At 43.1% G+C, this 126,372-nt stretch overlaps 3 protein-coding genes across 5 annotated transcripts; 2 read left to right on the top strand and 1 right to left on the bottom strand.

The window, feature by feature from the left end:
- Positions 1 to 53,385: 53,385 nt before the first annotated feature.
- PTDSS1 (phosphatidylserine synthase 1) lies at positions 53,386 to 83,622 on the bottom strand. The gene is made up of 13 exons (XM_075705595.1): positions 83,444 to 83,622; positions 78,025 to 78,116; positions 76,416 to 76,460; positions 74,040 to 74,164; positions 69,616 to 69,774; positions 65,920 to 66,071; positions 63,785 to 63,926; positions 62,709 to 62,821; positions 61,087 to 61,152; positions 56,698 to 56,797; positions 55,456 to 55,524; positions 54,858 to 54,927; positions 53,386 to 53,583 (listed from the first exon to the last, which is right to left on the bottom strand). Exons 1-13 carry the CDS (start codon positions 83,620 to 83,622, stop codon positions 53,474 to 53,476), a joined length of 1,422 nt encoding a protein of 473 aa, XP_075561710.1. The 3' UTR covers positions 53,386 to 53,473.
- Positions 83,623 to 84,579: 957 nt separating this feature from the next.
- Positions 84,580 to 100,169, top strand: MTERF3 (mitochondrial transcription termination factor 3). Its single transcript, XM_075705682.1, has 7 exons — positions 84,580 to 84,928; positions 87,090 to 87,242; positions 88,838 to 89,027; positions 93,843 to 93,990; positions 95,182 to 95,253; positions 98,047 to 98,208; positions 99,948 to 100,169. Exons 1-7 carry the CDS (start codon positions 84,595 to 84,597, stop codon positions 100,140 to 100,142), a joined length of 1,254 nt encoding a protein of 417 aa, XP_075561797.1. The 5' UTR covers positions 84,580 to 84,594; the 3' UTR covers positions 100,143 to 100,169.
- Positions 100,170 to 104,764: 4,595 nt separating this feature from the next.
- UQCRB (ubiquinol-cytochrome c reductase binding protein) lies at positions 104,765 to 109,504 on the top strand. 3 transcript variants are annotated; one of them, XM_075705611.1, is made up of 4 exons: positions 104,765 to 104,819; positions 106,106 to 106,177; positions 107,932 to 108,098; positions 109,273 to 109,504. In XM_075705611.1, exons 1-4 carry the CDS (start codon positions 104,801 to 104,803, stop codon positions 109,348 to 109,350), a joined length of 336 nt encoding a protein of 111 aa, XP_075561726.1. In that variant the 5' UTR covers positions 104,765 to 104,800; the 3' UTR covers positions 109,351 to 109,504. The 3 variants fall into 3 exon arrangements, with proteins under 3 accessions (XP_075561726.1, XP_075561725.1, XP_075561724.1); XM_075705610.1 differs by lacking the exon at positions 104,765 to 104,819 and adding an exon at positions 105,293 to 105,454; XM_075705609.1 differs by lacking the exon at positions 104,765 to 104,819 and adding an exon at positions 106,401 to 106,568 and having other exon boundaries at positions 106,146 to 106,177.
- The last annotated feature ends 16,868 nt before the right edge of the window (positions 109,505 to 126,372 follow it).

Here is a 126,372-nt window from a genome sequence, read left to right as displayed (position 1 = left end):
TGGGTTAACTGATTTCTGTTGTCTGGCCCTGGAAATCTCTACCCATATGAGTAATGCTTGCACACACACAAAAAAACCCACTGTAATTAATTGACACCACTTATCACCTCCTAACTTATGGCAGTAAACAGATACTGCAGGACTTGCCCATATAATATACGGAGCATGCTAAAGTTAGTCCAGATTTGTATATAATTGATGAAAGTATTTTAAAACAGTATCTGCTACCTCTTGCCTGCTCATACTTTATTGTTCAAATATAAATATATAAATATATATTTTTAAAAAACATATATTCCAACAGCAAGTGAGCATCTGTCTATGTCAAGCCTTATCACAGCTATTTGGGTTTTTGGATTTCTGCTTCTCTCTCTGTTGGCGGTGGTTTTACCTTCTCAGGATGGAACTGGATCTGGAGCCAAAAGAATAAAATAAAGATGTGTCCAGGTCATACATGTTTCAGCATATTTATTTCAATCTCAGGATATACATCCTGTGAGCATCAAAACAAATTAGTCTGCAGTACAAGGAGAGTCTATGATCTGACTGTTTCCAAGAGAAAATGCAGCTGGACTTTTCATGCTAGAGAAAAAGCTTCGTTTTAATGTTACAAGCTTTTTTTTTTTTGAGTGTAATTGCAAACTCATCAGGTATGTAGAAGAGGCTGCTTATTAGGGGTGAAATGAAATAATGACCAGTGTCTCTCAGTGCTTGTAGAGCAGTCCCCGAGGGAAGTCTGACACCCAGGTGAGAAGAACCACCACCTACCACCATGAGACAACATGGTGTGGGGCTTTCCCTGTCTGGAGCATCCCTCATTTGGGGTTTCTGAAATCAAAGGGTAGTACACACATTCTCAATAATGACCAGCTTCCTAATGATAGTAAAATGGGAATTATGCAGGGCTGCAAGCAAAGGACAAATTCTGAATGAAGAAAAATGAGTTCAAAGCATGTGATTAAATAGTGGTAAGCTTAAGGTCTTAATTCTTCTCTCACACTATGCAAAGCAGGAGTAAGTCATTTGTAGTCAGTGAAGCTACAGAGATGTAAAATGGCATCAGAGGAGAATCAGGCCATTGTTCTCTGCAAAACTCACTGATAAGACATTAATTACTAAAGAGAAAATGCCATCAAAAGGATTTTAAATGCTTTGCAGAACTCAGGAGACAAACTCATTAAATGCTATGTCGTACAGGGAGTTAGTTCCAAATTTGTGAATGCAGAGAAGGCGAATGCTGCACTACAGATAAATGGATGATCATTTTGAAAGCCTTATTCGGAAGGCCTACTTTCTTTTGGAGGGGAAGCCAACCCCACACATTACATCCAGAGATGTGAAACAATTCCAAATAAAATAAATCACCCTGAACCTTGGTCCATCTCACACACTGAATTCCAGCCAACTGCAGTTGTTTAAGGTTTGTAAAAGTTCACTGGACTCTGTTTCCTGCCCAGCCTGTCTCCCCTTCCTCCCCTCCACTCCCAGCTCTCGTCTTAGGTCAAGCCAGGCTTGGAAGCAGAAAAGCTAAACACCAGTCCGACCGCATCATGTGCGGTCTTTCTAACCGAACACCCAGTTAAAGTGCTAGAAATCTCACTGGGGGAAATCCCAGCTCCAGGGATATGATAAAATCTATGATAAAATTCTGATTTGACCTTTCCAAGGGCAAGATTTTACCCTCAGTTTCAGGATAATCCCCGGATAGTTCTGCAGACCTCAGCTGCTGAGATAGGGTGACCAAGTATTTGAAGCTTCTGATGTCTTTTTGAGCAAAAGCCCCAAGTGGTTAACCCTCCATCAGATCCACCATGGAGGAGATAAAGTTTATTAATGTACAAGAAAGAACAGCAGAGGAGTTATCAGTGAGAAGTGAAAACATGACCACGTCACAGGACACAGTGCTGCGTGCCCCAGCCACCCTATGTTCCATGTCCTGCTGAGGGACCCTGGATGCTGAAGTTCCCAGTCCAGCATCCTGGAGATCTTGAAGGCACATTTTTGCCCCAGGTTTGAGCAGTGATGAGCAGGATGAGTAATCGCCCCATCTGCCTTTTGCTTTGGTTGTGGGCAAAAGCCCCACAGCAAGACACCGGCTGTCAAGCTTCTCGGGGCTGAGGTCTGCATCAGGCTGTGTGATGGGATGTGGGAAGCAGGACAAGAAGATGCACTTGTCACATGAGCCAGGGGCAAGGTGGGTGTGCCAGGACAATATGTCCCTAAGACATGACTTGCGTGCAACACTGTCCTGTGATCTGATGGGGTGACTGCATTTCTGTCACAGGATCTGTGTGAAGGAGAGTCCTTTTGAACGTCCCCTACATCCCGGCTTTTTCTTGTCACTGTTGTTCAAACCCAGACACTCGAAGCGGGAGAAGGTTCAGACTATGTCATTGGTGTCATTGCATACTGAACACACTTTGGGACTGGTGGCAGGAGCTCAAAAGGATTATTCACAGTCCCTCGAGCTGCCAAAGAGGCCATCCACTGCAGAGCGGCTGGAGTGGATCCCTGGCTCATGGGAGGATGCCTCTGCCAGGACAGCAAAGGCCTTGGTTGTAGGATGCGTCTGCCAGGACAGCAACGTCCTCGGCTGCAGGACTGGTCTTGTCATCCCCATCCAACCCTAGGCACCTGCAGTTCAGATTCCTGGGTGCTCAGATGATTGACAGGTACCTAGCCGTTTTCAAAGTGGTCCTGATAACACAGTCTCACTCCTCAAGACAGAGACAACTTGTGCATTGGCCAGAGACTGACCCAATTATGTCTCTCAGTGGACGGTGCTGCAGCCTCGCAGATGTCATTTGCAGCTTGAGTAGCACAGCAAGGCTGTCGCCTTTCCCTTGCACATTGGGCTGCATGCTCTTCTGCCACCAGATAGTTCAGGCTTCTCCTGCCCCATGTAGTCTTTGCGTTTCCACAGTTTGGCTGCACTTGGTTAGAGTGTTGTGGCTGTCAACTCTATGGTACAATTCTGGGCAATAATGCAGATGATACACCTGCAGATTTTTTGGATCTTTCCTCCTCTGGTCAAGGAGATCAAGTCTGATCAAATGAGTGTGGCCACAGAGGCATGTGGGCAGACTCACTAGAAGTGCAACATCTTAGACACAAAACAGGAATGACCTGGAGGGTGTCCGGCTGCACGGTTTGAGGAGGGTAGAGGTTTTGGTTGTCCTGTTACGATGGTAGCAGTAGCTGTGAGCACCCCTGTGCCAGACTGCATTGCTCACTGGGGTGGCATGTGCCCTGGCTGGCTGACTGCAGGTGGTTGAGACCATGGGTGGCAGGGAGGTGTGTGCCATTGGCTAGAGAGAGGTACAGCATGAGGTCCTTCAATGCAGGTAACCACTGGCTACCTGGGGCACATCTGACCTGCCCTGTGCTGTGTGTGATCCCCCCAGGCAGCAAGAATACATGGTCACGGATTGGGGAAGAACCCAGAGAAGGTGTGAGCCAGAGGAACCACCCCATGGTTCTGGGCAGGACCAGAAGTCAAGACATAAATCAAGGGTCAGGAAAAGGCTTAGAAGCAGCCGTAATGGGTTTCTCTCATTAACAGTTGGATTCATTGCAAACACTGCCTGGAGCAGCCAATCATCTTGCTAACCCTCAGCTCCAAGACTAGCCAGGAGAGTGTCCTTATCCAGCAGTAGGTCATAGATGGAGGGAGCCCTAGCAGAAAGAGCATCTTTTTTTGTGAGTGATATATTTTGAATCCAAATCTACACAGGACTTCTTTTAGTAATAAATTTATATTAAATCAGGGAAAATCTTAGAGATCTGCTTTTACTGTGCTTGCAAAGACATCTTTTCAAAGCAGGCCAAAAAGTGGATTAATGGTATGAAATAAAAAATAATTAAAACAGCCAACATCAAAGTCATGGCTGCACTGCTGCAGTGTCCCATCACTGGGCATCAGCTTGCTGGAACTGTGTCCGTTCCAGTGTTTTGTTAAAATACTGCATTGGGAACAGTAATTAAACAGATTCTGATGATGGTTTTTAACACATGCCAGCTGGCTCCCAGCCAGTGTCGAAGCAGAAACATTGTGCAAACTCATGGTCAATGATGACTTTGATCTTTGAAGGGCTTTGTAGTGGCGGAAGGAAATGGGAGGATAGGAGGGAGGGAGAAGGGTGCAGGCAGTGAGGAGAAAAAAGAGTAACATGCACTGGAGTGGGAATTATCTCCTGCACCTTGACAAAGGCGGTGGGTGCTTTCTTCCTTCCCCTCTTTCTTTATGTGGGGCAGTAGGCACAGTCATAAACATTATCATAAGGGCCCAGTTTTGTTAATCGCAACCCATATGAGTAACAGAAGTCCCTTGAATATTCCCATGTGTGTGCCTTTGGGATTGCTCTGTGAGTGACTTCCTTTGCGTGCTCACTTGCAGTAGCTGGCCCTGACAGCCTATAAATGTGCAATGGACACTGGATGGTGTTGGAGTCCTTCAGGACATAACCTGGGACAAAGGTGAAGAAGAGGTCTTCTGTGGCCAAGAAGATCATAAACACATGTGCTATTCAAATTATCTGCTTAGACATTGCCTGAAATGCTACAACAGCTGTTTAGGCACAAGGAAAATTGTTGCTTCTGTCCCACAGGGTTCTCTGTTTAGATGTCACATGAACAAGGATCAGGGATAATGGAAAACCCCAACTGGCAAGAATGAGCAGAGAGGGATGTCTCTACAGTTCTGCACAGTTCGTTTAAATTTGGTATGACTTTTCTGTGTTAACAGTTAGCAATGGGCATGAAGAAGGAGAATCACATTGTCCTTTTTAAGCCTTAGAGATAGGCAGGTTTAGGTAGATGATGTTGCTGATTTCCAGATGTAATGCTGGCTGTGCCTTGGTCAGCAATGAAGCTGTGTTCCCAACCTGTGCTGGAGGGCTCTGAATATTGTGTGCTTTCTCTCAAGTGAACCTCACTTCAGAGATAGCAGCTGCTTTTACTCTAATATTCTTATGAAATTCTTCACAAAAGTAGGATTGGCTTGACAGTACAAGCTACAATGCTTCTGTAGTGGCACAGGAAAGCTGGAAAACCTTGCAAATATCTTCACATTGAAAAAAAAACCCTTTATTTCCCTTCCAAATTCTTCACTAATGTTAGATGATGACACTTAATGATTTTCCGTCTTTCTTCTTTTCTGTAATGAAAAACATTTTAAATTCATTAACTTCCAACTCTGGAAGGACACATTTAGCAGCCATGGGGGTTTGGTGTGACTCCTAAGAATTTCAAAGAATAAAGTCCTTAACGAGTCTCCTGTGCTTTTGCATGCACAAACGATGCTGTCAGTGAGAATAACCTTTATTTTAGTTCAAGGGCTCCAGCAGACATCCAAGTTAAGTAACTAACCTCACATCAGCTGAGCTCCTGTAGATGTCAATAATCACCTATGTGCACTCCTCACCTGCTCTAATTGCAAGGTGAGGCAACTCAGCATGCACTCTCGTGGGAGAGTTTTGAGCTAAAGCAACTCCACAACTGAATGACAGTAGTTCAGTTTTGTATCTGAGCCACAAGAAAACAGTAAGCTGGAAAAGATAAGCCTGTTGTTTCCAGGACAGCGTCTGGCCCCAGTGCAAGGAGACCTTGAATTGGAATGTAAGTACAAGCAATCTGTGAATCAGTCTTGCATTTTATACCAGTCAAGTCCTCTGTGTGGACGTATTTAATTGATTTACAACTGACTGATAGCAAAGAAATTGATGTAAATTGGTTCTAAAGCAATTTAAGTGTGCACAATGTAGCTCATCCTCTTAATTTAAATCCTATCAATTAATGCCGGTTTTGTGTTTATACAAAACGTATTGTAAAGTTCTTCAGATATTACACCTTGAGCTCTAACAGCAAAAATGGCCATAGCATTGAATCCCCCAGCAATACACAGAAGTACAAATGCCATGCCCAGAAAAAAGATCCTGGCAATTATGTCCACCATGGACTTAAGGTAAGATAATTACCTTAAGGTAATGTGCTTCTCTGATGTGCCTCACATAATTTGAGCATCCTCACTTTCTGAGTTTGTTTGGACGCTGAGGCAGGCTTGCAGAGATGTGCTAAAGGAGGGCAGCAGGAACTCAGAGGTTCTCCCTTGACATCATGGAGACCCTCCTGCACATACCCACTTGGTCTCCCTGTTGGCTTGCAGGAAAGAGACCCGAAATCACAGCAGGCCTAAGTAGAATGCACAATCCCCTGGTCATTATTTTAGTGCTATGACAAACTCCTTGTTCAAAAAACTGGGAACAAAGAGCAGCTCTTGCTGCTGCAGCAGGAAGGACCGAAGCAGGTCGGCAGCCACTGCTGGAGGAGCAGCCTCTTCCCACAGGGCTCCCAGCTCCCCCCACTCCCAGGTCAGCACCCACGGGTGCTGCTGGGCCTGCAACATAGGACAACACCCCTGAATTGTTCCCACCCCATGAGGAGCCAGGCCCGCAGCCCAAACAAAGGAGTAACTCTGCTTCAGAGGATGTGTCGGTGCCTCTGTCCCAAAGCTGCCTGCTCCCGGGATGCTGCTCCCAGCACTGTGGGGAGCCATTGCAGATGAAATATTTGCCACCTGCATTTTTAATTGGATTTTTCCCAGATAGATAGACACACGTACACACAGAGAGATGATAATGCTAAATAACCACCTTACAGGTCATTGATTAAGCTCACCTTTCGTAGATACATGTAGAACTTACAGCTTTTACAGTAACAACAGGAGCCGATAAATACTACATCCTATGATGGGCACCTGCTCTAACTGCAGAAACATGGCTGCCATCGGTACTTACTGCACATGATCTTTTGAGAATGACTCTCCACCTAAAAATAAAGGGATCGCATCTGACTCCTAGAGACACCAATGGCAGCTTCATTGGCTTGGGACTGCAAGTGGTTCAGTCATGGCATGGAGAGGCATTTGTAGGCATTTATCCACCCAGAGCTCCTTTACTACAGCAAGTTGTATTTTTGCGAAATGAAGATAGTAAGGCAGGAGATCTTGGTTGGAATCAAGGACTCGTCTGCTGTAAGTGCAAAAGGGAAACAAGGTCAAGATAACCAATCTACAGCCACGTCCAATGAAGTCATCCTCACACCCGCCAGCCCTGGGGGATGGATGGAGGGAGGGCCTCATACCTGAGCAGAAGTACAAGCGCAAGTTGTGCTGCTTGCAGGCAGCTGAGGCAATGCGTCACCCTGGGAGAGTGTGCATGGCACAGGCAGGGGAGTGACGGGCACACGGAGTTTAAAATAGTCTTGTCGCAAAACCTCAGCACCAAGACTGGGAGCCCTGGCCTCATGGCTCTGCTCTGCCAGGAACACTTAGTATGAGGCTGAGCCTTCAGGTAGCTCAGCTGCAGGTGGAGAGAGCAGGGGTGGGAGCACTTCTCCACCGCACGAGAAGAAACTGGGACAGCTCACTGAAGACTGGGAGGCTGTCATGTAGCAGGAGCAATTCAGACACAATAGATTTAGCCGTGCTTTGCTGGAAGGCCCAATGCTTAGGGCACTTGAAAATGTTGTCCTGTATAGTCAGGGACTCACTTCTGCATCCCAGTGGAGAGCTAGACAAAGCCTGGTAAGAGCAGCATTTTATTATGAGCTTTCCTTACTTAGTTAAGTATTATTTTTCAAAATACTTGATGAAACTAGAAGTCACCATTTTCCTTGGAAAAACAGATTACTGCTACCCTTATTCTTCTGGAGTGCTGCTCTGTCCATGTGAAAGGTGAAAGGGAGTTCCTAGGAGATATTTAGTCACAGCTTAAACAGATCTTGCTTTTTTAGTTGAGTTTGATGGCTCACAGAAAGTTACTCCTCCCTTAATGAGCCCCTGGGGATCCAGTTGTGTATTTTTTCAAGATCTGTGATGCACATATGTATCTATCTGGCATGCTCCCAAATTTTTTCAAAGATAAAATGTGAGATGAACATCTGGTTCACACTATTACAATCTTTATTAAACACTAATTTCTTCTCCAGAAAAGCACCATCTGCCACAGCTCCAGCCCTTGTTTTCTAACACGGATTTTTCTTCAGAAGTACACAATGAAATAAATCTTCACCAGTTACAGTCCCCAGAATTTCCTGAGATGAAAAAGCACAGTGACAGTAGCAGGCTCCAACAGTTGATTTGCTTCAAAAATCCTACATTATTCTTTAACTCAGTAAGAAACCATATTATCAAGGATACTAGCTCCACTTCACATTACGAAGAGTTCACTTAAGCGTTTTGATAAATCCATTGCTCAAGGATTTGATACTTTTTCAGCAGCTTAGAACAATGCATCTTCAAGCCTTGATAGTCAAGGTACAGATTTTGCAAAATCTCCCTTTCTTCTCACAAAATTTTTGGAAAAGAGAGTGAGCTTTTTATAGATATATGGAAAGTTAATTTTCATGCCAGTTAAGTCCCTGTCTTTATGACGCTTGTTCTTAAGCCCTGTAGTACCCAAAAGCTAGGGAAAAAACACCTCTGAGCCCTCATCTGCTCGCCTCCTTCAGAGGCAACAGGATTCCCTGCATTTCCCATGGTTGGAGCACAGTCCTGGGTCACTCATCTTTTACATGACATTTGGAGATTCACCTCACTCTGCTTGGAAGCTTGAGCGTCTAAAAGGATTATAGTCTCCTGGGCTCCTAGGCCCTTATTCTTGCCTGTTACTAAAGCAAATCTAAATAAATGCTATTAAGAGGCTAAATTCAATTTGCTGTCTCTTGGTGTTCCAGCATCACATCAATAAGAAGCTGTGTGCACATCGCTCTCTGCCCGAGGAGCACTGTATAACTGATGCCTTCAAAGGGCTTTGTGAAGTACCAAGTCCTTAATATTGTGACATTGGGCAGCAGCAGTGCATGACTCCGACCCCTGCAGTCAGTCCTGCCTGGAGAAGACAAGACTGAATGAGCACATTTAGCCTGATTTCAAACCCCCTCAGGTACTGGCAGCTGAAGAGCTTTGCACAGAATGAGCTGCTGCTGGGATCAATGTTGGTTTTAGGCTACAGGAAAGGAGGGAGACTAAGATGGACTCAGTCCCTCCACCTGTAGTGGCTGAGGATCTGACTCGACATGCAATGGCCAGTCACACCCCTGCAGGGAGTTCTTCTCCACCCCAGGCTAGTACAGGTCCTTTCTGTCTAAAGAGACTCCCAAACCCTGAATTTATACCTGCTGAATTGTTGGTGTCAATGGCAGGATAGAGGACAGGTGAACTCCATGAACACCACACGATGATGCTTTCCTCCACATCAAGTTCCAAGAGCAGCTTCCTGCAACCCCAGCTCTCTGTGATGACAACATGCAGCTACACTCATGTTTGTAAATTCTTGCTGTATTTTGCTGCCTCTGTAGCTGTGCTTTTGATGCCCAGGCATTGCATGGTCCATGGTGCAGCACAACATGAAAACAGCCATGGAGACTGGGCCTCCTGCCCTTCTCTGCCAGCCTGCTCTTCTGGGGTGCCCTCCCTGCCTGTGTACCTCTCACAAGAGTTTGCTGGAGTTTATGGTCATAGCAGCAATGAAAAGGAATAAAGAAAAGTAATCCCATCATGATACAACTCCATGGTGAAACTGTTGAAGGGTTTTCTACATACTACAAAAATCACGTATTTCTAATCTGGACCTGCTCTTTGAAGGGTATTAGAAAAATGTACCGAGTAGTGACAATACAACAGATAAGGAGTATGCCTTTTTAATGGAAATCTGAAATTGGTCCCAAATGTGCTGCTGACAAGAGTGCTTAAGGAAAAACCCTTGGGAGGTATAAATGGTGTAGGAATTTTCATCAGAGTTATGACCTAGTGGGTGGAGGTTCACGTCTGTATCAGCTTCACAATAAATTTCCCAAAAATGACGGAAGGGATAAGCAAGTAGGAACTGAGATTAGAGAGAGTGGGCGAGCATCATTTTGAGCCTGAAATACCTGCTTACACCACAGTGGACATGGGGAAGGTATGAATGATGGCACTCTGACTTAAAGGAAACCGGAGGTTTTCCTGCAGATGTTCCCGACATCCATACACCTGGGAGGAGAGAAAGGTTCAGTCTCCCATGGAAATGGACACCAGCAAGAAGGATTCAAAGGAAACACAGGCAGCCCATGGCCACAGCTATCCCAGGGAAGAATCACCTTTTCTTAGTGATTTCTGGATTTCAGTGGTGTTCCAGCTCAGGTAGTCCTCACTCGCCCTCTAGTACCGACACCAGATCCTGAGTGTCTTCAAGAGAGCAGCTGAAACCACCGTACCTCTCCTGCTGGGCATTCCGCTGCCCTTAGTGCTGCCCCTCCAGACACCACACAGGTGCAGAGCATTCCCAGAAGCTCTGTTATTTATCCCATGCTGGAAATGGAGCCAAAACCACAGTGGGCACAGTGCAGGGGTATCTTCTCCAACTGCGCCCGTTGCATAAAAACCCTCCCGTTGCTCCTGTGGCGATACATCCTGACCAAACTGCTGGGGACCTCTGGCAGCTCCAGGGGAAAGGGCTGGCCTGCATCAGTATATCTGCTGCTAAAACTGAAGCACGGGCAAGTGGGAAAATTTGCTTCAAGATCGCTGTGCTTGAGGGCAGCACTCGCAGAGCAGCCCGGGTCTGGCAGGCTGCTGCTCTGACCATCACCCAGCTGGGTCCTTTGGAGGAAGGGAGGTCAGAGGTGGAGGTCACCTCTGTGTCGGCCTCCAGGTCAGAGATCAATCCCATGGCATTCCTTGAAAAAAGAAGAGTGAATGTGTAACCCCAGCAATGTCGCCAAAATTCCTTCTGACTGTTAAGCTGAAATAGGCATCCAGAGCCTTCGGAGCTGCTGTGCCCAAGGATTACCTTACGTGATGTGGTTGTATGGTTGCTACCAGCTGATCAGTTCCCACTGCAGTTTTATATACCCCAAGTGTGAAAAATGCAATAAAAGCCAAATTCCTCAGGACTTATTTCATGTCAATTTTAATTTTAAACAGCTCCTGCATGCAGGCAAGGCAGGTACAGAAGATGAACTCAAGGCACAGGGCAGGCAGTCACATAAACAAGATTTCCAACGAGCAGCATTTGTCCAGAACTGATATCTATTGCTAGACGCCTGCACAGACTGATGAAACCCAAAGTGACAAACTCTAAACGTGTGCACTGAGTCGGTTGTGTGAGCCGCTTCTATGCACTGAGCCAGGAGATTACAGGAACTTGCTGCACTGGATAATTCCAGTGGGGTACAAGGAGTTTCATCCCATTGCCTGAGGGTGGTTTGATTACTCCGTACAGCATGTTGCAATCCTCAATCAAAACTTTTCACTACGTTCAGTACGCTGCATGGGAACATCTGGTAATTTACAGCAGAACGTCTTGTAGCATTTAATGCCCGAGTATCTCTTTCCTACAACCTATTTTCATTTTACTGAATAGAGACCCAATTTCCTGAATTTTTAAACAGTCTTGCTAACATAATCAAATTACCATGATTATTCAGCAACGATTTCAAAAAGTCCTAAAAGCACTGTTCCGACTTTGCAGTGAATTCCTATTACATGTAGAAGATTTTGTAAACACTTGAAATAAAATGCTTTTAATTCAATCAGACGAGTAAACAGTGTTTGTTTTCAGCTATTCAATGTATTTGAGCCACAAGCATTTTTCCAAGTGAGTGGCTATGGGGGTTTGTAATGCAATGCAAAGCAAACACTTGTTCAAACAGGATTAGAGAGTTTATTCTAGCAGAGTTTCCAAGGATTTCAAAGAGAAAATAGCAATTTTTTTTTTCGGTTAGGGAAGTGGAAAATATGTGATGCCTGGTCAGTGACTGTACTTGGTAGGATCCCAGCGGTACCGTGCAGCCCACACTCATGCTGGGTAGTAGGGCAGGGATGCCATTCATTTTTCACAGTCTCTCAGCCCTCTGTGGCTCACTCTGGTTCTGCCTTTGCTCAGCAAGTGCTTTCACTGTATTTTGTTAACATGAACTGGAAGCCAGCAAAGAACTAAAGCCCATTTCTGGCATGCATACCGCATTTGATGAAAAACTGCTCCGTGCTTCTTCACGTATGCTTTTTGCAGGACATGTTTAAGACACGATGGTAAGAAAGGGAGTAATTTCCTTGCCCTGGGGTGTGGGTTAGAGCCACGCAGAAGGCAGTGCCTCAGCCCTAGCTTGGGTGATAGCTCTTGCATGTATGGCCATGCCGCTGAACCTCTCCCTGCATCCCTCCTCCCTCACCGTCCCTCCCAGTGCCTCCTGCAAAGGTCTCCAGTACCTTTTGCCAGCCTGCCCAGTGCTGGAAACATCCAAAAGCACAGGGCAAGCATCGTCTTTCCTCTGCTTTCAGGTGTGTTGAAGCACATGGTGGCTGGCTGTCCTCTCTCCCGCAGCCCCGCTCCCCAAGGCACATCAGGAAGATATCAGAGCTTCACAGGAGATGACCACAAAAACCTTTCCCAATTCAAAATATTAGGCAACCCAGAAAGGTCACTGCAGGCTCCCCTAGAAGTATTTCCTACGTTCCACACTCCAATTTTTCCATTCTAATAAAGTACTTGTTGCTGGGGGCGTGGATGACGGTTATCAGGTCAATTTGTGAGCCCCCACCCATTTCTTCAAATGTATTTGTTGTTCATAAGCAGTCACTGAATTGCTTGGACAGATGATTTGCAGCTTACGGGTAGTGCACAAACTTTTTTTTGTTTCAGCCGCTCCCTATTCAGGACTTGTTTTGTGTGATTGGCAATTTAAGTGACATGGTGTCATTTCTGATCCCGGATTAGATGGCTGAAGTATTTTAAAGAGAAGAGGCGAGAATGGCAGACAGAAAACAATGCTATTCTGCTGCAAACACGCATTTCTTATACAGTTCATCAAACTTCCATGGGATTTTTGTAGCCATCAACAGTGGTCCAAACACTGTCAAAATGTCAGTGAGATAATTCCACCGTTCACAGCAAACTGAACCCAGCGTATTAAAAAAATACATTAAAAATGTAGATTTCTTTTACCAATTAACCTTGTGTGTGTGCATATATGTGGGCACATTTGTGTAGGGGCATATGCAGAAGCACAAACTTAAAAAGAAAATATTAACTTCATGCAAATACTGTAAGCTCGAACAGTTTCTAGGCTTTTACTGTGAAAATATATTATTTTGCAACCCCTCTGCAAAGTTTGAAAAAATGTTTAGTGTCACTCATTATGGTACCAAATCTCTGAATGCTGCCTTGATTTAGTGCTTGGTTAGCAGCCCAAAATCCTCAGCAGAAAAAATTAGAGCACTGAAATTTTTTTTTTGTTATTGATTTCATTGAAGTTGGTGTTCAAAATCAAATAGCATTTAGAAACTGCAATGGTACCTAATTATTTCTGCTTTAATTCAGGACGTTGAGGTGCTCTAGAGAGCCTGGATAATAAAAGTGAAAATTTATGTTGTCATTGAAGTTATTACCATCAACAGAAGCCCTGATATAACATAAAAGCAGCTATCCACATGGATATATCCAAAAAAGGGGTGGTAGTGATGCCAGGTATTTTGGGGCAGGGCAGCAATGCACCGTGTCCCCTCGTTGCTCCATGACTCTTCCCACCAAGGGCCGGGCAGCTCCCATGCCCAGCAGGATTTCAAGGCTGTGGAAAAGCAAAGTCTGGCAGCAAGTCTTCCCTGCAAGTCTTCCCTGCACCAGCGTGTTTCAGGGCTAACAAGAAGTGAGGGGTTTGGGTGTGTTTTCTTTTGAGGGTTCCTTTTCACCTCATTATGATCTAATGATCACGTTCATTTGACCAAAGTAGGAAGGATGTGTTTAAAATAGGGAAAGTGAATGCCTCCATTGGAAAATTTAGATTCTGAAGAGTTATCAAGTATTTTTGTCACATGGGTGTGAGGATTTCCCCATACAGCTTGCAAGATGATATTGCAGAAAAACTACATCTAAGGGTAATATTAAGCAATAGTCATATTTTTAGCGCCTTTTAAGCAATTGAGCAGCTGGAAGTAAGGAGAGATAATCACTCCCACGTGATTCACACTGTAGGATCTGCTTTGTAGGCCAGAGTTTGAGATGCTCTCTGCTACCAGCAGCTATTTCTGCAACAGGCTCCAGAGTGACACTGTGAATCATCCAACACCAGCGTGTAGTGCTTTCTCATCAGTGTGTATTGTTGTCACAACTTCCTTAGAAACCCAACTGCAATGGCAAAGCTTTCACAATAGGATCTTCAGACATGAGACTGTGTCTCAACCTAGAAAATATCCTTGTCCATAAATCAAATGGTGAGGAATTCCTTAATGACAGCTATTTCTCAGCTGGCTGCATGGCATTCCTGTGGCACTGGGGGGACACGAGAAAGGCTATGGCCCTAAACAACAATGAAGGAATGAGTTAAACAGTATCAGTTCTCCTGCTGGAAGACCTTTTGCAGTTTTTCAATCCCTTTTGCTTGGCTATTTTTATTTAAGTAAGTGCAATCTAAATTAACAAACAAATTACTGAGCATTTTGGAAACAGATTTCAAAACTTTATAACCAGCTGATATAGTCAGTTATTTGCAAAATATTGAAGCAATGAGATTCTCGCTGCATTTGTTGAGAAATGGAGGGCTAGGATATTTTTGGAATTTATTGTTGTCTTACCAAAACCATGAGTACTCGATGCCAGTTGCTCGCAGCACTGCCCCACAGACTCTGTCCTCGCCATGTAGGTCTGCAAGCAAGAGCTGCAAATGAGGCCATGAGCCAAATTCAGCTCTTCTCCCATTAAACCCATCTGTTGGCCACATCCAAGTCCTGTCTCTGCTCCTCCCTGCATATCCCCCTTGCCAAGCCTCCAGCCAGAAACCCTCACATAGCAGCGGGGGTCTTGGCATGACTCTGGGTGGTGTGGTGGTGGGCAGGGGGAAACCCTCTTTGGTGGCCACATGCTTTGCCTGTGCAGCAGGATGAAGCATGCACGTGCCTCCCATCATGGCAAAGCAGCTAGCATATGGTAAATTGATGTGCTGACAGGTAAGGAGGGCAGGAGGAGAAGGATCTGCTGGGCTCCAGCAGGTGCTTTGGCTGCCCATGCACAAGGTCCAGCCTGCTACCATGACACGGTGAATTACCACCTCAGGTCCTTTTGTTAATGTGCAAATATTACACCCCTTGCATTCAGGTATTGCTCATGGTTTGTTTTTTTTTTTTAGATGAAAGCCCTGGCAGGGTAGGGATTGTACCATATCAAGAACACATAAGATAAATGAAATGCACCTCTTCCACAGCTGGATGCTACAGCATACGTGGTGCCCACTGCTGGGGCCTCCAGCCAAGCCCAGCAATTCACTGACACAATAGATCAGTTGTGGACACTGGCAGCTAGTTAGGCACAGCATGAAAGCTTATAATTCCTGCCTTTTATTATTTTATCTCATCACCTTGACATCATTGAGGCAGCATTTTATTGGTAAGCTTTGGAAGCTGGTAAATAACACTGTGTAGAAAAGTGTTATGAGTTAAGCGCTGATAATGTGAGTGGGCTGAGATTTCAAATACCTCTGCAGACAGTAGATAGAGGCAGGAGATGGGCACTGGGATGTTTGCCTTTTTTTTTTTTTTTTTTTGTTTAAACTGCTGCAGGTTGTGTAGTTCATTTGCAATTAAAATACCAAAGACCAAGCGGCCCCAGGAATATAGTCATTTTCGTCTTCAGCAGTGAAAGACAAGAACATTGAAATTTCAGTGAATGTTATTCACAGTCTCTTACTTATCAAAAGAACCATGCTATTTAAAGGTACCTAATGGATAAAATATGAATAAAGATTAAACTACAAAGGCTAAAAAGGATTATTTAGAGCACTTCCATTATGCAGAGTCCTGACATTAATATTTAGACACTCATGAACACTTACATAACTGCAGCTTATTTTTAATGGTCTTCTATCTTGCTTTGTTAACAGGCTGACAAAATGTAATTTAGGACTATAAGCTGTGAGCCCCACATGGAGAAGAAAAGCCTATAATTCACATCATGCTCTGGCTTTTAAGACTTAGGAGACGATGGCGATTGTACGGCAGAATGCAGCTTGCAGGGCACTATCCATTTACATGCCATTCGAGACCCTCAGGCTACACGAAGCACTGCAGAGTGCATCATAAAAAAAAAAAGAAGAAAAGAAGCCGGTTTAGTTACAATTGAACTGACATGATGGCAAATTAATTCATAAGGTAAGGGGAAGAAAAGAAGCCCTGGTTCCGTTGGAGTGGCTGCATACCTGCTGACTTGGGCATGTCTCTGATTTCACTTTGCATCATTGATTCATCACTCTAGATTTTCTGTCCTTCCTTTGATATAAAACCACAGAAAGGGGGCAAAACATCAGATTGGCATTTCCCAGGCAAATAGAAAGTCAAGCGGAACCAACATTAAAAAAAAAAGGTTTTGTGTATACTAGGAAATCAAGGTTATTAGTTAACATTTGTTTTCTCCTCATCCAGCCTGAAGTTAATAATTATTAAGCCTGTTTTGAGAAAGGCAGGGCTAGGGCTTGACCTGTGTTAAGCGCAGATGTCACCAGTAATTAGCCAGGACTATACCTGATGTGCTCCCTGGGGACTTGGTGTGAGTGACAAGCCTTGGAGGTGCAGCTGCAGCACCTGAGTGGCTGATCCGCCTCTAATTTGCATTGCTGCAGCTATTTTCCACTTGGAGGCACCCATTGATGTTGTTAGCATTTCCCTGAGAGAGACCCTCGACACCCTGTGTGTGCTCAGGCTCTGAAGTGTGAAGGCAAAGTTCTGCTGCTGCTGCCTGTGCTCAGGTGCAAGGAACTGGATACATGGGGCTGAAGACACTGAGACCAGGGAGCTGCTGCAAAAAGAGGAGCCCCAGCCACCTGGGGTTGAGGGCTGATGCTGCTGTTGGTCCAGGGGAACGTCCGAAGGGTGGCTGGAGGGATGTGCCACCTCCCTCTAGGTTAGTCCCCTCAGGAGCCAGTGGCCTCTGAGGAGTTGAGTGGGGGTCCCATCTCTTTGCTTGTGATGGTTTGTCTAGTTTGTCTCCAATTTCATGGTCAAATGATTTGGCCTTTAATTTATATGCATAAAAATATGTGTTTATATTCCCAGTCTAGCAAAGTTTGGGTCTATTCAGGGATTATAAGCAAGAGAGAGTGAATATAAAAGTAAGATGAAGACAGAAGAGATGACCGCACTTTATGCACAGTCAACATATCTGCTATCAGAGTCAGGGTCTGTCACTGCACCATGTTTCCAACCTCCTTCTCAACTAAAGTGCCAGTGGGGACTCATGGTGGCATGTAGGTCTGGCTCTTGGATACCGTCTCTGGGGGAGACCTCAGACATTGCTCCTCTCGTCCTCCTCCTGGAGCTCCTCAGGGAACAGAGCAAGGCTCTGGTTCAGTACAGGCCTCTCCTTAGCCAAGCCCCAGAGCCTGGGCTGCTGGGACAGCCTCTGTTGTACAGACCACCACCAGTAGCCAGCACCTTTTACTCCTCATCCCACTGCACAGGTGTTCTCAGATGGGCAGTTTGGTTTACGTTGGCTTTGCAATAACTGCTTTAGTCAACATCTTCACCCACTGTGGCTGGTTCCAAGGAGGTCACAGGCATGATTACAAGTCCTCTGTGTGGTGTCCCAGGCCTGCCTACCTCCTAGCACCTCCCAGCCAGGTATAGGTGTCCTGAGCCTGGCTGAGGCCTGGCTACACCCTTCCTTTGCTGGAGCCTTTCTTAGGAAAACAGCCCTCTAGAAGGTGTTTTGTGGTGCCACAGCTTTGCCAAATCAATAACTGAGAAGGTATAGCCCATCTCCATTGGTAAAAGAGGCCTGCTAACAGTGGTGTCATGCTAAAGATAGAGGGTAGTAGTCTCAGTGTCCAGGTGAATTGCAGGTGGATTTGGGAAAATCTTTGCAGATTAGTCTGGGAGAGGGATGGGCACCCACGCTGACTGCTGGGGCTGCTGGAGAATACCATTCCCTTGAAGATAGAGTTGAGATTTTCCTGGGATTACGTCACTTGAGTCATCCTAAACCTTGCCTAAGGGTCATTCAGGCAGTCAGTCCCAAGGGTTTGCTCTTAAGGTACTATGTGAGTTGCCAGGCTGCCTCCCTCAGCTCCTGCTGCCAGCAGGTAACACAGGCATCTCCTAAAGGACTGACCCTCCCCCTGATCCACCACTGCTACAGAGAAGACCATGGACTGATGGCTCTTTAGTGGTGTTAATGCATTAGTGTGGTGGTGCAACTATATGGGTCTCAACATGTCACTGCGTTAGTGTATAAAAATGACTGTGAGAAAAGCCACTTCAGCTCTGACAATTATGATTTCTTTCTTCAGTCCTTGCTATAAAGTTAAAGCCTACCTCTCCTGGCTTTTTCTGATCTTCATCTTTACTGAGAGGACCTGTGTCTTGAAGACATTTGTAATAGGGACCTGGAAGCCCCAGGTTTAACCTGTGACAGGCAAAGGAAATCATTCAATGCCAAATTATAGAGGACAGGTGTTGCCCCAGCCCTGCAGCCAAAGCAGGCACACCCATGGCTCTGTCAGAAAAGAGGCATCAGGCAGAAAAGTCTGGGGAGCCTGAACTGAGATTGCACACAAAAATGGCACCAAATGGTACACACTAGGAAAAGCCACATTGCCCTACATGGAGCTGTAGGAAACAGAAGGGACACAACAGGATCTCCACAGATCAAGGGCGTCATGAAGAACATGACATGAGCCTGGAGGGTGGCTGTTGTGTCCGCTCAGAGGGCTGCTGGTTTCAGGCAACAGAGGATGATGTGAGACAGGATGAACAAACCATCAGCTGGAAAGAAGATGGACATCTCCTGCATAGAAGATGGAGAAAGTGCTTGGGGGACCTTGCTCAGACTTTATAAGGATGTCACCTTGGGTGGGCAAAGTGTCAACTTCTCCAGAACCCGAGAGGGGGAGGAAATGCTGCTGAGACAGCCACTCTGCCTGAGAAGGCTTCAGAGACAGCAGTGGCCACTGGTGTCCTTGTGCCTGGGAACATGATGCAATGTGACATTACAGAACTGAGCTAACGTGCTCCCTCCCTGACACTACTGGGGAAACCTCGCCAGTCCAAGCCATGACAGAGGACTGCAGAAGGCAGCAATGCTGCTGCGGGAGTGGGGCAGCTGCAGCCTGCCCTTGGACGAAGAGCCTGAATCACAGCAGAAATGCTGATGTTGGGGAGGAAGAGGCAAGAAACTCCTCAGCCTGCACTGATATTTTGGGCAAATATGGCAAATTATAAGGTTTTTCATATGTGCTAGGACTTCTGTTGCACTAACAGCAATGTTAGTGGCCTTTTGGTTAGGCTGGGAAGGGCAAGGAAGAGGTTGGTGACAGCCCTACAAGAGTCACGCCAGAGCTAGTTGCTGTCTTGTGCAGCAGCTCATGTTAGCCCTTGTTAAGTAGTTAAGACTCAGACTCAACTCAAGCAGATCTCTGCCAATTCTGTTGCTAACAGACATTTCTAAGCAACAGCTCTACAACCTGCCTATATTTTTATATATGTAAATACATAAATGTATCACTCCAGGTCAGGACAAACTATGCAGAAGTCATAGGTAGAGCAGCTGTTAGTCCAAGTGCTTCAACAAGAGCTGAAAAAGTGACAAGAGATGCTGGGGACTCCACTCATTTTGCACGGGCTCTTAGGAAGCTGGTTGTCCATGCTGTTTGTGAAGACAAGCTTCCTCATTAAAAGCTTGATGCTGCTGTTAATGGGTAAAGCTAAACATTCTTTCCAATCTACTGATGTCCCAAGAAGCAACATGGATTAGCTGATGTAGGGAGGTCATGCTTTTAACATGGCAATATCCTGTCCTTGCCTGATAAATTCAACTGAGGAATGCTCTAAGCAACATTGTACAAAATGATACATACTCCTGCTAGTGAACATTTCTGTTGCTTGGGTAGTATTAAGCAGGATAATTGTTTAGGCTTTGTAAGGAAATGGTTATGAAGAACATCAAAAAACTTGCTGCAGCCCTTTTCCTGTGGTTCTCAGGGGCTCTTGAAATCCATAGTAAATAACAGTATTTATTAATAATATTTAACATTTGCTACATGGTAAATAATAGTAATGAGTTAGGCACACTGTTCAATGATGTTCTGCTGCTGCTTTGAATTCTCGTAACATAGTGTGCTCCCAGAGCTTTGAAGTAACATCATTTTAAAGAAATGCCTGCTAGTGCCATGGATGGAGGGTTTGCTGTGCAAGCTTGTACCAAAGCCAGCAGATGCGAATGGAAACAACGCCATGTGCCAGCTAATGGACTTTGGAACTGCCAAGGCATGGCTGGAACAGGCACCTTTGGTCAGAACAAAGACTAATTCTGCCCTGGTAGCAGATACTAGACAGTGTCATTCACTTTTTGTCTCCATATTCTTGATGGAAGGTAGTCCATTAAATATCAGATGACAAATCAATGATTTGTAAATGCTGTGTGCCACAGAGAGACTTCTGCTCATTTCCTGCATGAAACTATTTATTTCCTACAAAACCTGTAGACTGGAAATTCAACCTTTTAAATTGAACATAATTCTTCCAACACAGCAGGATAGCCATCATATTCCACACAAAACCATCTGTAGTAATAAAAATACAGCATAAACTCCAGACGTCACAATGAAAAAGTCCTCTTTTCACTTCTTAAACCTTCTTCTTCACAATAGTGATACTCTTCACTTCCCTCTTGCTTACGTACTGCGAGCCCAGATGGGTTTGCCACACTGGTTTAATTTTCTTCTTAGAATATGAAAAAAAAATATCTTCACTACCGGAGATATGTTGTTATCAACCTGCCAAAGAAGGACTTTTCCATGGTACAATGGCAGCTGCTTTCTTCTGTCAATCTGAATTTTTAACCTCTCTCTTTACGACAGATGAATTAACATTTGTCTGATAAGTCAATGTAACTCTGGAGTTTTCGGCAGATGACTACATTCTTCTCCATAAAGAGAATATATCTACTTTCTTCCAAATGTACAGAACATACATTCTTCAGGTTCTGTGTTATCATCCATCTCTAGAGGCTTCTTTAGAGGCAGATGGATATGCTTCACTAAGGTTGGCTCCCCTCAGTACATCATGCACCTTCACTGCTGCAGGAAGACAGTAGAAATAGATTGGCCTGGGGAGAAGGCCTGAGCTGATCTCTGAGTTCCAGCTTGTTGCTTTCTCTGCTGATAAACCCAGATACTAGAAAGCAGGTGAGGTTGAATGTTGAGTGGTGTGTGAAGCAGGTTAGCGTAGCCAGTTAAAGGGAAACAGTCTCTCCCTGACAATCTGTAATTCATTAGTTGACTGTATTACTCAGCTAAGTGGTTTCTCTAGGTTTTCCCATCGTCATTGCCAAAGAGTACAGGCTCAGGCCTCCTTTGTGCTCACAGACTTTCTTTTTACCTTCTGTTTCTCCCATTCTGGTACTGAGCTCTGTTTTGATGGACTGGGCACCAAAGAATGGGGATTATTTTGGGGTGCTGCAGAGTAAGAGGTTTCAAGGATATTTGGTTTTAAATATTTCTTTCCTTGATGGCTCTTCAGCTCCCAGGACACAGGGCAGCATGAGGAGCAATGAAGCCTCGCATGAGTCTTGTCCCCACTGTGGGCTGCAGAGCAGCCCAAGAGCCTGCTCAGAGGTGAGAGCCTGCACTGTCCGCAGGCAGCCCAAATGCCTGAAACCTCCCTCCTCCTCAGGTCCTGAACCCAGCTGGGGCATCCTCACAGCACAGCCTCAAAGCTTCACTGAGTGTCAATGGGAAGTGAGTCTTCAGGGAATAAAAAACTTGGGTTTGGGTCCCCTGAGTCCAGTTCTTTAGGCTGCTGGTAGGCAATTTTGCCTTGGATTTCATCAGGCATTTGTCTTGATGCTCTCCGGGTCATTTCCTTGGCTTTACCTGTTGGCATCGGGACTGTGGCTAGAGGCAAATTGATTCTCTGATGTCCTTGCAAATGAATTAAAAAATCATTTCAAATACAGTTGAGAAAGGTTTTTCAGGCTCCTGTGAACAGCTGCCTTTCAGTGCTAGATGATTCTGGCTCCAGATCTTTTTCTTGAAAACAATCATGTAGAAGCCCATCAAATTGGTTGAGTAAGACTGTATGAGTAGTTGCTGTTCATAATAAATGATCAATCTAATGAAGGAAATCTTAGCATTAGCTCTGCTTTAGTTTCCAAAATAGCAAATTAGATCAAATAAGAGAATGGAATGACTTTTCTAACACAGAACTTACAGGAACAGATTTCCCCCTCCTTTGCACAGACACGAAGTCCCCTCAGGTGAGTGTGGTATTGATAAGAGGAGAGCCTAACTTACAGATTCAGTTGCAACCAAACCCAGGACTGCTGCAGTCAGTAGGACATTGCCATTCACTTCAGGATGTGTACGCTCTGACTTTTAGATGCACGTTTTCCTTTAAAGTAACTGCACGCCCGTTAATTGTTTGTGTGTGTATGTATGTGTATGTGGACCAGATGCACAGATCTGTGGACCCCAGAGAATTTCAGTGCTTTCAAAGGATGTGATGTAAAATTCTGTACACTAAATTTATTTCTTCCCATGCAACTGTGTACAATCAGTTCTAATAGGAACTAGACACTTCCTGCACGTCTGTTTTTTAATGGAATCTGCTAAGTTTTATAAGGGCCATATTTAGCTGTACATCCTCTCAACTGTTAACTGTATTATCCTTTTAAGGAAGTCATTAACTGTTCGCTAAACACTCTTCCTATAGTGGTTTTACAATGCATGCCCATTGAAATGTGGTTCTCTGTGGGCTAAATAGCTCTTCATAGTAAAAGAATCAGTGTGTATGTATGTGACTAGAATAAATGAGAAGAACCTCTAAAATGTATGGCACAATTAGCAAATAATTTCTTCTTGTCTGCCCTCCAACAGCTCCTAACACAAACTTCATATATTTAAAGAATTTCCTGTTTTTTTACAACTGATCCTGGGATTATTGCTCATGCTGCCCAGAAATGATATTTTCAGTTACATTTTTGTTTCAGCTTGAAGGAGAGAAATGATTTTCACATCCTGACTGGTTCAGCATTTGCAGCTGAAGCTGTTTTCTTCCTTGCGTCATTCTGGACCAGCTCCTACATTTCATCTCACTCTGTTCTGTTATGCTTTCCGTGTACAAAGTGGAACCATCAACTTTCAGCCTAAAAGGCCTATTTTAAGATGAAGGGGAAATAAAACAAGGAAGATCATAAGTGAAGTCTCCATGAAGAAGTTGACTGCACTTCCTCTTTATGAAAACAAACTGGAGGCTGCCCCTGGCAAATATGATGTTTGTTTTAATGTAACTGTACAGTAAAGACCTTAATCCTTGAACCTGCCACAGTCCTGCTCTGTGAAGTCTGCATAGAGTTTACATGGGACTTAGAAAGAGATAGCACTGAAATAAATGCAGTAAAACGCTGAGGTATGGACACGCAAATAAGACCCGCTATCCCAGCTGGCTGGCAACATGTATTTGAAGAGAAAGAAACAATGAGATGGCCAGGGAGGATGAAACCTTGACAATGTGTGTGCTCAGAGCAGGCTAGTAATGAGCCTTGGGAAGGTATTTGCATGTGTCTGCATAGGGCGGAGGAAAATAAGAGAAATTTGAGCAACCACATCAGCAGAGACCAGTCCAGCAGGACCACATTTCCCAGGCAGTTCCCCGGCCCAGGCACACAGTACCTACAGTCAGCGCCAGGGTTTGTTGTCTCATCCAGGGGCACTGATGGCATCGTGACCTCAGCCTGACTTGAGATCATTCTGCTGTGCTCTGCACAGCGGAGGGGATGGGGGAGTGGGAAAGGGGTGGTAGGTCTTATCTTGTCTTCAGCCTGGCAAAAGGACACCTCGTGCACTCTCAGGCTCTGCGAAGCCAAGGGGCCACACCACATGCTTCTTCCCAAAACTGCAAATCCCAGGAGTCTGATAACTGGGGAAATCCAGAATAAAACATGGAGAAACTTCTTAGAGACTTTTCCTTCATCTGCATTTTTAGGAGGCATGACCAAGCTCTCAAGGTTGTTAGCCTAACATTTGGCGTCCATTTAAAAAATATTTATTTTCAACATCCACATAAACAGGATTTTTTTTTCCCCTCCCTTCTGAAAGAAAAAAAATATTGGCTGATAGGTTTCTAGGAAGCTAACAGAGAGTGAGAGTGCATTCAAAGCTGTATGTGTCTGCTCCCCATAAAGCTCTGCTGTGCTCAGGTGTTTCTAGGACTTGGTCCTTTATGAATGAAGACAAGAGAAATTCATTGAACTCAACATGCCTCAAAGCAAAGATTCCTGGAGGAATAATGTAAGAACAATGAAAAGAAAATATTTCCATTTTTACAGAAAGTAATGGAAAAAACTACTTTTCCAAAAAATCTCCAACCTGCTTTTCTAGAAATAGTCAGAGCTTAATTTTTCAAAAATTCTTCTACATTTCCTTTTGCTAGTTGGGGACTACATCCCTCAGTGAAACAAGGAAAATGTCAGGACGGCAATGTGTGCAGCAGACACAATCTGAGTTGCACAGAAGGGCTGTCATCTGCATGTTAGGCTTTCAGGGGTATCCCAGAGGCCTCATTCACAGCTTGGATCCCACCAAACAAGGCCCTGTGTAAACTCCCTGAGACATGCACAGCCAGTTTACTTTTAAGAGCAGAAGTTACAATGAGTTGTTATTATTATACAATAGGAAATGGATGAGGAGGGTACGGTTTTGATTAAGGAGCAGTTTACCTCTATTACGTGCTGGAATAAATGACTACACAGAGAGTGGGGCAACAGGGAAAACAGTATTTTTCATGGAGAACTTCAGTCTAACAGCCAAAGTCTGGTGTTTGGGGTAAAGGCAGATCCCTGACTCGCGGAGCTGGTGGAGGAACCGCTGCGCACTGACTCTTGGCAGATAAAGAGAATCAGACCACCTTGCCAGGGCTCCTTGACCAAAGGCTTGACAAAACTGCTCACCAGAGCCCTGGGGAAACTGCAGGCTTGGTTACAAGAGAAGAAACAAAACATAACTTTTTGCAAAAAAGGAAGGTCACCAAGAGACTTCTGCAATTTGTGGTGGCACCTGCTGTTCAATAGACTCGTAAATGACATAGACAAAGAGGTGGGCAGAAAGGTGAGAACATTTTCTGATGATAGCAAGTATTCAGGATAGCAAGGCACCCTGCATTCCCTGGGCCAGAGTTATAAAGTTCAACCTGATGCATAAAACACAAGATAAACTCCTGAACATATATCTTCTAGTGGCAATGCTGGTAGCTCTAGACTGCCAATGGTGTGTCGTATGTATAACTACACTGTAAATAGATTTATTTCAGTTTATCTTCTAATTAAATATATGTCTGTAAGCTGCAAAACCCAAACACTTCCTGGGGACTCAGAAGAGCTGTGCCGGATGGAATGACGTTCTTCGGCTTTGAATCAGATCTCATGGCTAGTGAGAATGTATGATTAAGAAAGACTAAAACATCTGGAAAACAGCTGATGATGATGTCCCCCCAAGGGACATAATCAAAATATCCTGAAAGAATATTTTTGCTGCAGAAGCAAGGCCAGTATTGCACACAGAGAAGTAATTTTTCTTGGGAAAATAAAAAAGTGTCCTTGTCCAAAAGGCTTTTTTTTTCCTCTTCCCATTAAAATTTAGGAAAAAAAAAATGGAAACAGTAATTCCTCCTTTTTCGGACAATGAAAATAAATGCTTACTAATATCTCCATATTTAGACAGGCCAGCATACTTGGGGGATATAGTCACTCATTTGGTATCAAGGGCTCCTTTGTTTGCAGAAGCAAAAACAGCATTTGAACAACCTCATGGACACTTCTGCCTTCGAGCGTAACATGGCTGTAATACAAAATTGCAAGTGATTCAAACCCCCTTTGAAATCAATGTCAAGATCCAGCTCTTTAAAGAGAGGCTGACTCCAGAGGGGTTTGCAGGGTGCTTAGGTGAACAACAGCCAAGTTCCATCAGGTTCATCCCCAGAGCTGTGCTTCTGGGCTGTGCAGCGGCTCAGGCAATGGCCAGCAGCCTTCCGGCAGAACAGCCCTCATTAGCCTTGCTTCTTAATTGGACGAAGAGATAGCTGCACATCAAAGCTCCTTTCCACAAAGGAAGAGTGACCTGCCCCTGTTGTCTTTAAGGCCTGAACTCATTTCCTCCCTGGCAGAGCCAGAGACTTGCTCTGGTTCAGTGACACAGGGCTCAGCTCTGCCCTCCACAGCCATGTGCTGCACGGGACGGCTCAGAGCTGGGTGCATCAGTCTCCAGCACAGCTCAGCCCAGGATGACGAGCAGAAGCTGTGGATGCTTGAAGGTGACCTGGGGCAGCCTCTCAGCTGGCCCCCTGCCATCCTGACAGAGCCATGCCCTTTCCCACCCGCTCTGTGCCTTGTCTTTTCCCTGCAGGGTGTAGACATCCCCTCCAAGATGCTCAGTCAATCCACCTTTTGGACCATTTAGCCACCTGCGTTATCATCAAATACCGTGCTGTATCAGGGGAGAAGCAATACTCAGAGAGCTCAGCCCGCTCAAGTTTTCCTCCGAGACCTGCTCTGCGAAAGTGAAGATTTGATAGTGCTGAGTTGTAGTAAATCCCTCACATCAGGAACAGCACTGGACAGCTTGAGAATTAAGAAAGTGAAAGCCCTATATTGAAAAAGGGAGCAGAGAGGAAAACAATCTAGGTAATCCTCAGACTATTTCCCTAGCCCCCATAAAGTCTAGTTCTGGAAAGCTCTGCACAATTTAAAATACATTTTGTAGGGAAAGGTATTTACAGGCATGCAGGCAACTGGAAAATGGGATAAAATGGTAGATGTAGAGATTTTTCTTTAATAAGGAGCTGATCATATGAATGATGGAAATTTTATGGATCACAGATGTCGTCTGTCTGGACTTCAGTGAATCAACTGATAGGGAGGCAACAAGGGGAATTATATGTTGAAATGGGCAAGAGGGGATCTCCATGAGAAATCTCAGTGAGAAAGAAAAAGAAATAGAATCATAGAATCAGAGAGTCAGAGAATACCAGGTTGGAAGGGACCTCAAGGATCATCTGGCCCACCTTTCTTGTCAAAAGCATGGTCTAGACAAGATGGACCAGCACCCTGTCTAGCTGAATCTTAAAAGTGTCCAATATTGGGGAACCCACCAGTTCACTGGGGAGATTATTCCAATGGCTGATTGTTCTCATTGTGAAAAATTTTCCTCTTGTGTCCAATTGGAATCTCCCCAGGAGTAACTTATACCCATTACCCCTCGTCTTTTCCATGTGACTCCTTGTAACAAAGGAGTCTCCATCTTCTTTGTAGCCACCCTTTAAATACTGGAACATGGTGCTAAGGTCTCCCCTAAGCCTTCTTTTCTCAAGGCTGAATAAACCCAGTTCTCTCAGCCTTTCTTCATATGGCAGACTTCCCAGTCCTTTGATCATCTTTGTGGCCCTTCCCTGGACCCTCTCCAGCCTGTCCACATCTTTTGTGCATAGTGGGGACCAAAACTGAACACAGTATTCCAGGTGCGGCTTGACAAGTGCTGAGTAGAGTAGGATAATGACTTCTTTATCTCTGCTGGTGATGCCCTCGTTGGTGCAACCCAGCACCCTGTAGGCTTTCTTTGCCGCAGCAGCACACTGTTGACTTGTATTGAGCTTGTTTTCCACCAGGACCCCCAGGTCCCTTTCCACAGAGCTGATCCCCAGCTGGGTAGATCCCAGCCTGTGCTGCACTTCTGGATTATGTTTTCCCAGGCACAAGACCTTACACTTGTCCTTGTTGAACTTCATAAGGTTCTTGTTAGCCCACTCTTCTTGCCTATCCATGTCTTCCTGCATGGTGGCTCTCCCTTCCAGAGTTTCCACCTCTCCACTCTGTTTGGTATCAGGATACGCTTGATCCCATCATCCCAATCACTTATGAAGATATTAAACAGCGCTGGGCCCAATATTGATCTCTGGGGGACCCCACTTGTGACAGGTTGCCAGTTTGAAAAGGAGCTATTTACCACCAACCTCTGGATGTGGCCTGCCAGCCAGCTCCCCACCCACCACACAGACCACTTGTCTAGACCGTAATACCTCAGTTTCTCTAGGAGGACGCTGTAGGAAACTGTATCGAAAGCCCTGGAGAAATCCAGGTAGGAGAAATCCAGGTAGGCAACGTCCACTGCTCGCCCCACATCAACCGAGCAGGTTACTTTGTCATAGAAGATGATCAGTTTTGTCAAGCACGATTTGCCCTTGGTGAATCCTTGCTTGCTTTTCCCAACCGCATGCTTAATTTGACTTGTGATAGCCCCCAGGAGGATTTGTTCCATAACTTTCCCAGGGACTGAAGTAAGACTGATGGGCCTATAATTTCCTGGATCCTCCTTTAAGCCCTTCTTGCAGATGGGGTTGACATTAGCCTTCTTCCAGGTTTCTGGGAAGTTGCCCAATCTCCACAACTTGTCAAAGACAGCGCCCTCACAATATCAACCAGCTCCCTTAACCTCAGGTGAATATTGTCAGGGCCCATCAATTTGTAGGGGTCAAGCTCCTGTAATAGTTCACATACCAACTCTTCCTTCACTTATGGTGGGTCTGTGTTTGCATCAATCTGGATTTTTGTTCCCAAGGCCTGGGGCCCAACAGTGCTCATAAAGACAGAGGTGAAGAAAGTGTCGAGAACCTCTGCCTTTTCAGCATTGTTGGTGACTAATTCACGTCTCCTGTTTAACAGCTGGCCAATATTTTCCTTCTGTTTCTGCTTGTCATTTACGTACTTGAAGACCCTTTCTTGTAGTTTTTGACATCTCTGGCCAATTTCAATTTGAGCTGAGCTTTTTCTTTTCTAACTGCATTTCTGCACACCCTGGTAATGCCCTTGTAGTTCTCAATGGGTATTTGTCCGCTTTTCCATCTCTGGTATGCTTCGGTTTTGGTTTTGAGCAGACTCAGAAGCTCACAGTTAAGTCAAGAGGGTTTCTTGCTCCACCTACTTCCCTTACCTTTAAAGGGGATGAACTGTTTTTGTGCTTCCAGGAGAGCATTCCTGAAAAACTCCCAGCATTCACTAGCTCCTTTATCCTCCATGGAAGCTTCCCACAGAATCCCTCCCAACTGAGCTCTGAGCAAGCTGAAGTTTCCTCTTCTAAAATCTAAAATCTTTATCTTAGTACTAACCTTCAACATGCTCAGCAGGATCCCAAACTCCACAACATTGTGATCATTACAGCCAAGGCTATCGCTAACCAAGAAATCACAAAGCAGGTTTTCTTGGTATGTGAGCAGCAAGTCCAGCAGTGTCTCATTCCTGGTTGGCACATCTAACATTTGTATGAGGAAGCAGTCCTTTACACATTCCAGGAACTTGATGGATGACATGTGAGCTGCTGTATTGTTCTTCCAACACATGTCTGGGTAGTTGAAGTCACTCCTAAGAACCAGGTTCTGTTGACCTGAAGCTTGCTTAAGTGACCCAAATATTGCTTTGTTTGCCTTATCATTTTGGTTTGGAGGTCAGTAGCAGATGTCTACTCTAACATCTCCCTTTGAGACAATGCGTCTGATCTTTACCCAGGGACATTTGATAGGGCTTCCGCAATCGCTGTAGTTGACTTCTATACATTCAAGGTTCTCCTTAACATAGAATGCAACTCCTCCTCCTCTTATTACCTGCCTGTCTATGAAATAGCCTATAGCCATCCATCGTGATCCTTCAGTCATGTGAGTTGTCCCATCATGTTTCAGTTAGTCCTACAATATCATAACTTTATGACTGGGCACAGAGCTCCAGTTCCTCCTGTTTGTTCCCCAGGGTGCGTGCATTGGTTTATATACACTTGAGGTGGTTGGTCTTCTGGTTCTCATCTTGGGAGGCAGCTGCTGCTCTGGTTGGCCTGGCTTATTCCCCAGTTGGTTGCAATGGCGTGAGCATTGCCACTTTGGACCCTGGCCCCTGAGTCCTTCAGTTTAAAGCCTGCCTCACCAAGTTGGCCAGCCTGCTGCTGAAGATTCTCTTTCCTCTTCTAGACAGGTGGATCCCATCCCTCCCTAACACACTATAGTCATCAAAGAATGTCGCATAAAACCCTCATGACGGCACCAGCCACAAAGCCAGAAGTTGATTTGCAAATCTGCAAATTTACAAATAGGTAATGGAAAAGTATGAATGGTGAATTAAGAGATTAGACTGAGAATTGGGTTGTTTTTTTTTTTTTAATATCTTCATAAATGATCTTGAGAGAAAGCACAGAAGTGGCTTAAAAAAGTCTGGCTGTGACATAGAGCTCCAGAACATCGCCAGGTTGGAATGGGATATTGGATGGGGAGAAAGAGGTGATTTTGAAGGCACAGGTAACAGATGGGACTTAAAGAAGTGGAATGAAAAGTGGAAATTCAGGATTTCAGGGATAACAAATGAGGATTCCTACAGTAAACCAGGAGTTAAAAGGAATAAAGGAAGGGAAAGATGTACGTGCCTCAGTTATTGTCAGGCTATAAATCACCAATGCAGTGTGACAGACAGTGCAACTAGTGAGACATTTCCAGTAGAAATGGGAATTGTTGATACTATTTTTCAGGCTGCTGGTAAGATGTAACCCAGAGGTATGTGTTCAGTTCTGGCTACCAGCAGTCAGAAAGGATGAACTAAGCCTAGGAAAGATGCAAGGAAGGAGCAATAGGCCACGTCTAACTTGTCCAAACCAGGAGAATGTCAGTTCCTGGCCTTGGTGTGTGTGCTGGGCACATCCCAACCCACAGGAGCTGGCAGGAGCTGGCAGTGCGCAGCTGGAAAAATGAAACCCAGGAGCACGGTTGGGGGAGGTGCAGCACAGCTGGGCAGCTCCTTGACCTAGGTAATGAGGAGAATGATAGCCCAGAGTCTTCCTGAAGAGCATTCCCACCCCTCTGGCTTTCTGGCTGCCCCAGTCTCCTCTTACTAGAGAGGACTGCATCAGGCTGGCTCCTCCAGCCTACCGAGGCAAGGCCTGGGCAGCTGCTGTCTGTAAGTTCTTTTCTAGCCATCTAAGGGCATGGAGGCTATGAGTCAGCTTCCTAGTCAGGGCAGTGGGGACAAAAGAAGCTGATGAGTTTTAAGACGGAGCTTGATCCATTTAGTAAAGGACTTAATGACTTGTTGGACCACCTCTCAGTGACCTGGGAGCCCCAAGTTCCTAGGAAGCTATAGGCTCCTTATTTTTCCATCAGTACAGTACCAGCTGTGCTCCCAGAGGACCGCTGGCAATGTCAAACAGCTGATTTCTGGAGTGTTGTGCAGAGCTACGGAACTGCTGGCCAGTACTGTTTTCAGATATTAACCTTTGATGATGGCATTCAGTCAGTCCTTGTTCGCACTATGGTAGAAAAGGTTCCTTCTTATTCCTGACCTTGAACATTGCCTAGTTCTGTTCTACTTCTAAGATATTTTTCGCCACTTCTTTTACATTTCCAAGGAGGAAACCAATGAATCAAACGGCTTTAAAACAACATTTTTTCAGCATGATATTTTTCCAATGTCTTGTGAGCAGCAGTTGCTATTACCAGCCTCTTGTGCCTGTGTCGGTGGGATCCGTTTTTCCCCTTCATGGCAGTTTTAAGTTAATACAATCCTGCCATTACCTGCAGTGTTTCCAAGGTGAGTCAAGTAATTTCAGTGGATCTCAGAAGCAGGCATGCTCGGCTGCAGAAATTTCTGGCACATGACAAGCACCACATTCCAATGTGCCAGCAGCAATTAGCTCCACAGTGTGACATTAGCTTCCATAACAAGGTAAGAGAAGTCAGAAAATGTCAAGGAAATGGGAGAGTTGCAATGCAAAATTTGGGGTAGTCAGAACCATCTGAGATCCCACACTGTGAAGATTGGGTGAGATATCTATTAGTAAGTCTGCATGACTCAACACTTTGGTCCTTCTTCATGTCCTCATGCAGCTGTGCTGAAGTCAAGGACAGTCCACACGGCTTCAGCTACTTGGAGTTTCAGGATTTTTGCCTGAGTTTCAAACAGTTACCAGAATGTAATGGGAAATGTGATCACAAGGAGCTTGGACTTGGTAGCTTTCCTATTTAGTTAATACACCCGTTTATTTAGACTTAGCAATTTCCTGTGGTCGACATGGTATTTCCAGAGAGGAAACTCAAGTGCTGCTGTACAACTGCTGTCTCTAAGTACCACCAAAGAAAGACAACATACAAGCCACTTTCACTTATTTCACAATTTGGAAGTAATCACCCTCCTTTGTAGGCATGTGCCTTTTACTCAAAGCTCTCTGTCTACTTCCCCTTAACACAAAGTCACTTTCTGTTGCTAAAATTAATGCTTCCTAGATACTGATCTTGTGCCAGAAGAGCTGGTAACACCACTGACTTAGTGCCATCCGCATACATCACTCTCCCCAGCCAACACCTTGCCAGAAGGAGTCAAAGCTGCCCCCGGGTGTAAGCTGGTCTGGCAGAGAGTCCATTCGCCAGCACCCTACACGTGGCTCCTAACGACCTGCTTTGCCTTCAGTTCCTTAGCGCTGTGCTCACGCCGTCTTATTCCACATAGAGGTACCCAAAAGAAGTATTGACTCAGCCTGTTCAGCCAAGCTGGGTGTAAGACTGATGGCCTCTTGATTTCCAACCATGAGCTAAATTCCCATCTGGCACTACAGTGACATTTATTAAAAACAATAACAAACTCTCCAAAGTGTGTAGCATCCTGTTGCTGTCCAAAAACAATCCACTTATGAAGAAGAGCATCATCACTCAACATTATGAAAATAAATAGAAAAGGAAAATTAGGTGGGGTACGTTATGACTGCTTGCCAGCTCCAGGCAGCTCATGCTATGCCATCAGAACCTCTCAGAATTCAGCCCTATAACACCAATTAAATCAGTTATCAGTAATCTAGCTCAAGATGGCCTGTGGGGCTGAGTTAAAACAGAGGAAAGAAAATCACAGCAATAAAGGAAGGTGAATCCAAGATAATATGCACAACAGCAACCGGTAAGAAACCTGGCTCCTCTTTTCAACACCATTAACCGTTATTAAATGTCTATGCAATCATTACAGGTTGTGCAGGATGCATCAAATAGTTGTAATCCAAGTTCTTGCAGAAGGTTTCAGCTGTTAATGCAGGGACTGGTGAGAGTAACTCAAAATGCTGTGCTGTCTTCCCATGCTGCTGGCCCTGCACGAGCCTACGCCCTCCAAAGTACTGGGTGGTTTGGTGTGGGTAAGTCTGGGAAGGGATCTGGAAAACATGTTCACAAAGATGTTATTTAAGGGACAGAAATTTGTGGTTGGATTTTATCGTAACATGTATATTTATTGTTTACCCAGAAAATTGACTAATTAACAGTTCTTCTTATAGCCACAGCAACTGAAAGTATTTGTACTGCCCAGGGTATGCACAGTGACTCTGAAGCCAAGCTACAGTTTGCATTTCTAGCCAAGGCTCTTCACCGAGTCCTTTGCCAATGGGGGTTTTGGAGTGAAACAATCTCCCTGTCCTTCCTTTGGAAAGACTATCTCATAAACCCTCAACATCCCATATCCTCTCCTCTTTTCCCTCTTGTTCCCACAGCACCTCTGCACATGCTGCCACCACGACTGGGTGGTCCCTTGCCCGTGGCAGCCAGTGCTAGTGGGGGACTGATGGGAGCGAGCAGAGCAGTCCCCGGCTGATGGGGAAATTATTGCCCAGGTCCAAGCACCTGAGACCAGCCCCAGCCTTACCCGCACCGCTATAAACAAACAAGATGCCTCATTCAGGTTTGTCAGCAGTGGGGCAGGGGCGGTTTAGCTACACAGAAACTTCATCGGGCTGGTGGGGATGGCGCCCAGTCCAGCAGGTCCTGCCTCTGTACATCCCGGCAGCCGCAGGCAGCGTGTGCTCGCCCACAGCAGCTGGTGCGGCTCAGAGCTGGGGATAAGCAAGCACACCGGTGGCCTAGAAATTGGAGAAATATTGACAGATGGATGGACTTTAATTTGTGCAGGCAAACTCTTATATCGCTGTATTGAGGGTGATTGTGTACTGTTCCCGCTTTTCCAGTTAGTCTGAGGTCATTTAATTGGAAAGCGCTTGTTTTCTCACGTGTGGCTTTTTGGGGTTTTCTTTGAAGCGTGGACTGGGGGTGACTTTTAACCAGCTTTTAAGGGTTCCCCAAAGGCAGCTCCATGGGTGGAGCATCCAAAGGCTGTTGAGCGGTGCTGTACAGATGCTGTTTTATACACATGTGATGTTAGCAACGCTATCTCACCACACACAACAGAGCAGGCTGTCTTTCATCTGCCCTTCCAAGCCATCACAGCATTTTACTTCTGCTTTTAGCCAAGGAAAAGACTGGAATAGTTTCTCCCAGGAGCAGCTGGTGGGCCCGGAAGCTGGGCTATGGATCTAAACCTAAAGCTTCATTCAGTGCAAAATTCCAACCAAAAGGAAAGTGGCATTAGAAGAAACTTGTCCTGATACTATTGTTGCTGTCTCCTTTTCCTCCCAGGCTAAGGGTTTGTATTTAAGTTAACTCTACATTTCTAACTGTCTTTTTGATTTAACAGGGTTGGCAGGGGAGGGAAAAGCTGTCATAAATTGTTTCCCCATACTTCTTTTTTTTTTTTAAATCAAACTGTGGAGGAAACTCTTTTACAAACAAGAAATAATCTCCAATGAAACTTGGAGACCCATCTAGTCCCAGTTTCACACTGATTTCTAGAGCAGTCACTCTCACACATAAAAATAAGGGTGTAAAATATTGCAGAGAATCTGGTTCTGGAAAACTTCATCTAATGTATGTCATGAAAAGTATGTTTAAATTAGGAACAACAAATATATATGTATTTTTATATATATATGTAAGATTTTCAGGCCAATATTAATGCCCAGAATGTTAAAAAGGTGGCTTACTGTGTCCATTTTATGCACCAGAAAAACTGACCAGTGATTGCTACCAGCATCCTCACAGCTAGGTCTGAAGTCACCTCCTCTCTGTTTGCGAATGCCTTGGGAGACATTACTTGAGAAGAGAAGGCATGAAGCAAAACCCAGCTTGTAAGACGATAGCACATATTGGCTCCAGAAGAGAAACTACAATGACAATTAGATTTGGCCATTGACAATGGAGCAGCTAATCACCAAAGCTAAAATCAGATTACCCAAAATGAAAGTCTGTTGCCTGGCTGCAGCCGAGTTTCAGATGTTCTTATTGTAAGTGTACCGAGAGGAATTGCAATGCCGTTATCCAAACAAGGACCAAAAGCCCAAATCAAATACCAGACAGATTAAAGAGTGACTTCCCGCATTCCCTCTGCCATGCATGCCTGTCTCGCTGCTGAATCCAAAGCTGGGCACTGCCCCTCCTCGGACACCTCCAGCCGGGCACTGCCTTTGGCTCTCCAGCAGCAGCGTCTAAGTCAATTCACAGCACCCAACCTTCAGCTCCAGCTTGAAAGACAATGTAGATGTAAACTGAAAAGTGTCAGTATCTTGTCTCGTTGGCCTCTGGAGCTTTTCCACTCTTTGCGTTCACACGTTGGTTGCAGGATTGCACTTAAATTCAGCAACAAATTTTATCCTTTGCTGGACACCCGAGCCATGGGCAGAGGTGGTGCAATATCATGTTGGCAAACATTTGGGCTCCTTGGTATTTTTGCAAATTTACTAATATTCAGCCAAAGTTTGCAGAAGGGTTTAACTGAAAGGTCAATGAAAGAATATCTGCATATTGTAAATCTAATAATCGGGAGAACTGTAATTTGTTTAAATTTAGGAAAAAGCCAAAGTAAACTCTTTAAAGAAATTGCTCATATATTTGAGGCTAGCAGTGGGGTAATAAAAATAGAAATTATGTACATAGGACCTGTTGTGGTATAGAAACGTAACCTCAACATATTGATTGAGGCAGTTCTTGTCCCTGAATTAATATACGCCTACGAGTGAATATTTGTTTTAGGAAAGTTAAATAGAAAGGCCATGAATAAATATAAAGCCTGAGATGAAATAGCCATCTGGACTACATTAGACCAAAATGCGTAATTGAAGCAAAGAGAGCGTACATCCTTTGATCCAGTCACGCACAACTGAAATGAAAGTAAATGGGCAATTCCTCTTATCTAATTATTGGAGAAGAGTTTGCAGCACATGTGAGCAAGAAGAACCGCTGGAGGACTGCAGCTGGGGCCACCTCTGCAGCATAAGGACCCCAAGTGTGCTAGACACAGGTATCCTCGTGTCAGCTGCTATGTCAGGGCCAGGACTTCAGCGTAAGCCCTAGCTGGGCTTATGTTTAAACTGCTAAAACCACGCATCCAGCCTCAGCATCTCTGCTGTCTCCATGGGATTAGCAGCACAGCCATATGGCAGGGTAAGCTTGAACTCGGCTCTTTGTGCAGCTGGAAGAGACAGGGTGGCTTCGTGGTGCTCTGCTCTGCCATGGGAGGGACACCCGTGCAGCAAGCCAGGGTGGGCAGCTGACCAGGGAAACACCAGTCCTTTTTAATCCAGATTGCTCTTGCAAGCAATGGCACAGAGAGGGGACATACGTTGTCATCCCTCTGCCTTGAAGTGTCCTCCATTTGATTAAAGGTGAGGACGTGGCTATGGGATTGCCAAAAACTGCTAACAGGAGTGAAAACCCATACAGAACCTGAATTCTGCCTTAGCCTTTGAACCCAGGGCTGCCTTGGGGCTGGCGCTGGTCTTCGGGGTGCAGCGCCATACTTAACACTAAGGCGAAGGAGCAGGCAGAATTGAGATCTTCTGAATAGGTTTTGTAACCTACTGTTGAAATCCCAGCCAGCTCTGGAACAAGCTAAAAACTAATCAGAAACTGCCTTTAGCAAGCTCTGCTTTCCTGAGCACTGCCACCTCCTTGCACAGGCAATACGCTGCCCATCACCAAATCAAAGCCTGGAGCAGGTGGCGCCTGGCCTCTTGGTCTCTTGGTCTCTTGGTCAAAGATGTACTGTCAGTCAGGTCCTGCAAGCAGCTCTGGTCCTAGGCCAATAGTGTTGTGCTGGCAGGAAGCTAGTGCGTAAACCAAGGAATATCAGAAACTTTTCCCTGGAGTAGCTGATTTGGCTCATGTTCATGTTACTAGCCTAGTAGACCACCAAGCTCTTCCAATAGAGCTGTATCAATATCAGAAGAGCTTCCCTGGATGAATAAAGGTACCCCTGGAGAGGCACTCTCAGATTAGACTTCTTCTCCAGCTTTCCAGCTGAGCCCCCTCATGTCTGTGGTGCTTTTGAAAATGGTGCACTAGCCCTGACATGCATCCTAAACAAGCTCTGCTGCAACTGAGCCTCAAGGCTTGACCTGCTGGAGTCTTAAAATGCTGATCCAAACTCTCCCAACATCCCTTTATCATCTCATCTCATCTCATCTCATCTCATCTCATCTCATCTCATCTCATCTCATCTCATCTCATCTCGTCTCATCGTCTCTCTCATTTTAGCCTAGAGAAGAGGAGGCTGAGGGGAGACCTTATCGCTCTCTACAACTCCCTGAAAGGAGGTTGTAGTGAGGTGGGTGTTGGTCTCTTCTCCCATGCAGTTAGCGATAGGACGAGAGGAAATGGGCTCAAGCTGCGCCAGGGGAGGTTTAGGCTGGAAATTAGGAGAAATGTCTTCTCGGAAAGGGTAGTCAAGCATTGGAACAGGCTGCCCAGAGAGGTGGTGGAGTCACCATCTCTGGAAGTGTTCAAAAAACGGGTAGATGTGGCACTTGGGGACATGGTTTAGTCTAGTCTACCCTTGATTGGTTTAGTGTGGACTTGGTAGTGTAGGTTAATGGTTGGACTGGATGATCTTAAAGGTCTTTTCCAACCTAAACGATTCTATGATTCTATGATACTATCTCATCTCATCTCATCTCAAATAGGACTCATCAAACTAGTAGGTGTGATTCTACCAGCATGATAAGATCCCTATGCTAAGGGACAATGACATTTAGAGGCATGGGTGTGTGGCTAAATGAGTACCAAGGGGTCTTGCAATCAGGGCATAGCATTGGGCCAGGAGACAGAGGCACCTGCCCAAGGCCTGAGCAGAAATAAGCTGCCTGTTGGTTTGGTGATGGGCAGCACATTGCCTGGGCAAGGAGACGGCGGTGCTCAGGAAAGCAGAGATTGCTGAAGGCAGTTTCTGATTAGTTTTTCGCTCGCTCAGGAGCTGGCTGGGATTTCAACAGCTGGTTCAACCACAGTGGCCCAAATTGTCTCCTAGCAGAGCCCTGTCTGGAGCAGGGGAAGAAGAAAATCTGTTGAATCCAAGGAAATAATTTTTCAAGATCCCGTTGTCAACTGCCAGCTTCTTGAATAGCTTTTCCATTTCTCCCGTGCTCCTCGGTTCTGTGCCTGTGGTTTAGTCCTGTGTTTAATGTGATGGGTTTGGGAACAGGCAGAATGTAAAGTCAGCTCTTCTGTGCCGAGGGCAACAGGCTGGATAATAACCTCGAAGCAGCTCTGTGGCCAACAGCATAATATTATCTAATAACTTTTCTTCATTATTTTCCCAGCTCACAGAGCTAAGTAAATGATTTGCAAATGTTCTTGATTTTTTTATACATATATGTGTATACATATACACTTTTTATATTTTTAAAATTATTTTTATATATATATATGCATTTTCTGACATTGCAACATAAAATATTCACATGGAGAGTTTTTCCTGTTACTTCCCAAGCTCAAGCAGAAATTTCTTAGAGCAGTTTGTCTGACTGACATTATGTAGGTCATTTCATAGTTTTTAGAGGATAGAGATGATAATTCCAGAAAAAAAGGGTTGCCAGAGCCTGCTGATTTTGGGACAGAGTGGGAAGCTTTTAAAAATTAAATTTTCAAATCCTTGAAAATTGACTTCCAGACTGAGACAGACCCATTTCAACTAGCTCTGTTATGCAGTGGCAAAGCTGGTCGAGTAACTGAGAGATATGTCTGACACGCCTCCCTTAAGGGTACTAAAAATTGTACAATGAGTCCTGTGACATGTTGGTCACAATGGATGCTCTTTGGTAAAAACCATCAGTTGAGTGAAGGTGGGTGCTTCCTTTCAGTTAGTTAAGGAAAGTCTGTATGCCAGGCCCTTACATCCAGAGCAAAGACAAGTTGATACAGGGAAGGCAGCTGAAAAAATACGCTACGCCTTTAAATAACAGCTCTGAGTCCTGACAGTTCCCTTATTTAATCCAATCTCCAAGCTAGAAAAGGACTTGAAACAAGTTTTCTATCAAGGGCTGTATCCACCACTGTCATGTCTATCCTCTCACTGGAGGACGTCTTCCCTTTGCACTCAGCAGTTTGGAAGGACTTTTTTTTTTTTCCATTTGCATTTCACCATATTAAATGAGTAAAACTTGTGCAAGAGTTCAGAGGAAAAGAGGATACCCCATCCCAGGCACTCACTCTTTCCCATGCAGCCTGGCCACCCTGCTGCACCATCCATCTGCCAAGCAAAACTACATCGCAGAGGCAAACGGCAAGGGGAAAGACTTTGCATGAGAAATGGTGCATTTTCAGAGCAAATACCATATTCATATTTGTCAGGAACAAAAAGTACAGTTTACGGCCACGTGCGGCTGAATATAAATTAGTTTGCACAGCTGAGTTAACCTTTATCCCTGCTGGAGAGGAAGAGGTTTAGCTTAAACAGGAAAGCCCAGGTCAGATATCTCCAGCCGTAGCCCTGTGCACGGCCATACTGTCCCTTTCGGTCACGCCACTGCAGCCTGCCACTGGCCACCTCCGTAACAGAGAGGCCTGTAAAGAAAATGCTGTATCCAAGACCAGGGGAAAGAAATACAGTTGAGGACTTTTTCCACCACGTTGTTCTCCAGACCTGAATCCAAGTCTGCTTGCATTTGCAAACCTACCAGAAAGCCCTCCATGCTCTTACCTATCCGGATTTCATCGTGGCTCAATGAAATCCAAAAATATTGTCTGAAAATTAGAATCATAGAATCATAGAATGCTTTAGGTTGGAAGGGACCTTTAGAGGTCATCTGGCCCAACCCCCCTGCAGTGAGCAGGGACAGCTTTAACCAGATCAGGGTGCTCAGAGCCCCGTCCAACCTGACCTTCAATGTTGCCAGGGATGGGGCCTCTACCACCTCTCTGGGCAACCTGTTCCAGTGCTTCACCGCCCTCATTGTAAAAAATTTCTTTCTAATGTCTAGTCTAAATCTATTCTTCTTTAGTTTAAATCCATTATTCCTTGTTCTGTCACAACAGACCTTGCTAAAAAGATTCTCCCCATCCTTCCTGTAGGCCCCAATTAGGTCAGGGTGACCCATCTGAAACAGGAAGGGTGAAGTCAGAGGGTGAGGCAGATCTTTACAATGATAAACAAACACAATTGCTACCTTTTGTCCCATTTCCAAGCCAGCCTCTCAAAGTCTGTAGCTTCTCATCTGGAGATGTGGCTTAAAGTTGCTGCTTGCTGCTTCCATCCCCTCGCGGGGGAGCCCAGGGGTCTCTCTAACGAGGTCCAAGCGCCACAATTCCCTTCACCATTAGGTGAGAACCAGCTAGAGATACTGAGGGCACACTGCGGCAGCTGATGAGCTGATGTGGACCCACTAGTGGTCGAACACAGGATGCCAGAGGAAAGATCAGGGGACGGAAAAGAGGGGGAATGCCATATGTCTGGGATTTGTCCTCCTTCCACCCCTGTGCCTGTTGCCCGAGTCGAGCTTGAAGGCTCCGTACTTGTGCCTGGCCACCAGCTGAGAGCAGGAGTGCAGGCAGGCTGTGGCACCCCGCAGGGCTGGGGGGTGCGCAAGCTCCACAGCAGCATGGGAAGAGCAGCTCCCGTGCTTTCCTGGCATGGCTGGCTCCCGCGCTCCAGCTGGGCTGGCTCAGGAAGGTAGCGGCTGCTCTGCAAGGAAAAGGCGTTTATGTGGTTGTAGGCGGGGAGAGCTGCTGTTGTCATCCCTGTTGAGCTGGTAGGTTTGGTGTCGCTGGAGATACTGAGCTGGGATATCAGTCGAGTATCACAGGGGCCAGGTGCCAGACCTGCATTAAGCACCTCCTCCCCAGTGAGAAATTGGGGTTTAAAAGAGTTGGGTGCCCAGACTGTCTGCAGTATAAGGCAATGCTGTAGTTCATTGTTTGAATCAAACCTAGTGAATCACGGGCGTCAATAGGTAACCAGAGTAACTTGGCCTTAGATTCACTTAAATGGATGGATGGATCCATCTCTGGTAAAACTCCCCCAGCTTTGGTGGCCTTATCCTAGATTGGCAGCTGCCCGCTTCTTGTTCCAGCTCAGTGACAGCGGGAAAGGCTGAAGCAGGCCATGACGGGGGACCTTCTCAGGATCTTCGGTCTGTCCGAGGCCACTTGAACATCAACCGGTTGCTGAAAGTACGTGCAGTTCCTGGAGGGAAGGGGGAGGCCTGGGCTCGGCAGGGGAGCTGGCAGGCGGGTGTTTAGTCCTCAGTCCCTAAGCAGGAGAGTAAATACAGGAAGGCAAAGAAAAGTTTTCCACAGGAAAAAAAAAAAGGGGAAAAAAAGTCAACTTGCACACGTGATTTTTATATTGAGATGCACTTGTCAGGAGCACTGAAACCAATACTTCACTAAAAAAACAGAAGTATGAAGTGCTCATTTGCTGACAGGCTCAGTCTCCTGTGGCTGTTGAACTCAAGACCTACAGGGAACTACAATCATTTATACTGTGCAAAAAAACACCGGGCTTTATCATAGCCTGCCATGGGAATACAGACACCTACAGATCCGGGGGTGTAGCTCCGATCAGCGGACAAGACTAGAAACGCGGGAAAACTTCCCCAGGGGAACTGAAAGCAAAACAACCCCGCAACCTTCAAAGGCAGCTTAGCAAGAGAAACAGATCCCACAAGCTGATTTCTGTAGGCACTGCTTATCATTTCAAGTGCTGGAGGTTTCACATTTTAGAGGCCTCGGCAGTGCTCACACAACATCAGTATAATAATACTTTCCCCTCCGCCCCAGTGTCAGCCATTACCTTCCAGCCTCCCGTATGTCTTCTCCAGATCATAAATGCAAACCATTTGTGGTTTGGTTTTTTTTTTTTGCAGAGTCACCTGTTCACATGTAACATCCAAACAATAAATAAATGCAAAGCATTCCCCAAGGTTTGTTTTCTCAGTGGTGTCAGATTTTTTTAAGACACCTTATAAAACCCAGGCAAAATGAATGGTCTAACACAAGAAAAATAGTAATGTTCAGGGTGATTTTACCCAACCTACTAAGAACTATACTTCTGACAAAAGATAAATTGTCAGCATCTGCAGATGGCAAAACAAAGAGGACCTGAAATGTCATATATTAGCATGTATGTTGGCTCAGTAAATTATCTTTTTTCTATGTTTCTGTCTTTGGTCCCTGCCTATCCACTGCATTACCTTATGCAACAACAAAAAGCTTTCTAAATAAAGCTCCAAGCCCAAAGACCCTGCATGAGATAAATTAACTGAAGTAAACAAGCAAAAGCACCTAACGGGAGCTAATTATATATCTGCCAGCAGCCTTGCTTTTAAGCACCTTAAAGGTGAACATTTTAATTACTTAATGTGCTCTATTGTTCTCGAATTAGATATGAGAAAAATAACATTGATCCAAATCTTTTTTTATTTTTACACACTGGAGTTGGAAGGCAAGTGGCTTTGTAAGGGGATTATGCGTGTGTTAATCCTCCTTAGCTATGATAAAGTTCTCTGCTTCCTAGTGAGATTGTTTAACCCTCTTCTAACAGCTGCAGCTAGCTCCTAAAGAAAGAAGCTGGGGAATATGAATCACAGCTTGGGAGAGTTGGGAGAAGAAAGAAAGAAAGATTTGTCTCTTATCTTTTCCCATGCTGAATATCGCTTATCATAGTAGCAGGAAAACAGCCTCAAATTTAGCAGGTCCTGTAAGAAAGCAGGTGAATGATATGTTCATTCTGGCATAGATCCCTTTGTTTCCTTTTTGCCCCTGTAATGGGCTCAGAGTATCAGTGGCATCCTAAAAGCACACCATACCATCGGGAAGATGGGGCCATCAGATGGGAATTATCCATCGCTGGAGTACAGTATTTCTGCATTTGGAAAACAGCATCACACTGTGAGGACCAACCAGGAAAAGAGATGGATGACTCAAACCAATGGAGCAACATGGGACAAGGGCCTGGACTCACCTCTTGTAATTTGGGCGCTTCCAGAAGGTTCTGCAATGAGAAGGCAGGTGTAGCTACACGCCTGCTGCTGGCAGTGGAGGCTCCTTCGGAGGTCCTGGGAGTCCAGAGGGTGATTAAACCATCTACAACCTGCCTTGCTCTTTGAAGGTGCCTACTGGATATTATTGACTGGCAAGGAAGCCTACGGGGAGTGTGGGCCTAATTTAGGCTCTTCTGTCAATTGTCCCAAGTCGAGACAAATCCAGGCATCCCATCCCGCTGTTGGAAGGGAAGAGGCTGGCTGCTGCGTGGGTGAAAGCAATACGTCTGCTGAGGGAGAGGGGTAAAAAATAACTGTGAGCGAACAGCACAGAGACAGAACCAGACTGTCACCAGCACACCTCTGTCACCCACTGAAAGCTGAAGCCTTGTGGGATCACATTAGATGGAAGGATAGAGGTGAGCCAGGAACCCAGCTCAGAAACAAAAGCTGTATTTTGGCTCCTTTTTCTTTTCACTTTAAAATGGTTGGCATCCTTCTATCAAATACAAAAAGTAATTAGTCCTTGATGAAAGATCTCTGACATGTCAAGGCAGAAGAGCATGGCTGATGGAAGCAAACACCAGGGCCTGGACAGGTTCGAGAACAGTATTTAAAGAGCAGAAATTGAAACTTTTTAGCCTGGTACAAACTCATTTCGGTCATCATCTCCTTTACTCTTGCTATAACAAAACAGGGAAAACAGCATGATGCAAAGGAGATCAGCTCACCCAGCAATTTTGATAAATGCAAAACCATGAGGGCCTTAAGGTCCTGGTATTAGTTGCAGGATTGTGCCATATCACCCACTTGTACAAGCTAGTTTCCTCACGCAGGTGCAAGAAGGCAATGCGTGCCTGGGCACATAAACCCATGGCAAACAGGTTTCTCTGCAACAACGTGGAGTTGTTTATTAAAAAAGAAGAAGTTTAAATTTATGTGGTGGCCAGACTCCTACTTCATCCCAGCTCTGGGCTCTGCAGACATAAAGGTCTTCAGAGACACAACTGATGTTTCAGTGCTTGGTGGTCCAAGTGATTTATAGCAGTGTAATTTTGAGTCAGGAGTTGCTTGGAAATACTGTGATTGTTTGGCATGGAGTTGTGGCCCATGTACTTCGTCTGGATTTCACGCCAGTTTTAACAGCCAATGGTGCATGAGGAGTGCTCACAGCAATCTCCATAACCAAGCTAATGAGAGCTAAATTTGAAAGATTCACTGTTGAGAGAGATGCAGGAAGGCTGTGCTATCAGCCAACCACAGCAGCTTTTCTCAGAAAGGTCCTCTGGAAACTTGCTAAGATTCAGACAGTCAGATAAGCAGGAAGTGAGTGACGGGCATTGCAGAGGCCCACAATAACAACAACCTTGCAGTAAGCTGAGAGACAAAACTGATTCTGGCTCATGAGAAATGGGCATGCCCCAGAGAAGCAAAAGGTCCAAAATAACCTTACACCTCAAGAGAGGTAGAGCATCTCCATAGAGAGTGCGGCTCTGGAGGAAGAATGGGTACAGCACCTGCACGTGCCCAAACAAGCAGCAAGGAGCCCATGAGACCAAAACACTGTTTGCAATTTTAATTATTTTAGAACAGTTCCAGCTTCTATTTTTTCATGTACATGGGGGAAGAGCCTTCCAAAGGACTAAGATTTCCCTTTGAAATCAGTTCCAATTCAAACACAGGACGAGAACCCCACTCCCGACCTCTGGCTGCTGTCCCTTCTGCAGCCCTGGTTCAACCGGGATCACTGGACTTGGGGAACTGTGAGGAAGGCACGTGATGCCCGTATCATCCCTTGGGAAGTCACACGTATCAGACTACAAGCGTTATTGAGAAAAGCAGAGAGCCACCAGGTTGGTTCAGAACCATGGTGCCCCAGCATGCCTTGGAGGTGCAAAGATCTTCTGCTTTGCCCTACATGTCTTGACCTACCGTTAGTAATTTTAAATCAACAGCCGAGGTATTGGTTATGAAAGCTCATTGGAAAAGGTAGGTAAATTGAAGTAAGTCAGCAAAATAAAATGAAGACCAGAATACATGAATGGAGGGAGGGTGTCACCTCACTCCCATTCCCTCTTTATGTAACACAGTGTGTTTTCATTTTTAGGGATTAAGAGGTGTGGATAACATTCTTGGATTTACTACAGATACTCTTTTTTAGCAAGTCCCACGATAATTTTCTGGTAACAGCATAGGAACCAAAGGTCTGGGATCTTACTCTTCTCTTTGTCTTCAGCTTCCTGAGGAAATGTAGACAAGTCACTTACCCTTTGTCCCTATTTCTAATCTTTAACATGAACCTACTGGCCACCCCCCACCAAGCTTGCAATGTCCTATGCATTGTTTCAAAGAAATTCCTTAAACATGGAAGCGGTGCGAGAAGACGACTCTACAGCGTGAAAGATCATTACTGGTAATCATGTGAGAAGCACCAGGACCAAACGAACGGTGCGTGCTGCTGGAACCTGAAGTCAACAAGAGGAACACTTCACCCTGAGAGATATTTTGGGATGTTTAGGGAACTTGTCACCAGGAAATTGCAATTCAGCTCTATCTGGTTTATCCGCCCCAATCTCTGTCCTGCTATTCTAAATGCATTTTAAGTGTGGGCAAATGGAATGCACAGATCCGGATTTGGGATCCAAATATGGCAAAGTCAGCAAATGGGCAGAAAGAAGAATATTTAAAAAGCTGTAAGCATCATTATGCATCACCTATGGCTCTTACAGAACATACATATAGGGAAAAAAAAAACCTAAATGTCTCAGCTAATTTAATAAAAGGTCCTGGTTTTCTTCCAGATTATTTATTTGATTAATGGAAATATGTGTCCTTTAGCAGTATTTTTCACTGTATTCTTTTTCCTCTCCATTAAGTGCTGAAGTCAGGCTACAATAAAACCAACAGGTTTCTACTAGTGGCCACCCTGTACAGAACCGGATTGAGAAGAGCAAGGACACCGTGTTTCCTCCTGCAAGGAATGAGGGCTGCAATTTCTTCTCTCAGCTGGCCACATAAAAGTTAAATGATCTGGAGGGTTTTTTTCCTTATCCAGTAGGAACATCTCAGTGTTAATGGATAAAAGTCATAGTAATTGGTACAAGTTGAGTGTCCTGTTGAGGTTTGTGACTAACACGGTTTTCCAAATCTCTAGAAAAAATGCTCAGTGACTCTTACAGGAAAAATGGGAACTCTTCGTAGATGAAGTTCTGAATGCTTACTGAAACATGCTGAACCATCGCAAACTCTGAGCCACATAAAGACATGAAGTGATAATCACACACAGTGGCTTCCCTTTCCCAAACAGGACAGCAAGGATGAGGGATGGGGCTCATCGGAGCAAGCCGGTAAACTCACAGCTTCACTGCTACAGCCAGAAACTCAGGCAAGGGTGCAGTGCTGGAGACTGTGGTCTCCTTCAGCTGAGTTCCAAGGAGCAAAAACCAAACAACCTTTTCAAACAGCGGTCACCCTGTCCCACCCTGATGCCCTACACAAAGGGCAGTGGGAACAGAAGGCAAGCCAGAGGAACCCTGCCCAGAGCTTCATCCCAAAGATCCTCCGGAGAGAGTAGTGCTGCCTTCAAACGTGGACCGAAACCAGGACACTTAGACAACAAATTGGTAGTCTGTGCGTTTGGTAGAAATGAAAATAGAAGTCTTCCGCTCTTGCTCTCCAAAGACTAGAGCTATCATTTCAGATTTTAATTAAAAGCCTCCTCAAAGCTACTCATTTGATTTTATTTTGCTTTGGTTGTTCTGCAGCAAGTTTGACAACACAGGCAGTTTGCAGGCCTGTGTACAGCACATGTAATTAAAGTCAACAGGAGTTACAAAGTCTTTAAAACTGAGCCAGGGTGGCTAAAGCCAGTAGTCCAAAATTAGAAGCAACATTTGAAAATCGAGGTCACGTTCTGTGTGTGTTTGTGTTATAGCATCACCTAGGGGCTGCAACTGAGATCAATGCCTAATTGTCCTGGACATTATGGAGGTACGTACAGACTTGGATATTTCCAACTGTCCAGGTGCACAGCAGTCATTGTCACAGAGACTACACTCAACCAGGCCCTGAGCATTTTGATGAGAAAGTTTATCTGGTAGATTTATATGTATATAAATGTGTACATTTATATATACAAATAAATGTGTATACATACACACAACTATTTTAGGCATTTTTTTAAGCAAGAACCACCAAAATACTCAACCGGAGGGCACGGCTGTTGTAGAACATACTTTGGATCATGGCCATAGGAATGCTACTGCTGTAAATTCCCCTACTCTAAAAGATATTAAATAAACCCTCCAGTTATTTCATGACCATCTGCAAACTGAAATCCATGAAAACTATGAAAATTAAACTCATGTATGCTTAGTATAGTCTGGCACTTACATTTTTGCTGATTATAGGAATTCAATGTTTATAATTTACATTCTTTCCCAGACTTTCTTTTTTTCTGAATTGAAGTAAAAACTTGCTTGGTCTTACCATAATATAATTTAGACTGTTGAGGGCAGGACTGCTCCTTTGTGAGAGAAGCAAAGTTCAAGCATGAGAGACCAATTCTGGTCTTTTACCGAGAGATGGTGGAAGCACAAGAAGATACAGTCCAAATTAAAGACATAGGAAAGAGCCGGAAATAAAAACTGATCTCCAAAATTTCCAAAGTCTTTTGAGATAACCATGACTTGGACTCATCTTTAGAGTATGAGGGAACTTTATAAATTTTGCTCAGCAGCTGTCCAGAGTGACGAGGTGAAAAACACACTACAGAAGACTTGTACAGGATCTGCTCTTCATGATGTTCTGCAGATGTACAGCAAACTGTACATTGCCAAAGGCAACAGCAGGTCTGGAATCGTCCCGAAAACAGAAACAAGTAGAAGTACTTCTTCCAGACCCAAACTGGGTTTCTAGAGCCACCCTGGTGGTTTATGCACAGAACTCTCATGTACAGGCAGGTTAATGACCTGATTGGTACCATATAAAATGTGAGAAAGCCTGAGAGTCTACTATCTATCTTCCCACTTTCAATGGTAAGCCCTCCTGGACCCAGATGTTCTGAGAAGTGTGAAAGGTGTATCACTAACTCCAAAAAGAGCTGGGAGCAGGCAGAGCTTGAATATCAGTTGGCTTCAGAGGGGGCTGGTACACACGAAACCAGCACAGGGGGGGCACCTGAGGCACACCTGCAGCCACAGCCACTCACAGACGAGTGAGAGGGCATACAGGTAATGGACCATGCATCTTGTTGGGCATAAGCCAGCAGTCTAGTTGTCTGTGTGCTTTCAGCCCAGCGTATGAAAAGCTTGTGGCTTTTTAGTCCCACTTTCTTTGAATAACAATGTATGTTCTCAATTCCTGACCAGCCATGCAAAAAGCAAAACCAAAGTGAGTAATGTGGGGTGTGTGTTTGTCCAAAACACATTTCCATCCAATTGTGAAACTGCACCTTTAGGGAACTACCTTAAGTAATTGAAATAGGACCAATCCCTGCCAGTGATCCAGAGAACAAAACTATGTGGTGGCAATGGGTAGATAAGAAGGCAGAGCAGACCTGGTGGGAGAGGGAGACAGAGTACTACAGGAGGTATTTTGAGCATATGAGGCTTAAAATCAGCTCAGAAACCTCTGGTTAAACCCCAGCCCCTGATTGTGCAGTGCTGACAGTGCTCTAGCATGGTCAGATGGAGAAATACCAGTGGAAAAACAGTGGCACCGGAGAGCAGCACCTAGGCCTATGGACATGTTATCAGGATGTAGCTGAACGTGAGCACTCGGACATCAAAGCAGGCATGGACACCAATACCTGTTTCAATCAGTACCATGCCAGCTTTTGGCTCTAGCTTCCAGTCTGTGCCAAATCACATTACCAAAATAGTGTGCAAGTTGTGCCACAGGATGACTGAGCAGAAATGAAGCTGTCTGGCTCATTTGACTCCACCCTGCTGATTACAGTTCCACCCGCAACAGCAACATCTAAGACACAAAATAAAGAGTGGTCCTTCAAAAGTAGCGGAGCCCCATGCTTACAAAGCAGCACATTTTTCAAGTGTTGCTCCTTAAAAGAAGTTTCCAATGCTTCATTTTTTTTTTTTCCAGTATTTTTAATGCTTTAATTGATCAGAACGAAGACATAAAAAAGCCTTCTGCAATGTAGTAAGCAGTGTCCTGTGAGAGAGGTGGCTCTTATAAATTGTTTATCAGGTATTTTCCCACCCTTCAGAAGAGATTTACAAACTCAGCACTTGCCTCTTTGCTGTTCTTCCCAGAGGATGAACCAGCTTAAGTCCTGGCTATTCCAAATTCTACTACAACAAATTTAAGGGCTCTCTATAAATCAGTATTCAAAAAGATAAGTCATGTTGAAGAACAGCCCTTCCCAGCAAGGCAGAAAGTCCCAGTATTCAATGCCTGTAGAGAAAAGGAACTGAGAAAGCAAGGGAAAGCCATGCTTCTTTACACACTAGACATCAGGCTAGTGCCAACAGCAGAGGAGCAATCAACAGCTCACAATAGGTTTTAGGTATAAAAACAACTGGAAATTGCAGTTGTGGAAACTATGGCAGTAGTGGAAGCCAAAGCAAAGTGTTTCTGATACTCAACGACACCTTTATACTGGCAGAAGTTTACTTGCTGATAGCCTGTCTTACAGTTCTACAGGAAGTCTCATTTCTCCTTTGAAGGTCTGTCATGGGACCATTTGGCGACTCAGCTCTCCCATCCAATAGTAAAACAAATCCAAAAAGAATAATTAAGACAAGACTTATCTTGTATACTAGAGAAACTTCAGAAGGTGTATTATAACTGTTCATATTATCAGATCCACTGCTCCGAAATAATAAATTACAGCAAAACCTTAGTGTGCACTGTAGGCTGCTCAGGAACCACTGCATTTGGCAGCATGCAATTACATAGAACAAAATGTAATAGCTTCTAAAGGCAGTATGTAATCATTTCCTATGCCTTGCAGGTACAGACAAACACACGTACTAGTGACATGGGTTGATTTACTGAGTTATTGCAAAATACAATACTTTGCAATCAATACAGAGCAACTCTATTCAAAAACTATTAAATACATGGTAACATCTGTGTCCTCTTGTGATAACAAAGTAAAAAATATTCAAGTTTTAACAGCTGGAACATCAAAAGATGATCTTCACAGAAGAGTAACAAAAGCACTGGTTGAAATCACACTCCAAATATTTAATTAGACGCAGTGTATGATCTATGCAGCAACTTTAATACTGGAATCCAGTACTCAAGGCTAGCTCTGGTTCACTGTATACCTGCATTTTAAAACTTTCCATTTTATTTAATCCACTACTTCAAGTTCTTGCCACTACCCTCTGCTTACACCATGCTGCCCCAAATTAGCCTCCCTTCAATGACTGACATCACTGATGGACAGCCTCTGGAGGGCCAATTCAGATCTCTCCATAGCAGCAGGGGAGATCACTAGAGGACAGAGAAAGGAAAGAACATCAGAAGCAGGAAAGTAGGAATGAGAGGCTGTGACAGAACAAGTAGTTAAAAACAGGACAGTGCATCCATGACTGTTACAAAATACTGTTCAAGCAGCAGAACTCATACATAGATGCTTGTTGCTAAACAGCCCAGTGATTTGTCATTGTAGTTGTTACACACATACAGAATTCAGCAATAGCACAGTAAATGATAAAATTGAGATCACTAATTTTACAGCAGTGATCAAAAGCACCTTTCCAATGCCTGCCAGCACAAAGTTCACCTCCAAAACAACGGGTCTGAAAATACAGTTGTTCATGAATTCCACATGTGAATTCCAGCCAGAACTGCTGACAGAGGACACAAAGTGCCATTTTCCAAGCAGCACTTGAGTAGTTTACCTAAGTTTCCCTCTCCCTAGCCATCCCTCTTTTAAAGTTAAAAAAAAACCCAAAATCCACAAAGAAAAACCCAGCCAAACACAAAAAAAACCAAGTAAAAAGACTTCATGGGAAATATTTTTAAAGGTGTTGTCAAACAACATTTCTCCAAGGCCAAGCTGTTGTAATAGTATACAGAAGTCAGCTTCCAACAAGATGACACTTCGTATTTGCTTTTCCGATAGTTTTAGGGTGCAGTTCAGCAGTGTGAGCACCAGGTCCGCATTTACAAAATGTGTGCTTGTCCCCACGGGCAAGTAGATCTTGTACTTCAGCATCTGCTTACACATGTAAGCTTTGTATACATACTTGGTTGTATACACCTTGCAAGTACAAAACAGGCTCCTACCTTTCAAAACCACAGTACTTAAAATATCTAAACCATTAGACTTCCAATCTCTTGCTTTGGTATTGAATCAATAGAAAATTTACAATGCCATTCTTCAGTCTTACACAGACTGAGTTATTAACCAAGAAAATAAAACAGTAACAAGTCTCAGTATCCAAAGAAACCTACAAATACATTCATCAATATGTATAGTACGTTATGAATAAAGAGGCAATACATGGAATTGCTATAGTATGAATGAAAACCAAGAAGCTGTAGGAAAGCCTGGAAGTCTTCCTAACATTTTTTCTCATGTATCATTTACTGTCACTGTAGCAATGATGATATAGCAGCTTCTACTATGTTACTTCCCAAGTTGTACAATTTATGTTTGATTGAAAAGGGGGGTAGGAAATGAAGGGCCTCTGAGGAGTTCAGCAGCAACATTTAAGTGCATTGAAAACATTGATAATCTGTGGCACATAGGAATTAATGGATTACACAGGATACTTTTTTCTATTTACAGTATCATACACTTGCATAAAGTCTCTGCTGCGGTTGTTTTTTTTTTTTTTTAGTACTTAGCCCGTGGCAAATCACAGTAACATTATTCAAAGAAAAAGGAAATCTCATTTTGTTATGAAGACTAAGTGACTAATGGGTATTACTTATCCTTGCTTAAGCTATCTACCTCTCTGAACCCCATGAATCCCAAAATCAAATTGGCACAAAAACATTTTGATAACTTAATACAGGAACTGATTGCTCTTGATTGTTTATCTCTTGACTTAATCATTATGTTCACTGCTGGAGAAATATCCTCTTTGCTAGATGTCAGAATTAATATATTTAAAAAAAAAACAACCCAACAAAAAACCCAAAACTTAACAACCGCCAAAAACCACACCAAAAAAAACACCTGCAAGAAAGAGCGACTTTACTGTTGGGTATCTGACTGCATGATAGGAAATACCAAAGCAATGGGGTAATATCATGCTGCCTCTCAGACACCAGAGACTACAGCAAGCCTTCACAAATAATTGTTTATGGAAGCAGTAAGCAACCCAACTTCAGCAAAAAACTGCCTTATCACCAGGCTTAGTAGGGCATCAGAGCCTTCAAAGCAGTTTCTGATATCAGTCTGAAGACACTGGGGTTTCTGGTTCCAGCTAAGGCAGAGGCAAATTAGACGGGAGTGGGAAGGAACATTGTACATAATGTGACACAGCTGAAAAAATTACATATTTGCATCTGAAGATGCAAAACACACTGCAGTAAAGGAGGAAAAACAACTAAAAGACATGACATCTGTCTCTGAGGGCAGAAGGCATGACCCTCTACTTTGTAACAGGTTTTTATGTAAGTATTTTAAAAACTTAGAAGAAATTGAATGTGTAACAATCAAGCAGAAGGACAATGGAGAACAAAGGAACCATGTTTGAAGATCAATTTCACATCCCTTACAAGAAACCTGGACCCATTTCTTTGCTGGTAAAACCCTGTCACCAGGTCTAAAGAGCCTTCACATAAAAGCAAGCAGATGGATACAAGTACGGAAATTTTAAATACTTACTAACCATGGTACAGAAAAGTTTAGTTGTGAGACTGAGAAAGAAGGGCAGAGTTGCTTTTAGTCAAAGGATTGCATACTCTTCTAGAAAACAACAAACACACAGTAAAACAAAATAATAAAAAAAATCCAACCAACTATGCCAACTGATTATCAGTTTACTAACCTTTGTGTTCAAGTCCTCAACTAAGATAATAGAAATGCACTTGCAACCCCTGAACACAAAACAGGGTGTACCTGCTGTGACAAAATTACTTTTCTTTCCAGCATACTCTTCATTAGCTTTTGGTGCCACATGCTGAAGAAACTAGATTTAAATCAGTGAATGGCAAGTGTCAGCAGGCAATGATTTGCACTACACTGGTGGCTCCATCTTGATCACCCTTTTCTTCAACACCTCCTTTTTTTAACTTTTACATTTAAAAATCAATCTTCCATTTGGAAATTCAGAGCCAGGTCTGATTTTCTTTATCACCTCTGGTCACGCATGTAGGATATCTTCAGAGACCATTCTTATTTCTTGCCGATTCCGTTCGTTAGTTTTGATTTGGAGTGCCGGTTCCTCCTTCTAGATGAATGGCTTTCACTATTGACTGAATGTTTTGGTGGACTATTGTCAGTACCTGCTGAGAAACAAAAATTTTTTGACTATATATATATATTTGACATTGTCTAGCTCTTGTCTAAAAGACATTAAGGCTTTCTAGAGCTACAGTGTTTACCATATGGATTATTTCAGGCTAATACAAACTGGTTGATACTCGTGCTCCATCTAGTGGCCTATTTTTTTTAAAAAAGGCAATTCTTAAGACTTCTGTAAAATTCTTCCTCCTCCAAAAAGTTCAGAAGTTTGCTATAGCAGAATATAGTGGTGAAATCCTCCATTTTCAGTGACACATTCATTAAACGTCCACATTTTTATTACTGGCAGGTAATATGTCATATGACAGACCATGTTTGACTCTGAGAAAGCAGAAGGAGACAATGGGGACTGAAACAAGAATTCAAGAGCAAAACATGAAAAAAGCTGAAGTTTGTAATTAATGAAGTAACAGAAAGCCAGAGAAAAATTTACATGGCCAGATTTCTCCGGCATATATATGAATGGGAAAAATGTTTTAAATGCAAGCAATTTTTATCGAGAATTACAAAAATCCACAAATTTACTAAACTGAGAATAAATTAATATCAGCATCTGGAAAAGTCATGTATGAAATATAAAGAAGCTCCGCTGTAGGTGTTTTTCAAGCGTATGATAAATAATAAATATTTTTAATAATACAAACACCTGGAGCATAAACTCTGACAAAGATAACATCCAGGTGTGAATCTTGATATTTGTTCAGTAAGCAAGACCACACTAAAGAGTTCATGGAGGAGGCAGGTAACTTAACGGACCTCCAGTGTAGGGAAAAGAAGTCAGAGAACAGGCTGCCTTTGCTTAGGACAGAGAAAGCTGTTTATGACCATCAGCACTGCATTGACTAGGCAAGTGTCAGTAAGAACACAAGCTCCAGGGCACATTCTTGACTGTTTTAAAACAAGCAGGAATAAAAGCACAATTCACATTCAGATGTTTCAAATCAAACATGCAAAGTTCAGAGAGAAAACCTGTCCACAACAGTTATGAAATACATAGTGCCCTAAACCTGTAAGAATGGCCTGGAATAATGGCAGAAAAAATCAGCTGCTTCATTAAAAAATAAATACATTTCCAAGAGTTAGAAGAAAAAAGGCAGTAAAGCAAAATAGCTTTGCAGATGATTTATCTGTATAGTTCCTGCAGGGATGTTTAAATAAGTCCAGTTGTCTCCAAGGTAGCTTTCTCAAGCCTCATTTCCTACTGCTGAGCCTTAATACTACCATTTTGAGAATATAGGTGCAAAAGTGCCAATACCTCTACTGAATTTAGAATGAAGCCAGGAAGCATCTGGACTGTACGGGCTGTCTTCACTTTCTGATAAGGTCTGCAAAAACAAGGACACATGTCATTGGGATGCTGGTGGTTCTTTTGATTAGCACTTCTGTTTGCAATTAGACTTGTAAATTTAAACTGTGGCAGAAGTCCTCATAAAACATTCAGCCAGTACTTAGGACTTTTCCCTTCCTAGTTAGAAGGTACAACATAGATGTTACAATAAGAACTCACCACTTGCCACGTGATCTGTTGTGTAACCAAGTATTCTTAATATTCCCCTAGCATTCCACCTGTACAATGGAAACATTAGCTAACCATTCATCCCTGAATGCTTTGCTAAAATTACAGCCTCATTTTGAGTAACTAAGAGGACAGCATTCTTTAGAAACCACAGTGTAATTTGGGATCTGTCCAAGGCCCGCTGAATTCAGAGTCCTTTCTATTGACTTCAGCTAGACTCTGCACCATACCCCCCCACACCCCCATTTATACTAGCTCTGGTAAAGAATTCTAATATCTAGGAGCTTTGCAGCTTTACCTCTGCTATAAAATAAAAACAGGCTTCTTAATAAAGTACCTTTTCTCGGTGGCCGTAGTATTCTGCGTACCAAACCATACCATATAAACACAGGAAAGTTGTAAAGGCCTGAACAAGGGAGGAGAAGAAAAAGTGATCTGTAAAACTTTTTCCAAATCCCTTGCTGGGTCCAGTTCTCAGAGTTCCTGGAGATTCAGCATTCAGACTTTCATGCTCTGTTTCTCTCATGCATCTTTTGTCAGGATGAATAAGACTCGTGCTTCAACTTCAAGGTACACATACATTCTGCCACCATGGGGTATGCAGACCAGTTCTCAATGGGAGCATGAGAATACGTACAGATCACCCACATACATGCAGGATACACTGTCAGTATGATTTCTGTCTTCACCCTGTACAGTCATCATACAAAGGCAGTTGGTAGGCACTTGTAGGTATACTATCAGGAACAACCAGTCTGGGAGAAAAATGAAGTCTCCTTCTCCCTGCCCCATGCTTCAGGCTGGGTTATATATTTGGTTTTGTGGTGCTCTGATCCGGGAAGCAATTGAATACTTTTCTCCTCTGAAGTTTCAGGAATAAAATCATCATGCTAAATAAGAGAACAATAAATTCTGACTCCCTATCACTTGTTCAAACTCTGTTCCCAACTAGAAGGGAGAAGTATTTATCTGTCAGCCCATTATAAATGCCTTATTTTTCACTGACCATTAAAACTGTGTTTGCCATTGGAGTTACAAGTCTGGCAAGACAAAAATCCATTTACTTTTATAAAATGGGCGTTTCATGCTGCATTTGCAGTAATCACACTGAAGTACAGAAAGTTGCAGGCTGAGTGAGAATGATTTGCCTGATAAAGCAGGGTTGTTTACATAGTTGTAAGACTTCAGTGTGAAACAACATGCATTACTTAGTAATGCTATTCATTAACTCCTGTTCTTTTCCAGTGGGCACTATAGCAAGCACCACCCAAGTTAGCCTCAATCAAACTGACATTTTCTCTCATAAAGCACCCTATAACTAGTGCTTGTTTCATTGCTAAGCACTGGTAAAGTGGCTATATTCTGCTACGGCAAGAAAGAAGAAAAAAAAAGTTATTCTAGTCCCTTCAAAGTGTGTTCTAAATGATCTAGCATTTGCTTTTCCTAGGATGTGCACAAAGCTTTTTACCAGCATTCCCCCACAATGATCCCCTGCTGCCAATGTTCCAGAGAGGAAGCTATTTAGATGCTTTCAATGCTTTTGCCATGCTTTATGTTTCACATGAGAAATCTCACTTACCACACAGAGAAGCCAAAACACAACATACAGTATTTGTGTTTTGGAAAAAAGATCCTGTCCAAACTTTATGCACACAATAGCTTCAAGGAAAGCAATAACCCTGTGGGTAAATGAAAGGGGCGGGGGGAAGTTGTTACAAACACTAATGATTTAACTTGCATGTTCACAACCCAGACCCCAGACTGTCAGCTCTAAACAAGCACTACTCTCTAATGAGCACATGCCCCACCACCACCACCACTAACTGAAAATCTTTGGGAAATTTATTTTTCTTTCTCTACTTCAGCATAAACATTATACAAAAAGTGATCGACTGGCAGTTCACAATTCTGCGAGCCTCTGCTTGTCCAGGGAACCAGCAGGAGTGTGTGCCAATAGCAGAGAATTTCTGTTTATACCTACCACTGTGCTTCAGCCCTCACCAGATATAAATTTATTTTCTATGCTGAACAACCAATAGACTCCCTGTTGGGTGAACTAGAACTGTGCTTTGGGTATTTCTCTACTGGATGTAAATTTACTACAATTCTAAATAGGCTACTTTGCTTGCTTCAGATGGGTTTTAATGAGAAAATTAACATGAAACAGCCTTTCAAATTCTCTGAGAATCCATGCATTTGCTCTGGTTTATGTGTAGGCTCAGGTCCACACTAAGCAGTATCAGAGCATTTGGGGAAGAAATGTGAGAGGGAAAAATTGCAATATTTACTTTCCTCTCTGGCATTATAAGAATCAAAACAAGTATCTCCAGCTCTCTACCCATTACCAGATGTTTACATCCTTTCAGGCTCAAAGCTATGGAAGCTTGTCCACCGCTTGGTGTGGAACAAGGGGTTATGAAACCAAAGCTTCCATCACCTGCCAAGGAAATATATTTAGTCTGTGAAGCTCCTGAACAAAAAAATTACATCTTTTTAACAAATACAAGTGTAGAAACATGTATGGTGCAGCAAAAGTGTAGAAAATTGGCTCTTCTTAAGCTGAAGCAAATCACGAAGAAAACTATTAAATTTATAAAAGTTTAATACTTAACTTGTTCAATAGTGACTTTGAGGTTGTACATGAGCATATGCATGAACACTCCTCCTCAAACATGTGCAAGCACACTTAACATCTGGTCAAGTGTTCTGCTGTCCCAAGCTCAACACTGCAGGACATATTCCCTACCAGCGCTCTCCACAAACAGGGAGCTCCTAAGAACAGCTCTACTGCCTGGCAGACAGGACTCAGCTCCCTCCATGAAAATGGGAGGAAAGATGTGTGCATGACTTAACCACTGGTATTGCAGACATGGTCCTGGTGCAAATAATAAATTACAGCTTTCTCTGTACCATCTACTGTGACTTACAGCATGGTGAGTGGGGCCACAACTTACAATCGTGGCATTAACACTTAACTGACCAATACTGGAAATTAATGAGGTGCATATTAGTAAACACTTGAGAGCAGTGTTACTCTGTTGGGTCACCAACTGTTTTTCTTTCTTGATTTTATATTATTCTTACTGATCCAGCTGCAGATTAAAAAAATAGTTAAACTGAACTACAGCAGTGGGAACAGAAAGACCACTGTCAGGAAACAAACATATGAGGGTATGATATACTCAAAGGTATAAACAAAACAATAGGCTATTTTTAACAAGGACTCAAAAAATGATACAGCTGTTTGTGTTGCATTCATATATTCTTCCCATTATTCTTGTCAAGAATACTTGGGTTAAGTGCATTGTACAACAGCTATTACAGTTAAAGAAGTGGTAAATCAAAAGATAGAAGAATGCTAACAGTGAAAGGTATTAGTGTCCTACTGAAGGGCGATGAGACTATTCAATAGAACTAAAGACACTAAGTTTTTATTCAATCAAAATGGTCTTGTAACATCCTAACAGATATTCCTTTTGAAAGGCTTCACCTTAGTGAAAATAGTGCCATTTCTAGCAGACCTGTTGCACTGGCCTTGCTCATGCCTTACATCACTTACTGCCCATCTGTTGAGAGTGATGCTACAGTATATGTCAAGTCACAGAGAACACAGTTTCATACTAATGCAAGGCACTAATTTTAATTATTCCCACGGTTAGGCTGTTACAAATTCAATTTGTGCCTTTAGAACTGTGTCTTGATCACCACAGATATGAATATTCTATATACTTGCTTTTAATTGCTTCAGAAATTATATTCTGGATAGTTAAATTACTGGAAGAGTGATGCTTTTCCAACAAACAACAGGCACTCCTAGTGTTGCTCTGTTTTTTCTAGCAAATTACAGAAACAAGCAGTACCAAGCAGAATACTTACTCCATGCACATTTCCCACAATTAGGTCGGACTGTAGATGAATACTCTATTGCAGTTCTTGTTATGTGATCATAAACAAATACTTGGGCATCTATTTATTGACATATATTACATTAATGTGTTCAGTGAGAGCTTTGAACCAAGGATGATGGTTTCTGTAATCCTTAACAATTTTTCAGAGCCAGAAGGCAAATACTCAGCATCATATTTCCCTTCAGTTTCCAGAAGAATATGTGTACATTCCTTCTCTTGGATGAAACAGAAGTTCATCTTTCTTTCTTCATAATGCAGAACTTGAAAATTCTTCCCCCAAAATTATAAAATTGTTTAAAATGTGTCTTCTATAAGACTCTGAAATTACCATCTATAGTTGGGAAGATTTTCTCTTTATATATAAACATTGCAATTCCTAAGTAATTTAAATATAGATCTCAGTAACATGTCTGTATTCAAATGCAGTATCTCCAAAATATTAATACAGTTGATCTGTAATTACTAAGATGTTTATGCACAAACAGGGCAAGGTTATTTGATTCTGCTGTAAATTAAGTAGTCATATTAACCGTATGATTAATTAGTTATCTTCAGTATTAAAGCACCATCCATACCAAACCCAGAAAAATGGGTTACTCTGCCATGATCATTAAAAAAAATCCAATGCCTTTTTAAGGACTGGGTACATTACAGACTCTCTTTAGGAATCATAATGTATGTTTCGAGGAGGGGGACCCTCCCTAAGTAAGAGGTTTAGGCTTACAGAAGACATTATCAACTCCTACTCAGCACCAATAAAACTAAACAAGAACAGAGTTACTACCTTTTGCATGCCCACTGGATGTTACAGTCATGAGTTGAAGACAGTAACAGACCCATCCAGGAAGGTGATAAGTCAGTGAAGGAGGTGAATATTTAAGCCCAACCAAACCCAAGGAGATGTGTCATGTTCTCCAGGGTACATTTAAAACAACAGAAATCAATCACATTGCAGCATGCTCTGCTCTCATCTCAACTAAATGTTGAGAAAGAGGTATTCTTTACAGTGGCATAGTGCACCTGGAAACTGCCTTCCAGCCCAGCACTGTTTCTAAACCTCTAACGTCCCCAAGACTGACAGTAAAGGTGAGATAAGTTTGTCAGAACACTGTCTCTAAATTAGATCTGAGTATTTTATGGCTCATTGAAATGCTATTCCAATTTAAAACAGTAACAGATTCTTCTATTAAACACAAAAACAGTTCAGACAATTCTGGAAATAAGACATACACTAATCTTGACAAAGAGAATGAAATGGCTCTTTTAGTTTAAAATCATTGCCATCAGAAATTAGCTTCTTGAATAGTTTCTTAAAATATATATATTTTTTTTCTTTAAGACGTGATTTAGGATCTTTTGTGTTTTCCCATTTGTAAGCTTCCAGGTCATAAATCAAAAGGGACACTACTACACTGCTTATTTACAAGGAGTTTTTAGAATGCTAAAATAGCATGTGCTTTAGGTTTCCAGAACAGCACATTTTAGTCAAGCCATCCAGAGAAGGAAGTTCTCACCAGAAGCAATCACACAAACTTTGTTTTCCTGCAGAATTAGCCTGCAGTTTGTAGCCAAGGTAACCATCGTTCATAGTGTTATTCTTTTCCCTCTTTGAGAACAGAATAGAAATAGTTTATAACCATGGTTTGTTTCACTGTCTTCTGTTGTGATTCCGCTAACAGTGGCAATGCCCACCTTGATGGCCAGGTAAACATTGCTCCAATGACAGGCAAGCACTAGAGGCAAAAGCTTTATCCTTCTCACCTGACTAAGAATATGGGCAGCAAGGCCAATGCTACTCTGAAGTAGCCTACCTTTATCCAGCAGTTTCTAGTTCTTCCTTCTGTTATTCTCCTTACTCATTCCATCACTTCCCACGTTCTACCTCCAAACCCAGAATTTTCCTTCCCTCTGAACTTGCAAAAAAAGAAAATCTCTCCATACTGTTCTTTATACTAAAACCAACACAAGACAAGGACTGGCTTCATGCAAAGCCTGTTCCTGTGCTGGACTCATACTTAACACTTGTCCAAGTGCTTCAAGAATGCAGCAAAAACACTTACCCGAACACCCAGCACTGAGTTCCCACCCTCTTGCATTGCGTATCTGTGAGGTACGCATAGTATTGCCTGAGAAGGGAAACAAGAAAATTCTTCAGTGAAGTTAAAAGTCCCCAGAGTATTTACATTTAGAAAACAAGTTTATGTTACAAATGTGTATCTATACCGAAAATGAAGTGCTGATGGTTAAAATCACATGCAATCATGCTGGATGTCTACCAGATGGCTTCAATTCTAGTAGGACAGATTATCACATAGATTGAATAGCTTGAAACAACACAGAAAACAATCCTGAGAGCAAGGACTGGGAAAGTACCCAAAACAGTAGGCTAACAAAGCTACATACTTGCCTCCTGCCTCTCCACTGAATCTCCAATTCTTTTAGGCAAAGTGCAACAGTTTCAAAAGAATTAGAGAATCCCCCACTTTTCCCACAGTTTGTCTTTAATTTATTAACAATTGCATTTTCTTGAGAGATGTGGGTTTGAATCTTGAAAGAAACTGAATATGACTATTCCATATCCTAGGTGAGTGCTCTAACCACTGGCATGTTTTCCTCTCAAGAACAGAGCAGAATTTCTCACTATTTTGAAAACAGTCTGGAGACCATTCTGCTCTGCTCTTTATGCTTCTAAATTTCAAGAGTTGAGAGAGGGGAATTCCAAAGAAGTGGGACCAAAGTTCCTTTTGTCAGTCTCTGATTTCCACTGACAAATGCAGAAGACGAGTGTTATTAATCCAACAATACAAAGATTGTTTAAGAATAAAGACTTCTATAGGTTGGCAAGTGCCATAAAAATACTTAAAAGCTCACCTATATACAGGAGCTTATAGGATGTTTAAGGCGATTTAGTTAACCGTGAAATCACTGCACATAACTTGAGACATTAACAGCTGTATTTTAGGAATAAACCAATACACGTCTGCCATTTAACTGTCCAAGGTAACGTCACTTTACTCATGAATGGGAAATTCCCTGCCTCTAACTTCAAAACTGTGCGCATTCTGTCTACCTCCAGCTATGACAAAGGAAAAAAAAAAAAAAACAAAACCCCAAAACATTAAGGGGACTCTGCTAACAACATGAAATACTGTGCACGACTAAAAGCAGGTTAATGTTTCTACACAACTGTTAACACTGCATATATACTGTTCTGTTACTCAGAATATGGTAATGCTCCATCTTTGCCTAGAACATGCTAATATTTCCTGTAGACAAACAGCATAAGGAGCCTAGTCAGAAAAAACAACAGCTCTATTTTTCCTCATCTACACTTTTGTGAGCATCTGACTCATCAACTTGGATACTTCCACATGCAGTCCTCAAGGATAACATATGCAGCTAACTCACAACACAGGCAGATGCTATACAAACAGAAAACGGAACAGACTGGTTCTGCATCCCTATGGAAACACAGATGTTTATATGCATTTTACCTTATTAGTTTACTTGGCAGAAAATACACTTTATTGAAAAGCAATGATTGTTTTGCTTTTCACATGGTGCCAAAAGCATAAATTTCTTGAAAGGTGCTATACTTATTCACAAACTATATGCAGTTCTTGGGTGCCTAGAAGTCAAGCTACTTTAAACATAAGAAAAAACACCATGGCAACAAAATTACCTTACAGTGGGTGCTGTAATGATTCCTATGAAGAGAATTCTCCCCCAGCTTAAAGGGTGGCTTGCTTGGAACACAAAGATATGTTTCAAAAAGAATGTGTTCAACTCAGTCAGCTTAAAAAAAAAAAAAAGTTAGTTAATAGTGTTCAACTTATGTAACTCTTAGTGAGTTACTACAGAAAATGTACAAAGGTTAATATGGGAACCAAAATGCGGAAGGAAAACTATTTATGCTCTACTACAGCTCTGCTGGTTAGACTGAGGATTTAAAGAGTCTAAGATTCCCACTCTAGGACAAGCAGGAGATATACTAGTAAAACAAAGAATTCTCCCCTAGACACCTCTATGAAAGTACTTGCTCTCTTTCCAGAAACCCATTAAGGGACCAGATGCTAATTCACACTGCAGAGGTCTTCTGATAACTTTCATACCCTAAATCCAGTATGAATGACTGAAGCAAATTTGGTAGATGAGAAGAGATCATATTAAAAAAAAAAAAACACCACCAAAAAACAAACAAACAAAAAAACCCACCAAACACTTCTGGTTCTCCTTTTAAAGACTAACTTCAGCAAATAACTAAAAAAAAAAAAAAAAAAAAAAAAAAAAGTTTAGGTTTTGTTGAAGTCTGCTAGCGTTTGCATGATGAAGTTCCAAAGCAGTTGGGACATATTATGGAGTCTTGCTGGATCGAGGCCAGAATTCTAAGTATCAGTGATCCATCCAACAGCCAATGGCAAAAAAAACCCTAAACCACAACAAAAACAAACAAAAAAAACCCCTGCCACCCAAAACTCCACCGTCTAGCAGTTTTTAAAACTGTATCAATTGCAAAGAGCAATCTGGCAGCCAGTACAGCAATCTGTAACATTTGGCTTTTTCCACAGATTCTGTAATTACACTCTTGAACTTGTGTAACTCCCATGAACAATGCCCTTATCAATTCTGTATTATCAATTCATTTAACTGCGTATTTCAGTGACGGACATACATTGCATTAGAATATCTTCTAGCCGAACACAGCCAATAAGTAACCAAGCTGATGGCAGCTTTGATTTCACAGAACTTATTTCTTACCTGCCAAATGATCATGAAAAGGTAGATTCCAGCCACTCTTTGAAATGAAGACTTAGGGTCAAACCAGCGGACATAGGTCCAGCTGGCTGGGGTGAATTGTAACACAGCTCTTTTGATTTTCCCTGTGGTCGTGTGAATGTCCCTAGAAAAAGAGAATGGGTGTAGTAAATACAAGGAATATGCAAGGGTGGGAAAAAAAAAAAAGCAATAGCCACGTTACTGATGTTTCAGAACAATCCCACTTTTTTCCTGGACAGCAAAGATCTTCACAGACACAACTGTGTACCAGGCAAGGGTGAATTAAGAAATATAATCTATTAAGCATTTCAGTCAGGGTGCATTCTGCTATGAAAGGCCACCCTCCTCTATCCTCAGTCAGTAACTAACTACAAAACATATCAATCATTCTCCCCATGAAGGAAAAAAACAAGGATTAAGATTCTGCAACTCCCTTAGAAAATTCTAGAGGATATTTCTTCCTAGTGTATGCTGCCACTGCTCTTATCCCAAAGACTCTAGAACAAGGATTCTAGAGCTTACTGACATCAATCCTTCAGGAATCTGTCACATTCATTATTCATTAATTGTATAAGGGGCTGGCTCCACAGGTTTGGAAATACTGCACTTACAGCATATACAACCCCTGCTGTTCTGATATTAGATGCATGCAAATCTTCTGGAGAGATGTGATAGCACTGTTAAAAGCTAGAAGGCTTTTAAATTCCCTTTTCAAAGGTGATGTGACTGGAGGTTCATCTGACAGATATGTTACTGGTTCTTGCTTTTGATAACATTAATTCAGATGAGCAACAGCATCCAAAGGACAGGGAATCTAAGAAAAACTCAAGAGTTTCCTTTTCTGAAGGAGGATTAGCAGGGCTAGAAGTCAGTTTTCACCCTGTTATTTCCCTGGCCCTTCTGGACAAAAAAGGAGATTCAGATTTGATAGTTCTGATACTTGTGTTCTTTTAGACTACTGGGATTGTAGGTTAGGGGGAACCTTCTAATCTTTAAGATCCATGTTTATTCAATGAAAAAAGAGAAAGAAAACAAAAGGGCACAAGCAAAAGCTTCTCATTCTGTGCAGCTCCTCTTCATATTAAAGTTCAAAAAAATCTACTCATGCATTTAAAAGAAAAATTATTCCACAAAGACAGTAAAGACTAGTCCTGCCATAGATATTTTGCCATTTTAACTTTCAGTGAACTCTCTAAAAACAGAGGGACCATCAACTCTATAGTGCTCATTATTCCTCCTGAATTGAAATATGGAAAAATTTAATTGAGACTAAAGGCTGGATGGTCCTCAGAGCAATTAACAAATTTGTGAGTAAGAAAAGAAAGCAGCACAGAAGTTCAGGTAGGGTACAAATTTGAAAGTCAAGATTTGAGCTCCTTTTCCATCTCTCAAGGCAGTTTGGCAATTCATTGTACTTGATCCTGTTTCATCTATACCACTGGTAACATGCAGATAACCATGCTTGCCACCAACTGGCAGGGAAGAAGGCAGGAGAAGCGCAAAATACTATAGTAGAAACCATACCTGGACAGCTAGGAACTGACACTTACTAGGCCACAAACTGTTGCCCTTTTACACAATAAATGCTACTTCATTTTGCAATTACGTCATTTATTTTAGAGGGTCAGCAATGGGGTAAGGCAGCTCACAGCACAGGTACAATCAGCCTGATTCCTCTTCTGCAATTACAACTAGTGCTGACAGATTACCACACTAATGCCTCATCAAGCTGAGCCCAAATCTAGTTTAAAAAGTTGTATAATGAGAAAACAGTTACAATTAATTTTGTTCACTGCCTTCTTCAAAGTTTAAATTGTATAAAATAAACTGAAAATGCAAACAGCTTTTACTACTTTGTATCTTCATTTGGCATCAATGCTTGTAACTTAGATTGCAAAGGAAAATGATATATACATCATCATATTTACACATATAAGCTGTACAGTAGCATTACTACAAGATGGACTTCTAAAATTTAAAATATATTTACAGCTTTGTTAGCACATGCAGATTGATTTCTATACCATATGCATTTTACATATGCAACTTCCCAAGGAAATTAATTTATATATTGTAACATCAAACATAATGTTTATCAAGCTTTAATTTAGACCTACTTGAAGCTTGCCCAGTGATAGGTCCTCATCTCCAAGAAACGACAAACTACCATGCCCAACCAGATGCCACCCCCGTTACAAAGCAGGATGTCCAAAATGACTTGATCCCACCAGCATTCAGCAAAATTAGGCAGAAGGTGCATGAAGAAGAGCTACAGAATACAGCAAAAAGATTCTGGGTGAGGAACAGCACAGAATTCATACAAATTCACTTTTTAAGTACACATTCAAAAATCAGCTTTTTAGTACATGTCATACTTCAAGGACATGAGCCACAATCACTGAAATTTGATGGGCATCCTTCCATTAACTTCAGAAGGCCTTGGACAGAACTACACAAGACATCAGAGGTTTTCTTCTCAGCGGTCCCTGTTGGGGCTATGCTGTATATAAGGATGTCATGCAGCTCTTGGCCTCTCAAAGACAATACACAGAGCATTCACAGAAATGCATGAAACAAGCAAAACTACTGCACTTCTTGGAGGAAAGAAGGTGTTCTGTGCTTTAAAAAATAAACTGAAGAAAACCTTTGTTTTATTTCTGCTAAGTAGTTTTAAGTATGTTTTCTAAACCTGCAACAAGATGCAGTAAGTAAAATGGATGCATTCGTAACAACTGTCAGTACTAAAGCATGCTGGAGATCAGGACTTAATACTTGTTCTATTTCAAAATTCTTTCTTACATTTACTATTTTTAGGAAATTTAGTGACTGTAAAAAGAGTTCACCAATACTTCAGATACTACAAGATTTGCTGCTATACTTGATCCAGAACAGCTCAAGTTAAGAGGATTATTCCACTCTCCCTTCTTACTTGGTCTCTGGTAAGCATTAATGATGAAGGTATGTTTCATGAAGATACTGGAAAATAGGCTAGAAACAAACCAACATCAGACTGAAAAGTTGACACCATCTGGATATATAAAAACATATACAGTCCCCTAAAGATTACCCCTGGAAAGCGTACAGATCATTTACCTCTGAAGCAATCTGTTCCTTTCTGAATCCTCAACTTAACTGAAGACCACTGTGAGGCATTAGTAAGGCAATTAAATGTATTTACAGATACGTTTGGCGAGTTTACGCTTTTGATAGAGTGAAGGAGGACAACTGGTGAGAGTTAAGGCAAGATATAAACATAATTTACTAAGAGCTAGAAACAGATTCAGCGCCTCTTATTCTCCTTTGAGAGAAAATAATTGTATTCTCTATTCTACAAGAAAAATCACAGCAACCCAAGAAATAGACTGAAAAATTTAGCTGTGGACTGAAAATCAAGACAGCCATGTGTTAAGCAGTCCCTTTGGAGTACTCAAGCAGATGCTTAACAAAACACATAGCAAACTAAATAATATTCTTACCTCCACAAAAACAGTACAATTTTTGTCCATTAATGTACATACACTCTGTCTGTGGAAGACTATTGGTATGATTTTGTAATAAAGCGTCTTTTGTTAACAAATGTATAAATAAAATATTGAAAAAATTGGATGTGGGAAAAGGAGCAAGAAGAATGTTTTCTGTATACAGCAAGAATGAATACTGGTCCATTTATAATATACTACAGTGACTGATAGTGACAATGACAGTTCCTTTGAAAACTCTTGCAAAAGTCTATCAAAGCAACTTGGTGGGGGTTTTTTTTGACAAGGCTACAGGAATTTCAACTTGTAGAAAAGAAAACTTGAATTTCTCTTCAGGACCCAAGCTATACAATGTTTTGTTCATTATCCTGCTACAGCTTCCCTTTCATATTTTAAATTAAATTAACCTGAAAGGGGCACTACGCTACAAATCTTAATCTGCAAGAATCCAGCCAAAGACACCAGAAGTTACAGAAAGTAAGGCAGCAAAAACCAGAGCACTGGTGATAGCCAGACCATCTCTAAGGTGGTAGCTTTTTTTCTCAGAACAAGAGACCAAGGTCTGCTTGCATCCCAACTTTAATCTGATAGTATGAAGCATGAGCCAAGTGTTCCATTTCAGAATGGGGAGCCAGCTGAAATCCATTAACGCTAATAGGAGATGCACAGCTAAATCCCTATGTAACTGCCCTGATAACTTCTGTAGGTTTCTAATGACTCTCCTGAATTAACTAATTCATTAAAAATCCATTTGAGTGGTGATAATCTCTCTATATGTTGAACCTTACCCAACACACTGTCTGTTCCAATAATCTGCCTTTGAACAACAGGGAATACTAGACACCCCATGCGGTGTCAAATTGAGGATGATGATTGTGTGATGATCAACTGAACGATAAGACTGCGTGTGAAACAAATCTGAATTTATTCTTTTCCAGAGGGAAAAAATGAATACAATAACTAGCAAGGTCATTTTTTGTGGATGGGTACTTGTGAAATCCCAATCTTAAGCAGTTTCAAAATAGCTTAGAAAACAGCATATCCTTCAATGCCACAGAATAAAAACATGTTTTGAAAAGGAACTCATGGCACCAGTATTTTCAAACCCAGAAGTTTAATTTTAGACAACTAAATCCTTATCTATGTTTCTGAATTATAATGCCTTGTCAGATGAGCCAAACATTCTCAAGACAGCAAGCTGTACAGAAAACTATGATTTCAAAGACTAAATTCAGGTGTTTACATCTACACTTAGTATTTTAAGTGTGACAGGTTAGACTATGCTGTCCCAAAAGCCAATAAAAATTGGGTTTTTATTTTTTCCTCTGAATTGTCCAATCAAAGAACATAATGAAATTAACCCCATTTTTATAGAAACGCATCCTTGGATCTTAGCTTACACATATTCTACTAATCAAGCTCTAGGTTACATGCAAATGAAAATATTTAGAGTAGCAATTAATCAGCTTGAATTCTTAAAACAGATCTAACAACAAGGACCAGCAGTCCAAGCAACAGTCAATTGAGGGAATCAAGTTAAGTATCCATACTTTTTTTTATCCAAAATAGGATTTGAAAGTGCTAACAGTCAAATGACTTAAGCATGTGCTTGGAAGAACTGTGGTAAAGCTGGCTAACAGAAATAAGTCAGTGGTCCTCCAAACCATGGTGCAGGGGACTATGCTGTGTGTGAAATAGCTGAGATCCAGGTCTAGAAAAAAATCACGCTTTTATGTCAGTGACCATGAATAAACTAGGATTGTTGGGTACAATTTAACAAAAGAAGGGCTATGCACACAGGCCTCATGACAGAAAAGAGCACACTGAATGGTGTCTTGCCATTCCATATAAGACTTCTATTCATGGGCCCTCCTCAGTGATCCCTCAGCTCCATTTCACTATACAGTACATGCATAGCTATACACAATGCGTAATACTGTTGTATTTGGGGTAAGGGGATCATGACAGTAGATCACAGATACTGCAAGGTGAAAAAGGAGAACAATTGCTCTGAATTAGGGAATATTGGTCAACATTTAAGTAGCATGAGTGTTGACTCCCATAACAGCAGAAAAACAAATTATGGATGGCACCAGCAGGCTGGCCTAAACTTCCCTCTTATTCAAGTAGTAGTAAGTCACTTACCTAAACCCCAGCTTGCTGTTGTCCACTAATGCAACTTCATCAATTACTCAGCATCTGGTTTATAAGGCTTAAAGTGTAAATCTATACTGAGAACTAGTGAGTCATCCTTCTAGTAACATTCACACTTCCCCCCATGAACAATTCAAGTCTCATACATTTGCTTATAAATAAGATAAATGGGTGGCCTACCTCAGTGAGCTCCCAGGTGATGCTAATAGTCCAGCACAGCCCATAGCTGCGGATCAGCAAAGCCTTCATAGCCCAGCCCCAGAAATGCCCAAAAGCAAAAATATCAAAGTGGCTGAGGATTCTCTCCCATGTGATAACATGACAGTTCACAGCATACTCCTGTTAATGAAACAAACAAACAAAGACCTCAAAAAAACCTCAAAAAACCTCAATCAGCAGGCAACTTCAGAAACACTGGAATGAATAAACATCTTTCTATCCAGTGCAACAAGCCTGAAATTACAAGGAGAAATAAGTATTATTCTGCTTTCTTGTTCTTCTAAACTCTGCAGGAAAACTTTCAGTATTAAGACTCAGTGGCATCACAGTACAGCTCTAATTTAAAGGGAGACAGAATAGACCTTGGTGCCTGAAAAAGCATGTATTTCTTATGTGACAGAGGAACACCAGGAGCAATAAAATCAATAATAATAAAACCAGCAAACAATACTCCAGAAAAAAGTTATTTGTTTTTCTTTGGGGTCTTGATTTGAAATAACCACCTTTCATGATTTTCATGCTGTCTGGTGTTCAGATGTGGCTCATCAGTGGCTAATCTTCACCAGTTTGTGATGTTATGTTACTCATCTCAATGTTCATCTGAGTATCTTTTATGTCTTATTTCCCTCACGAAAGCAATTTCCCAGAATACATTCATATTGAGAAAGTTCGGTCACAGGGTTGAATTAAAAACAAAAAACAAAAACAAAAAAAAAAAATCAAAGGGAACTTGCAGCTGTTTTGTCACAGACGAGTGGCAGATTTCTTAAGAATATTAATTAATATTCTAGTCATCAATAACAAAGGAAACATGTTCTCTCATCATGTTGTACAGCAAGTGCTAGAAATCACTGCCCAAGGGGAAAAAAAAAAAAAAAAAAATCTGTATGCCATCAGGAGGCTGTATCTGTGGGGTTCTGTGTTGTCACTGGGCACAAACGGAACTATTCCCAACTGGAAACACACATTTAAAAAAAAATCTCTGTTCTCCTAAAAAAATACATTGCCACCTGCAGGTGACAACACAGCACTGCTCAGTGCTGTTAAATTAAGAAAGGATTCTCTTGCAGACGAGAACTATTGCTATTGCACAAATAAACCATGATCAAGTTGGAAAGGGGATGTGTATTGGGTTTGTGTGGCAAGGGTTTAGTAGCAGGGGGAGCTACAGGGGTGGCTTCTGTGTGCTAGAAGCTTCCCCTATGTCTGATATAGCCAATGCCAGACGGCTCCTAGACAGATCTGCCGCTGGCCAAGGCCGAGCCCATCAGCAACAGTGGTAGCACCTCTAGGATAACACATTTAAGAAGGGGGGAAAAAAACTGTGCAACAGAAACTGCAGCTGGAGAGAGGAGTGAGAGTACGTGAGAGGAACAACTGTGCAGACACCAAGGTCAGCACAGAAGGAGGGGAGGAGGTGCTCCAGGTGCCGGAGCAGAGATTCCCCTGCAGCCCGTGGTGAAGACCATGGTGAGGCAGCTGTGCCCCTGCACCCATGGAGGTCCATGGTGGAGCAGAGATCCACCTGCAGCCTGGGGAGGACCCCACGCTGGAGCAGGTGGATGTGCCCAAAGGAGGCTGTGACCCCGTGGGAAGCCCACGCTGGAGCAGGCTCATGGCAGGACCTGTGGACCCATGGAGAGAGAGGAGCCCAGGCTGGAGCAGGTTTGTTGGCAGGACCTGTGACCCTGTGGGGGACCCACGCTGGAGCAGTCTGCTCCTGAAGGACTGCACCCCATGGAAAGGACCCACGCTGGAGCAGTTGTTCATTCAGAACTGTAGCCCATGGGAAGGACCACATTGGAGAAGTTCATGGAGGACTGTCTCCCGTGGGTGGGACCCCACGCTGGAGCAGGGGAAGAGTGTGAGGAGTCCTCCCCTGAGGAGGAGGGAGTGGCAGAGCCTACGTGTGATGAACTGACTGCAAACCCCATTCTCCATCCCCCTGCGCTGCTCAGGGGGAGGAGGTAGAGAAAATCGGGAGTGAAGTTGAGCCTGGAAAGAAGGGAGGGGTAGGAGGAAGGTGTTTTAAGATTTGGTTTTATTTCTCAGTACCCTACTCAGTTTTGATTGGTAATAAATTAAATGGATTTTCCCCAAGTCGAGTCTGCTTTGCCCGTAACGGTAATTGGTGAGTGATCTCTCCCTGTCCTTATCTTGACCCACAAGCTTTTTGTTATATTTTCTCTCCCCTGTCCAGCTGAGAACGGGAGTGATAGAGCGGCTTTGGTGGGAACTTGGCATCCAGCCAGGGTCAACCCACCACAGGATGGCAGAGAAATATTTAAATCCTGGTCTCCATAAAGAGAAGAATGCACAATTTCACACAAATACTTCTATCAGCAGGCAGCTAAGTACCACTATGAAACTGTAAGTAACCCTTACTGCTGGTGCTCCCTAAAGTGAAAGCATGGTATTGTTTCTCACTATTGCTTCTTGCACATGCCAGTGCTGCTGGTCATTCAGAGAAAGGTGCACCACCTGTCCTAAGGATCGCAAAGCTGCAGCTTTAGCGCACATACCCAAAGAGATCTGAAACTGGCTCATTTGCCAGCACGAGAAGCATGGAATGCACAACGGAAGGTGCAGGCTCCTAGCTACACCACGATATGTGAAGCTCTGTGATGAGTAAACAGAATGAGGTTACGCCAAAAGTAAGCTTTTTTCCAGGGCTCTTGCTTTTTTGCTTTTATTTTTACTGGGGCTTTTTCCCCTCTATCTCCTCTTCCCAGCTGCAGCTCTGCCAGTCATACAGTGAAATGTGTTCTTTTATACTCAAGCAACTTTGCCAGCCCTGTGCAAGAGGCCAAGCTGTAGCCTTCATTACAGTTGCACTTCAAAAATTTACTCCAACTTTAAGTGACAGTATCAGGATTGCAAAGTAGTACAGAGTAAGTTTCCACTGACTGCTACAGTCAGGGAATCTGCTGTACTGTGATTCTGTGCCAGTAGTAATGCTAGTCCTCCCCTGACATGAATCTACTTATTTCTAACTTAAATGACAAGAGAGCCAGGTGAATCTGACTTACCAACAGACTCCTCATCTCAGCTCCCTTTTGTTGCTCAGCAACGTCACTAACCCCCATGCTCATGCTCCATTTAGCAATGTGTCCTCCCACCACCCTAACAGCAGGCTGCCCACGCCTCACCACCAGCACACATCTCTTGCAGAACAGAAAGTCACAGCCCTACTCTGGATGCTTGAGTTGCACAACACGTACTGCTGATCAGCTGAGGTGCAATGCCTGAAGCATCCAGAGTTTTCCAGGTAAGAAGCCCATATGCAGCCCTCATTATCGATCAGCTAATGTAAGCTTACTGCACTGTAAAGACTTCCATTCCCTCTTCTGTGCTGCAGGGCAGGAGTTTGCACCCACTGCTGATTAGGTGCTGTGCAGTAGTTTACATATACAGTAAATTGCCATTTGCCAAAGACAATCAAGTCTATTTCCTTACTCCTGGGGCACAAGTCCAATAACATCACCTACTACACAACCGGTGACCACAGCGGGCAGATGCGCAAACCCAAGGGCAAGGAAGCACACTGGTCAGGTGGTGGGCAGTAATTTGATGCGATAATGAAGAGGACAAGACTGGCAACTCTTGCCTCTCCATGCTGTGACCCTCTTCTGCTTGGTGCTCAATTGCTCACACCCTCTTCTGCCTGCCTCCCAACATACCTCACGTACTTCTCCCAGGCCTCCTTTTACTACCTCAACTCCCTGTGCTAGTGTCCTCACCTGAAGGGGAACGTTCTCTGTACTGAAAACTCTTTGCAAGCTGCTCAACAGGCAGAAGAGCAAGCCTGGCTTTCCATGCCACTCCAGACCATGGTCTACAGAAGTAATTTCCCAGCAGTAACAGCACTGGGACTGGAAGGCAGCAGAGCCCTGCAGCTGCTGTACCTGGATTTCCACATTCTCAGTAGCATGCCAGTCACATACTAAGCTCAGAACAATGAGGCGAGACCAAAGTTCTTTGAGTGCAGCATTGTGGCATCAAAAAACCTCACCTGGGACACACACACCACACAGGCCTCATTTAGATACTGCCTCGCTAAGTCTATTTTCAGTATCCAGGCTCATATCTATTATTTAAAGGAATCCAAAGCCACCCCAGTGGAAACATATCTCACACTCCCAACTGCACACTCATCTGAACATCTGCGTTAGAAAAAATAGAGAAGACTGGTTTTCACCCCAATTGATTTCAATGTAAATAAACAGCAGTTGATACAAAAGGCTTGCTGACTCTGTCAAGTATAGGCACAAACTTGCACTGCTCATGCCAGCAAATTCAGATTTACCCCTTCCCACTCATGTAAAACATGCCAAAGTGTCATCAATAAAATAAAAGAGCCACCATAAAGTGCCATGGATACATACCATAATATCTGCTTCCCTTGTGGCATATCGAAGATTAGGATCCAGCCAGTACATCACTGCTTTTACCTGCTCAAAGTTAAGGAAGAGCACGAACACCAGGAACAGAAAATAGAGCACACTGAGACCTGCAAAACAACTCAGCTTTAAAATCATGTTCACTCACAAAACTCCTCGGGACACAGAGAGTCCAAAAAGCTGCTTTCAAACTGTTGCTCTATACATGCCCAGTTTGCACAAATGAGTTTTCTATATACAGCGGCTACATGCAGAAAAGCTTAAGAGACCCAAGTCCGATGGTAATCTCTGAGCACTCAGCCCTCCCTATCAACTCCTATTTCAAGTGATATAATACATGCTAAACTGCATGAACCCAATCAAAACAAAACCAGTCTAATCAGTTTAGACACAAGTAGTACAAGGCTGTGATCAGGAAGCTGTTTAGTAAGAGATACATTAGGACCCCAGGATTAGATTAGCTCTGTCTGCTTGCTTTAAGTATTCTTGGCCTCACTAGTGCAGGTCCCTAAGCCTATATGCAAATTTCAACACAAAGATCAATTCAATAATCCCACCTGGCAACTCTGAGCTATGCTGGCAATAAAGAGTAGTTACAAATATAAACTAATGAATGTTTGAGTTAGTTTTGTGAGCTGTAAAATTTGCTGTTTGAAGCTTTTAAAAATAAAGATTATTATTATTTGTTTTCACACCATTATAAATTATGAAACACTACTGCATTTGGGACTACCAATGCACTCTCCTCCCAGTGTCTGAATATGGATTTTTTTTAGAAAAGAAAAACTTGTAAGAAGTTAACAGTGTAGATCTGTGGGTAGATGAAGCTGCTGTTGGGAGCCTATCTGTACATTATTCACAAATTCACAGATATCTAAGACCACGTTTGGAAGAGGCATGTAAACACTAACATCATTTCCATAGTCCAGCACTCAAACTTGTATCCTGCAGCAATGTCATGGAAGGCAGAAAGATTAATATGAAGAAACTTAGTATCTGCCATCCAAAATAAACTGTAGCAATTCTAAAAAGATATTTTAAACTATAACCAGAACTCACGCGTTACTAATCTCCAGTGTATGCTAGAGAACAACTTCCATTCAAGTACACATGCACAAACAGAAAGTATATATCTGTCCTCTGCAGTTCGTCCTAAAAACACATCAGGGTAAACAGATGCCACACTACTACAAGAAGTACGGCCTGCAGGCAACAGTGCATCCTAAAATGTTGAGGATACACTACTCCTGCCTTTCCTCTGCTGAACAGGTCTGAGACCTCAAGCATGGCCAAACAAGCCATGTCAGAAGAAGCAGAATTACACGGGCAAAAATGTTGCTCTTGATTTTGCGTGCAGCCTTTTCCCTGAAAGTACAGGGGGTCAAGCTCTGACAGTATCGACATTGAGAATGACCTTTTTACTTTACATTTGCTGAAACCTGTAATGAACAGTAGGACCTGTGTTTCCCAAACTTCACAAGGAGCAGGATTCTTTAAAGAGTACTATCTAATCAGCAGTATCCTCTCAATGTCAACAGATAAGTAACCAGCTACTTTTGGAGGCTAATTATTTTTAGCTATATAAGGTGGTGGGAGAGAGAAACATTCAGTCCCCTTAAAAAGAAACAGATCAGCTTTTCAATCAAATGTGCATAATGCTCTGCAAATGTGCTTAAAGTCTAGGATATCCTCTGTGAACCCTGAATTATTTCAAAATAAAATTCCTTATGTTTTCCATGTAATTCAGATGTTTAAGGAGCAGGATTTCACTCACTTAGTTCTTTAGTTAATAGAATTATTTTCCAAACTATGAATGCAACTAAAATTTACAGGTATTTTTGCTGAAATTGTAAGTTAAGAATATGAATGTATACATGTTAAAAATATTAATAAATTTATGTTAAGCCATACAATGATACAATTTAATAAACATACAAAGGAATAGCATATTTTGCCAATAATGAAAAGCAGCACCCTACTAAACTGGATTTAGTTAGAAGTCAGAGAGTATATACAGTAGCTTAAAAAAACCAAACAAGCATTTTTGGGGTGGGAAGGAATGGCAGTAGGAAGGGTGCGGGGGAAGGAGATTAGGAAGCACAAACACAAAACAGGATTAAAACAGAATTTCAGAATGATCACCTTTTCTGGTGATTTAATTTACACCATCCTGACACAGAGTAACTACAGTGACATTCCCAAACATAATTAAGAACAGATTATAAACTGCTCAGAAGTGGGAGGGAAGTGACATTCACAAAAATTTGATGCACAATTATGTTTCATGACAATTTTATTCATCTGGAAGGTAAAACAGCCAGTCCTGCAGAATCACTGAAAAAGGCAGAAACACAAACTTACCAAAAACCATTCTCCATATTGCAGGGTGGGGACGTGTAAAGGGTCCTGTGGACAGTAAACAAAAAGCTTATTAGAAGACAGTCAATAAGAACCTCATAATCTATTTTTTAGTATCTCTCACATGAGGATTTGGCATGAGCATAGATCAGTTCTCCACCAAACTATATATTATATCTGAAAGTTGGGGCTCTATGTTAAAAAGAAAAAAACCCAACGGTAACAGCAGATTTCAGAGAGGAAAAGACGACTGCCAATTAGTAGGGTATAGACAAAATTTTCCATTATTTTTATGGAGTTGTTTCCAGAACAGTAGTATGCTGTTTGCTGAGCAGATCCCATATCTCAGGTGCCACCTGAGGACCTCTTGATCTGGTTTCTAGACCACAGTTTACACATGGCTTCCTCCCAATGAAGCCATCAAATACAAATTTCTGTGTGTTAGCAAAGAAACACGGTGCTTAGCCTTCAGACGACCATGAAACATTAGCAAACAGGCCTCCTAAAACTTCCAAACTGAGTATCATATATCTGACAAGAAGTAAGATACCTATGTTCTTTACCAGTGACAATATTATTTACTTCAGAGCCAGTGATTAAACTGACTTTATTAGATTAAAAACCTCTCAGTTAATGTGAAGAGCAGAGAAGGTAAGTCTGGCGAAACTGGAAAACCTCTAAACATGAGTCACACATTTAGGCAGCAAGAAGTGGCTGAACAAACATTTTCAGCTCACACTGAGGACTGCTCTTTCACCACTGTATGCATAAGGCTCATTCTTCTCTGGCATTCAGTTTTTCAGGAAGCACTTTGTGAAAAGTATGGACTAATGATTTGTAAAATATGAGAAAAACACATCCCAACTCTGAAGTACAAAGCTGCCCTGAGCACAATCACTGTTTTTTTTCCTGAACACTGCCAAGCCCGAGGCAGACTTGACCCAAGAATTATGCTCTTGCTGACAGCAGTAAGTAAAAATTTAAAATAAATAAATTTAAAAAAAAACACAACACAACAGGAAGACAGCATTTCCTCCACAGAATTAAGTGTCACACAAGGATTTTTACCTTTTTGCACTTTCTGCTCCTCACACAATTACCAAAACTTTTGTCCAACTTAACCTTCTACTGAGAAACTGTGGGTTTACATTGTAATGTGACTTAGACCATTTCTAACTATCACTAGCTTCTGGCAAGGTAATGTATATAAAAGGTGTTATATCTCTGAGAATTTGTAGAACGATACTTCTATTAAAACACACTGAGGCAGACTGCTTTTAAACATTATTTAAGGATCTGGCAGCATCATTACTTAGCAATCTGAGCTGCAACTGTGCACCTGCAAATAGAGACACTGATTTTGAGAACCTGACTTCCTTGTTAGGTACAGACAAGCTATAAATAACTTGCATTTGACCGTTATCTCTGCTCAGTATGACTGCAACCCATTTTTAGACTGTTCCTTAACGTAAAGGAATTCAAAAGAGTAAAGGAAAAAGTACATTAAAAATTTGGTACTTTAATTAAAATCAAAACAAATATAGTGGCAATAAAGAGAAATTCACATGTTACAAAAAGTGAAGGATAGATAAACAGTATAAACCTTACTCACCATTAGGAAAAGCTAGAACACTGATGATGAGAAAGAAGAAAATCACAGAGAGGATACCCCTCCAAATATTATCCTCTGGGACAGAATCATCCCTGAAGAGACAGACAACATCAAAGTGTTAAAGTACATTATAAGGATGACATCAAAAGGCTCTGAAGATATTGTATTATTTAAATAAAGACTACATGGAAATTAAATACAAGAAATAAGCATGCTGGTTATATAACAAGTCAAGATAGTAACTGCACTGAATGATTTTCACTCTGCACTTCTGGGTATCCCTTTCTCACAAGAGAGTTAAACACATAATCAATACATGTGAGCCATAAGCACTGTTAGAAATCAATGCAAAAGCAATGGCTAAATTTAACACAAGGTGAAAAAATCTTCCTGCTTTAACGTTCACAGAAACATCATCAAAAAGTACTTTACCAGAGACCTAGACCAAAAACTCTGGAAGCCTGGATGCAATTCCTAGCTTTCCCCCTGCTGTTTTGGTGCTGCTTGCAATCCCCTTCACTTCCCTTGGCATGTTCCCAATGCCAAATGCCTGCGGTGAGTGCACAGAGGGGCAACATAATGATTACAACCAGCCTTCGGAAGTAATGATTACACACCTTAGAATCTGTGTATAACAGAGACACAGCTTAAAAGAATCAGGGAAAAATATCAACTTGCTTTCAGATCTATTAAGCTAAAGCTCTGAATAAAATACCAGGTATTATTTGTGCTACTGTAGTATTACAGCCAGAAAAGAGACCTAAGAATTCAGTTTGGAATGCCAAGGCAAACTTGACTGAGCTCTTTTTTCTTTTCAGGCAGGTAGAAGATAGTGTACAGCAGCAAGATTAAGAAAAAAAAGCCCACCCAAGTCTTCTAACCAGCACTCAGCTTCTGGGATACTTCAGTAATAAAAATAGAAACAAACTTCAGACTATCATAATATGCATAGCTAGTATTTCATAATGTATCACCCACTACCACTCAAATTAAAGTTTTACTAGCTGGGTAATTTTCATGTACTTAGGATCAGTTTATCTATTTAAATATATTCCTTTATTTATTCCCAAGCCATGATACAAAAAAATTCCCAGCAAACTTCAGAGGGATAAAGCTCTTCCTGGCATCTGTCACATTTCTGGATGGTTCAGTAAAGAATCTGTGCACTGCACATTAGATATTTGCTGCAGTTATAAAATACTTCCCACTTTGCCAAATTACTTCCTTTTCCCTCAAAATTGAACCTTAACAGCTCCACAGCAGACTTCCATCATTGTGAGGCATTTAAGCACTGTGTTACTTTAACTGTATGGCAGGAGAAAGTACATTAAATATGAATGGTTTCTCTGCAGGCCTCAGGGATTCCCCACAGCATTTTTTTTTTTAAACCAGCTCAGTCCAGATTTCCCAGTCATTTTCCAGCAGGCATTCTGCACAGGCTGACACTTTACACCAGCTATGAAGCCCAAGTTCCAGAGCTTAACTCTGGCTCTGTTGGCAATCTCAAGAGCCTCACGCCATCAGGCTTTGATGGCTCACACAGCAAAACCATACTCCTGTTTTAACATAGGCAAATAACACACACAAACATGCTGTCATGGGTGCCACCAAGTGTGGGAATTTCTTTTTTTCTTTTTTTTTTGAAGAGAGAAGAGATTACCAGAGTCCTATCATTGTACAATTCAGCATGGCCAAGAAAGAAGTGAAAGACACTGTGATCACATCACTTAATTGTGACGCCAGCTGGACTGGAGGGTCCTCACGTTTGTATATCAGGATTCTGAGTACTACTCAGCTTCAGGAAAGCTGTCCTAGTCATGTTGGCACCACTTCCCCCAAAAATCAACAAAGATGATGTATGCGGTGTTAAATTGCATTTCATTCCAAATGAGTGACAGAGGCATTTCACTTTGGCTTGCAGATACCTTTCAAAAGGGATAGACATCCAATGTTCTTGCCAGAAGCAGGTAAAAACAGGTGGGAGCAAGAGACTTGCTACTGTGCGCTAGTTAGAATAAGAATTATAGTGTTTGCCTGGAAGAACTATTTTGGGGAACGCCAAAAGAAACAGGGAAGCAAAATAACTGTTGGAGGAAAGACACAATCACAACAAGCTGCAATCAGGAAAATGTGCTAAATCATCTCCTCACTTAGCCTTAGGAACTTTGATGCTGACTTTGAAATATAAGCATTCATGCAGCAAAAACAGGGTTTCTAATGCTCGTGTGGGAGGACAGATGAAAATTCTCTCAATTTAAACCCACTTTACCAGCACATTTTTCAATTCTGTGCCTTTTTTGATTAGAAATAATAAAAAAATAAAGCATATAACAACTGCATAACCTTTTTCTCTCTCCTGCTCTTCTCCCAGCTCCAGAGCACTACATTACACTGGCATCTTACAAAAATGTAAACTAGTAAGTTATTACATCATGAAGAAAAAAAAATGAGAATACTCAACTGAGGAAAAAATAGCTAGGACACTAAATTTAGAGAGCATGTGTGTGTGTGTAAAATCTTCCACAAACTCCCCAAATCAAACCTAAATGCACAATAATCCAGTTTAATCAACTCTGTTAATCAAGGGATGTGAAAGACAACAGCCCTACATCCTCACAGGTCTTACTCCTGCTTCCATAAACCCCTGCAGCTTCACACCAGAAGCTACCAACCTGTCACCTTCCTCAGTCCTGTTGTTGTGCTCCACAAAATATCCCCTCCAGCACCCACCTGCCCTCCTGCTGGTTGCCTCTGGGCTCAGAGAAGGCCACATCTCTCTCTCCAGGGAGGAAGAGGACAGGGAAAGCTAGAGCCACTCCACGCCTCCACTCCAGGGTGCAGCCTGGGAGCAGAGGAGCTTGTGTCTGGCTCATTCAGCAGGAAATAACCAAGGCAGCTGCAGCCATTGTAGAAGCACTAGAAGGATATGCTTTAAAAAACAGAATACGTTCTGCTCCCCACTTTAACACGGAAAAGTTAAACACACTCACATGTTTTTTTCTGGATTATTATTATTGCTACCTGAAGATTATTGCTATCTGAAGTTCAGCTTCACCTTTACCTGTCAGCTCAAAGACAGTATCAACTGCTCTCAGTGATCACAAGGGAGACCCCACATTATGGCTTGGTACATCCAAGGGAAAAGCATTTTCTAAGTTTGTCTGAACCCCAACATATTTCTGACATAAAATAATTATAGAAGAGACAGGAAAGACTTCTAGGGAAGTAGAATTTCCTCTGCCTGTGCTGAAGTTCCTGAAAAAATAAATTTTACTTAACAACATCAGTACGAATGTATCACAGAAAATCTCTTGCTTAACAAACTGACCAGGAGAGCTACGGAACAATTGGCAGCACAGGGGAAGCAAAGAATCACTTGTCACACCTTACTTGGAAGTCTACAGCGTCTTGTGTCCAGGAGGTAGAAATACGAACCCAGACACTATGGACTCAATGCAATAAGCTGATGGGAACAGAAAGACCAGACCTGGGAGTGCATACTGTAAGCATGTGGGGAACTATCTCCTCCCTCCCAGCTTCTCAAACAGTACATATGGTTTGGGTAGTGTCCCAAATAAGGCAACAGAGGCAGCACTCTGGTATCACCCAGGAGATTTAGGAAATTCCTGTGATAGTTGGAAAAGCAGGGGGGGAATCAGAGTAGCTTCCACAACCTGAGAAGAGGAGAAACAGAGAAGAGATGTCAACAGGTATTTAAACACAGGAAGTGAGGCACAGTAGAGACAGACAAGGAAGAAAATGAAACTGAAGAAGTCGGAGCTAGAAAGCTAGCAAGACAGATAGGAAGAAAAGCTAGCAATCCTCTTGGGAAAATGCAAACAAACATCCCAGAAGCGAAGCAATATTCTTTGGGCCTAGAAGACTCCATAGTTCTGAAATCACTACTTGGCTCATCCTCTGCTTGAAAGAATTAACAGCAGAATTCCTTTCCTCCCCCAAAGGTGAGTGATCAATTCCATTAATCCTTCAGAATGATGTCTGGATAAGAATCCCTTAGTAACTCACAAGTTTGATCTAAATTAGCCCTATCGTGAGAAAAGTGATTGGGTGGGGTGGAGACAGGACAAGAGGAACATTTGTAGCAAAGGTGTCTAAACATTGTACCACAGCATAGAAACACATCTCTGATTTAAGAGTTAAGAAGGGATCCCTGGGACATTCTACCTAAGCTTAGATCTTGTTACCTAAGTAGAACAAGGGATGTGCTCACCAAAAATACCTTCCTTGGGGCCATACACAAGTTGGAACAAGAAAAGGCACACCTCAGACCATTTGCAGCTACATCATTTTACATTCCCTTACTCTCCTCTCAGTTCAACCCAGGCTTGACCATTATTTCATAGCTGATAAAAACTATACATTTGGATTCTTAGAATAAGACAGAAGATTATACACTGAATTGTGTATCAGGCCTAGGGACAAACAACGATGTTGTTCTGTCAAATACAGAGTTTAATCAACAAGGCCATTGAAATCTGCAGTTGTGTACATACAATGTCACAGAAGCACAAATGAGCCCAAAACTCTATGTACAACTCAGCTAAAACCTCTCGGGAATCACTCTTTGCCCAGAAACTGCACGATCTAGCCTAAAGGAGGATTACATTATCACCTTCTGAGCCCCATTCAGTAGGGGGCAACAAAAAGTATGCACAATTTAGAAAAATACTGCAAGACACCCTTCAGACTGCCCCGCTACGCCCTTTGTTTACAAATAAGGCTTCCAAAAATAACTGTATCCATTCTTAGCTTTATTTCCATGAATGACTGCAGTAGCAAAGTCCACAGAACTGTTCCTGTGGTAGGGAAAGGATGTGGCTAAACATTTCAGTACCAGGGCCTAAGCCAACCTGTGACCGGCCACAAAGCATGTTGTATGAAAACGATGACACAGAACAGTCACTCCTGTCCACTGAACGCTTGGTAAATTATCTGCTTGAGTGATGTCATTGCTGGGCTCCTTGATAGCTTAATAAAAGCCATTTTTGGCAACTGCTTGAAACACACGTTTTGGTAAAGGCTTTGGCAAGAGAGCCTCAAAACGATCAACAAGTTCCCGGTAAACGTTGCAGAGGAGAATAACCACTCTCTGAACAGACACCCCCCCCCGCGCAGGGGGCTCCCCCGCCAGCCAGCGATGCAACACCCCTGCCTGCAGAGCATTCGGCAAATCACGGCGCGTTACCAAGCCTCCCGTTAACCCGTCCCCAGCAGGAACCACCGCCCGCGGAGCCGCGCTGCCCGTCCTCGCCCCCGGGGGACCGGCCCCGGCCCCCTCCCCCCCATCCCCCGCCCCGGGAACCCCCTCCGCCCCGGGGCCGGGTACGCGCGGCCGCGGCGCTGCCGGCTCCCAGATGCGGGGCGGGGGATCCCCGCCGCGGCGCCGAGGGCCGCGCACCTGGTGAAGGCGAAGGCCATGAGGCTGAGGATGGTGAAGCTGAGGAGGGTGATGGTATGCGGCCGGTAGAAGAACTCCAGCGTGATGTCCTCCACCTGCTGCTCGTTGATCATGCGGAAGTGCAGGCGGTAGTTCACGTCGTCCTTGCTCAGGGTCCGGCTCCCCACGCACGACGCCATCTCGCCCCCTTCCCCTCGCCTCAGCGCAGCTCTACTTCTCCCGGGGCGGCGCGGCGCGGCCCGGCCCGCCGCGGCCCGGCCCGGCCGCCCGCGCCGCCTCCCGCTGAGGCGCCGCCGCTGAGGGGAGAGGCGCCGCGCCCGCCTCGCCGAGGGGCGGAGCTCGCCCTGCCGCTGCCGCGGCGCCCCGCGCCCACGCGCTGAGGGAGGGAGGAAGGAAGGAATGGAGCGGGGAGGGGGGGCGGAGCCACACCGCCCCCTTCGAGCAAGCGGTGGGAAGGACCTTTTTCTGCCTGCTCCCCCCCCTCCCTGCTCCCGAATGGTCTCGCCTGAGTTGGGGCGGGGGGGCACGCACGTGGGCTGGGCCGCGCGGGGGAGCGGCGCGAGGGGCAGGTGAGGTGTCGGTGGGCCCCACCGGCCGGGCCGGGCCTGGGGCTGCGGCTGCGGCTGCGGCTGCGTGGCGGGGCGGCTGCGCTCGGCCCCGGCCCCGGCCCCGGCCCGCCGCGGCCCGGGCTCGCCGCCTGCGGAGCGGCCCGCCCTCACGCAGGCTGCACGCAGACGCTGCCGGGCTGAGGCGGCCCCGCAAGGGGCGGCCAGCGCGGCCTGGCTTCCCCCCCCGCCCCCCGCGCCCTGTGGCGGGGGGTGAGGTGACGGCTCTGCGCGGAAGGCCCCGGCCTTCGGGGCGGGTTTAGGTCCCGGCTGGGCTTCCGCCGTGCCCCCCAAGGGAACGGCTGTTTTACAGGGTGGCGGGCGGTGCCGCTCGCAGCCGGCTCCTTTCCTCAGTGACGCCGCCGTTTGTCAGGCGCTTAAAGCCTCGCAGCAGCTGCTTAGTGCTTCGTAGCGAGCAATTTCTGCTTTAATGCGCAGGGAGTTGGCACTCGTGCTCCCGGCCCTGCGGGCGAGGCGAGGCGAGGCAGCGCCTGTGTCCCTCCTCAGCCCCTTCTCTCCCGGCAGGATGCTGCGCTGAGGCGGACGATGGCTCTGTGGGCTCGGCAGGTCTCCCGCTGGCGCTGCCTGCTGCAAACGGCCCCTGCTGCTGGATGTCCTCGGAGGCTGAGGGGCCGCAGCAGCGGCACCGCACAGGCGTGTCGTGGGTTCGCCCCTCTGGCTCTGCTGCCCTCTAGAAATGACGTTCTTCCGTGGAGATTGCAGGCGTGCAGGCATGCATCCGTAGGAAGCTGTTCTCCGCCTGGCAGTGCCAAGGATGGATCCTTTTCTTCTCCTGAAAGTAACTTGCCTTCACCAGTAAAACAGAAACAAGCAAAAGCTGAAACATTACCTGACCTGAATGCAAAAATACTGTATGAAGGTAAGAGGCCTTAGGGATACCATTTCTCACGAATCTCCGAATCATGCTTTCAGGATTACCCTTGGTTCTTCTTTTTTGGCCTGTTTATCTAAAACACTTACCTGACTTTCACTTGGTTTTAGCCCCATAGTTAACTCGGAATTCCTGCGGTCACTGTAGCGTATAAAGAATACCTTTAAGCTGAGATAAAGATATGTTTTGGGTAGAAATATCAGTCTGGTGCTGCTGTTTGAAGAGCTTTTCTTTTCTTAACTCTACCTGCAGCACCTGAGCATTTGCCTTTCCCTCATACCAGTTGTACTGGTGCAAAATAAAGGGTTTTGTTTGTTGGAGTTTTTTTTTGGGGGGGGGCAGGAGTGGGGAGGCCACCCCTGAAGCAGCTCGCACAAAGCAGCCGTTTGAATGATGAGGGATGAACAACAGGAGGCAGCAGAGTGTGAAGCCTGCTGAAGCACTGCCCTGATGAGAAATGCTCGTCAAACTGTCTCCTGGGGAAAGGACGATAGATACAAGGTCGCCTTGGTGGTGTTGCTCTGAGGAAATTGCCTCACTTTTCTCTACTTTTATATCTAAGTGAGGATAAAAAAAATACCACCCTCTGAACATAATTCTAGTGTGCTGAGGAAACTTGCACCGGATTACTAAGCAGTCTTGTATGTTCAGATTCTGCTTTGAGCCCAGCCAACTTGGATCCTACAGAGCTTATTTTTGGGGTGGCTCAGAGCTGCAACTGAGATCTGTGTGTTTGTGCAGCTGGTTCTGGAAACAGTGCTGCACCAGAACTGACAGGTCAGCCAGCTCATATGTGTCTGCACCTGCGGTGCAGTTTATTTACGTGCCAGATTTTTATCTGCCAGCAGGCTTACTGTTGTATATGTGTGTGTAGAGCATTTTGCCCAGTTGGCAGTGTATATAATGGAATAAACATAATTTCTGACTTTTTTTGGGAGGGTAAGTTGAGGTATGTTTCCTGATAGGATGTTTAACAGAACTTAGAGTGGCAAGAAAAAGGGCATCTGTGTTTCCAGAATGGACCTTGGTGTATATTGGTTCAGTCCTCAACAGGTTGAAAGGAAATACTTGATATCCATGTAGGTTATTAGAGAGTTCTTATTACTATTTAAGGTGTAAGTGTTGCTAAAAACGTTTTACTGTGCTTTTGTTTCTGAGCCTTTGAGAAAAAGAAGTGGCAAGACCTTCAACAGCTATTGAGCTAGTCTGTGCAACTCTTCCTTGAACAATAGGACCTTTGGAACCTGCCTTGGTAGTTCTAGTGTGGCTTTGGTTTTTTGATATGGAAGAGTGTTACCCTAGTCTCTAGGAAGTCACTGTGTGAAGGTACAGGATGCAGAAAATCCCCATCATGAAGAGTTTATAATTAGGGCTGTTGATCAGTAATCAGTTTGATAATTGAGGTGGATGCTAGCAGTCAGCCTGCAAAACAGTAATCTTGATGTGGTTGCTGTGAGCTCCTGTCAGTGGAAAAACAGATCAGTTTAGAGAAATATCTTCTAAAAAGACACTGAGCTTTGTGACTTGGAACACTTAAGGGGAAAAAAGCATAATAATGTTCACTTGGAAACTTTAATGAGTAGGAAATGGAGCTTGACTTCTTTAGTTGTTAGAGGTAGTGGCAGTCAGCCATTCTGTAATGGATAAGACATGACAGCTTGGTTGGAGTTGGCTGTGAAATACCTTGAAAGTTAAAACTGCAGTTCAGACATCAGATTCAGAAGAGGCACAAAGTAGCGGGCTTGTCAGGTTATGAAAAATAATCTTTGCAGCAGCCTTTGATCTGGGTATGATCAGGCAAGAATGCATTTATAAAGACATGAAAGAAAGTTCTTTTTCAAGAAGGTGATGCGATCTGTTGTCTGCAGTGCTCAAGGCAGCAGACTGAAGACAGGCTTGCTGGGTACTATGCTCAGATCGGCCACATGAGCAAGAGTTGATGGGCAATGACAAGGAGATGGAACAGAGACAAAAACTGGGAGCAGAGTCTATGTTTTCGTATGTTTTCAAATAATAATAGATTGGCTGTTCATCTCATGCACAGTGTTCTTGCATTTTGAAATGGATTTTAAGAGATCTGTACAGCGTTTGGTGGCAGCAGCTTTGTCTTTCACAAAATGGATTTGGGACCCTTATATTTGTTTCTTAGACTGGGATGACATCCCACCTTCGTCTGCTTTGGAGGAGATTTCTGAGGAAGAAGCTGTACAGATCATTGCAGAACCGCTTCTTCCCCTTCAATCTTCCACACTCCGAGATTATGTTGATCACTCAGAAACCCTGGCGAAACTTGTCCACCTAGGTATGTGTGATTTTGTTTATGTGGTTTGCCTATATCTGGAGCTTTGGAGAGTCTATAATTTGTGTTTTGATCTTACTGGTTTCTTTGTAAACTTGAAAATAGGAACAGTGACCAATGGCTAAGGGCAACAGAACATTATCCAGGGTGAATGGAAAAAGAGAGGGGACCACAAGACTCACTAGCAATGCTATATTAGTTGAAGACAAGTCTGGCTAGCTTTAGTCCCTTAGTGCTGTGCATGCTAGAAGGAGGCATCTCCCATAGCTTCCAGAGGTGGGGAGCACTTTCTGTAACTTGATTGGTCTCTCTTCTTTTGAGCTGGTTAAGGATGCTTTAATTTGCTGCAAAAGAAATTGCAGCTCTGTCGTGGTTTAGCCCCAGTCAGCAACTAAGCACTATGCAGCTGCTCACTCACTCCCCCTACCCCAATGGGATGGGGGAGAATCAGAGGAGTAAGAGTGAGAAACACTCCTGGGTTGAGATAAGAACAGTTTAATAATTGAAATAAAGTAAAATAGTAATGATAGTAATAACAATATAATAATGATAATAATAATAATAATATACAAAGCAAGTGATGCACAATGCAATTGCTCACCACTCGCCGACTGATACCCAGACAGTTTCCGAGCAGCAATCGCTGCTCCCCGGCCAACCTCCCCCAGTTTATATACTGAGCATGACGTCATACGGTATGGAATAGCCCTTTGGTCAGTTTGGATCAACTCTTCTGGCTGTGCCCTCTCCCAGTTTCTTGTGCACCTGGCAGAGCATGGGAAGCTGCAAAGTCCTTGACTAGCATAAGTAGTACTTAGCAACAACTAAAACATCAGTGTGTTATCAACATTCTTCTCCTACTAAATCCAGAACACAGCACTACACCAGCTAGTAGGAAGAAAATTAACTCTATCCCAGCCAAAACCAGGACAAGCTCTCTGTCCTTGGAAGGAAGGAAGGAGAGCAGTTGCTGTGCAGAGCCTTAGAAGTGGGGCGCAGTAAACTGGAGAGGCGAGGAGGAAGGGATGAAAGAGAACCTTACTTCTCATCAAAAAGGTGCTGGACTGTGCAAGGATAGCTGAATTCAAGGTTGCTGGCGACCTCCTTGTTTCCCACAAGTGCAAGGAACACTAGAAGGAGGTTGGAAAAATAAGTATTTGAGAGGGGGAGATCTGGTTCTGCGCAGTAACAAATTGTTATGTGTGAGCCAGTATCCAAAGGTACTTCACTGCAAAATTGTCCCCTTCCCTTGTATAATGGAATCAGGAATTCCTTACACACATCCTTCTGTGCAGCAAGAGTAGGTCTCTACATGTGGCATGTGCTAGTGTACTTGATTCCTCACATACAGGATTCACTGCAAATGTCGTCTTTCAAAAAATAAACTTAGCAGAAGCGTCTAAAATGACTGCTTGTTTTATCTGGAATCTTTCCACAGTATATAAGGTGTTGTGACCTTGCTGTGTTGAGCAATTGAAGCATGTTAAATCAGTGCAAAAAAGGAGCAGTCCTAGAAATTTCAGCATACCTTCCTAAATCATTTATAGGAACTAGGGTCTGTATTGAATTAAAACAATATCTAATTTTCTTTGTTGTAGGAGTTAACTTATCCCAAGTGGAGAAACGTCAAAAGGCAGGTCAGCTCTTACTGACCTTGGACTTTGAAAAAGATATAAGAAAAATACTTCTGTTTCTTAAGGATGTGGGTGTAGAAGACAATCAGCTGGGATCATTCCTGACTAAAAATCCATACATCCTTGCTGAAGATCTGGAAGCTTTAGAAACCAGGTATGCCTTTCAAACAGAAGCAGGGTGTTAAGCCCTTTGGCTTGAAGATCTTGTTTCCCAGATGGCTTAACCTTGTCTGAAGCTGTGTTGCTGCTGCTTCTTTTCTCACTCGATCCCTGGCTCCATGTTCCTGTGCCTTCCCATCAGTCAGCGTTAACATGTGGTGGTATCATAAGTCATGTCAACACCCTGATCCACCTGAAAACTGTCCATTAACAAATTTTACTGCTCATCCCTATCTCTTGGCCACAGAGGAAGCAGCTTGCCACCCTAGGCCACTTATTTTACCTGTGTCAGCTTAGATTTGAAAATGTTGGTCCCTGACGCTTTACCTAAATTTGTAGAACAAATATTAACCTCTTCAGTCATGCTTTGAAACCACTCTTCTAGATGATACGTCTACCAATACCTTGTGAATTGGGCAGTAAAAGAAGCAGACCAGATCTCTTCTGTGTTTACTTCTAATAGCAGCAGAAGGTTTGGTGACTTTTTTTTTCCTGTTGTCCAGCTCAAACTGAGCACAAGACTACAATGAACTAATTTTGTTGTGTGTTCACACTTGTATGGCCTTAGACAGTTCCTCAGTGTCACCCAGCTTGTCTGTGCATAAGGGTAAATACCAGTCTCTTTAGAAGATTTCATATCTTAGACCAAAGCTTGTATACTTAGCTGCCCTGTGGAGTTTGTTTTGGTTTTTTTAAGCTTATTTGTGTGTGTACCAAAAACACCAAAGGTGGAATTCTTTATTATGTTTTTTTTTTTAAGAAATGTCAGTGTGTTTGTGGGTCTTTCTTCTGAGACAATAGGGGAAACAAACTGTTTTCTCTATTTACTGTCAAACTTTTGTTTTCTGTATCACCCTCTCCTACTCCTCTCTGCTCTTTTTAATGTCTTAAATCCAGATGCTGTGTACTGCAGACTGTACTTCCTGCAGTTTAGCTTATTAGACAACACTAACTTCAGAAAATGCTGCATTCTGAATATAAGGGCTACTTGAATGAAAGTAAGCACTGAAGAAATAAGACAACTATATACACATATTCGTCCAGCAGCATAACTTGGAAAGCGATGGGATTTGTGTCAGAAGTTGACTGAAGTCTGCTGATTTCAGTAATTCGAGTGTTGTCTAAATTAAACTGTGTAATTGTATTTCTTGTTCTCTGCCAACAGTGAGACTTCCTCTTTAATGGCAGTTGTTATTTCATTAACAAATCTTTGTCTGGTCAGTTTTAGAGATATAATGGGATAATACTGCAGTGTAAAGTAGCTTTAAAAACCTGTAGCTGAGTTAAAGGGAAAAGGTGGTCAAAACAAGAATATTGAGGAGCTCTGACATCTACCCAGCATGCTCTAAGACGTTACTGACAGCAGGTGTCCATTCTCCCTGTGTTAGAAATCAACCGTCATTGTACTGTTTTGTCACTTGTCTGTGCATCTTGGCCATGTGAGTGCAGATTTCAACTGTTCCTTCAGTGGGCTTAAGCTAGGATGCCGGACTTCATCCTGCAGTGACTGAGATACCTGTGCTGGTGCTGGTCAAATTGAGGTCTTAACAGTTTTAAGTGTTAATATCTGTTCACAGAAGCCTGTCCTTAGTGTTTTTGCATTGTTAACTTTGGAGGACTAGTTCTAGACCTTTAAAGATGAGGTTTGTGTTTGTGGCAGAAAGCCTTTCACTTCTAAAGAATAATCTTCCTGAAGTTAAATAACTGGAATTTTTAAAATATTCAAGACCTTAGAAATAATGTATTGTAATAATATAGATAATCTATTTTTTTAAAAAAAAGTTATTCTTAATTCTTCATTTATCTGAAATAACTGAATGTAGGTTTTGAGCCTATATTTTCATGAATCCACAGTCACTTTTTGCAAAGGTGCTTTGCCCTAGGGATGGTGTGGTGGCTTCTAACTGCATTCCACTCTTCCTCCTTGTTGGTTTATGGATACAAACAGCCTCTATGTGTTCCTTTGCTTTAGTACTTCCTTCCAGATTTTTGCAGGTGGGATCCCATTAAGACACGAGAGACTGAAGGTACCAGCACCAGACTATGGGGTTGTACTTTTTTTTTTTAACTTCCCTGTGTCTTGCAGTCATAGAGATCCTAGCTTTCTGTACTCAGCTGTATTTGTTTGGTGTGAACCTGTAAGATTCTGAAATGGAATTACTTTCTTCTTCTGATTCATACTTCCATTAGGCGTGTTGCTTATAGAAAAAATTGCAGGAAAATGGACTTTTATTCTTAAAATTACTCCAGACAGGCTTGCATTACTTCAGCAGTTCTTTTATAGAACAACGTGTGTGTGTGTGTGTGCACTTTCTAATGAACTCAAAACATCTTGGTCTTCAAAAACTCTTGGCTCTTGCATGTAGTAGCTGTCCAAGACAGAAATCTGAAAATACGGCTTTTTGGAAACAGGTGCATTAGTAGACTCATGTCTAACAAGACCTGACTCTTCTTCTTTCTTCTCTGTTCTTCCATCCTCCTGTTCAATAAGCGGCCTTTCAGAAACAATATCCAAAAAGAACCTGTGTCATTTTTCAGCAGTAGTTTTGAGTCTAGGTGTCGGAGGTGCTTATATTCTTCTGAAGAGACTATTTTTTGCAATGATAAACGTTCTAACTCTCCTGGGAAGTCAGATTTGCTTTTCAGTGACTGTCCTGTGGAACTGCCTGGTTAGTAAAGTAGGGGCTGAACAGGGAAATCCAATTCTTCTTCATTTTCTGCAGCTTCATTTTTCAGTAAGTTTGTCTCTGGCACTGGTGAATGCTTTCCTGCAAGCTTGAAAGTAAGTGTGCTGTGGAGGGTGTATGGCAGGCTGTGAAGTGAATGTGTCTCGGATAGCTGTCTTTTGAAAGCCGAGTATCACCTTTGCATAAACACTTCGGTGCAGATGGACATGGTATTGGTTACATCACTCCGGAATGTTTTATTGCTATGGATTCCACGTTGCCAGGAAACAAAACACAAATTTCAATAGATTTGGCATTTGACTTCAGATAAACACTGTAAAAGTCAACACATTCCATAATTCATAACAATTCTGACAGTTGCAAATCAGTGTCTGTAGTGCAGCTGCACCAGATGCTTTGTTTTACGGTATTGTTAATGATGACTTAAAACTGTTAACATGCTACATAGAACTGCTGACCCCTGTAGTAGAACGAGGGCTAACCTTGGTGCCAACACTCACAAAGTTATCTCAAACTTTGGTTGGGTTGGATGATTGCGCTTCTTTAATACACCAGTGTCTAGAGTCAGGTTATTACAATCTTGCCATCCCTCTTTTAAGCTTCTTGCCATTCCAGGATGCAATGAAATGCTTCAGGTCTGAATCTTAATGACTTGTTAACAGAAAACAAGTGGAGGGGGGTCAGGACAACCAAAAGGTTTTATTTTTAATCTGCTCGTTTAGCTATGTTTCTAGGATGCTTGGCAGCTGTACCCTTGAAAAAATGAATGGAAGAAGTATAGTGTAGCCAAGCTGCAGCATTCAAAACATAATGGCATAATTTTTGAAGGGACAATTGTTTACTGTTGTGTTCTGCATTTCTCCCCCTCCTAACCTCTCCTTGTCTCTGAGGCTCCTGCAGCCAGTTCCATCAGCATTGTCTGGAGCCTAGGCTGCTACCTTCTGTGTTGAGGTGCCTGCTCAGTTAGGAATTGGTCCTCTAGAGCTTGTTCTTAGATTACTTCATTTTTTAGGCTTTGTGGAAGGAGAAGGAGGTTGTAGTGACTGGAAGGTTTGGGTGGTTCTTTTTTTTTTTTTTTTTCTTTTTTTTTCTCTCAAGACATGATTGAACACACAGCCCATGTTTAGCTGAATATCTCCTTCTGCAGAATATTCTGCAGTCTATTTAGTATCTTAATTGCTGCCAGATAAATTCAGTTCTTGTATGGTCTAAGTTCATCTGACAGAAAATACTTCTGTATACATTCATCTATAACCAAAGGGAACCTCTTCAAATTGTAGATCATTTTTTTTGTAAATGGTGGCATGTGGGTTAATCATGTCTCTTTTGTGTGCTGTATTCCCCCCCACCCCCCCCATTCCTTTTCCTGGGAGCTATGGTAATAATCTACTGCAAGTAGTATTTGAAATAGGATTTCACTTTCACTGAATTCAACAAAGTTTCAAAAAAGTTTTGAGTCAGAAAGAAAGCAAGCAAGCTCTGTTAAACATAAAAACTTTAGTCAGCTCCATCTCCTTTCTGACAACCAGATGTTTTGTAACTAAACCCTTGGACCAGTGACTGAAAGTAGGGACCTATTGTAACAAAAGTAACTTCAGCTGATTTAGAAATGTCTTTTTGGACAATGTCTCTACAGACAGCGTTGTTGTATGATATTTCTCCTTCAGTGCTATTGGCAAAACAGGGGTGTATGAGGTATAGTACTCTGTTCTTTCAGCAGTAGAAATGGAATTCATTAAAATAGCAAAAGGCTGTATATATCTTTTTGTCCATACCTTATGATGATCTATTAATGTGTTTGCAATCTAGGAGACAGGCTGGTAGTTAAATGTACGTTAACATAGTTATCTGCTTAAGTACAGCTGGAAGGAATTAAAATCTGTCTTCACTATTGACATTCTGCTCTGAGGTTTATTTTACTTCTAATTAATTGGAAGGGATGGTATTTTGCTTTTATGATAACTGCAGATTTCCCCCTAATTATTTTTGGCAGGGTTGCATGTTAATGCTAGAACATCTGTCCGTTTATAAGATATCACTGAGGAATTTAAGCAAGTACTGAATAAATGGAGGCAATAAAATTTTCATCACTGGATTTTATTTTGTTTTTGTTCTCTTTCTAGAGTGGCTTACCTAAAATCAAAAAAATTTGGTAAGGCAGAAATTGCTCAGATGGTCTCAAGAGCTCCATATTTGCTGTTGTTTTCAGTGGAAAGACTGGATAACAGACTGGGTTTCTTCAAAAACGAACTTGGCCTCAGTGTAAAACAGGTAAAGACTATACACTGAAGTCTTTAGGTACTTTGTCAGTGACAACTGTAAGGCCTTGGAATATGAATACTTAAGTGTTTGGAGGCTATTCACAAACATTGACATTACCGATGGGAATGCAGAGGGTTACAGGAGGATAACATTTTAACTGTCTGTAGAAGTAATATGGGCATCTAACATTCAAAGGTTCTGACGTACAGTTCTTGAAGATGATCCGCTGCAGGTTATTTTCAAACAAGCATGTGTGTGTCCAGTTTTATTATCTGAGGTGGGTCAGAGGACTGAATCCATTGCTGAAAAAGCAAGCAGCTTTTTTAACTTATAGAAAATTAATTGGCTCTCTTCATCTCTTCAAGATACTGCAATATACTTAGACTATTTTTCAACGATGAGTTAATCTGTGAATATCATATCAAAGTAAATGCCAAATCATATGCTCAGCTCACCAAGAGTAACCCCTGGGTTCACTCGTGAGTGCTTAGTAGGTATTTAGAACCATGCTTTGGGATCTTCAGAGGAGGTAGTAGCTGGACTTTCCTGGAATAAGTGGGCAGTGTTAGTTGTTTCCTGCAGTAGCTGGGATTGCAATAAATGTCAAGTTCCAAGTGGAATCTGGTGTGCTTCTATTAGCTGAATAGTCACAGCTGTCACAGTGCCTGTTGCTGGCCTTTCCATGCTTGAGGTAAGAGATCTCTCTGGAAAAGGGTTTAGTCACTGTCTTGTACTCAGGGCGAATTACAAGTAATCACATGGCTTAGGAGATGTGGAATAATTTCTTGTATTGCCATAATACTATGGTTTAACCAGATCCTGAGGTAGACAAATTACACTGCAGCTGAAAAATCCTTTTATAGCCTCTATGAGGTAGTGTTTTGATTACTTTTTTCAAGAAGGGTGGGAAGAAACAACTTGAGCACTGAGAGAGATTGGGCACTTGTTAATAAAATAACAGCTATGTTATTTTTTGTTTCCCAAATGAACATATTTGAGTAACTTTTTGCATCTTAATATAGTGCTGTTTTATGCAAACTCATCTTTGGTGTAGAGGTAAAATGAAATGCAAGTGAAAGTGCATCCCTCTTCCAACTGAGGGGAAAAAAAAAAGTTTATATGAGATCTCTTTCTTTCACAGATGGATTCACAGACAAGTTTTCAGTAATAATCTTTCCTTTGTGTTTTCCCTAATTGTAGACAAAGGATCTGGTAATTCGTCTTCCAAGGCTATTGACTGGCAAATTGGAGCCTGTAAAAGAAAATCTTCAGGTGAGTTTATTAGTAGATACTAAAATTGTATTGTGTGTCCACATAGTTTAAGAGTTGTCAGAAGATAAAATTCCTGGAGGAGAATGCTGAACAGAAAGAATTTAATGAAATAATTTTAGTGGAGATATAAAATACCTGAGGATTTTGTTAAACAATTTCTTTTCTGCTATGGCTTGCAAGCTTATAGCATATGTGGAGCAGTATCTTATTCCGTCTTATACTCTGATGTAGGTTAGAAACTTCATCTGGGTCCCTTCCTGCCAAAAGTTGCCATCTGATGACACAAATTGTTACCCATTTCTTTACAAGGAGTGAAGAGCAGGGCTTGCTCCCTCCTCCTCCCCCGCCGTAATTATTATGTTTTTTTGCTAACTTGGATAGTCTGTGAGGATTTAGGAGCAAGAAATGTGCAGTTGATTATTTTCCTCTTGGCAGGTAGCTAGTCTGCCAAAATGTGCATTTGACACCTATTGTCCGATAGCAGATGGTCGTTATTAACAACTGTTGGGTAAATAACTTCAAACCCACAGGGACTCCTTTCCCTTTTGAAAATGTAACTATGTATTGGTTTAATTATTGTGCTGTAAAGCCATCTAGGCCAAACAGCATGATGTAGTATAACAATTTGAGAAATCCCATTATCCTATAATGCATAACTATGAATTAAAATATATAATTTTTCAGAAAGACTCACTGCTCTGAAACTATTTAACACTGGGAATCTTGCAATCTGAAATGTGTGTGTGGTAAGGGAGGAGACTGGAAAGTAGCAGACTGTTCCAATTAATAGTGCTTTCTTTTTAATGAACATTGTTTCCACAGGCTAGGGATTCAATATATTATAATGAATGCATTTTTAAGATCCTCAGTTCTATGCGACTATCTTGTCTATCTACCAAGAAGTGTATAGTCTAGCACATTTTTAACAAGTTCAAGAGAGAGAAGAAGGATTTTTAGGTCCTCGCTATTAGAATCTACTGATACTTAGAACCTCCAGCCTTTCGGGAGGTTGGATGTCTCAGATTCAGAATCTGGGTTCAGACCTGTATGTCCTAAGCTGGTGGTGGGCAGGCAGTGAAACCATCAGTTCAGAAGTGACTTGGTGGTATCCCTCATTCTGAGCAGGCTGTTACTTAGCAACAACTGCTGCAGCTGATACTGGTTGTCAAAAGATACCAATCATGGGCTAAATAAGCTGAAGGATGGCTTATTCCATCCTCTGAAGGTTTCATCAAGCACAATTAGAGATTCACTGCTAGGGTAAAACTGGAAAGCTTGCATTACCACTGCCTGTTATGGGAATCATACAGAGTATGTTGAATATTGCTAGGGCTGACGCCATAAGGATATTAGCATATGTGGTCTAGAGAGTTACTGAATATTAAATATGTTTGCTGTCAAACTGAGTGCAGGCAAAGCAACTTAGACTTGAGCTCACTCTTCGTGTCGAGAGAGCTGATCCATTTCACAGAGCAGAAAAGAAAAGGTCAAGATTCTTGCGACAATTACCTCTACAGTGGGTCCAGCTGTACATCTCTACTGATTTAACATCAGGTCTACTCTCGGTTGTATATCTTAATGCACTGTTACCCCTGCCAACTCACATCCATGGAAGACACTGCTAAAATGCAAACACATCTCTTCATACTTGAATGCTGTCTTAATTCATTAGTATTTCTTGTGGTACGCAAATATTTATAAAGCAGATAGGGAAGAATGAGAAGTTGAAAGACCTGGATAGTCACCTCTAGGAACAATTCCCCGTAAGGATCTGGAAGTCCTAAGGTAGCTTCAAAACCCAGATTCTAAGCCCTTCCCTTTGTATTTACCAGGCAGTTTTGGAAAAGAGCTGCAGTCTTGGCACATCAAAGTGGAAAAACAGAAAGCACCACCTTTTTGCTAACTGAAGAAGTACCTGAGTTGGATTTGAAAGTCTGGTTATGTTGACTGACAAGCACACCCACTTCATGCCTGAAAACAAGCTGCTTGTAAATGTCACTGGAGGATAGAAGAAATGGCTGAGTTACCAGACACTCTTGTATGCTGAATTCCTTTCTCAACAACTCAATGAACTGCTTGCCATTCTGCACTTTGGGAGGAGTGCTCATGATTTTATTGAAAAAATGTGTTTTGTTTTCCTTTTGGGAAACCATAATTGAAGTCAAGGCAGTCTGTGAAAAAGACATTTTACTTTAGACATTAACCAACTGTAAATAAATTGAATACACCACATATTCTACACATCTCTTTCAGCTTCAACAGACTTCAGCTGAAGACTACAGGACTGAAATTATACTCCCTAATATAAAAACGTAACTTGGATACATTAGCAAAAGAAATAATACACTAACAAAAGTAGTCACTAGCTATTTGATTGCTGTGTTTTACAGAGCTCAACAGCTCCACAACTAGAAAGTCAGGCTCTTTTGACAGCTTGGTATTGAAACTGGTAAGAGACTCTTAGGGGAGAATTTTTGTGCTTGTAACTGCGGTGCATACTGAGACACAGCTTTTTTGTTTGTATCTCAGACAAGCTGAAAAACACATAGCATTCACAGAAGTCATCTTTACTTTGGGGATACTCTATAAACAAATTACACTTTAATCCAGAATGATAAAGAATTTGCACTGTCTGACTTGAGAACTGGAGTGGCAGGTGTTACTGTGTGTTGCATTCTTGCTGCTGTGTGACAAAGGGCAGAAGGATTTTGCGTTAGTTTATTTCAGTGGCTCATTAAAATAAGCGAAGTTTGCTGAGCTGACTTTTGAAGATAAAACTGTGCTCTCTTTCAGGTTTGTCAGATTGAACTTGGTTTTCAACGTACTGAAATTCAACAGATTGCGTTTAAAACCCCCAAGATTTTAACTGCAAGTAAAAAGAGACTCAAACAGACATTTGACTACTTACACAACATAATGGGCATTCCCCACCACATGCTTACTCGCTTTCCTCAGGTGAGCTGTTAATCTGGGAATAAATTGTAGGTGCTCTTTGCACAGCTGCATCACTCGTTTGGTGCTGAAGGTAAAGCCTCACTGTATGCAGGACGTGTGAATTCTTCAACTTGTCTGTGGCTTTTACTCTAATTGGAATAACTTGTATTAGCACTCCGCAGCCATTGAGGATTCCAGTGTGGAAGTGCCCTTCTCCCCCTGGCACATGTGACGCCACCATCCCCAGTCTTGTGAATTTTTAAGTTTTGAACAGAAGTAGTCATGCTCATCTCTTCTGGATTCATGCAAGAGAGATTACTGCCTGCTTAGGGATTCCTTGTCCTGAAATCTTACCTAGTTAAGAGACACAAGGGAAGACAGATCATGCAGAAGATCTGTTCATCAGATAACATATATATAAAAAAAATTATTTTTGATTTGTCTAGTTAAAAAATGTTTATAGATTCTAGGATCTGAAAATACAGTTTAAAGGTAAGAGAAGTTCTGTCCATTAGACAATCAAATTCTCATCGATCTTCCTATTGGTGTGCCAATAGCTAAAAAATCACAGGAGTGAAAACAAAATAGTCATCAAAAAACAAATTTTTTTTTCTGTCTGCTCATTACTGTTATTCCCTCACAAACTAAAAGTTGAAAACATTAGTTACTTCATCCAGTGCTGACGTGCAGTCACACTAGCTTCTTACAAGGAAAAAAAAGCATGAATTACAACTTCTGAACTGCAATAATTTTCTTCCTAAATCAAGTCTAGTAGGGAATCTAACTGGCTAAAAGCCAAAATTATATGGGGAAATAAAACTACTCCCCAGGATTTTGATTACTTATCTTACTATTTAATATATATTAACAAGGATGCTTGCTATAACTCCAGTCTGTGTGTCACTTTTGCTCTCCTTGACCTGTAAGTGACCACAAGTCTTACTCACTTCCTTCTCAGTTGTCTTATTGTTGGCTTCATGGTGGTTCATCTCATTATTTATCTTCCTTTTGTTTGGAAGGGTAAGTGGAGAGTTTCCTCTACTCCTTGGTTCTTGGTGCAGTCACCCTCTCTCTTCCCTGTTCTTCCCTTCCATCCTCAAAAACTGTGAGTTCCAGGAAATGGCTAGTACAACTCAGTCTGTATATGGTCTGGCCATTAACTTGTGCATTCACAAATGCATACGTGTGTCCATCTGTTCTTGCTTCTATTCTGAATGACAGTAATGCTGAAAATAAGAGGCACACAGGATTTTTTTGTGAAATCCTCTCTGATGTTACAGCTGCTGTTGTAACCATCCTTCCTGTCAGCTAACGCTCTAAACGCTGGTTAAGGTTTTTTCCCCTGTCTCTTGACTCCCTCTTAAAATTCCAAGAAGGCAGAGAAGGAACAGTAGTTTTGCTTTCTGTCCTAGTTCAAATCCTTCCTTCAGTAGTGTAGTCTCTCCTTTTTAGTAAAAACTGCTCGCTTTCATTGCTCTAGCATTCATGTTTTCACCATTATCTTTAAAGTATCTTCTCTCTCTTCAGTTGTACTGCTCAGAATACAGCTTATTGTATTGAAGCATTTATTTAGAATTTAGATAAGGTATATATAAATGTAGCCTACCTGGTGTTTGACATAAATGAGAAGAAAAGATGCAAATTATTAGTTTTCTTCCTAGATCTTCAGTTTGTCTAAAAAATGCTCTTATTTTAGATTCATTAGAGTCTGAAACTTAGACAACCTAGAAGATTCTTCCCTTTCTTTCTTTCTTTCTTAGGTTTTCAACTCAAAGCTATTACGAATCAAAGAAAGACATATGTTTCTTACATTCTTGGGAAGAGCCCAGTATGACCCAGCGCAACCCAGCTACATCTCTCTGGACCAGCTAGTATCCTTGCCCGATGAGGTGTTTTGTACAGAGATTGCCAAAGCTTCTATACAGGACTTTGAAAAATTCTTAAAAACACTTTAATTAGTAACACATGTAAAAAGGAATAGAATAAAGTTATGAAATAAACATATTTTATAAAACTACTCCCCTTTATGGTCTCTTAACTTCTTAATTACTGGTTTAAGAAGTTGTTGCTTATGAAACATCTGTAGGATGTAAAGGCTCACAGTAATATTCTTTATGGTGACTTAAAAATAGATTTCAGAAGGATTAAGTGAATATATGTTGTTTGCTACTGATGCAATCCTTGTAATTAATTGCTAATTTAATTGAGAGTGAATGATGCAGCACACTAACATAAAAGTAAATGGAAGTGGATTATTATTCTTTTTTTTCTTTTAATAATTTCAGAGTTTTGGGAGATGGAGACACGGGCTACTGACTTATTCCTTGTCTCGCCTTCTGTCTTCTCCCCTCATCCTCCCTGCCAAAAATTAGAATAACAAGCTAATGCAGTAGTGAAGAAGTGACGTGATTAGCTGTTAAGATGAAAGCGGGTAATAAGGGTATTCTTTTCCTTGTACAGTAGAAGGAAGTACACTTACATAGGTGAAGCCCCTCATACAAAAGGGCATTTTTCAACAGGTTACAAAGGTGTTTCTTTGTGAAGCTGGCTGCTGAAGTTAGTATCCTAAAAGCTGTGCAGTGGAACTTGGTTTGATGCCTGGTGGATGAAGGAAAGGCTGTGGACGTCATCTACCTGGGCTTCAGCAAAGCCTTTGACACCGTCTCCCATAGCATTCTCCTTGGGAAGCTGGCAGCTCATGGCTTGGATGGGCGTACTCTTCACTGGGTAAAAAACTGGCTGGGTGGCCAAGCCTGGAGAGTTGTGGTGAATGGAGTTAAGTCCAGTTGGCGGCTGGTCATGAGCGGTGTTCCCCAGGGCTCTGTTTTGGGGCCAGTCTTGTTCAGTATCTTTATCAATGATCTGGATGAGGGGATTGAGTGCACCCTCAGTAAGTTTGCAGATGTCACCACGTTTGGTGGGAGTGTCGATCTGCTGGAGGGTAGGGTGGCCCTGCAGAGGGACCTGGACAGGCTGGACCGATGGGCCAAGGCCAACTGTATGAGGTTTAACAAGGCCAAGTGCTGGGTGCTGCACTTGGGTCACAACAACCCCATGCAGCGCTACAGGCTTGGGGAAGAGTGGCTGGAAAGCTGCCTGGCCGAAAAGGACCTGGGGGTGCTGGTTGACAGCCAGTTGAACATGAGCCAGCAGTGTGCACAGGTGGCCAAGAATGCCAACAGCATCCTGGCTTGTATCAGGAATAGCGTGGCCAGCAGGAGCAGGGAGGTGATTGTTTCCCTGTACTTGGCGCTGGTGAGGCCGCACCTGGAATACTGTGTCCAGTTTTGGGCTCCTCAATACAAGAAAGACATTGAGGTACTGGAGCATGTTCAGAGAAGGGCAACAAGGCTGGTGAAGGGTGTGGAGCACAGGCCTTATGAGGAGCGGCTGAGGGAACTGGGGTTGTTTAGCCTGGAGAAGAGGAGGCTGAGGGGAGACCTTATCGCTCTCTACAACTACCTGAAAGGAGGTTGTAGTGAGGTGGGTGTTGGTCTCTTCTCCCATGTAGATAATAATAGGACAAGAGGAAATGGGCTCAAGCTGCGCCAGGGGAGGTTTAGATTGGATATTAGGAAAAATTTCTTCACGGAAAGGGTAGTCAAGCATTGGAACAGGCTGCCCAAAGAGGTGGTGGAGTCACCATCCCTGGAAGAGTTCAAAAAACGGGTAGATGTGGCACTTGGGGACATGGTTTAGTGGGCATGGTGGTGTTGGGTTGATGATTGGAATGATGATCTTAGAGGTCCTTTCCAATCTTAATGATTCCTAGTTTTTACTTTCATCATAAATGATCCAGCCACCAAGCCAGGAGGCGTGGGGTTGCTGCTCTACCCTTAATTGGTTTAGCGGTGGACTTGGTTATGTTAGGTTAATGGTTGGATTGGATGACCTTAAAGGTCTTTTCCAACCTAAACGATTCTATGATTCTATGTATGAAAGAAAATCAGCAAACTGAATCAAGGCAAATTACAAAAAGAAAATAAGCTCCTTCTAGATTTCAGGGGCATGTATAGTTTTATTTTAAGTCACTTTTCTCTTCCCCTTGTTGAGGAGGGGAAGCAGTTTTTCCCCACCCCAGTGAGATTTGTATGGCTTTAGTATACAATTAACAATACAAAAAGAGGCTGTAGTATATACTTAGTTGACACAGTTATCTTGCTCAGTTATAACAACTGAAGTAAATGCTAACGCTAGGAATCGCAGGAGTATTAAAAGTACTTAATCCTATCAGTAAACAAATTGCATTAATACAGAATTATCAAATGCTTCACAGTGTATTTGGTCAAAGTGAAGAAACTGACTAAAGCCAAATACAAACTGTCTGATAGTTTATTGTTGAGAAGTTTCCATTTCTGTTGAAGTAGTTCAGAAAACTGAAATCCAGATGTTTTCACTTGGATTTAAGCTTATTTAATGAAAAAGTCTCAATGTTTTAAAAGCTCAGTGTTGGAGCTTAAAATACCAATTTGAGTCACAGAAGTGTAAGAGCCTGAAGAAGATTTTGTATGCAGACAGAAAAATAAAATTCAAAAGGTTAAATTCCCCTAATAGGTGGGAAATACAGTAAGGTTAAAGAGACATTTAAAGAATGAGAATAGTAGTGAACTCTGGATCACAATTTGGGTCTTTTATCCAAAATAAAAATTCGGAATTTGAATTACAACACCCAAGAAAAGGAATGTCAGAACAAGCAGGGTGCGAAATGATTTACAGGGGCATCTTCACTTGAAACACAGTAAAAAGCCACATTCATTGTCTGCAGTATATATCTGAGATGCTCTTTTTTGTCTTTCGTTCTCATGTTTCCCACTCCGTTGGCCTGGGAAGATCACTTGAAACCCTCTGTTGAGTAGACTGTTCTTGCTGGAGATGCAAAACATTTCATCTAAAGTGGTGGCTGAAATGTGATGGCTAAACACTTTCCCCTGTTCCTTCCTTTCAAATAAAAATATCTAAGTCTAATTCAATATACTTACTTAGATTTTCACTGTATTAAGTGCTAATAATGAACTATAATCTTCAAACAATCTCATAAAAATTGTTTCTAGTAAAAATTCATGTAATAGAAAGTATGTGGGTTCATAATGCCAAAGAGTTTGCTTTTGTAGATTTACTCCACTGTCCTTATCACGATCTATATTACCATGTGACAAACCACTATAATATTAATTATATTATAGAATACATATATTTTGAATGTCTTAAACTTTGAGCTTTTAATTCCTTTAATATTTTTAAATGTGAAAATGATTACTGCCAGAGCTGAACCAGTTTCTTTGAAATGTTAAATGCATGAGGTTATGCCAAAATAGCTTCCCAGAAATACCATGAAGAAAGGAAGCTAAAGATTTTATGGGAGTGCTAAAAGGAAATGGGAGAGAGGATAGAAGAACTTTTTGAGGATTGTGCCAAATACTTTTTGGCTTTAAAATGAAAAAAAAAAAAATCTTCAGAAAAAATGTTTGGCCTAGAATTACATTGTAGTCCGCTGTTCTTGATAAGGGCTAGCAGCCTTTGATGGAGCGTGTTGATTAATTGAGGCTTGCTGGGTACAATACCGCAAAGACACTTTGCAGTCTGCTGACGTGCAGTCTGAGCTGTGCTGTTTTTTACTTCATGTCGCATTCAGCCGCATGCTTTTCTCATTGAAATTGCCTAGTGTAGCAGTATTTCTAGAATAATTACACGTATTTTTTTTTTATTTCTTTAAAAAGGCAGTGGTCAGCATCTGAAGGAATTGCTGGGGAGAGGCAGTGATCTGTGCCTTGGAGAACAGAGCTGCTCACCTCGCAGCTGTCATACCTGAGCGGAGAGAGGTTTCTGCTTCTTTCTGTGAGCGCCTTGATGCTTTCCTTACTGTGCTTCACAAACACATTTTACCAGATACTCCCCTGTACCCCTCAGCTTGCTGTGACTGGTCTGCCCGTTCAGACTGGCGGCGGGGTGACCTTGGCCTGGCCAGCGGTCGCTCACGGGCACGCTGCAGGCCCCGAGCTCCAGCCACGGCCACGCAGGTTTGCTGCCCAGAGCGTGGGCACCGCCAGCGAAGGCCGCGGTGGCAAAACACCCTTGATTTCTGCGTCAGTTTGCAGAGGCGCCGTAGCGAACGCGCGCGGTGACGCGGCTGCGTTACGTTGTTCTCAACGAGCCTTAGTTCATCTCGGTGTAATTACCGATTCTTCGACAGCGTAAGCATGAGCTAAAACCACCGTAAGAGCCGTGGGCTTCACCCTGCCCGCCTCAGCCTCCTCTCTGCCGCTCTTCCCGCCCGCGGGCAGGTGCCTCGGAGCAACCCGGCCCCCCGCGGCGGCTAGGCGGGAGCTCCGGCGCCGGAAGACGGCCTAGCGGGGGGCCGGAGCAGGCACCGGCCGCCACGATGAGACCGATGGGGCAGCCTCCGCCCCTTGGGATGTTGGCCACTTGCCTGGATGAAGCCGCGGGCGAGCGGGGACCGGGGCGCTGCCGGCACCGCTCTGGGCCGCTACCAGGCCGCCTCCCGCCCCGCGCCGGGGCGCATGCGCCAGCGCCGAGGCGCCATTGGCGGGCCCGGCCCCGCCCCGCGGGGACGCTGCGGGTTACCCAGGAGGCAGCGCGCCGTTCCGAGGTCAAGATGGCGGCGAGGGCACCCGGTGAGGCGGCGGCGGGCGGTCAGGGGCGATTGTGCGGGGCCGCGCTTGCGGCGCTGGGCTCGTCCTGTCCGGCGGTGGGAGGCGAGGCGGGCCGTGAGGGGAAGGTGGGGGCGTGGGGACCCGGTGGACGGTGTGTGCCGTGTGCCCTTGACGGGGGCAGCGCCCGCAGCCAGTGTACCGCTCGCACGGCCCCGGCCGGGCGGGTTTCCTCGCCGTCCCGCCCGAGCGGCGGCCCCTCGGTCTGGGCCTCAGCGGAAGGAGCCTGGCTCCTGTACCGAGGTTTTTCGGGAGCAGTGGGGCTCGGGAGCACTGGAGGAACCCTTGGGCTGCTCCGGAGGAGCCTCGGGGATCGCTGTCCTGCCCGGATACTGACTCCAGGCTTAGTTGGTTTAATGTCATTCCTTCTCAAGGCCTGAAGTACGAAGGAATAAGGCCTGATGAGGTAGTGTGCTGATGGCATACTGGTATCACACGTAGCGCTGGTTTTATGGGGTGTCTTAGTAAGACAAGTGACTTAAAGTCATGGAAGATAGTCTGCCTTGGCTGCATGGCCCATGTTGTGCTGTTTCTGGATTTCTAGACCCCTTGATATGGTACTTGAATGGTACTTGGTACTGCATCGTACCTGATTACATGTACGTTACGTTTTTTTTTGCTACCTGAAATAACTGTTAAGGAAAGATGGACATTCTACATGTGGTGTGTTTTATTTTTACTTTTTAAAGTCAGGGAAATTTTTTTAGGTTTCCATGTTGACTTTCCAGTTGACTTTGGCAGCTCTTTGGAAGAGGAGGTTCTGGAATAGTATTTAAGTAACTGAAGAGGAGGACAGAAGGTTAACCACATAATAATATGCTGGCCTTGAAATCGAATTAACCTGTAGTGAGAGCTGTGGAACTTAGATAAATGATTTGAAAAGAGTGATGGTTTTGCTTTATGTAGAACACTATGTTTTTTGCTCAAGTAAGAATTATGGAGCCTAAAATGTTGGTGCTGTCTTTGACAATGAACTATTAGCCTTGTTCCAAGTCTTAAAGCTCTCTAATACTAAAATTTAGTGAAACAGAGGTCAAATTATTGTGTGTAACAAGCACTCATTCTGCCTGTTCAGTATCAGTTAAGGGATACTGAAAAGTAGAGAGGCTGTTGTATACATTCAAATTCAAACTTGATGTAGTTTTGCATTACTGCCTGTGAAGGAGGCCAGCAAATATTTGTGTACTGTCATAGTAGTGTGTGAATGTTTAATTTTATCTTGCTCTGCAAATGATGGTGGTCATGTTCAGTTGCAGGAGGTGGTCGCCTGTTAGACAGGATTCGCAAGTGGTATTATAATGCAGCTGGATTCAACAAACTCGGTAAGTGTTTCATTGAGTTTTTAAAACTCTGCAATTGTAACAGTCCTCAAACTAGTTACGGTTCGTAACTGGTGTATGTGCGTGCAGCTTGGCATAAGTCTTTTTGATCAAAATTAGCTACTACTTTTGTGGGGGAAAAGTTAATAGCTTCAGTCATCATGATTGCTACCTAGTAATGAATTAGTGACGTTTCTGTTATTTCTGTGTTTGCTCTTGTTTTCAGTGAAATAACTTAGAACAGCTATGGTTAAGCTGGACCAGTTGAACAAACTTTCACAAAGCAGTCCTGAAAGCTTGATTATTTGTATTTTCCCACCAAGTCACTTTCACTGGCCACTATCTTCTAACCCAAAGGCTGCCGTTGAAGCTGGAGAGATTCCCACTGATAGCAGTGAGTTTGTCTGTGATACTTATGCAAAGTATCCAAAGTGCAAAAAGGATTTAGTCAGGGCTGCCCTTTGTATCACCATAACTTCACTTGATGTCTCTCTGGCCTGCACAATGGTGAAGTAGGTGTAAAAAAAGTGTTTCCTTAAGCAGAGGAGGTTGCCTTGATGGTATTGTCTTCAATTTGTTCAGAGTTGTTACCAAGTTTGTTTCAACTATTTAGATGGCAGAACTATTCTTGAATGACAAGAGAATCTGCATATTCAGAGGCTGTAATTTATTGCTGACTGCAATATGAGCAAATCATTTAAAGGAAGTTAACATACCTACCCTGGGGAAGTTAGAAAAAAAACTGTAGGACAGATGTAGAGGAATAAGCTTAGCTCTTTCCTCCAGAGATGCAGTGCTTAGCCCGTCTTTTTGTATCTGCTGCTGAAATTCTTAAAGGCAGTAATACTTTTTGCCACTTTTCTGGGAATGCGACGAAAAACTGAGGAGAAAGACCAAATTTAGTTTAGTTTAATCTAGCACCTATGCTCCCTGTGCCTTTGAAATAAATTACAAAACTGAATTCAAGAGTATGTGGCTCAAAAGAAATTTCTGGTTTTTTGGGAGATGACTGCCAACTCAGTCACATGGGAACAAACTCTTTAACCACAAGTCAGTAGGTATACTCTTGTAATCTGCATCAATCTTGGAATGTTACAGAAGTAACATTTTGTCCTATGTTGTTAATACTGAAACTTAAAGCAGGGTTGGTTGAATTTTGGGAATCTTTTGTTCCACGGTGTGGGGGTGTTCTTGGCTTTGAGGAGACTAGGTACTTCTTCCTGATTTAACTTCTGATTTGGGGCAGCGTGGGAGGGAACCAGCTTGCGCACAAACATCTAGCTTCAGATTTGCATAGCTCAGTATTGTCAGTGGAGATCTAGTCATTATGTGTAGTGAAGTTTAGAGAATAATTCTTTAGTACTGAAGTAGTCACATCTGTGGCTGACTGACTAATGGATTCAGAGCTCTTAAACCCTTTACCTAGGCAGTCATCTTAAATACAGATATAAAATTAGATGAGCATAAGTCCATCCCTCAGATCCAGAATAGTTATTGTTCTGTGTATATATACTCTTTGGAAACACATTGAATTAAATACCCATTTTCCCTATTCCTCCATAAGAAGAGGAGTAAAAACAAGTAAATAGCGTATATGAAAGCCAGTGTTTATAGTTTGTTCTCTGCGAACACTAATTAGGGGTTCTCTTCTCCTGGATTGGTTTGGTTTTTCTTCATAATTTTGAATTGGAAATGTCAATCCTAAATCTTACTTAAGAACATTTATTCAGTGATATTGTAAAATCTTCTTGGTACAGGATTAATGCGAGATGATACACTGTACGAAGATGATGATGTAAAAGAAGCACTGAAGAGACTTCCAGAACATCTTTACAATGAAAGAATATTTCGCATAAAGCGAGCACTTGACTTAAGCCTGAAACATCAGATCCTTCCAAAAGACCAGTGGGTGAAATATGAAGAGGTATGTGTACAGAGTGTTTCCAAGGTGGAGGTCTCAAATGGCACTGCTGTGACTGGTCTTTGGGATTTTTGATCTCTGAAGAGATACATGCTTATGTGTTCTTTATAATGATTAAATGAGTGTGTATCTCATAGGATACCTCTGGAAAACACAGCTTTTGATCACTGTTAAAAAAAAAGAAATCTCTTTTTCAGTGGAAATTAGAAAATTTTGCTTAAGGTGACAAAAGCTTAAACTACAGCTCAGAGCTATAGCACATTGTTTGTATTCAGACAAAATATTTCTTCTAAGCTATCAGATAAAAAAATACATTGTAACTAGCTTGAATATTCTTATAAAAGGTCTCTTGCTTTTCTGATTAATTTCTTAATTTTATATAAAATATCGAGCCAATGCTTTTATTCATGAAGATGCCAAGAAAGAAAAATTTAAAGGTAAATCTTGCATTAAAATAAGTGTCGTCTTGTAATTTGAAAAACAAACTACACCTTCCTTTTCAGATGTAACTAGTTTTTTTTTTTAAGTGGATTGATTTACAGACTTTGCATTACTCTCCATCTCAGCTTTCTTCAAATTACCACGCAGAGAGGAACCTTATCACTAAACTTTTGACTATAGGATAGTATAAAGGTATTATGTTTCTATATATAAGCAAAGGCTGTTTCTTTTGGTGTTATTGGTCATATTTAGGTAACTGCTGCATTGAATAACTGGTTTCATAGTTCCTTAAGCAGCAGTTTGGTTTGTAAGCGGTAAGCATGGTCAAGGTGTTCCGTCGAATCCAAGTTTACAGTGCTGCTTAGAAGTTAAGTTCAAAATTAGTTTCTTCAGAGTATTATAGTTGGACTTGGAACTAATAAAGTGGATCTTGTATATCTGGGTATCTGCCAGTAGAACATTGTTTCTAAAGGTATAGCTGGAAGCATCACTTTGCTTGTTAATGTTGGCGAGGCATTAGGAATTAGCGGTTGCTGCAATAAAGAACTTGTCATTGCAGACTTGGCAGATACAAAGTTTACCCTTTCTGAGTAAGTAATTTTTTATTTCTTTTTTTTCTTGTTAGGTTGGGTTTTAGTCAAATCTGAGGAGGGATGAGAGACAAGTAATCTGTAGGAATGGCTTGCAATGTTTCTAGACCTCCCTGTAAGTCTAAATATGTCCTCTTCTTTTTCAGGATCAGCATTATCTTGAACCGTACCTAAAAGAAGTAATCCGTGAAAGACTTGAAAGAGAAGCATGGAACAAGAAATAACTATTGAACTACTTCATGCAAATACCCACATATTTCTGATACTTTTAAACATTTGGTTATAGAAGTCTACAGGGAGGCAAATGTGAAGCTGAGGAATACCGTTTCAACTTGTTCATTGAATCTGTTCATCCAACTAAAATAAACATGTCAAAGTATAAAATCTACTTGGAAGAGTTCTTTGTAAATGTTAACAAGCTAATGTTCAGATCTTTCCTATGAGCATATACATTACATATTAGCTTAGTGGTATGCAGTCTTCATTCCAGCTTTTTGATTCTTTTCATAGTACAGCTGTTTTCTGCAGTTGTAGGGTTAGGTAAGAAATGTGCAAGGCTGTTGGTGCTAGTTGCTCCGTTACATTAAAAAGGGAGTGCCTATTTCCTTCATCACTTCTCCCTGGAGACAAGGACACTGGACCAGTGCTTGATGTTACAATGGCGTCATAAGACAGCAGAATGTAATATTCTGTGCGTCTAAGCACATATGTATTACAATAATGGAAAATATAAAGGATTCCTTAATCACAAAATCAGGAATTGTTTCACTAGTTTTTTATATCATATACATTGTTAATCCTGAAAAGACTATTTTCATGTAAATCATAATGACTCTCACTTCAGCTTCTTGAGACTTTTTGCCCTTTTAAAGGGTAAAAGTGATATGCTGATGCACTTTCAACAGCATAATTAACTTCTGATATATTTTTTTCTTCATGGCCTAAAGCATGCTGTTGTTTACACTGATTGGTATCAAGTATTTTAAACCATCAGGGTTAATATTAGGGATACACATGGAATTCAGGCTCTGCTTAAAAACAGAAGGAATTCAGTTGTATCCAGAAAATACCGGCCATTGCTTGCTTGAAGACCTTGAGTTTAGTCTACCATAGTTTAATGGTAGGTGTTAATTTGAGACATATTTTGGTATTACATGTGAAATTCAAAGCCTATCATATAGCCCTCTGCATGTAGCACACAATCTTGTGTGATAGTCCCAAGGTTTAGTTTTATCTTGTTATGCGTGCTTGTCTGCCAAATGCCAGAATCCATTGACCAAAAGCCAGAGCAGTTTAGAAATAAAATCACATAAATGTGGAGCAAACCATGGCTGTAGTTTTGAATTGGTATGGCCAGATAAATGGAACACTGGATTGGAAGTTAGAATGGAAACCATATTCACTTTTGCTTATTGCTCTGTTGCTAACTTTCATCTGCTTGCTTCAGTTGCTTACATCTGTAGGATGGATACAGTGATCCCTGGGTGAAGTACTTATTTCAAAACTTCACAGCCTGATGCAGTAAAACACAATGCTGCAAAAATACCTGCATCACCGATGTTCCTTAAAAGTCTGTGGGGAGATTATATTAAGAATGTGAGGTTTCTTTCATCTCCTATAGTAAAATGTTATGATTGAAGTGTGCATAATTTGATATATTTTTGAGAACTTTCTGATTGTCTTCCAAGAGACAAATAGAACCTGAAGTTTCACACTTCTGTTTATGGAATTATTAGAATACTTAATTTTTCTAATGGAATTGGCACTATTTCATTATCTGTTACAATAATATTAGAAGACAATTATCTAATGGAAGTAGTACTTGGAAGGCTGAGGTTGTTTGACAGCTTTAATTTAGATGTGTTTTCAGATGCTTCTGACTTGGCTGGATCATTTTTAAGTTCCCATAATGTGCAGTAATCTCCTGCTGAAGTATTTTGAAAAAGTTCAGTGAATACTGTTTAGCTGTATCTTAGAATTATATTAGTAAGGAAAATGTATTTGTCCTTTACAGAGATGAGTATGTGTTCTTTGAGGCATCTATGAGAATCTAGAAATAATGACAAGCAGGGAGGAAGGAGGTGGGTGTAAGAGAGGGATGTCTGTTGCCTGGGAACCAGGAGGTGTAGCAGCCTTGTGTTAGAGACTGTAAACTTACCTAGAATATGTGATGTGAGATTTTGGAAGCTTGTGCTGCTGGCTCATAGATGAATAACTTGGAAGACATTTCATATTTTACCCTCTGGTGTTCCCCTCTGCATACTGAGTACTAGCATTAATCTGTAGCTAGAGGAGACAGGAGTTTTCTTGTATGAAAGATCTGAATCCTGCTGGTGACAAGTTGGAGGGTCAGCGTGATTCCCATTTTTGAATCCTTGCATTTATCCTTAAAAATATCTGGGATGGGAAGGAATGGACTTGCAAAAATTAGGGGTTTTCAGATCTCTAATTTCCTTGTAATGCTTCCATCCCACCTGTGCATCTCTCTGTGGGATCTTGCCATATTCCTTGTGCAGGCTGTGTGCTCCTCTGTGAATGATCCAGGGCTGTGTAGCCATGAGCTTGCTATCTGCAAAATTGCCCCATTTTAAGGAAAAGCTTGATAACAGTAAAGGGGGCTGAATTGCCAGAGGTGAAAAGATAGTCTGATGATGAAGGAAAGAGCATTCTGGTTTGGAGGACTGGGGTTTCTTTCTGCTGCTGTCGTGAGGTTCTTCTGTAACACTGAGCGAGACACTTGGCTCACAGAAACTCACAAAGTATCTTGCTAAACACTTAATATATGGTGCTTGGGGCTGCGTCTAGAGAAGTGCAGAATAATTGCATCTGGGTCTAGGTTCAGTAGATCTGTTCTGAAAATATTAGGTGAAAGTGTCAGTATTTGTCCATACACACCATGGATACTACAGGTGGTGGTATCAGGAGCAAATCTCACAGGGATTCTCACAGATTTGAAAAAGACCTCACAATCTTTATTCCTCTGATGGTAAATGCAGAAATACTTATAAAGCAGCTGATAGATTTGTGGCCTGTACGGAGTGCTGAAAGCAAGGTTGAGCCGTGCACTGAAGAGGGTTGAAAAGAATTCCTGAATGAGAGAGGGGTTCCTACTGGGAAAAATGTGAACCTGCAATTTAAGGTCATGTCATATAATGCACAGGGTGATGGTGCATCTTGCATTTCCCAACTTGACTTTGAAACCTTCATCTTCATTAATGTAGCTTTTTGGATATAAATTCTCTACAGATTCCATAAACTAATGAGGTCTTTTTGTAGTTTGAGTTCACGACATCTTTGGCACATCTAAATTGTGCATATCAAATTAAGAGAGAGTCTGAGTTGATATTGCTAGTCCTGTGGTTTGATGACAGTTTTAGCTTTAATTCATTTTCATCACTTTTAAGTGAACCTGCGCTTCGCTTGAAGTTCTATTAAATACATAGCGAAATATAAGAATACATTTTGATTGCTGAAGATCATGTTTGTTATGGCAGACTGATTTCTTTAAATTTTGAATCGGTCGACCCAGAAACAATGGATTTTTTGCAGCTCTGTAACAAGAAACATATGCTTGTTTTATATCCAACTTCCATCTGAAGGAGAGCTACAGCAGATATAAATCTCATAAGAATTTTGATGAAACATCATGCTTGTCATTATAATGGAACTGTTTTAGCATTAATATGGTAAACACATTCCTATTTGAAGCGTTTTCTCTCTAGATAGCAAAGGCCAAAGATTATCTTCAGGATTTCCCCACGGTGCTGCTGAGCGCTTGCGGTCAGTTTTCATGGACTGGAACTTTGGTTGGGGTAAGGGCTGCCCTTGCAGTGCGGAGCAGGCAGAGGCAACCTGAGCCACCGCTGCTCTGGGGTGAGACTGGGGCTGGAACTCAGTGTCCCACCTGGTATGCAGCTGACTTGAATTCCTTGAGTGACTTCACTTAGCCCCGTTTAGCTAGTCTAAGGCTCAAAGGGCTGAGATCTTGTAAATCCTTCGGTGCCAAGCAGTCCTTGGCTCACCCAGGACCTTGGAGCTGGTGGTGCTGGGACTCGGTGACAGGCTGGTCTGGCACCTCGGGGTGCCAGCAGTCACGTGCACTTCTGCTTCCCTGGCAAGGTGGGTGCTCTGATGGTGTCCGGAAAGGAGCCCTCAATGCCTTCTGCTCGCAGGTGATTTAATGCTCACTTATGTTGACAGGCTGTAGGCTCAATTCCTTTTTCTTCACAAAAAGGTGTGGATTCACAGTTCCCTTCTCTGCAAACACTTTGGTTCTCTAATTAACATGTTTTCTGGGGTGCGAGTGAGGCCATTAGTCCCTTTGGCTGACACTGTTCTGCTTTGAAAAGTGTAATTAACTGCACCAGTAGAGACCATGACCCTAGTAGGTTGGTTAGAGCTGTTTCCTAAGCTGTTTTACAAGATGTTTCAAAATAAGGGCAATGTCTGACTCCACCTGTACTTGCCTGCTCGGGCAATTACTGCCCACCAGCTGATTCTCTTCACTCATGGCTTCTGCCCTGCTCAGCTCTCTCCTGTGATACCCAAATCCTGAGCCAGCCCTGGCACCAAGGGACTGGGATAGACCCAAGGTTAGGAAACTGCATGCAGGGATTTGGAAGTGTAGGGAAAACAGGTTGACCTCAATCCCCTTGCCTGCTTTCGGGCTGTGTGTTGAGGGTGAGATGAGGTTGGGGCATTTATGTGCGGACCAAGATGGCCACTGGGAAGCGGGAGAAAGAAAAGCATGTCGTTGAACATGTTTTGGGAAATGGGACCACTGAGTAGGACAGTGAGAAAAGAGAGGTATGCGGTGGTTTGGCAAAGGCCAGGGTGCTCTGCAGGCCACTGCAGAGGGTGATGCCTTTGTGTCCTAACTTTGGGAACCCCAAGTTCGTGGCACTCACTGAGGCTTGAGTTTTCCCTAATGAATATTTAAGTATCATCCATTGAACCGGATCATGAGTGGAACCCAAGCTGTCCTTGTCCTGCCTCCAGAGTGCCTGGATGTGACCTGTGTCCATCTCCTCTGGCCCAACCTCATCTGTTTCTTCCCATGAAAACTAGAACGGTTACAAGAGGATGCCCCCACAGCTACAGGGCAGGTCTGGGTTTGGGGTGCTCGCATCTCTGCAGCGAAAGAGGAGCACTGGATCTTTCTCTTCCAAAGCCCAAACAAGTGCTGGAATTGCTGTTGCTGTTTTATGAGAGTGCTGCTTCAGTTCCTGCGCTGGGAAGGGATCTGGGGCTTGAAACCTGATCAGAAAGAGGTACCTCAGCACAGCTGGGCTGTGCTCTCCTCAGCGGTTCCTAAAGTGGTTCCCCACTGGCCTGTGCAGATCTGGTTCTTTGTGTCTAAATCTTCTGGATTGCACGGGGAGGCTGGATAGCAAGACACAGACTTAAACGCTGCTGCGCTCAGTATTACAACACCTAAGCCCTTTTATGAAGCCTCATACTCCCACTGCAGCCCAGCAGATTGAAATGATTGTTTATAAGCAGCAAAGTTCAGAGTCCAAAGCTCAGATCTCTTCAAGGCACTTCAGAGGGTTTTTTGTCTGCAAGTTGTGTTCCCTGGTGGAGTATTAGCTTAAAAAGATACTGTTATGAAATAGTCATAAAAGCAACTAGATATGTTTGGTTTACTTCAATTAACTAAAAAATCTCCACATCCTAAATGTTTCTCAGCTGCACTCTCACCCTGAAGACGACGGAAGAAAACTCCTTTAATTTTCCATCAGCGTATAAGCAGGCCTCCAGCGATGCTCGGCGCCCAGCCTGCCTGCTGGAGCTCACAAGACTGTTACGGCAGCGTGGAGGTGGCTCTGATAAAAAGCAAAATGTATTCTGCTGCCAGGTGAGGTTTGGCTCAGCCTTGCTCTGCGCGTTACAAAAGCCGAGGTACCAGAGGAGGGGTGAGATCAATGTTTCAGAGCTTTATGGAGGCAGTCATCCCTGCCTAGGAGTGCTTAGGCTGTAGCAGGGCAAAGTCAGGACCCAGGTCTGCACTGGCAGCAGCCAGAGATGCTTTATTTTTCTCAAAAACAAACAAACAACCCCAGAATAAAAGAAATTTCATGGAAAAAGAAACACAGCATAATTCCTTTCAGAAGTACAGCCCTTTTACAGAGAGACTGCTATTTCCATTATAGGACTGGTGATGTAATTATGACAGATTAGATGTTTAGATCTGTAGTTTAATGTTTGCACGTGGTAGCCCAGGTTCACCTGGCTTACCTCAAGGAGCACTGTTAACCAGCCAGTCTGTTCCCCAGGTCTTGAGGATAACTCCTGCTAGGAGCAGCATCTTCTGCTGGACAACTCATAGGTTTGCAGGCATTCATTAGTGCTGGTTCTTGATGCAGAGCTTGGGGTACAAAGTTCTTGGCTTTGCACAGCCTCGTTCTTATCTGAACACAGGCTTCTGCGGTTTCTCACGGAAAGGAGGGGTGTAGTCACCTCCACCCTTGGAGCTTTCAGGGTTTTCTTTGATTCATTTTTATACTTAGCTTTTCATATGTATATCAAACTCACTGGTGTGGCTGGACACCTTCAATAAACAACCATTATAGCCTTGATACTTCATAGTGATTCAACAAGCTACTCCCAGAAGAATGTGAGGAGGTATGCTTTGAAAGGGGACTTCTCCTCCAGCTGCTTCCATCCAGCACTTTAAAAACACATACAACACAATAAAGCACGTGTTGACATAAGTGAGCTTCAAAAAAACCATTGGATTATTTTGAAGGAGTATAAACACACGTGGGGAGAGTTATCATCCTTCACCCAGCAAAACAATTACATCAGTGCAGCTTGGACTGGGATCTGCCTTAAGATCTCCCAGATGTTGCAAACGGTACAGTTGCAGATCAGTTGCTCTGGGTAATTATAAACTGTCAAATGGAGGAAGGGAGGTTGGTTCTCAAAGAAAGAAATATAAAAGCCTTTTGGGGAATTGGCGAGAAGATCCACTGTTTATAGCTGATACCCAGAGCAATCACAGCCTCTGCTTATGCCTGGCTTTGCTGGGCTGGCGTCGCGGACGTGTCTCAGAGCCTACCTTATGCCTGAGCTCTGGTGTGCTGCATGTGGTGGATGAGCTCCCCAGCAAGAAGCTTGCTATGGGGTGATCCCAGGGATGCTCAGAAATTGTTGTGCTGGTTTTGGCTGGGATAGAGTTAATTTTTTTCACACATGGGGCTATGTTTTGGATTTGTGCTGAAAACAGTGTTGATAACACAGGGATGTTTTCATTATTGCTGAGCAGTGCTTACACAGTGTCAAGGCCTTTTCTGCTTCTCGCACCACCCCACCAGCGAGTAGGCTGGGGGTGCACAAGAAGTTGGGAGGGGACATGGCTGGGACAGCTGACCCCAGCTGACCCAAGGGATGTCCCACACCATATGATGACACACTCAGCATATAAACCTGGGGGAAGAAGAAAGAAGGGGAGAATGTTCAGAGTTACGGTATTTGTCTTCCCAAGTAACTGTTACACGCGATGGAGCCCTGCTTTCCTGGCTGAATGCCTGCCTGCCAATGGGAGGTAGTGAATGAATTCCTTGTTTTGCTTTGCTTGTGCATACAACTTTTGCTTTACTTTTTAAACTGTCTTTATCTCAACACACAAGTGTTCTCACTTTTACCCTTCCGATTCTCTCCCCTATGCCACTGGGGGGGAGTGAGCGTGTGGCTGGGTGGTGCTTAGTCACCCGCTGGGGTTAAACCATGACAATTGTGCTGGTGGCATCTTCCAGCCTGGAGTGAGGGACCTGCCACCCACCTCACCAGCAGGAGCCCAACTGGTCCTGAAGCAGGAGATGCCAACCCTGATACTCAAACAGGAAGGGGAACCTGGGGTGAAACAACTCAGCCGACCCCAGGGCTGGTCCCCTGCTCAGACCTGGGCTGTGCTGCTGGAGGAGGGAGCCTCAGACAAGGTGTCAGAGCTGTGCTGCAGCACAAGTGTCCAAGACTTCAGGGCCTGCAAGAAGGTGGGGAGCAGGTCCCTGATGCTGTAGCTGGGCAGATCAAACACTTAACCAGAGTCTGCCTCCAGCTCAAAGGTGCGTTTTTGTGCAGTTTCTGTGAAGCATTTGCTCTTCAGAGCACAGGAGGAGCTGTGGGGGTGAGGCACAGGAGACCTGGTGAGCTCGTGTCAGGAATGAGCCCTAGCTCCTCTCGTCCCTGGGCGTGGGTGTGCTCAGGCCACGAGCGACCCTCTCTGCTCAGCCCTTTGAAGGGCACTGGAAGGCACCAGCGCCCTGAAGAGCCTTTGGGACTCAGCAGCCCAAGCATTGGGAGATGCTTCAGCCTCAGAAACAGGAGGGATTTTGGAAAGCCCCTGTGCTGGTGTTTCCATGGGGTAACGTGTTGGTGAGCTGGCTCTCCGACATCTCTTCCAACAGTCCCAGCCCATGGTGCTGCTGGGATCCAGCCATGCCACCCTCACCGTGCCATTTTCCCCCTCCCCAGATGGCAAGGCAGCTGGGGTAGCTCCCCACAGCCTAGGGCACGTAGCAGAGGTACTGATGTACATCTGCCATCTCACAGCAGTACATCAGGCTGTGAACAGTGGTGGGTGAAAACTAGAAGCGGTGCCATGCCACTGCGGTGACACGGCATCTGGCAGAGAGTGAGGAGGACGGCCGGGTAGCAACCCTTCTGGGTACCCTGCCCAAGGCGGTGAGCGACAGCCCCAGCAGCTAATGCTCCCAGGTGCCACGGCAGAGGGAACACAGGCACCCAGCCCACGGCTCTGGCTTCTGGTACCGGCATGTTACTGCTTTACCAGCACTAGCCCAGCAGGGTTGTTGACCCCTGGCGCAAGAGCAGCAGCGGAGCAGGGTGCCAATTGGGAAGGTGCGCTTGCCCGTCGCCCTCGCGGCAGCTGCCTAGTGCTGGAGACGGATGCGGCTTCATCAGCGCACGGGGCTAACAAGCTCAGCAGCAGGTCAGCTGCCCAAAAATGAACACCTGGCAATGCCAGTCCCCCATGTCAAGGGGCAGTTTGTCCTGGACACGATGGCAGCAATGGGGAGAAACACATCTTCCATCCCCAGCATCACCCATCAAGGCCAGTGCACCCCGACACCAGGTGGGGCTGTGCTGTAATGGTATGAGCACCACTGGAGTGTCCTGGCATTGTCTTCTTCTCTATTTTAATTTCATTTTTCAGGATGACAACACTTTAGAGGTTTATGACCAACAGGAGAATTTACTACTAAGTCATATACTGATGTAATGAAATCTAATATATGCTGTGTAATGAGTTATGAGATGTTATTTAGTTTCAGGGTTTTATTACTTCAATCAGTTATGACCATATTTCCTTTTATATGATTGCTCACTCTTTAAACATACCAGATGACTGTATAAAGAACACCTAATAAAGTCTGGAGATGTTAAAATATAAATGTTTTAATTTTTGCCATAAATTTGTTTTAATTCTACCAATGGTGGCTTTTGCGCTGGAAGTGGTGCAGTCCTTGTTAGCAGTGCAGACCTTGGTAGTGTTGACTCAGATCCTTTGTGGGAAGGAGCTGGATGACCCTGTTTCCTTATAAAGCATAGTTAGTCACCAATGCTCACCCTTGGTGATTATACACAGAAATCGAAAGGTTTTTAGAATAAAACCAGAAAGACAGAAAACATTGAACTGTGATGTAAGTCATTGTCTTAATTATCCTCTCATATTCACCAGCATAACTGCAATATACTCATCTTGGTTTCTACCAGTCTTCAAGACGGGAGAATCAGGTTTATGGTCTTCAGCATTAAAATCATAGAATCATAGAATCATAGAATGCTTTGGGTTGGAAGGGACCTTTAGAGGTCACCTAGCCCAACCCCCCTGCAGTGAGCAGGGACAGCTTTAACCAGATCAGGGTGCTCAGAGCCCCGTCCAACCTGACCTTGAATGTTGCCAGGGATGGGGCCTCCACCACCTCTCTGGGCAACCTGTTCCAGTGCTTCACCACCCTCATTGTAAAAAATTTCTTTCTTATATCCAGTCTAAATCTATTCTTCTTTAGTTTAAAACCATTACTCCTTGTCCTGTCACAAGAGGCCTTGCTAAAAAGATTGCCCCTATCTTTCCTATAGGCCCCCTTTAAGTACTGAAAGGCCGCAATAAGGTCTCCTCGCAGCCTTCTCTTCTCCAGGCTGAACAACCCCAACTCCCTCAGCCTGGCCTCATAGGAGAGGTGCTCCAGCCCTCGGATCATTTTTGTGGCCCTCCTCTGGACCCGCTCCAACAGGTCCATGTCCTTCTTGTGCTGAGGGCTCCAGAGGTGGACACAGTGCTCCAGATGAGGTCTCAAATCAAATCAAATATATAAATGTTCTGCCCGTGTGCCTTTTGGCAATCCTCCTAATTTTGCCACGTTTATGCATTGTATTTTAAAGTCATTCGGGATCATGCCATAGCAGCAGAATTATATAGCTGTGAAATAAGATCAGAATCAAGTCTTTAATAAATTAATGTTTAAGCGAGTAAAGGACTTCAACTGCTGAACAATTGCAGTAACCAAGCGGTGTTAAGTCCCGGTTGTGATATATTCGTACTGAGTGTTGAGTTCTCAAAAATTATTGTAGAACACATTTTATGACGGTTAACAGCTCTGCAGTAAGAGCTTGTGTCCGCGCTAATACAGATCACAGAGCCAAGGGTGGGGGAGCGGGGAATGGTCCTCTCTGTCCGCAAGCTGTTGTTACAGGGGCTCAAAAGCAGCAGTCAACAAACTATTTCATATGAGACCCCAAAAGCAGAGTATGTGTGTTCTGCTGTGCCCATACAAGGCACAGGGCTCTGGTGCCCGGGCTCGCTCCGGCTGCTCAGCAGTGCAGGGAAACCAGCCTGTGCTGCGCTAGGCTGGGAGGCTGAGCTGCTGCTTCCGTGGGAGACAGGTGAGCTGGGAGGAAAGGAGCCTGGTAAACCTGGGCGTGCTCTAGACGTTTGTCTGGCCAGCTTCGAGGGAGGGACAACTGCCTTTTAGTTACAATTTAATTTAGAATTTGCAGCAACCAGAAATGTTTTCGGCGTATTTAATCTGCTGTGACTGCGGCTACTGCCTATATCACAGTCCAAGGATGACTTTGGAGTGATGATTCCTGCTGCTCTATTGCCTGCAGCAGAAAGATGCCAGAGGCCCAGTTTGGCAGAAGTCCCTTCCCCACCCCCATCCTCATCCCCATCCCAGCCTCTGAGGCCTGTCCCTGACCAGCCTGTCCCTTGTTTTAGCTGTGGTTGGTATTGCTGCCACCTGTAAACCCCTCCTTCTGGTTCTGCAAGGCAGGGTGTCATCGTAGGATAGTCCCTCCGGACAGTTCTTTATCAATTCAATATTTTTTTTAAATTGTACATGCATCAAGTTGCTGTACTTCTCCTAGTATTTATTCAATTATTGATAGAGATACCAACAAAAAGAAAAAACTGCTTAATGGCCCATCTTGCTTATCTATTCTGTTAATATCTCTATCACTAATTGGATAAATTTTAGGAGAAGAATTACAGCAAGTAATGAAATAAAGACTTTACTATTCACAAATCCAGGATAATAATTCAGCCAAAGAGAATCATACAACAAATGAGTGGCCAAGCATACTTAAAATATGTCTTTGTACAGTAACAAGGCACAATTTAATCCCATTAAGAAAATGTTGGCAGTGGCTCAGTGTTCGGGAACACGCCACTGAACTGTCCTGCTGTAACCTTGGATGCAGGAAAAGCTGAGACAAAACAGCGTACTCAGTTTGACACGTCTTTGCCCTTTAGGTCCTTAATGATGCAATGAATTACTAAAACATTTAATATTGTTTAGCTGCAAAAACTGTCTTATATGCAGAAGCTAAGCAGTAACATGCTTGTTAAATGTGCCCTATCTGCCACTTTGTATGCAAAGTTTATTTGCATCTCCGTAAAACACAGATTTCTGAGCCATCTCAAAAGAGCAAGTCCACATATTATTTTAATTTGCAAGAAACAAAATCTTTGTTCCGTATATCTTACTTAAAGGATAAAAAGACAGGTAGGTTAGTTTCTCACTACCCAAAAATTTAAGAAAAACATTGGGGTTTTTTCTGAGGTTTTATTTTTTACCTGGGTTACTCTGCTTTTAATTTGTCCCCAGTATTTTCAGTAGGATCTGGAGTGCTTTTCTCTGGGTACTTTGTATGTGCCACTTAGCTGCCAAAACAATTGACTTCTATTATTTCTAATTAAGAAGGATTTACTGTACTGTAGAAAAGATAGTATGGCTAGATGCATTTCTTATGGCCGCATATTATACCCTTGGAGTGTTAGGTACAGATCTTGGAAAAATACCGTGTGGATAGCTTAAAGCATTAGATCTTCAAGACAAAATCACGTCTCATTCAGTATAACCTAAGACAAGCGGTGCACTGGGGGGTCAGCACGATGGGTGTCTGCTGATGCGGAGCGCTCCCCGCTTCTCTGCAGCTCAGCGGGGCATTGGTGCTGCTCCTCCCCATGCACACAGCTTTTTTCCAATCAGTTGGCATGGCACTTCCCCAATTTCTGTAAGCACGGAAGGAGAATGAATGGGTGCTTTGACTGTTATTAAAATATGCCAACATTACAAGTCAGAGGTATCAATATTCAGTGCTGTCCACTGATTCTCTGCAAAGGTCTTGCCCTTAAAATATCATGTGTGGTGTTCTTCCACTGTTACTTGCAATACCATGTTGTTGTGCAGAATGAATTACTTGACAGAGCTTTGTGTCTCTTTGTGCTGTAACAGCTTCTAGAAAAATTCAGACTGACAGTTCCTATAGTAAGGCATGAGGAAATATATTTGAACAGTGCATGTGTTTTATAGTGCGAGGTCACAGAGTACACATACATCACAGGCTACAATGGGGAATAAAAGGGTAACTATAGATATATGCACAACACACAAACATGAGCGATTATCTTTTAGCTCTTGATCCATCCTCTGTCATTCGCTGCCAAACCAAAGGAAAAAAAAATGCTGTCCCCTTTCTTTGTGATTGCAGAAGGAGTCTTTGCTCCACAGAATGAGGTTTAGAAGCCACAGAAAGCAAAGAGCATGGCCCATAGCGATGGGATGGCCCCATTTTTCTTGCATGAGTCGTGGTGCTAAGGAGCTGGCATGGATGCTCAAAGGGGCCGTGCTCCCGTGCCAGCGGCCCCACCGTCACAGCTGGGGTGGGGTGACCATGCTGCTTCCAGCCGGTTTCCTTCAAGGAGCAGAGGAGCAGGACAGCTCAGTGGGTCAATGTACCCTAGGTGGGCTCAGCCCCAGGGCTGGCTCCTAAGTGTCTCTCTGCCGCCAACAACCTCACGTCAATGTTTTAAGGGCAGCTTGCTGACAGCGGAAGCAATATGACAAAAATTAGGTAGGCAAGAGGGATTAAAACATGTACAATTGTGCAGAATTTGTTAGGCTCAATTACATGAGTCAGGAACTAGTGAAGTGTTTGAAGACCTGGAAATAATTCCAATTTGTCATATCGGGAGTCTCCATCCCAGAAACAGGCTGTGGAAGCAGAGGCAAGTCCACCATATGGAGAGCAGATGTCTCAAGGGAGCTGAAAAGAAGATACTTTGCTAGTACTAAAAATATTCAGTACGAGGAGGTGATAACAAGTGCTTCTAAAGAAGAAGAAATTATTTATCATTGAGTAGACAATTTTTTGTGTTTCCCTAGCACACAAACCTATATGCTTGAATAATCCCAGGCTATGGCAGTGAAGAGGCACTGATTCACAGCTCAAGGCAGAAGCTATAATAGTAAGCAGATTGCACATCTTGTTTAACCATCTGCTTTTTAAAGCACATTTTATCACAGGCTGTATTACACTGAAAAAAGGTGAAAAGGGAAATAGGAAGACAATGAGTTACCAGTGTACAATTGGTTTGACATACAAAGCAGTATGGTTGCCTTTGCCATTTGCAGCTTTGATGTTTTACTTTTTAGTGCTCTAATTAGGAATTCTGTCATGGAGATTGACTCAATTATAACCTCAGTGCTGTGGTGTTAGATGGCTTCTGTGAGAGCCGCCTCTGAGTACCAAACCTGCTTAAACATCAGGAATGAGGCTTGAGAGAAGAATCATCGCTATCTTCAGGTGCCTTAGGAGATGTTTTAAGGAAGGATCCCATTGAGCAAGGAAGCTCAAGTACAGCTTGAAGTTAAATGAAGCTCTGCCATGCAGCTGTGGCTAATGCCTGTGTAAGTACCAGCCACCACATGCTCATGTTACTCATGTCCCAGGTAGGCGTCTGGGTTTTCCTCCAGCCGGAGCCGCTTGGCTTCCTGAGCAGCAGACCAAGAGCTATCAACACAGCTCCCTCAGCTCCTGCAAAACTCCAGCAAATTACTGCAGGGAAAGACAAAGCAATCCCAGTAAGATAGGGCTGTGTGGCTTATTCCCTGCTGCTGAGGTGCAACAAGCTGTAATAGACCATCGCCGACAGATGTTCATCAAATCTGTTCTTAAAAGACCTCTAATGACTGCACTCCCCCAGCCCACAAAGGTAGCCTGCTCCTGAGCTTCGCTTTGATTATAGTTGGGAAGTTTGTCCTAATAGCTAATCTAAATCTCCCTTGCTTCCAGTTAAACATATTACACCTTGTCCCACTCTCAGTGGACATCAAGGCAACTGATTTTCATCTTCTTTAGAGTAATCTTTGAAGGCTGTTATCCTGCTCCCTCCAGTCCCATCCATCTTCTCTTTGCTAGACTAAACAACCCCAACTTCTTTCAACCTCTCCTCACAGGTCAGGTTTTATAAACCTATTAACACCATTGTTGGTCTCTTGGGGTTTTCTGTTTCATTTACATCTTTCTTAAAAGATGATGCCCAGTGGTGGACACAGCACTTGAGCTGAGAAGTTCCCAGCACCATGAAGTTACCACCCAGCCCTTGGCTTTCCCGTCCCCATGGGTACACTCGTGGGTGTCACTGTGGTCACCCAGTCTGTGCTTATCCTACAGTTGCTTCCAGGTCTCTTCTGCCTTCCGGCTAGCCGCCCCCTGTTTTAATACAAGTCCTTTTGACCTCCTTGCATTTTGCACGTGTCTCTCTAGTTCCATTTGTTGATTCTGGAAAACCTCTCCGATTTTTCATCGCTATTTTGAATTTTAAGCCTGGGCCCCAATATGCTCGCAATCCTCCTGGCTTAGTGTGATGGGCTGATTTTATAAGCATACTTTATTCCATTATCCAAGTTACTAATGAAAATATCAAACAGAAACAGGCCTCGGACAGACCCTGGGTGACCCCATTAAAAATGAATTTTCAGTTTGATGGCAAACCGTGATAAATTCAGCATGTTTTTCAACCACTTGTGCACCCACTGACTAATGATTTCATCTGGCCTGTATTTCCTTAGCTGGCCTTATAAGAAAGTCACGAGGGACGCATTCAAATGCCCTGCTCTAGTCAAGGTACATATTGCTGCTCCTTGCCTGTCGCCAAGAGAGAGGAAATGTCTTTGTTCTTCTGAATCAGATTTGCCTTGGCCATGATGTGCCAGGCTCTAAGGAGGACTCTTCCTGCCCAACCAGTTGCAAGGCATCAGGTGGGATCAGGGAAGTTTTTGGCAATTGCTATTTTAAAACTGTAAAAAACCACATTGTTAAATACAGCATTTCTTACTGCTGATAAATGCTGGAGTCTGCAATGAACATGAGTCTGTAAGGCTATTACCAAGCACCCAAGGAAATGGCTAAGAAGGGAAGGAGGAGAGCAAGGCAGCATCCTGCACAGGCAGCAGCCTATCCCGAGGCTCCTTCCCTTGTCCTGCATCGGCACCTGTGTTCATCCATAACCCCCTCCAAACCAAAGCCCAACACCTCTGGTAGCCAGCAGTGAGAGCAGCAGCACCCACAGCCCTGGAAAAGCCAAGGGATGTCATACTGTTGCCATTTCAAGGTAAAAATCACTCTCCTTGATTCAAGACAGGATTAACATTTCCATGCAGCCCTTGCAGGGAGCTCAGAAAATGGAGAGACATTGTTTTACCCAGACCAAGCAAGGTGACCACTGCAGGGAAGGAAAGCTTGAGGAAACCTCCTTTGGTGGAGGATCCCCCAGAGGGAGGAGAAACGTCCTCCTGGGAGAGCACAGGAAAAGGCTGGCTGTGCTCCTCAGGCACAAGCTTGAAGAAGATGCTCCAGGAGTGACAGGACTTTGTTATTCATCGTAAGTGAAGGGACACATAATTTTTAATACACATTTTGGTTTCCCGAGGCTGGGTGTGCACTGGGTGCCACAGCAGCCTCTGCAGCCACGGGATCCAGGGCAGAGCCTTTTGTGCTGGTAGCTCTGGGCTATGTATATTGCACCTTTACATTCAATTTGATACTGCCTTTAGCCTGCTGGCCCCCTGCCAGTGCAGCTGCAGAAAGGTTGGAGAAATTTGCCATAATATGCTTGGGAATTCTTGTGGAAAGCAAGTTTCACCTACTGCAGTGGAAGTGGATAGGTTTGAGGGGCTTGGGTTTCTTTTTTTCCTGAAATGCTCATCCCCACTTAAAATCAGAAGTCAGGTGGAGTTTAACATTAAAATATTCCAGCTTGAACATACAGGACCACTGGAAATCAGTGTTTAAGACTGTTTAGAAAATGCAATGAACTCACGCCCCAGATTAAAACCTGCAGAAGCAAAACATTACTTAAACCTAGATCCAGTTGGTGTTGCGAACACCAGCGAAGATGATGCTCTCAACCCAGATTTTGGTGGACACCTTCAAAAAGCACAGAGATGAATGTCCTAGCCACTGCTCAGCCAGTGGCACAACCCCAGCCCACCGCAGGGCTTTGGGCAGCCTTGCCCACGCGCTGCCTGGCCAGCAGCCAGCCTTTCCCTGCCTTCCAGGAGTGAAATCCTGGCACGAAAAACTACGCTGATACTGAGCACCCTGACTGCTACACCCTTCCACTGCAGGAGGGTTTTATTAAACCTAGAGGAAGATGATTGTGAGGGCATGAATGATTGAAGATAGGTACATGGCGGACTTCTATCTGTTTCCCATCACGAAAAGCATAAGTGATGTTTTAGGTTTTCAAGAACACCCTCATTCAGCATTTTGTTGCAGCAGGGTGGTCACTGGGCTTTGGACCGCAGCCCAGCCAAACAGAATGGAGCTTTTCATCAGTTAAAATCCAAGAAGGGAATAATGATCTCAGAGTTTTGTATTTATCATTGGATTTGGCCTGCTGACCCGCCTAAGGAAAGGCGATGGCTTGAAACAGT

Source organism: Pelecanus crispus, chromosome 2, assembly GCF_030463565.1.
Source record: "Pelecanus crispus isolate bPelCri1 chromosome 2, bPelCri1.pri, whole genome shotgun sequence".
In the NCBI taxonomy this organism is placed as follows: Eukaryota; Metazoa; Chordata; class Aves; order Pelecaniformes; family Pelecanidae; genus Pelecanus; species Pelecanus crispus.
This window is presented reverse-complemented; position numbering and strand designations above follow the sequence as displayed.

Bases quoted from the DNA above. Each gene is read 5' to 3' on its own strand.
- PTDSS1 (XM_075705595.1), bottom strand. From the start codon at position 83,622: ATGGCGTCGTGCGTGGGGAGCCGGACCCTGAGCAAGGACGACGTGAAC. The intron at 78,117-83,443 runs GTGCGCGGCCCT...CTGTCTCTTCAG, and splicing joins ATGGCCTTCGCCTTCACCAG to GGATGATTCTGTCCCAGAGG. The intron at 74,165-76,415 runs GTAAGTTTGTGT...GTTGTTTTGCAG, and splicing joins AATATGGAGAATGGTTTTTG to GTCTCAGTGTGCTCTATTTT.
- UQCRB (XM_075705609.1), top strand. From the start codon at position 106,421: ATGGTTAAGCTGGACCAGTTGAACAAACTTTCACAAAGCAGTCCTGAA. The intron at 106,569-107,931 runs GTGAGTTTGTCT...TTCTTGGTACAG, and splicing joins AGAGATTCCCACTGATAGCA to GATTAATGCGAGATGATACA. The intron at 108,099-109,272 runs GTATGTGTACAG...CTTCTTTTTCAG, and splicing joins AGTGGGTGAAATATGAAGAG to GATCAGCATTATCTTGAACC.
- MTERF3 (XM_075705682.1), top strand. From the start codon at position 84,595: ATGGCTCTGTGGGCTCGGCAGGTCTCCCGCTGGCGCTGCCTGCTGCAA. The intron at 93,991-95,181 runs GTAAAGACTATA...CCCTAATTGTAG, and splicing joins TTGGCCTCAGTGTAAAACAG to ACAAAGGATCTGGTAATTCG. The intron at 95,254-98,046 runs GTGAGTTTATTA...GCTCTCTTTCAG, and splicing joins CTGTAAAAGAAAATCTTCAG to GTTTGTCAGATTGAACTTGG.